Source organism: Muntiacus reevesi, chromosome 5, assembly GCF_963930625.1.
Source record: "Muntiacus reevesi chromosome 5, mMunRee1.1, whole genome shotgun sequence".
Lineage (NCBI taxonomy): Eukaryota > Metazoa > Chordata > Mammalia > Artiodactyla > Cervidae > Muntiacus > Muntiacus reevesi.
The window spans coordinates 12,469,025-12,608,543 of record NC_089253.1 but is presented as its reverse complement, the minus strand read 5'-3'; the positions used below and the strand labels follow the sequence as shown (position 1 = coordinate 12,608,543).

At 42.4% G+C, this 139,519-nt stretch overlaps 1 protein-coding gene, 1 long non-coding RNA gene and 1 pseudogene across 4 annotated transcripts; 2 read left to right on the top strand and 1 right to left on the bottom strand.

Moving 5' to 3' along the window:
• Positions 1-24,931: 24,931 nt before the first annotated feature.
• RAB30 (RAB30, member RAS oncogene family) lies at positions 24,932-126,412 on the bottom strand. Of its 2 annotated transcripts, XM_065936983.1 has the most exons (6): positions 126,228-126,412; positions 109,659-109,768; positions 52,797-52,897; positions 48,268-48,351; positions 39,235-39,418; positions 24,932-34,295 (listed from the first exon to the last, which is right to left on the bottom strand). In XM_065936983.1, exons 3-6 carry the CDS (start codon positions 52,887-52,889, stop codon positions 34,045-34,047), a joined length of 612 nt encoding a protein of 203 aa, XP_065793055.1. In that variant the 5' UTR covers positions 52,890-52,897; positions 109,659-109,768; positions 126,228-126,412; the 3' UTR covers positions 24,932-34,044. The 2 variants fall into 2 exon arrangements, with proteins under 2 accessions (XP_065793055.1, XP_065793054.1); XM_065936982.1 differs by lacking the exon at positions 109,659-109,768.
• LOC136168768 (N-acetyllactosaminide alpha-1,3-galactosyltransferase pseudogene) lies at positions 72,710-73,827 on the top strand (annotated as a pseudogene).
• Positions 126,413-126,621: 209 nt separating the features above from the next.
• Positions 126,622-139,235, top strand: LOC136169174 (uncharacterized). 2 transcript variants are annotated; one of them, XR_010663393.1, is made up of 5 exons: positions 126,622-126,748; positions 127,152-127,222; positions 127,665-127,801; positions 127,997-128,116; positions 137,080-139,233. It is a non-coding gene; the product is annotated as an uncharacterized lncRNA (long non-coding RNA). The 2 variants fall into 2 exon arrangements; XR_010663392.1 differs by having other exon boundaries at positions 127,665-128,116; positions 137,080-139,235.
• The last annotated feature ends 284 nt before the right edge of the window (positions 139,236-139,519 follow it).

The window sequence follows — 139,519 nt, the reverse complement described above, 5'->3', positions numbered from 1 at the left end:
CCTGTGCCCTGTGAAGGTCTGCTGCGCACAAGTTTTCTCTAGTGGCTGAGCAGGGGCTGCTCTTCATTGCGGTGCACAGGCTGCTCATTGCAGTGGCTTCTCATTGCAGAGGCTCTAGATGCACAGGCTTCAGTAGTTGTGGCACATGCGCTTAGTTGCTCCGTGGTATTTGAAATCTTCCCAGACCAGGGACCAAAACCTCGCCCTCTGCACTGGCAGGCGAATTCTTATCCCCTGTACCACCAGGGAAGTCCATGCACCCCATAAAATTTTTTGTGTCTCCTGTCAGTTGCTTTTGCCATTCGCCACAGCAGTTACTCCAGATCTTCACTCTCCACACCACCAACCAACCTACTCTCTTTGCCTCATACTTCATGGAGATCACCTGGTATTCCCTTACCTTCTCACACCCATGCTTAGTGACTTGTCTGTATCTCCTCACCCAATACTTTTATCCTGTAATCTCAGAAAATAATGAACACCGCCTCCTGTCTTTCTGTTTGGGCTGTTGCCATTATACCCAGCTTCAATATTATCTAATGTTTAGCCCATATTTAAGTTTTTTTACTTGTCCCTGCACTGTCTTGTAATTGTTGAAGTTTACTGAGGATTTTTTTTTTTATTCTTTTTCCTTTTATTAGTTGGAGGCTAATTACTTTACAGTATTGTAGTGGGTTTTGCCATACATTGACATGAATCAGCCATGGATTTACATGTATTCCCCATCCCAATCCCCCCTCCCACCTCCCTCCCCACCCAATCCCTCTGGGTCTTCCCAATGCACCAGCCCCGAGCACTTGTCTCATGCATCCAACCTGGGCACCAGCCAAGGATTTCTTTAAAATGACTCCACAGTTTTCGGTTATGTCTCGTCTCATTTTCTAGAACATAATTAGATTTAGGGTTTTGACGGAGATATTTCATAGGTTTATGTTGTGCCTTTCACATTGTATTACATTAGGATACACAATGTCAAGTGGTCCCACTATTAGTGATGTCAGATAGTAAGATTGCTTGCTTAAGATGTTGCCCACCAGATCTCTATTGTTCAGGTAATTTTTTTTAAGAGTAAAGAGTCAGAGGACTTCGCTGGTGGTCCAGTGGTTAAGAATCTGCCTTCCAGCGGAGGGAACGCAGATTTGATCCCTGTTCAGGGAACTAAACTTCCACATGCCATGGGGCAAATAAGCCCAAGCATGCTGTGAAGACTCAGCACAGCCAAAAGAAAAAGAGTAGAGTCAGTATTAGAGAATTCCCTGGAAGTCCAGTGGTTAGGATTCTGCACTTTCACTCTGAGGACCTGAGGTTCAGTCCCTGCTTGGGGAACTAAGATCCCACAAGTCATACAGCGTGGCCAAAAAAAAAAAAAAAAAGTTACAGTTGTCTACCAGTGGTGTTAAATGAATCTGTTTTTCCCACTCTCCATCAGTATTTACTCAATTTTTTTTCCATTTATTTTTATTAGTTGGAGGCTAATTACAATATTATAGTGGTTTTTGCCCTACATTGACATGAATGATATGCAGTCAATTTCACTCATTATTCTTTTTGATACTCCATGTAATAGTTGCTCCTGCATTTCTGTCTACTATTGTTTATATTGTTTATAGCTATATATTGTTTATAGCTAGTCTTGACCAAAAAAAATAGTTACTGTCAAATTTCATGTCATTCACTGCTCAACCTACTGAAATTCTCTCCCCACCTGTCGCAGGGATGGGGAGCCTGGTGGGCTGCCATCTATGGGGTCACACAGTCGGACACGACTGAAGTGACTTAGCAGCGGCAGCCCCACCTCCAGTGGCTATGGTGCTGGTAGTTTTCTAACCCTCTAATCCAACGGATTTGTCATTCCATATTCTATTTGATCTCTTTGCACTCTATTTCCAAGATAACATTGTTGTGGTTTCTGGTTTCTCCTAGACTCTAATCAGGCATGCCTGCAGGGTTTTCTGTTTTGTTTTTACGGGGGTTTTATAAACAATTTGATTTTTAAATGTACTATAAAACCCATGGTCCCATACAAGGTAGAGTGGTTTGTCTGTGAATATTTAGAATAATGGATAAGGAAAAGGTGTATGTTTATTGCCCAATCAGTGATGTGAAGGGTCTTTCTAGTATATAGGCCAAAGATATAATCTCTTCATGTTCTTTATTATCAAATGTGCCATTCCTGGCTAATTTCATATCTCCCACTGTGATTAGAGTAGTAATGCAGTTACTATTATACTGAACTATATAGATCTTAGCTCTATAGTTCCCTAATATCATTTATTTAATGCTGGTTACATCTTTACTCATGATGGTGCATCCATTGTGCCATTATGAGTACTGGCTTCCAGTAACAAAGATTATTACTCTGTTTCATCGATAATTAACAAAAATGCAAGTCTTACCCAGAGAATACAGGAAAATGTGAATAATAAGTCATTTCCTAGCCACTGGACTTTTCTAACATAAACATAGAATACGCATTCTAACCATGTCTTCTCTTGAACTTTTTAGGCTATAGTTATTGCATTCCTAAACTGTGATCTCTTAGCCACACCCAGGAAGAATAATCCAGAGGTACACAGGTGAAGCAAGAAAAGTGGTTTCATTTGTGCAAGGAATGTCCATTTCTCCATCAGTAAGGCTTAAGCCCAAGCCTAGAGAGCAAAATGTCACCGTCAGTGAGAAATGAGAGGACACTGATTGGAAGAGCCAGTTGGCATAGAAGAGCAACAGTCTTGAAAGGCTTCAGATAAGATGGCCTGTCCTTACCCACAGTGCAGAACCTGCAGAGAGGGTAGAGTGATCTCCCTGGTGCTAGTGATGGGAGGCAGACAGAGTTAAGAACAATGTCCCCAACCTCACAAATCTGGGGTCTGTAGACCAGAGACAGTACAAGAGTTGGAAAACACAGACCAATGGGAGCCAAAGTACAGACCCACACAACTCAATTTCAAGGTTAAAGTCCTGTTTCATTGCTATTAATGCTTTTTTCCCTAAAATATAATTATTAAAGTACTACGTTAGTTTTGCCTTTGTTCATATTTGTGAGAGGTAGGTGTTTTGTTTTGTTTTGTTTTGTTTTAAAACTTTCTGTATCTTTAGGTCTTAGAAATGAGTTGGGTTTTCTTTTATTGTCCAATTTGGCAATCTTTGTCATCTACCTGGAACATTTCCTTTCTTTCGATGGTTTGGTAGCCCAAAACCCTGAATTCATCCTGTGCCCAATGTGAGAGTCACCTAAAAGCACCATTCTGGCAGCTCAGTCTCATATTATCATGTGAAAGAAATATTGCTTCAGCCAGTAGAAATGTTCCACTCCAGACCCAAGGGACTAAGGTAGGGTCCCTTCTTACTCAGATCTTAGAAGTACTGCCTGATCATCCCCTTATATCATGCTTGACTCCTTCCATATTTGCCTACCTTTTAAAAGATGATGGCTCTTAGTGTTCTATTATTGGCCCTTCTACTCTTCAGTTGAATTTTTCCACTCATCTACAGTTACCACTCATAAGCTGTTGAATTCGAAGTCTTACCTTTTATTTAGACTTTCTCCTGAGGCCAAACTTGTATGTTAGTGTTTTTATCATTCAACTCAAAATGTTTTATAATTTCCATGAGTTCTTTGACCTATGGATTTTTTTTTTTACAAATGTGTTTTTTTCCAACTGACTTATCTGTGTCTAATCTACTTTTCTACCTAATCCATTGAGTTTTTCTTTCAAAAATTATATATTTTCTAAAAGCTGAATTTTCAAATTTACTGTATCACATCTTCCTTTTTCTCTAGACATTTTTAACTTTGCCTGCTACTGCTTTGAACACAGTAAGCATAGTTGTTTTATATTCTGTGTTTGACAGTCTGAATAAAGTCTTGATAGATCCCCACTTGGAGAAGGCAATGCAACCCACTTCAGTACTCTTGCCTGGAAAATCCCATGGACGGAGGAGCCTGGTGGGCTGAAGTCCATGGGGTCGCTAAGAGTTGGACACGACTGAGCAACTTCACTTTCACTTTTCACTTTCATGCATTGGAGAAGGAAATGGAAACCCACTCCAGTGTTCTTGCCTGGAGAATCCCAGGGACAGGGAAGCCTGGTGGGCTGTCATCTATGGGGTCGCACAGAGTCGGACACGACTGAAGCGACTTAGCAGCAGCAGCAGCAGATCCCCACTGCCATATTTGTTTTCTCCTGGTTCTCACTCATAATGCCATGTTTCCTTGAGGCCTAGTTTAGCTGGAGCTACCTGTTTTCTTTGGGAAATTATTTATGCAACTTCTGAGACCTAAAAGAGTATTTTCTGGGAAAGGTCTTTCCATTTGCTTCTGACAATGCCTGGAATCTACCAATATAAAACAACTTGGACAGCAAGGAGATCAAACCAATCAATTCTAAAGGACATCAACCCTGAATATTCATCTTAAGGACTAGTGCTGAAGCTGAAGCTCCAATGCTTGGACCACCTGATGCTAGGAAAGACTAACGGCAACAGGAGAAGAGGGCAGCAGAGGATGAGACAGTTGGATAACATCACTTACTCAAAGGACATGAGTTTGTGCAAACTCTGGGAGATAGTGAAGGACAGGGAAGCCTGACATGCTGCAGTCCATGGGGTCTCAGTCAGACACGACTTAGCAATTAACAATAACAGTAAAACAACTTTAAGTTCATAGTTGAAGGGTTTTTATTTTTTAATTTGTTGTATTAAAGTATAGTTGACTTATAATGTGTTAATTTCCACTGTGAGGGTATTTTAGATCCTCCAAAGGAGCTAAATTTGGGTTACTAAATCATATAGGAGTCAGATTATGATTATACCTTCTTTGAGACTGTTTCCTTCCTCCACTGCTGAGAGTTTATATCTAATTCCCCTCACATGAAGACCTTCTAAGGTCCTGCTTTAATGGACAAGTCCTAATCCTATTATATTCCTTACCATAAGCAAGTTATCTTCTGTCACCCTTGCCCCACATAACAAAATTGACTTAAGATTGTCCCCTAAACATATTGTTTTATGGATAAATTATTTGTGAACCTATTACAACATGTGACCTTCCATGAGTTATCATTTACTAATAAAAGTCTTAGGGTTTTTACTCTTTTTTAGATGCTTTTTAAAAACCACCCTCAAAGTTGCAAATACCTTTATTAGTCTGTTAAGACAGTTATTTCATTTCTAAATATTGGATTTCATCAATTCTTAGCATTTTCAACCTGGAAGGGACCATGGAAAACATCTGAATTAGTGGTTCTCATCCATGGGCTTCTCCTTTAAATTACTTAGGACCAAAAAAGAAAAACATATCACGTGGGACCTTTTAAAATTATATTGATGCCTAGATCCCATCCCAGACCAGATTTATTGAAATTTGTGAGGGTAAATCTCACATATCAGTAGTTTTCTCAAACTCTCTAGGTGATTCTAACGTGAAGCCAAGGTTAAAAAGCACTGATCTAAACCTCAGATCCAAAGATGCTAAAAGTCTTCCCAAAATGCATATTTACACAACTTTGAGGTTAGTATGTGAGGGACCCTAACTCTTAACTCCCAGACTCTATTACCTCATCTTGCCTCTTTAATTATTGAATATTAAAGACTGGCAATAACATTTCTTTTAATTCAAGAATTCATACAACAAACATCAATTGTTTTCTGTGTACTCTCCCTTGATGATAGAATGATTCAATTAAAAAACACTCTGGAAACTTAAGGTTGGAGAGAAAGCTGATGGAAAACTTTAAGGATTATCTAGTTAGCATTTGTCCTTTAAAGTCACTGCCTATTCTGGACCCTCTACCCAAGGTGCAACAAAATTTTTTGTTTATAATTTCATACGATGGTGGGGAGAGACTGTCTCCTATTAAAACTGATATGCTTAATTATTTTCTAATAATGAGAACTGCATTGTTAACTGTTTTTGCTTTTTCTTGTAAGGAAACCCAAACCAAACATGATGCTCAATTTTAGGCACTGCACTGGGCCTTATGGTTTTCTCCCTCCTTTTAAGTAATCTGAATTTTATTTCTATTTTTATTAACATTATGGCATAGCGTCCTTTATTATAAAAATGCCTTATATTAGTTTGAAAGGAAGTGAACTAAATTTTTACACAAATTTAAAAACCTATTTCAATTTCATCTCATTGAGATTGCTACCATTTAATGAATAAAATATGTGTAAAGTGCTGTTTTTTTTACCCCCCAAAGTGTTTTACCAAGGAAACATAAAATATAGACCCCTAAATTTATCTAGAGAAATTTATATATGTGGTTTTTTCAATCAGGATTATTCATTATATCAATTTTTTTGATAATTATCAAATATGAAAGTCATGGGCTGCCAGTTCCTTCTCCAGGGAATCTTCCTGGACCAGGGATCAAACCCACTTCTGCTTGGTAGGCAGATTCTTTACCACTGAGCCATCAGGCAAGCCCTTATGCATAGGTACCAGAATCTATGTGATGTTGTAGCCAACCAGAGTTTTCTTTTGGCTGCTGATCTTTAAAAGAGTCAATATCCATTTCTTGATAATCATAACTTATTTGTTAGGTCCTATCATTCATTAAGGAAGCTCAGTTGGTAAATAATCCGCCTGCAATGCAGAAAGACCCCGATTCGATTCCTGGGTCGGGAAGATCCGCTGGAGAAGGGATAGGCTACCCACTCCAGTATTCTTGGACTTCCCTTGTGGCTCAGCTGGTAAAGAATCCACCCACAATGCAGGAGACCTGGGTTCGATCCCTGGGTTGGGAAGATACCCATGGAATCATGGGCTATACAGTCCATGGGATTGCAAACAGTCGGACACAACTGAGTGACTTTCGCTTTCACTATCATTCATTAAAAGTATTCAGCAAATTGTGTGTTGAGTTCTAGAAAGTACCTACCACTGCACTAGGTTTAAGAAAACTGCCATCAAGAAGCTCACACTCTAATAGATGATGTCACATATATTACACCATTTAACCTTCTTTCAACCCTGTGAAATAGGTACAAGTCTGACAGGAGTTGAGGTTGGAGAGGTAGTCTACTGTATTAAACAGCTCAGACTTTATCCTACAGAGTATAGAGTCACTACACAGACTTAAGGAAAGTTTTCTGGAGACAGAAATGGCAACCCACTCCAGTGTTCTTGCCTGGAGAATCCCAGGGACAGGGGAGCCCGGTGGGCTGCCGTCTATGGGGTCGCACAGAGTCGGACACGACTGAAGCGACTTAGCAGCAGCAGCAGCGTCTTCATAGCCTTTTCTTTCTTATTTGTAAAACAGAAATAATACCTCTTAAAGCTACTGTGACAATAACTGTGGGACATAGTTCCTGCCTTCAAATTCAGTGTTCTTTCCACACCACCTGCCAGTACTAGACTTTTCCGTTTGCTTTCACCTACCCCTTTATTCTTTGGATACCATTTCGAATTAGTATCTGTTCTTCTGTGGCTATAATTCCTTTACCCAGTTTCAATTTCTCACCTCCACCGTGGCTTTTTCCCATCTTTCTCTCCCTATTAAAACTCAATCCTTTTCTGACCCCTTGCTTTGGCCTTGCAACCCAAAGTATTTTTTGAAAAGATGCCTAATCACTGATACATTGCTGATGGCAATGTAATTGGTATGAATTCTGTGGAAGATGATTTGGCATTATCTATGAAAATTTTAGAGGCAGCATTTCTACTTCTAGAAAGTTATCCCACAAATATATTAATATATAAGGAAATATTAAAGATTTTCCATATAACATTGTTTTTAATAGTAAAATAGTGAAACAAATAACTATCAACATTTATAAGTGGTTTTGTATGTGTAGAATATTACTGGAAGGATACAAAAAAAAACCAGTGAAGAAAAACAGTTTTAGGGACTTCCATGGTGGTCCAGTGGTTAAGAATCAGCCTTCCAACGCACAGGACAGGGTTCCATCCCAGATTAGGGAGCTAAGACCCCACCGGCCTCAGGGGCAGCTAAGCCCTCGATCTGCACCTCACAGCCATGTGATCTGGAGCCCACAGGCTGCAGCAGAAGATCCTGCATGTCGCAACTAAGACCCAACGCAGCCAAAACTAAAATATCCAAATATACATTTTTAAAATACCAAAATGCATCTATATGTAAAAAATAAATAATTTTTAAAAGCTTTAAAGATCAGAATATGGTATGATATGTCTATATATACACATGTATGTATATGTATATGTATCTATATGTGTGTGTGTGTATTTCATGGTATAATAATATTTTAAACCTCAGGTGCCTTCAAATAATGATAGAGAACCAATTCATTATCTTTAAAACTGATAAAAGCAAAGAGAAAGAATTAGACATTTATCTTATTTTCTTATACGAACTGTACCATTGGAGAACCAAATAGATGTGGGGAAGTCCTCCTTATAAAGACTCCAATTATTACATTTCATAAATGATAGAAATAGAATATCACCATTTTGCAACCACTGATGAATAATGGATGTACTCATGGAGCATCGATGACTGCTAATATTCCAAAAAGAAATAGGAGTACCTGTCTGTTTACTAGATGAATTGTTGCTTGATTCATGAATCATTCCATAAAGCCAATTAGGTCTTCAAAAAAAAAAAAAAAGACAAGATATTATATGCTTCCTAATGAAAGAATATATGATTTCCTTTCATCTTGCCAGAGGGATTGAACCTGAATCGAATCTTGCTTCTGTATCTACCAGTCAGTTTGCGAAATATACAACTGACAAAAGACGATGTGGACCTACATCAATAAAAATGAAATCAGCAAAATCCAGACGAGGAAACTGCACATCAAATAATGCATGCTCTTCAACAGATGATTTTAAGCAACTGGAGATAGAAAGGGAGCCTGTAAATCATCCTAAAAGCTCATGAAAATTTTTTCTTTAATGAGCAAGACCAAACTCCAGGGCTCTGAGATGCACACTTATGTGCATCACTTGATTACTATGAAAGTCAAGATAGCAGTTTCTCTGAGGTGGAGAGGAGATTCTGGAATTGTTGGCAAAGTTCTATTCTCGACTCAAATACAAAGGTGTTTACCTTTAACAGTTTATTAAATGATACACTTATATTACTTCATTCATGTTTTAGTTTATATATTTAAATGTTTCAAAACTAACTGAAAAAAAATGTAAATAGGTGCATTGTAATGAGGGAAACAAAAGGCACTGACAATGTAGAGCTTCTCTCTGGGCCTGTCCTCTTGGGCATTTTACATATTTTGTCATTTACAGAAGTCAAATAATTCACTCAAGGCCAAGGCCACATTGCTAGTAGCTGATTTTTCCAGTGTGCTGTGCTGCCTGTGGGGGCTTAGACGGAACGCTGCGTGAGTCCTCATCTCTTCGGCCAGGCATTTCTCTCTGAGACACTTTCTGCCTTCCTGTTGACCAGTGGCTGCAGCCACTTGAATAATTTAAGGTCAAAGGTAGATGAAGTATTCTGCAGTATTTTTACCTGGTCTATCACTTGCACTTTCAGCCTAAAGTAGCTTGTGATATGATAAGAGAAAATTGTCTCCAGGGAAAGAAATTAACCCATCTATAAAAATCTTGCGTTTTCCCTAACAGGATTCAGTGTGTTTCCCGCAGTTCCCTTTAGGTGCCAAGCGGAAGTGGATGACCACTTGGCCTATATCTCCCTTTGTCACAGATCCTTCACTGGCTGAAGAATTTTCTGCTGACTAACTAGAGGCACCAGCTCTGCCAGAAACAAGTGTTCGTCCATCTCTTGCCTGCCTTGAGTGGGAAATGATAACTCGTGGCATTACAAAACCCCAGGCTGATCAGTGGTTTTTTCATCTTGTGTACAGAAACCATGAGGACTTGGAGTGTGGGTTGGTAGACACAATAGGACCTAAAAGAGCTATATATACCAGCAATTGGTGGCAAAATGGTAAAGAATTCGCCTGTCAATGCAGGAGACACAAGAGACGTGGGTTCAGTCCCTGGGTGGGGAAGATCCTTTAGAGTAGGACGTGACAATCTGCTCCAGTATTCTTGCCTGGAAAATTCTATGGTCAGAGAAGCCTGGTGGGCTACGGTCCATAGGGTCTCAGAGAGTCAGGCACGACTGAGCGACTGAGCACAGCACAGCACGTTGATGGTGACTCCAACAATTATAAAGTCAACCAACCAAACGCATCTTGAAAACAGATGTTATCCAAGTGGCTAAAACAGACCTAAAAATCAGCAGGAGCCAGAGAAGTAATTTTCCCACACTCTGAAGATCTAAACTTAAGATGTGTGTGTTCAATAAAATGGGCCTTTTTCATCGGGCCTTAATGAGATTACTTTTCTCAGGATTTGCAGTTTGGTTGGCATCAGATGAAGGGATTCATTGAAAGCGTTTGTACAAATAATTTGAACAAGTTTAATGGATGTGATCGAGTTAACCAGAGCCAATAAATGCTGCAGACAATATGTTGTAATTCTCCTAGCTCTTAGAGTATTTCTTACATAACAAAGGGGAAGTGAAGATGGTAACTCTCATATTAAACCTGTAACTAAAGCAGCCCATCAGCCCAATTAACAATATGTCAGTTCAGTTCAGTTGCTCAGTCATGTCTGACTCTTTGCGACCCAATGGACTGCAGTACACCAGTCCTCCCTGTCCATCACCAACTCCTGCAGTTTACTCAAACTCACATCCACTGAGTTGGTGATGCCATCCAACTATCTCATCCTCTGTCATCCCCTTCTCCTGCCTTCAAATCTTTCCCAGCATCAGGGTCTCTTCAAATGAGTCAGTTCTTCCCATCAGGTGGCCAAAAAATTGGAGCTTCAGCTTCAGCATCAATCCTTCCAGTGAATTTTCAGGCCTCACTTCCTTTAGGATTGACTGATTTGATCTTCTTGCAATGCAAGGGAACCTCAAGAGTCTTATCCAACACCACAGTTCAAAAGCATCAATTCTTCAGTGCTCAGTTTTCTTTATACTCCAACTCTCACATCCAAACATGACTACCAGAAAAATCATAGCTTTGACTAGACGGACCTTTGTAGGCAAAGTAACGTCTTTGCTTTTTAATATGCTATCTAGGTTGGTCATAACTTTTCTTCCAAGGAGCAAATGTCTTTTAATTTCATGACTGCAGTCACCATCTGCAGTGATTTTTGAGCCCCAAAAAATTAAGTCTGTCACTGTTTCCACTGTTTCCCCATCTATAATACTACGTGCTATAGACTAAATATTTGTGTCCACCCAAAATTCATATATTGAAACCTAATCCCCAAAGCAATATTTGGAGGTTGGGTTTTGGGGCTTCCATGGTGGCTCAGACAGTAAAGAATCTGCCTGCAATGAGGGAGACCTGGGTCCAACCCCTGGGTTGGGAAGATCCCCTGGAGGAGGGCATGGCAACCCACTCCAGTATTCTCACCTGGAGAATCCCCATGGAGGGAGGAGCCTGTCAGGCTACAGTCCATGGGGTCTCAAAGAGTCGGACACAACTGAGCGACTAAGCACAGCATAGCACATGGGGTCTTGACTGGTTCCAAATTGGGAAAGGAGTACGTCAAGACTGTATAGTGTCACCCTGTTTATTTAACTCATATACAGAATACATCATGTGAAATGCCGGGCTGGATGAAGCACAAGCTGGAATCAAGATTGCCAGGAGAAATATCAATAACCTCAGGTATGCAGATGACACCACCCTTATGGCAGAAAGCAAAGACGAATTAAAGAGCCTCTTGATGAAAGTGAAAGAGGAGAGTGAAAAAGTTGGCTTAAAACTCAACATTCAGAAAATGAAGAGCATGGCACCTGGTCCTATCACTTCGTGGCAATAGATGGGGAAACAATGGAAACAGTGACAGACTTTCTTTTCTTCAGCTCCAAAATCACTCCAGATGGTGACTGCAGCCATGAAATTAAGACGCTTGCTCCTTGAAAGAAAAGCTATGACAACCCTAGACAGCATATTAAAAAGCAGAGACATTACTTCGCCAACAAAGATCTGTCTAGTCAAAGGTGTGATTTTTCCAGTAGTCATGTATGGATGTGAGAGTTGGACTATAAAGAAAGCTGAACACTGAAGAAGTGATGCTTTTGAACTGTGGTGTTGGAGAAGACTCTTGTAAGGAGAGCCAACCAGTCAATCCTAAAGGGAATGAGGCCTGAATATTCATTGGAAGGACTGATGCTGAAGCTGAAACTCCAATTTTTTGGCCACCTGATGGGAAGAACTGACTCATTTGAAAAGACCCTGATGCTGGGAAAGATTGAAGGCAGGAGGAGAAGGGGATGACAGAGGATAAGATGATTGGATGGCATCACCGACTCAATGGACATGCATTTGAGTAAGCTCTGGGAGTTGGTCATGGACAGGGAAACCTGGCATGCTGCAGTCCACGAGGTCACAAAGAGTCAGACACGACTGAGTGACTGAACAGAGCTAAACATCTGAGGGCAGAGCCCTTATTAAAGAGATCACAGAGAGCTCCCTCACCCCTTCTGCCATGTGAGAACACAGTTAGAAGATGGCCATCTATAAACCAGAAAACACACCCTCACCAGATATCAGATGTACAGTACTTTGATCTTGGATTTCCCAGCCACAAGAACTGTGAGAAATAATTTTCTGGTATTTATAAGCCATAAAGTCTCTGGAATTTTGGTATAGCAGCCTGAAAAGACTGACATCATCTCTCAATGGCCTACTAGATAACTAATTTTCATTTCATATATATATATATATATATAGTTTTATTTATTATGTGCCTTTTATATGCCAGCCACAATGGCACTTTACTTGTATTACCTCATTTAATCCTCAGAGTAGCACTAGTATTCTGAACACTAGCTCAATTTTTAAAAATTTTTATTTATCTATATATTTATTTATCTGGCTGGCTGGGTCTTAGTTGTGGCATTTGGTATCTTTGATCTTTGTTGCATCATGTGGTATCTTTAGTTGAAGTATATAGGATCTAGTTCCCCAGCCAGGGAATAAACCCAAGTCCCCCGCACTGGGAGTACAGAATCATAGCTACTGGACCACCAATATCCCTAGCTCAATTTTAAAGGAGAGAAAATTGAAACACAGATAAAATAACTTGTTCAAGGTCATAGCCAGTATATGGTAGAGCTAGGGTTCAAGCATAAGTCTTTTGTCTATAGAACTATGCTCTTTCCACAAAGCTTAAGGCAAAGATTTATAATAGCCTACCCTAATGTCCATTTTCTGCTTCTTTTGTAATAAATTTCATTCAGGAAAGAAATATGCTCTATTGAAAGATAATATTTCCCAACCTCCCTTACAGGTCAAGTTCTGGCCAGAGAGATAATAATATAAATGGAAATGTTGTGTGGAACTTTCAAAAAGTCTCCTTAGAATGAAGGGATCAGGTCCTGCTTCCTCCTTCCTTTTCTTTTCTTTCCTGCTGCTGAGACTGGGATGTGACAGCTATGCCTCTAGCAGCCATCTTGTGCAGGAAGGTGACCTTGAAAATAGAGGCCTGTGTGAGAGAGCGCCCAGGTCACTGACAGCACCATGAAACCATAGGACTAGCCTTTTCAAGCTGCTAACTTCTAGACTTCTTTCACACGAGAAAAAGAAACTCCTGCCACATGAGAAAAAGAAATCTCTGCCTTGTTTTCTTGGGTTTATTATTGTGTGTGTTAGTCATTCAGGCGTGTCTGACTCTTTGCGACTCCATGGACTCTAGCCCACCAGGCTCCTCTGTCCATGGAATTGTCCAGGCAAGAATACTAGAATGGGTTGCCACTCCCTTCTCCAGGGGATCTTCCCAACCCAGGGATCAAACCTGGGTCTCCTGCACTGCAGGCAGATTCTTTACCATCTGAGCCACCAGGGAAGACCAGGGTTTATTATTATATGTAACCAAATTATCCTAACTAAAATATGCCACATATATCAGCATTCCACACACATTTTGCCTGCACAATTACCTAAAGCCAAATAATTTTGCTCTCAATGACCCACTAATTAGTAAAACAGTTTTCTGTGGCTCCAGGTTGTTTAACTTTTTATTAAAGAGGTCCAAAGGAAACAAAAATAAATAAATAAATAAATAAAGAGGTCCAAAGAGAAAAGAACTAACATTTGTATGCCTTATATATTTTAGTTACCAATATATATTATCTCAGATTATTTCACATTCTATCTCATTCCATGATCATTCCCATCATCTCTAATATATCCTGCTTTTTTTTTTTTTCATTTATTTTTATTAGTTGGAGGCTAATTCCTTTACAATATTGTAGTGGTTTTTGTCATACATTGACATGAATCAGCCATGGATTTACAAGTATTCCCCATCCCGTTCCCCCCTCCCACCTCCCTTTTTAGATATATCCTATCTAATATAGGATATATCCTATCCTATTATATCCTATCTTTTAGAAACAAAACTCTTTTTTGGCTTCATAGTCCTCTCAACACACCTTATCAGCAAAAACTACTTAAAAGTTTTATATTATAGCTGCTGTTCATCCCTTCTCTTCTGGTTCTCCTGAACCCAAGCAAGACATTCTCCCATCCCCATCACTCTGATAAAATAACTCTTTTGGGATCACCCATGACGTTCATGTTGCTAATACAATGTCATCTCTTAGTCCCTGTCTTTCTTGATATATTAGCAGCATTGGATACAGTTGATCACTTCTTTCTTGAAATACTTTCTTCCCTAGGCTTTCAGAATACCACTCTGTTTTCTTCCTGTTTCACTGGTCATGTGTTCTGTCCCTTGCTGGTTCTTTCTTGTGTGTTAGTCATTCAGTCATATCCGACTCTTTGCAACCTCAAGGACTATAGCCAGCCAGGTTTCTCTGTCCATGGAATTCTCCAGGCAAATCCACTGAGGTGGATTGCCATTCCCTTCTCCAGGGGTTTTTTCTTCAGTTCAGTTCAGTCGCTCAGTCATGTCCGACTCTGCGACCCCATGAACCGCAGCACGCCAGGCCTCCCTGTCCATCACAAACTCCCGCAACTTACTCAAACTCATGCCCATCGAGTCAGTGATGCCATCCAGCCATCTCATCCTCTGCCGTCCCCTTCTCCTCCTGCCCCCAATCCCTCCCAGCATCAGGGTCTTTTCAAATGAATCAACTCTTCGCATGAGGTGGCCAAAGTATCAGAGTTTCAGCTTCAGCATCAGTCCTCTCAGTGAACACCCAGAACTGATCTCCTTTAGGATGGACTGGTTGGATCTCCTTGCAGTCCAAGGGACTCTCAAGAGTCTTCTCCAACACCACAGTTCAAAAGCATCAATTTTTCGGCGCTCAGCTTTCTTCATAGTCCAACTCTCACATCCATACATGACTACTGGAAAAGCCATAGCCTTGACCAGATGGACTTTTGTTGGCAAAGTAATGTCTCTGCTTTTTAATATGCTATCTAGGTTGGTCATAACTTTCTTTCCAAGGGGTAAGCGTCTTTTCATTTCATGGCTGCAATCACCATCTGCAGTGATTTTGGAGCCCAGAAAAATAAAGTCAGCCACTGTTTCCACTGTCTCCCCATCTATTTCCCATGAGGTGATGGGACCAGATGCCATGATCTTAGTTTTCTGAATGTTGAGCATTAAGCCAACTTTTTCACTCTCCTCTTTCACTTTCATCAAGAGGCTTTTTAGTTCCTCTACACTTTCTGCCATAAGGGTGGTGTCATCTGTATATCTGAGGTTATTGATATTTCTCCCAGCAGTCTTGACTCCAGCTTGTGCTTCTTCCAGCCCAGCGTTTCTCATGATGTGCTCTGCATAGAAGTTAAATAAGCAAGGTGACAATATACAGCCTTCACATACTCCTTTTCCTATTTGGAACCAGTCTGTTGTTCCATGTCCAGTTCTAATGTTGCTTCCTGACCTGCATACAGGTTTCTCAAGAGGCAGGTCAGGTGGTCTGGTATTCCCATCTCCTTCAGAATTTTCCACAGTTTATTGTGATCCACACAGTCAAAGGCTTTGGCATAGTCCCTGGCTAAATGCTGGAGGGCCCCAGGGGCTCAGTCCTCAGGCCTCTTTTCCACTTAAATTCACTTCTTTGGTGATGTCAAACAGCTTTATGATTTTCAATACTATCACTGTGGTATCAGCATCTAGTTTCTCCCTCCAGCCTTATCTCTTCCAAAATTTCAGAAATATATATATGTAACTGCTAACTCAATATTCCTATTTAGATACAAATAGACATTTCAAACTGGGCTGGTCCTAAACCAACTCCTGGCTCACCCTGCCTGTCAAAACTACTCCCAACAGTATTTTCCTTATAAATGTCAATGCAACATTACCAGCTGCTTACAGCAAAAACTTCAGTGTCTTTCTTGACTCTTCTTTCTCTACATCTGAACCATGAACAAAAGGATTGCCTGGCGGTCTGGTGGCTAGGACTCAGTTCTTTCACTGCCAAGGGCCCAGGTTCAATCCCTGGTCAAGGAGCTGGGATCCCACAAGTAGATGAATGGAGTGGCCAAAAAAATAAAAAAATAATAAATAAATAAACCATGAGCAAGACTTCTAGGCCTTATCTTTAAAATATATACAGAATCCATGTTTGAGAGTATTAAAAATTACTCAAAACTTTTTAGATAGGATTAAAATATTGTGTATTATATATATAATATATATATATTATAAAACAACAATATAATGTTGTTTTAAAAACTGTTAGTGATACATTCAAAAGTATTTTTAAATGAAGTTACATGATATGTCAGCCTTGCTGTAAGATAATTGTAATGGAGAAAATGGGAATATAGAAGAAATAAGATTGATTATGAGTTGATGGTGAACAATGTTATAGATGGAGATTTGTTATACTGGGCTGATATGTTTTACCTATGTTTGATATTGTCTTTAACAAAAAGTTAAATAGTTGTCATCACACATCAAAAAAATCATTTCTACGTGTGGCAATGGATGTTAACTAGCATTATGGTGGCAATCACTTTGCAATATATACACATATATACATATATATATATATATGTCAAATCATTATGTTATATACCTGAAATTAGTACAATGTTATATGTCAATTATATTTTAAAATTTTGTTTACAGTTAAAATATAGCCAGAATACAAACACTTCCCACAAATCCAGACCCACTCTCATGTCCCAAGTCACCTTCTTTCACCTGGATTATAGCAGTAATCTTCTTAAATAGTCTCTCTTGTTCTACCTTTGTCCATTTATGCCCTCAACAGGGCAGCAGGGTGACCCAGTTAAAATATAAGGCAAGTCACACTTCTATTCAAAACCCTCCAAGGGCTGCTAAATCACACTAAGTAGAAACCAAAGTCTTTGCGATGGACTCCGAGGTGCAATGATCTATACCACCACTCCCCTCAAACCTTTGCCCCTCACTTTTTCATCTTGTTTTTGCCATGTTGGCATCCCTTTGCCTTGAGGCCTTTGTGTATTCCATTCCTTCTGCCTAGAGCACTTTTCACCAACATACATACACCATTCATTCTGTCACTTCTTTCAGGTCCACTATTAAATGACATGTCAATGAGGCCTTCCCTTAACCACCTTCTGTAATATAACAACACTCTACCATCACTATTTCTCTCCCTCACTATTTCTCTCCCTTGTCCTGGCTTATTTTCTCCATACTATTTATCAGTCACCTGACATTATTGTGTATTTCTTTATTTTCTACCTCTCCCATTCTAAATCGATTCCATGAAAGTAAGTTGTTTTTGCTTTGGTTTGGTTTCTTCCTTACACTTTTTGCTAGTCACTGCTATACTTGCAGTGACTAGAACACTGCTTGGGACTTGGGACATAGTAGGTGCTTGATAAATAAATGAATACTAGTGTTGAGATCCTCACTTCACTTTATAATGAGGAAATTTAGGTTAAAAAGAGGCTTAGTAACTTGCCCAAAATAATACATACTTTTGGCCTAAAGTCTTTGTACTTCATTCCTTTCACCTACAATGTTTCTATGTTCAAACCAGGGTCTTAATCTTTGTTTTCTATACATGTGCATTTTCTACTCCAAAATGCTGAAAGTATTTCACAAGGTTACAATGAGGATCAAATGTAAATATGAACATCAATTAACTTTATAGAATTTTAGCCCATATACAAGTGACAGTTCTTGTGGTTTTATCTTTAAGATCAAAGAAAGAGTAGCCTATTTCTTCAAGCTTCTTCTTATCTAGATATGAAAATACAACTATTCTCTGGGAAGCCCAAATAAATTCCAAGCATTAAAATTTGGATAGGCTGTCTTATGTTACTAATGTGTGGTTTCCTGCAAGTAATGTAAATGAGGTATTTTCATTTTTGAAATATTCAGAGGTGAGCACCTGGCTAAAAATGACAGTCACATAATTGTAGTTTAAAAATAGCTCCAGGTTTCATCTCTCAGCTTCAGATGTTGTTTGCAAGTATATAGATAGCATACTGCAGGTATAGTATGCCAGTCAGACTAACTATTGTGAAATAATTGAGTAAATTAATGATAGTGATCAAGTTTTTTCAAAACACTGATTTGCAATTTGCCAAAGAATTGTGTGTCTAAAGCATTACGTTGCCCTAATGAGAAACACAATGATCTAAACATTTAGATATTTGGGGAATAAACCACATTTATAATTTCCTTCTAGTGATCTGTGCTAATTTGTACACAGATAAGCATTCAAAAATTCTACTCACCTTCCTGCCCTCCCTTCATTCCACAAGTGTTGTTCCACGCTCTCCCATGTACTTGGAAAGCTGGAGAGGGCCCTTGCAGATGTCATGAGGGCACAGGGCCACTGCAACACTGACCACACAGGGAGAGATCTCAACATTATGGTCCCATCCAGCATTATGAGAACATGGATACCAGAACCCCCATAAATAATCTTCAGGTCAAGTCCTGAGCCTTTGGAGTGGGAACAGTGACTCTAAGACCCTAGACTACCAGAGAGCTGACCCTAGGGAGTACCAAATAGTGAGAACTCACACAAAAAGAAGCCACTTGAATATAAGACCCAGTATCACCCTACCACCAGTAGCACCCTGTGCAGGATGCCTCATCCAACCTAGTTGGAAGCTTGGATGCCTCACCCAAACAACAAACAAAACAAAAATTCAAACCCAGGAATCAGCAGATAGGATTACCACGCCACTCAGCCTTGCCCATCATAGGAAAAACAAACAAAAACTCAGCACAAATCTCACCCTCTACAAAGCTTACACATACCACTGGACCAACCTTCAGTTCAGTTCAGTCGCTCAGTTGTGTCCAACTCTTTGCGACCCCATGAATCGCAGCACACCAGGCCTCCCTGTCCATCACAAACTCCCGGAGTTTACTCAAACCCATGTCCATCAAGTCAGTGATGCCATCCAGCCATCTCATCCTCTGTTATCCCCTTCTCCTCCTGCCCCCAATCCCTCCCAGCATCAGGGTCTTTTCAAATGAATCAACTCTTCGCATGAGGTGGCCAAAGTATCAGAGTTTCAGCTTCAGCATCAGTCCTTCCAATGAACACCCAGGACTGATCTCCTTTAGGATGAACTGGTTGGATCTCCTTGCAGTCCAAGGGACTCTCAAGAGTCTTCTCCAAAACCATAGTTCAAAAGCATCAATTCTTCGGCATTCACCTTTCTTCACAGTCCAACTCTCACATCCATACATGACTACTGGAAAAGCCATAGCCTTGACCAGACAGACATTTGTTGGCAAAGTAATGTCTCTGCTTTTTAATATGCTATCTAGGTTGGTCATAACTTTCTTTCCAAGGAGTAAGCGTCTTTTAATTTCATGGCTGCAATCACCATCTGCAGTGATTTTGGAGCCCCAAAAAATAAAGTCTGACACTGTTTCCACTGTTTCCCCACCTATTTCCCATGAGGTGATGGGACCAGATGCCATGATCTTAGTTTTCTGAATGTTGAGCATTAAGCCAACTTTTTCACTCTCCTCTTTCACTTTCATCAAGAGGCTTTTTAGTTCCTCTACACTTTCTGCCATAAGGGTGGTGCCATCTGCATATCTGAGGTTATTGATATTTCTCCCGGCTATCTTGATTTCAACTTGTGCTTCTTCCAGCCCAGCATTTCTCATGATGACCTTAGGAGAGCAGAAACCAAAAAGAGGAAAAAATTCAATGTTGAAGCCTGGGAAAATGAGATCTCAAACACAGTAAGTTTTAAAAAAAATAATGAAAAGACAGAGAAATACTACACAAATTAAGGAACAAACTAGAAACACAGAAGTCCAAATAAATGACGAGGAAATAGGGAAGCTACCTGAAAAAGAATTCAGAATAATGATAGTAAGGATGATCAAAAACCTTAAAACAAAATGGAGAAAATGCAAGAATCAATTAACAAAGGCCTAGAAGAATTAAAGAATGAACATACATAAACAAGCAACACAATGACTAAATTAAAAATTCTCTAGAAGGAATTAAGAGCAGAATATCTGAAGCAGAAGAACAAATCAGTAAGCTGGAAGATAAAATGGTGGAAATAACTTCAGGAGAGCAGAATAAAGTAAAAAGAATTAAAAGAAATTAGGATAGTCTCGGAGACTTCTGGGAGAATATCAAATGCACCAACTTTCAAATTATAGGGGTCCCAGAAAAAGAAGAGAAAAAGAAAGGGTATGAAAAAATTTTTGAAGAGATTATAGTTGAAAATTTCCCCAACATGGAAAAGGAAATAGTCAATCAAGTTCAAGAGGCTCAAAGAGTCCTATACAGGATAAACCCAAGGAGAAACACACCAAGACACATACTAATCAAACTAACAAAGACTGAACACAAAGAAAGATTATTAAAAGCAGCAAGGAAGAAACAACCAGTAACATACAAGGGAAACCCTGGATGCTTAACAGCTGATGTCTCAGCAGAAACTCTACAGGCCAGAAGGGAATGGCAGGATATATTTAAAGTATTGAAAGGGGAAAATCTACAACCAAGATTCCTGTACCCAGCAAGGATCTCATTCAAAATTGATGGAGAAATCAAAAGCTTTTCAGACAAGCAAAAGTTAACAGAATTCAGTACCGCCAAACCAGCTTTACAACAAATGGTAAAGGGACTTACATCATGAAGAAATACAAAAGAAGAAAAAAGATCTACAAAATCAACCCCAAACAATTAAGAAAATGACAATAGGAACATATATATCAATAATTACTTTAAAGGTAAACAGATTAAATGCTCCAGCCAAACAACACAAACTGAATGAATGGATACAAAAACAAGACTCATGCATATGCTGTCTCCAAGAAATTCACTTCATACTTAAAGACACATTTAGACTAAAAATGAGAGAATGGAAAAATGTATCCCATGCAAATGGGAAGCGAAAGAAAGCTGGAGTAGCAATCTTCATATCAGACAAAATAGACCTTAAAATAAAGAATATTACAAGAGATAAGGAAGGACACAACATAATGACCAGGGATCAACCCAAGAGGAAGACATAACAGTTGCAAATATCTATGCACCTAACATGGGAGCACCTCAAAACATAAGGCAAACACTAACAGACATAAAAGGAGAACTGACAGTAACACAATAATAGTAGGAGACTTTAACACCCCACTCACACCAATGGACAGATCATCAAAACAGAAAATTAATAATGAAACACAACTCTTAAATGATACATTAGATGAGATGGCTCTCATTGATATCTTCAGGACATTCCATCCAAATGCAGAAGAATACATCTTCTTCTCAAGTGTACATGGAACATTCTCCAGGATAGACCACATCTTGGGTCACAAATTGAACCTCAGTAAGTTTAAGAAAGTTGAAATTCTATCAAGTATCTTCTCCAATCACAATGTTATGAGACTAGATATCAATTATTTTTTTAAAAACTGTAAAAAATATAAACACATAGAGATTAAACAACACATTTCTAAATAACCAACAGGTCATTGAAGAAATCAAAAAGGAAACTAAAAAATTTTTAGAACAAAATGACAATGAAAACACGACAACTCAAAACCTATGGGATGCAGCAAAAGCAGTTCTAAGAGGGAAGTTTATAGCAATACAATCCTAACTCAAGAAACAAGAAAAACATAGACAACCTAACTTTACACCTAAAACAACTGGAAAAAGAAGAACAAAAATAACCTAAACTTAGTAGAAGGAAAGAAATCATAAAGATCTGAGCAGAAATAAATGAAAAAGAAGTGAAAGAAATAATAGTAAAAATTAATAAAACTAAAACCTGGTTCTTTGAGAAGATAAACAAAATTGACAAGCCTTTAGCCAGACTCGTCAAGAAAAATAGAAGAATCAAATCAACAAAATTAGAAATGAAAAAGAAGTTACAGCAGACAATGTAGAAATACAAAGGATTATAAGAGACTATTATGAACAACTATATGGCAATAAAATGGATAACTTGGAAGAAATGGACAGATTTTTAGAAAAGTTCAATCTTCCAAGACTGAACCAGTCAGAAATAGAAATTATGAACAACCCAATTACAAGCACTGAAATTGACATTGTGATTTAAAAAATCTCCTCAAAAACAAAAGCCCAGGACCAGATGGTCTCACAGGGGAATTCTATCAAACATTTAGAGAAGAGGTAATGCCTATCCTTCTAAAACTCTCTCAAAAAACTGCAGAGGAAGGAACACTTCCAAACTCATTCTATAAGGCCACCATCACCCTAATACCAAAACCAGACAAAGACAACACAAAAAGAGAAAACCACAGCACAATATCACTGATGAACATAGATGCAAAAATCCTCAACAAAATTTTAGCAAACAGAATTCAGCAACACATCAAAAAGCTCATACACCATGATCAAGTTGGGTTTATTCCAAGAATGCAAGGATACTTCAACATAGGCAAATCAATCAATGTGATACACTATATTAACAAATTGAAAGATAAAAACCATATAATCACCTCAATAGATGCCAAAAAATCCTTTCACAAAATTCAGCACCGATTTATGATTAAAACTCTTCAAAAATTGGGCATAGAAGGAACCCACCTCAACATAGTAAAGGCCATATATGATAAGCCTACAGCAAACATTATTCTCAATGGCGAAAAACTGAAAGCATTTCCCCTAAGATCAGGAACAAGACAAGGGTGTCCACAATCACCACTATTATTCAACATAATTCTGGAAGTCCTAGCTACGGGAATCAGAGAAGAGAAAGAAATTAAAGGAATCCAGGTCAGAAAAGAAGTAAAGCTCTCACTGTTTGCAGATGACATGAAACGGCACATAGAAAACCCCAAAGATAGTATCAGAAAATTACTAGAGCTAATCAGTGAATTTAGCAAAGTTGCAGGATACAAAATTGATACACAGAAATCACTTGCATTTCTATATACTAACAATGAAAAATCAGAAAGAGAAATTAAGGAATCAATCCCACTCATGGTTGCAACAAAAAGAATTAAATATCTAGGAACAGACTTACCTAAAGAGACAAAAGAAGAACCAACAATTGGAACTAGACATGGAACAACAGACTGGTTCCAAATAGGAAAAGGAGTACGTCAAGGCTGTATATTGTCACCTTTAACTTATATGCAGAGTACATCATGAGAAACGTTGGGCTGGATGAACCACAAGCTGGAATCAAGATAGCTGGGAGAAATATCAATAACCTCAGATATACAGATGACACCACCCTTATGGCAGAAAGTGAAGAAGGACTAAAGAGCCTCTTGAAAGTGAAAGAGGAGAGTGAAAAAGTTGGCTTAACGCTCAACATTCAGAAAACTAAGATCATGGCATCCGGTCCCATCACTTCGTGGCAAATAGATGGGGAAACAGCAGCTGACTTTATTTTTCTGGACTCCAACATCACTGCAGATGGTGATTGCAGCCATGAAATGAAAAGACGCTTACTCCTTGGAAGAAAAGTTATGACCAACCTAAACAGCATATTAAAAAGCAGAGACATTACTTTGCCAACAAAGGTCCGTCTAATCAAGGCTATGGTTTTTCCAGTAGTCATGTATGGATGTGAGAGTTGGACTATAAAAAAAGCTGAGCACCAAATAATTGATGCTTTTGAACTGTGGTGTTGGAGAAGACTTGAGAGTCCCTTGGACTGCAAAGAGAGTCAACCAGTCCTTTCTAAAGGAGATCAGTCCTGGGTGTTCATTGGAAGGACTGATGTTGAAACTGAAACTCCAATACTTTGGCCACCTGATTCGAACAGCTGACTCATTGGAAAAAACCCTGATACTGTGAAAGACGGAAGGTGGGAGAAGGGTACAACAGAGGATGAGATGGTTGGATGGCATCACTGACTCAATGGACATGAGTTTGAGTAAGTTGCGGGAGTTGGTGATGGACAGGGAGGCCTGGTGTGCTGCGATTATGGGGTCGCAGAGTTGCACACGACTTAGCAACTGAAATGAACTCAACTGAAAGCATCTTTCTCATCATGAGCAATGCTGCTGCTTCTGCTGAGTCACTTCAGTCGTGTCCGACTCTGTGCGACCACATAGCCCACAGCCCATCAGGCTCCCCTGTCCCTGGGATTCTCCAGGCAAGAAGAACACTGGAGTGGTTTGCTATTTCCTTCTCCAATGCATGAAAAGTGAAAGTGAAGTCGCTCAGTCGTGTCTGACTCTTCGCAACCCCACGGACTGCAGCCTAGCAGGCTCCTCCGTCCATGGGATTTTCCAGGCAAGAGTACTGGAGTGGGTTGCCATTGCCTTCTCCATCATTAGCAATAATTAGCTTATAATTTTCCCATCCTGAATACAGCATAGGAAACTTATGTAATATTATATTTGGAGAAGGCCTTAAAGATCATTCAATACAGCCTGTTAGGGAAGAAATCCATAGCGCAAATTGTTAAACAATTTGTCTAAAGTGAACTCGTTAGAAAATTTACATTCAAACTCAACTCTTCAGATCCCGGATCCACAGCACATTCTGTGTCATGCTGGAAGATATCAGTGTACTTAAAATTGGTTGGCTTTTTCATTGTTTGATGGCATATGATCATCCAAATGTGGGCAACAAGAAATGTTTATTTATTTACAAGTACATGGGAAAGCAATTTCCATTCATCTTTTTTTAAAAATTCTGTTACAAAGAAAAAGTTATTAATACATTCATCCTTTGCACACAAAATACATTCTTTTTACTCTCAGTATGAATTATTTCTTAATAATAAAAACCAAAGCTACAATGGACAGTCAAGTGGTTTGGCAATTTGACAATGTTTTTTCAAGAAGGAAAATCCACACGTTGAAAGACAGTTGATATTCATGAAGGAATTGTATATTAAAAGTGCTCTTTCATTGAAACCTTGAAGATTGAGTGCTGCTATCCAGTATGATTTGTAGACGTCCTTTCCCACGAAATTCTCCATGTGATGAAAACCCAATTTCCACAAGACTGAAGAAGTCTTCATGACATTGACTATCATATCTAAATGATGGCCTCATAGAAAAATTCTTATAGACACAGGAGTGTGTCAGCCATTATTCAAGAGTCTCCTAATTGACCAACTCATCTAGGATTATAAGTTGCATTCTCTAAGGATTTTAAGAAGCTCTGCTTAAATGAACACAAGTAACTTGATTTGCTAGACTAACTGCTTAAATTTTAAGAGACATGAAAACATATTCCCACACAGAAAACTTGTACACAAATATATATATATATACACACACACATATATATAGCAGCATTATTTATAATAGCCAAAAAGTGAAAACAACCCAAATGTCCATCAACCGCTGGACAAGTAAAATGTGGTATGTGTATACATACAATGGAATATTATTTAGCCATAAAAATGTATTAATTCATGCTACAACATGATACTTGGTACAACATGAAACTTTAAAACATTATGCTAAGTGAAAGAAGCCAGACACAAAAGAGCACATATTGTATGATTCTATTTATATGGAATGCCCAGGATAGGCAAATCTGTAGCAACAAAATAGATTAGTGGTTGTGACAGGTTGATGGGGAATCAGGAAGAGTGATGGCTAACGGGTACAGAATTTCTTTGGGAGATGATGAAAATGTTCTGCAGTCAAAGAATGGTGATGGCTGCACAACTTTGTGAAAATACCAAAAAACATTGAATTGTACACTTTAAAGGGGTAAATTACATAATGTATGAATTATGTCTGCATTTTGAAAAGAGAAATGCAACTTCATTTTTAAATATCTTTTCAGATTCCTGCTCCCTCTACCCCTTTTTAATGTTGATTAAAGTGTTCTGACAATCACCTTTCTACAAAATATTTTCAGATAACTGCACTCACGTCATCATCAGCTTATATTTCTAACAGGCATTTTATTAAAAAGGAATACATGAACACAGAAGACATGATAGAGCATACCGTTAATATCTGCATATTAATATTTAAAATCAAGTATTTTGCTTGTGTTGAAGCTAATAGCTAGACTTTATATATTGATGTATTTAGATATTATTGAGAGCTTATGCTTAAAACCAATAAAAAGAGCTGAGTTCATTAGATTCCATGATGAACAAGTTTGTTTATGTTTGTTGGTTACAACTATGTCTATGTTAAAGATCCATTTCGATGGAAAGAGATATGTAAAGGGAAACTAGGGATTTTCTAAGTCTTCATAAAACAGCTTATCTAAATATTTTAACGAGCTGCTGAGAAGACCTCCAGAATTATATATTTTGTATTTTATTTCATCCCTATACTAAAAGTCATGCATTAAAATGTATGCAACAATATATATGGGGCATACTTTTTCCCTTTAGATTATGAAAAAAATCTCTTCTTAACCCTTATCTGAAATTTTGATCAAACTTTTTTTTTTTTTTTTTTTTTTGCTGAAAACAGCAATTTTATTCACACACTTTATGTAAGTGTATTTAAGTAGCTCCCTTCAGATCATCAAAGAAGCCCCAACCATCTGGTATGTCTAGAGGCCACTTCAGTGAGCAGAAATTAGAAGCCAGCATTCCAGTCATTTGAAATTTTCTACAACAAGAACATGAAAGCCCCAAAATGTCTTAAAGGAATAAAAGGATTCACACACAAATTTTTTTTTTAATAAATCAATTGACATTCAAGTAGCCTACAAGAGATTTCCACTAACATTCGGCAATTATATAGAACAAGAGAATATTTATTCTTAATGATTACTTTCCAGAAAGCAGTATGTTTAGCAGCTGTTTTTCAGAGGGCTTCTCAAGTTTTGCTATTGTTATTTAATCCAGGCATAACTGTGTAACTTTAAACAAAAGCTCTGCACCATTCAACCAACTAGTGACAAATTATCCTAGCAGACCAGATTCTTACCTTTTGCTACTCTGTGCAAGAATTTTTGCTTTATTAGGCATTTGGTATTCTGATTTTTATTTCAGAATGTAGAAAAGGCAAGAAACCCTGCTAATATTAGGTGTTGGTAATTATGTCCATCAAATTATGTCATATATGAAATTACATTCTAAAAGTAGTTGACAAAGTTGGGACTTGTGACTCCACTTTTACCAAGAGGAGAAAACAAGAGCCACACACCAGAATAAGTCTTCAGAAGCACACTTGGTTATCAAGAATATGTTAACAAAAGAAGAAAATACTGACTAACTGAAGAGTTACAACAGTGTTTGTGATCTAAATCTGATCGCTATCAATAAGAATCCTGACATTCCCCAAGGGGATAATAATTATCACCTTAATGAGTTTTTTCTGTCAGTTTTTTTAAAATGAGGCAAAAGGGTAATAATAAATGGCAAACATGGCCCTTTAAAACGAAGACAGGATCAACCAATTTTTCTTCTCTTGGAGGATGGGATCAAGAAGAAAGAGGTTCAAATTGCACTGTGAGGTATTTCAGTAATAAAGTCAAGTTTCCTGATAATGAGTTTGCAACCCTGGAATTGCCCACTGGAAGAGAGAGAATACCTTTCTTGAAGTAGTAAAGAAGTAGAGTGTCAAAAAAAAGAAAAAAAGAAGTAGAGTGTCTTGGGTAACAGTTATGCACTAAGGCAGAAAAATGGATTAAACAAGTGACTTTCTTTTAAGGCTCTTTCAGAAACGGAATTTTCGTTTTTGTTTTTCTGAAGTCAGGAGTGTTCCTTGTTTTGTTCAAAGGATCTATACTTGTTTCAAACCATCCAAGGTCTGCTCTTCATCAAGAAGAAAAGAACAAATATTTGGGTGCTTACTGTTTACCAAGTTCAGTACTTTCAATTTATCTAATCTTCACAATAATCCTGACAGGTATTACTACTATTAGTCCATCTGGTAGATGAGGAAACGGATGCTCAAGAGATTGTGCTTTGCATAATGTTACAGCTAATTCAAGGGAATTCTAGGACTCCTCACCGCTAGCCTAGTGTTCCATCCTCTAATCACCTCCCTACATCACTCCCTGATGTGTCAAAGTCACAACCCACCAAGGATTCCATCAGGAACTAGATATAACACCTCTAAAAATTTTGCTTTAACTCAGTGGAAAAGTAAAATTTTGACTCATGCAACATCATGCAGGCAATTAAAGAGGAGGCTAGCTTTTGTGCTCTGATTTCTCATCCAAAGGAATCAAAGAAAGTCTCACCCAAACTCAAGTGTTTCTCACCATAGCGATGCAAGACCAATGACTTTTGTTTAAGAAGACCAATAAAGAGCCATCTACCAGACTTGCAAGGATGCAAGTTATTTTGCAAGTGGAATCATTAGAGTCATGAGCTTTATTAGTAAATATTGCTTAGAATTATCTCTGATTTTCAAATCAAAGATCTATATGTTGTTACTTTCTACATGAAGCAACTTGGTCTCCATTCTTTTAAAACCATTTTCAGATCATGTTTTTTCAAAAGAATCAAATAAACTAACCAAATGTCATTTGAGATTTTTCCAAGATTGATCTTGGAGACTGCTTTTTGCCAGTGACCACCAGCCCATCTGTGATGGGAGCTGTAAAACTTCATGGGATCTTTGATTGAAGATTCTGCTCTGCTAAAAAGGTTTATCCTGAAACCCTGAAGAGATAGCTACTATTCACTAAAACTGAGCCTGGCCTATGTTTAGCAAGTGACAGATACATAATTTCCATGATTTAATGTGGGCTTCCCTGGTGGTTCAGATGGTAAAGAGTCCGTCTGCAATTCGGGAGACCTGGATTCGATCCCTGGGTTGGGAAAATCCCCTAGAGAAAGGAACGGTTCGTGTAACTTCTACTAAAACAATACATTTTTAACCTTTAACTCAAGATCCAGTTTGTGATTTCAACAAGACATCAATGAATGGACCAAAAAAAGCAATTCCAGCCTAAAGGTATAAGGGCCCGTCTCTCGACCTAAATGACATGTAAGCAACCTCCTTCCTGGAGAGAGGCATGCACTTTGGGCAAAAGAGCAAAACCTTAAAAAAAATTATTAGCTGTGGGTCAACAGATATTTAACTGAACATGTTATGAGGGGCAAAGTGTTAGAAATAGAATTTTAGTAGGTCATCTTGTCCACCCCAACAAGTGCTGGGATCCTCTCCACACCATCTTTGCCAAGTTCTCAATGAGCCTGTGCTTGACAGAGGCAGCCCCTTCCATGGGGAATCAACTTGTTGAGAAAGTTCTCTCTAATGTGAAGTTCAAGTCCATGGCCCTATGACCTGTATTCAGTGGGTCTTATTCCACCCCTTCAAACCAGAGTCTTATTCTAATGTACCAGTTGTATTCCTCTTTTTCCCAAGCTAAATGTCCCCAAATCCTTCAAATATTGTTCAAACATTTTAAATCTAAAAACCCTTCACCATCTTTGCTTTGCCTCAATTTGGTTTCTTTTTTTTAGTCACCAAGAACATTTTGTATTGGGCTAAAGGTGATTTCAATTTGATTTTAAACAATGGCTCCCCAAAATGACCACAAAGTTCCCACGGGCTTAGGAAAGGAGATGAAGTGTTGTCTCCCTTGCTCTAACATTACTATAATTAATGAGCTATTGGAAGGGATGATAATTTCTCAGTTCAGTAAGATCTCTCCCCAGTCTGAAGAATCTAAGAGAAATAATTTTTCCCTCCAAACACAAATAGGCTCAGGTCACAGATATGAAATCCAAGAAGAAGAAAAAACAAAAACCCACAAAGCACATCCCTTTCTTAGTCCCAAATTAGTGCTTAACCATACTGCTTATGTAGAGTACATTTTGTCAGAAGGGTAACCTGTTTTTTCACTGCTTTTCATTTTCTAGTTAAGTCTCAAGAGTGTTAGTTGCACTAAAACACATCTGTCAGGGCCGTGATTGAAGAGAATAACTAACCAGTTGAAGTTAAAAAAAAAAAAAAACCAAAAACTTCTAGAAAAAAACAAAGGGTAAACCCTAGAAGAGCTCTTTCAGAGGCTAACAGGGCAGTGATCCTTAAAGTACCTATGATTATGAAATACACAGAGTTTTGCTGTATTAAGAGATAGAAAAGTCTATCTTTAAAGCTGTTGGTTTGATACATGGAAAAAACTAGTCTTTTTTTCTGAATATAATATGATCCCATTCATGTAGATTATTTAAAAAGGAAGAAGAAGTTTTCATTTTAGTCAGACGACCAATTCAAAATCATTTGCAGCTGGTATTTACTCAGAAAGATTCATTAACTGAACCTTGACAGTGGATCTGGAAGAATTATGGGATAGTTTAAAGGATAAATGAGGCAAATCATTATCTAACACTGGAAGTCACCAGTGTCCTCCAAAGACATATATTCATAAACAGAAGAGGAAAGAAGAATCCAGTCCTTGCTTAAATACTGCCTCTTCTCTCCAACAAGTCTAAATTGCTTAAATAGCCCTAATCCAAGTATCTTATTTTGGTCAACGGCTTTTGCCTCTCTTACCAAACTGTAACTCAGAAACTCGCACACTGTCAATCCATTTCATTTTCACTTTTAGTTATTTTCTTGCCTCTTTAGTCAGAGCTGCTAACATGAAACAACTTAAAAAAAAAAAAAGAAGAAGAAGAAGAAGAAAAGGCCAGGGAAAGCTAATGGCCTACTCTAAGTAATCCACAGAGGGATAACTAGCTACATATAATCAAGCTTAAACATGACTATAATTCAATAGCTCTAACAAAACACATGGAGGACTAAAAAGCCTTGCATAGGTAAAGGACAAAGCATAAAATCCTTTGAGAATACAACCTATACAAAGCCATAATATCATTAATATGAGTAAACTATATGATTTCACAGATTCTCCAGATCTGGCTCTATGACACGATTATGATGCACTGTAAACAGGAAAAAGTGTGCCATATATTTAGTAACTTTATTTAAAGGAAAAAAAAAGATCACACCAAAATGGAGGCAGACATGGACTCTGGAGTTCTCATGAATCAGATCAGGCCAAACTGAACTATGAGAACACAACCCTCTTTTTTCATCCATTGTTAAATGAGAATTCATTTTCATTTAAGAAGGTTCATCTTAGCAAATATGACCAAGGCAATAGCAACTAATAGACAAATCAACACATTTGGGTCCTGGCCTGGGTTAAGATGACCATATTTAAATAGTGTCCTTTCTCAAGTTCTATTTGAGAAATTTCTGTTTAACCGGAAAAGCTCCTCTTGGCACTAGGTTGTTTATTCAACTAATATTTACTGAGCACCTACAATATTGTCAGGGCTTGTTCTCAAACTTGAGATACATCAGGGAACAAGTGTCCATAAGGCCTAATCTAGAATTCATACAGCTAAGAGAGGGAAAAAAAAGAAACAAAGCCCTAGATTCTTATATGTCCCTGCTGAAGTGATGTAGATGGGTGACTGTTAAGTACAAAAAGGCTGCGAGGAATAAAGGAGGAAAGGGGCCAAGAGCAGACCCTTCTAATCCCCTTAAAGCTCAGCCAAGAGTAGATAAAGGAGACTGTTCCCTAGGAAATAATCTCAGAATGCAAGAGTGGCCCTACAGCCTGCTATTTTACAACTATTATGTCCAACCTAACAGTATTGTAGCCTCTATTTCATAAAGCAACTTTATTTTCAACATACTTGCTGCTATGAAACAAAGCTGGGTCATGATGTACTGGGGACTTTGGATTTTGCTCTAAATGAGACCTAAACTTAAGGGCATTTCCTCACCATGTAAAAAGAGTTCTTCTGCTCACCTTGATCAACTTTTCTGAATACCTTTTACTTGCTGGCTTGATGAGGAAGATGGGGAGGGAAAGGCAACCATGATAAACTATTTTGGTTGGTGTTTATGAAAATTATTTTCTTTCCTATAGAGATAGATTCTGAAATAAAAGTGACTCGAACTTCTGGGATCCCTTTCTCTTACCCACAGTATCAGGACAACCATGGTGAAGTCAACCATAGCATCAGTCCCTTAAACAATATGTACAGTTCCCACGTGCAAGTGACAGGTCATTCTGAAACCTGCCCTAGAAATGCTAGAAAGGCTTTGCCAATATCGTGTCTGTACAAGACTCGCTGCTTTAAAATTCAATAGCTTTCACACATCAATATATCAGAACTAAGACTGCCACCATCTACAACAACAGTGGAATGACCTATCATATTCTAATCCCATGACTCATCCCTCAGTTATGCTAAGCAGCAAGCTACTGAAACATCTGAGAGCATCAACAGCAAAGAGTTTTAATCATTTTCCCAATTTGCATTTATATCCAGGAACAAATTGGAAGTATGGCACTGAAGAAACAGCAACACATTCAGTAGCACAGCTTCCATTGGAGTTGGTTTTTAAATTGGCTAAGAAAAGGCATGCACACCTCCATCTGACCTGGAGATTTGCAGGAACATATGCATACAAGGGAGCGGGGGAAGGAGGGGGATAAGGTAAAAAGGGGAAAATCAGGAAAGAAAGTGAGGAAAAGAAAAAGATATGGGAAAGAATGAATGGTCATGAGTCTGAGAGTAACATTACTACAAGGAGATGACAAATGACTACTCCATCTGCTTCCACAGGCAGATTTTTTTTCTAAGGTTATCACTGCAGATACAAAAATGATTCATGAGACTTATCATCCACTGCGATTCTCACTCACCATACTAAAAACATCTACAAAATCCTAAGCGTTGGTCTGTCCAAGATGGATAGTACCAGGAAGCAAAAGACAAGACTTGCTATCAAGGACTGTGCTCTGCTTGGAACTCCGCACTGCAGTCCATTAAGCCACAGTATTTTGGTCAGATCAGGTCTGGTTTTTCATACTACTCATAATGTCTTAGAGCTAATCTCTTATATGAGGGTGTCAACCATTTTCTCTCTCTTTTTTTTTTCATTTTTCAAACTTTTTCATTTACTAAAAGGGCAGGAAAGATGGGAGAATGGAAGAAGAAAATGGTAGAGACTTAGAGGGGAAGAGGAAAAGAAAAGTATCCTCTTTTCCAATAAATCTACCCTAGGGCAGGTCGTAAAGAGACTTCGAGAAAGAGAGCTGATTCATGGTCTTCCCTTAATTTTTGTTTTGTTTTTATTTCTATGTAAGGTAGGTAAGGACATCGATGTACTAAAACGTTTGGTCTGTGAAAGAGCGGAATCATTAGCACCAGAAGGAGTCATGGAGCTTGTGTACAGTATTAAAACTATGATTGTTACTGTTGTCATGGGTAAAGGTTTCATCTCACTATTACATCCCAAAGTTCTTGAAAGTGCCCGTGGGAAAAAAGAGAAATAACACTTGTCAAAATCTCCATGGAGTCATCCACACGCACCACAGAGATAGGACTTGGCCTTGCCGGGTTTGGTTTATCTGGTAGACAAGAAAACCAGGGCCCCCAGAAGCCCTAAAGAGCAGCCCCACACATGCACTCACTGGCGTGCAGGAGGGGTCCCTACAGTACGTTTCCCCCTGGACCATGTTCAGGAATGCGTTTTACTTGCTTGTTTAAAAAAACAAAAGCAACATGCTCTGCAGATCATGGAGAGCCTAGGGCAATTTTCTCCTTGACCCGACTCCAGACTGCAAAAGGGTGAAACCATTATATGTTCTGCGAACGCTGGCCTGCAGACGAGGCCCCGGCCCGCCGTGCTTCGTAAGCTCGGGAGCCCACAGGAGTCAGAAGGTCCCAGAGCGGGAGCCACAGTCATTGCCAGGTCTCCCCAGCAGCTGGGGGCCCATCAGGGCAGCTGCGGATTCCTCTCGCCTCACCTTGCCTCAGCCTTTAGTTGAAATTACAACAAGTCAAATAGCTGATACTTTTCCCTTCTCCAGGTAAGGGTGAGGATACATTGTTCACCAGGGTGTTCTGCCTGGCTTCACTGATGAGGCGGCAAGCCAAGTCAAGGAAGAGTTTCTCCACGTTATCGGATTCTTTGGCTGAGGTCTCCAGATAATACATGTCCTGAGCTTCTGAGAATTCTTCGGCTCTCTGCTGGGAGACCTCTCTCCTTTCAGCCAGATCAATCTTGTTGCCTAAAACAGCAGTAAAATCAGAGAGAGAGAAAGAGAGAGGGTCGTCATTTGACCTTTTTGCGGATTCGGAAACATCCAATTCAGCTCCGTATCTGAAGTCAAACCAGACAGATGGGAAAGTAAAGTGGAACCAAATGGGACTATGATTCCTGGGTTGTTTATTTTAAAATATCAGCTCCATTTGTAACGGCAAAGAACTGGAACCAACCCAAAAGCCCATCAGCTGGGCACTGGCCGAATAAACTATGTTATAACCATAGCTATTTGGAGTTAGGTGCCACAGGAAAAAGCAATGAGGAAGGACATCCCTGTGGTCCGGTGGTTAAGAGTCTGCCTGCCAACACAGGGGACATGAGTTCGGTCCCTGGTCCAGGAAGATCCCACATGCTGTGGGGCATCTAAGCTCATGCACCCCAACTACTGAGCCCTCATATCACAATTAATGAAGCCCACACACCACAACTAGAGAAACCCTGTGCATAGCAATGAAGACCCAGTGCAGCCAAACATAAATAAATGAAAAAAAAAAAATCTTTAAAAAGCAATGAGGAATATCTCTACAGGCTATCATGGAATGAGACATTAGGATAGGTGGCTAAGCAAATAAAGCAAAGTAAGAAAAAAGCATATATAATACACAGCTCTTGATCTAAGGAAAAGGGGTGAAAAATACATACATATAGTGTCTTATTTTATTAATGAGACACTAAAACAAAATTTTAATTTTAAAGATAACAGTTACCTGTGAAAGGAACAAGGATGAGGGATGAAAATCAGACCTCTCTAAATATAGTTTGTGTCATAGATGTGACTTCAGAATCTTATCAGTGTTTTAAATGGCTATACAATATGAAATTAAATTTAAAAAGCAATTCCTAAAATTGAAAACAAAATTAAACAAATGAACCTGTTTATCACGAAGTGGCATGATCACACAAACAGGAACTATTTCAGGTAAGCTGAAGAGAATTTAACCAGCAATGGAACCACGCATCCCCAGTGGCATATAACCTAAGGACAAATAGAACTGAAGGAAAAAATCTTAAAGTGCTGCAGAAATCATCTTGTTAGTGGTCGTGTTAGCAGCTTTATTCTGTACTGCTGCACATGTTTTAGGGGATAAAGCGAATGAGTAATTATGCTGGTGACACTGGGACAGGGATCTGGGACATGGGAGAAAGGAAATACGGATATAAGCTTAATGAGGTAAAGGAAAATTCCTGTCGTCCCGAATTACAAATGGAAGTATCAGTGTGAATAATTCACGGTGTTATTTTACCTCTAAAAATTGTTCTACTTCTGTCCTGGAAATCCGACAAAGGCGATACGTCCGCTGTGGTGCGGCAACATTGCTCATGGTAAAAGTGACCCTTCATTGATAAATTCCATCTGGCCTGGGAATTCTGTGTATGAATTATTAACACCTAATGGAAAGCCTTACCTTTGGGCTCCCCCAAGTGTGGCAATTCTTCATTTGAAAAAACCCTGAAAGTTAGGGCTGTCGGGTTGCTCCAAGAGAGATTGGCTCCTATGGGGGCACTGAGGCTTGCAGCCAGAGCAGACCCCGCACTCACCTGAAGCAAGCCTTGTGCCCTCACAGCTAAACTGTCCCGGGAGGCCCTGGGCAGCTCTGTGGACTCTATGAGGGCTGCCTGCCCTGAAGAAGAATGCTTGCACTGACCTGCTATAAGCTGTGTTTGCTGTCCTGTATCCTGCTAAATGTCTGTGATGCCATGTGGCCTATGGTAGTCTTGCGGGCCAAAGCGTTCAGCAGAGCCTAATGAGACACTCCCTTGGAGATGCTACAGAATCCACTGCACAGACACACATGCACTAGCTCTGTCCACTGGAAAGCCTAAAAGCCATCACACCCTCCCCGCCAACTCTGCAGTAAAGATGATTCCTACCACCTTGGCTTAGCTTCTAAATACAACTTCCCATTGAAAAACAGTAGCATTTCATAAAGAAATGGCTAATTCCAGGTCAGGGGTAGGAAATGCCTCAGATGCACCTGGAACATGTCATCCCAGAAAGCAAGAAAATCATCAAGGACTCCTGGGTCATGTCAAAAGGACTCAAGAGCCCACTTGAAGAGGCTCCCACTGTCAAAGTTGGAACAATATAGAAGCATCAATAATAATACCTGCAAAGGACTAGAATACCTCAAATATATTTAAATCTACAACAATATTCAAAATATAAACAAACTTCAATAGTTACTTTTGGAAGACTTGGGAACCAACTCATTACTTTGAAAAGTAATAAATGAAAAAGAGGGCTTTCCTGGTGGTCCGGTGGTTAAGAGTCCACTTTGAAATGCAGGAGACACCGGTTCGATCCCTGGTCTGAGAAGATCCCAACATGCCACAGGGCAACCAGGCCCGTGCACCACAGCTACCGAGGCCCAAGCGCCTAGAGCCTGTGCTCCAAAACAAGAGCAGCCACCGCAATGAGAAGCCCGCACCACAGTGAAGAGTAGTCCCCGATCTCTGCAAATAGAGAAAGCCTGCCCGCAACAATGAAGACCCAGAACGGCCCAAACGAACTAACACAATAAAAAAAACTTTTTAAAAAACTTATGTGACTTGACTAAGCTTAAAAAATGAAAACAAAGAATCAAGCATTTTTCTTCACTGTCCTGAGAACAGCACCTCAGAATACCAACTACACAATATGTTTGCTAAAACGAAAAACAAAAACCCTGAATCTGAGCAGGCTCTAGATTCACCTGCAAATCTGCCAGAGATTTAAATGACAGAGGAATGCATCAAACGACACCACCAGGCTGAAAGAGTAAAATTCAGACTTGAAAATGCCACAGCACAAACAAATGCTTTAACAAGCAAATCCCCAGGAAGCAAATATGGAAGGATAACCTCCAACTAAAAGGAAAATTAGAAGACATATCTTTTATAGAGATGCACACTGACATAATACAAACTGAATTAATACGACATCTTGGATTCGCTTCAAAATAATCTGAAGGGGAGGGCAGACAGAAGAGGTTGGAAACAGATAAAACAAGACTGGTTATGAGCACGAACTGTCAACTCTGAGAGATGTGCATATGGATGTTCATTATACTGTTTGTTCTATCTTGCTTATGTTTAAAATTTCCCATAATAAAAAGTTTTTTTTTTAAAAGCCAGTGCCTCTTTCATATCGAGCTGACTAATTATGTTCCCTCATGCGTGCATTTAACTTCCTTAGACAGAATCCCAAGTAGTAATGCTTTGACTCAAGTTCTCAGGGCTTCCTGTCCAGAGCAGAGGGCTTTCAAGCTCTTCCCAGCAAAGATTTTGCAGTGTGCAGGAGGGTTTTCGGGTCTGAGCAGGGGACACTGGTACTCACAGAGAGGCAAATACTTAACCCAGCAGCCTGAAGGAAAAATCTAGCAATGTGTTACAAGGCAGCATGTCACAGGGGATAAACACAGCCTCTGGAGTCGACCTAACATGCTGTGACCTTGAACAAAGAACCTGACTTCTCTGAGCCTTGCTCTCCTCATCTGTAAATTTGAGATGGTGACACGCAATGTTCTTAATACGATTCCTCGCACATGTACACCAGCGATAATGCTTTAATCTATAATGTGTTTGTTTAACTTACTGTTAACCATGATTTTTAACTTAATATTTCTGAGAGTCTCTATCAGATTTCCAAAATTTTGGGTCTTTCTAGAACATACAACAATGTTACTTCTTAGGAAGAAAAAAATATTTTTTCTGGCCACATCACATGGTGTGCAGGACCTTAGTTTCCCGACAAGACATCAACGAGAGATCAAAGCTGTGCCCCCTGTAGTGGAACCATGGCATCCCAACTGGACCACCACAGAATTCCCAGGAAGGAAACATTTTAACAACCACATGTTATTAACATTTTTCCATGACCAGTAGAGGATTTTTAATAATCTGGTCCATTTCACTGCAGTTCCATTTATAACAGGTGTATTTGCCATCACAAAAAAACCATGGATTATTTTCTGTTTTCCCCTCATACTAAATAGAGGTTCTACCCTCCTGTAAGATGAATTAAACTGCAGAATTTCCCTTAAAGGATTCTTTCTGAAAATTAGAATTTCTCAGATCAGTATAAACATAAGAAGGGGAAAAAAGTTACGCAATACTCATTTTTCAAGCAAAACACAATTGCTTCAATAATGAATTCCTTATCAACTAAGATATATCTTGCTTCTAGATCAGCAGTTTCCATGGCCTAGTTTTTTTTAATGCTTAGTAGTAGTAGTGTTAGTTGCTCAGTCATGCCTGACTTTTTGCGACCCCATGGACTGTACCCCTCCAGGCTCCTCTGTCCATGAGATTCTCCAGGCAAGAATACTGGAGTGGGTTGCCATGCCCTTCTCCAGAGGATCTTCCCGACCCAGAAATCAAACCTGGGTCTCCTGCACTGCAGGCAGATTCCTTACCATATGAGCTATAGGGAAGTTCCTTTTTTAATGCTTTTAGCAGCCCATATAACTTTCATGGCAATCCACCTTCTTCTAGAAACTTGGCTGATAGGAAAATCAATCAGCAGTATTCTCTACTTTTCTAAATCATCACCGTGGGATAGACTCTATTTCATTTTCTCTTCAACTGCATTCAGAAGAACTGAATGCTGACTATGTGAATTACAGAGCTGTAGACAGTGGTCTCCAACCTTTCTGGCACCAGGGACCAGTTTCATGGAAGACAATTTTTCCATGGGCGGAGTAGGGGGATGGTTTCAGGATGATTCAAGCTCATTACATTTATTGTGCACTTTAGTTCTAACCTAATGCTGCTGCTGATCTCACATGAGGTACTGGTCCGCGGCCCAGAGGCTGGGGACCCCTGTTGAAGACTATTCTTGGAAGGTGCCAAGGCACAAGCCTTATGTGATTGTAACTTCTCTGATGCTCACCAATCAATTTCCCTCCTCATCAGTCCTTACTTACCCACTAGCACAGTGATGACCTTGTTGCTAGCATATTGCTCTATCTCCCGCAGCCACTCAGGAAGGCAACGGAAGGATTCCTCACAGGTTATGTCATAGGTAAGGATCAAGGCATTGGCGCTTCGGTAATAACTCTGGGTGATGGACCGAAATCTCTCTTGACCTGCTGTGTCCCAGATCTGAAGCTGTAAAGGCATAAAAGAAGGATCAGGTTGGCGAAGTAAAGAAGAAAGCAAGCCTTGCCTTCTCGTTGTTGGTGTTTAGTCGCTCAATCACGTTCGACTCTTTGCGACCATGTGGACTGCGGCACGCCAGGCTCCCCTGTCCTTCACTGTCTCCTGGAGTTTGCTCAGACTCACGTCCATTGAATCGCTGATGCTATCTAACCATCTTATCATCTGCCACTCCCTCTCCCTTATCAGGGTCTTTTCCTATGAATCGGCTCTTCGCATCAGGTGGCCAAGGTATTGGAGTTTCAGCTTCTGCATCAGTCTTTCCAATGAACCCCCTTCATGGATCACAGCCTTGTCATGGTGAAGGGGCTTGTGTAATTCAATGAAGCCATGAGTCATGCCGTGCAGGGCCACCCAAGGTGGACGGGTCATAGTAAGGAGTTCTGACAAAACATGGTTCACTGGAGGAGGAAATGCCAACCCACTCCAGTGTGCTTCCAGTGCGTAGAAATGGAAACACCTTCACCCAAATAAGTTCATGGCTATTTTTTGCTGTAAGAGAAAGGCATCTATAGTTTTTAAAAAATTCGTTGGGTGAGTCTGGTTAAAGAGAGGGATTCGCTTTGCTTTTTCTTTGTTAAAGTTTTTGAGTTTCCCCTTTATTCTTTTTTTTTAAAGGCATTCAGATTATTTTCGTACAATTTCATTTAAAAGGTGAAATTAGGGTATTTACAATCTACTGAACTTTTATTATAAGCCTGTTTCCCATAAGAACTGCTATTTTTTAAAATTTATTTCTTTTTAATTGAAGGATAATTACAATACTGTGTTGGTTTCTGCCATATAAGAACTGCTATTTTTATCCATAGATTCTTCATTGCTAATATATTTAATTTTCCCTTTTGTTCATTTTCTAAATCAGAAAGTATATTCCTAGGTCTTGTTAAAGGTTTACACTCTTAGAACATATTTCAAATGCTCTCATTTTTGTTTTGAGCAATTCCCTCAATTCTTTATTTAAAAAAAAGCAAAACTAGACAACCAAACTGTCGAGCATTTACATGCTGAGCTCTATTGTAAGTACTCTACACATAATAACTCATTTACTCCTCACGAGAGCTCTATGAGGTAGGTAAATACTATTCCTGTATCATTTCTCATGTGAGGAAACTGAGGCACAGAGAGACTAATTAACTTGCCCAGCGTCTCACAGTCAATTTGTCCTAGAGCTGATTCAACCATGCAGTGTGGTCTGAGTCCTTGCTCTTTTCTTTATTGGCCATGCCAAGTGGCCTGTGGAATCCTAGTTCCCTGACCAGGTACTGAACTCACACTTCTGCACTGGATGCGTAGAGTCTCAACCCCTGGACCGCCAGGAAGTCCCAGAGTCTCTGCCCTTCATCACAATGCCCTAGAACAAAAGTCGGGAGCCAGGGCAAGGTGTCACTCTGTGATTGCTGGCATTTCAGTCAACAACTGGAGAGGGGGGAAAAAATCCATTCACATGACTATATTAAGGTATTATCTTTGTTAATGAAAACAGGATCAATGCCATGGCAGACAAGGAAAATAATTTCCCTCCACCACCTGTAAGCCCTCTGTTCTTTGGCAAGTCACCTAATCTCCTTTGGCTTCTGCGTTTTCTTTATTAAGAGGTTAATAACATGCAAACCTGCTGAAGTCATTTACCAGTCTGAAGACCTCATAACTGATGGTTCTAAAAACAAAGAAGGCAAAACACCTCTCACTTCAACCTGAATTTCCCTGCACAGAGCAGACTTCTGAGAGAGAAACCTCCCCAGAGAGACTGCTGAGTGCAGAACAAATCCGAGGCCTTGAGAAATGACACTGACAGTAATCTTCCCTTCTCACTGCATCGATTTCACGTGTCACAAGGCGCAACCACCCCATTAACAGAACACCATTTCCTCAGGGAAGACTTCTGAAACCTTCAGATTAGGCCAGGTTCCCCATCTCCATCCCCAAATTATCTCAACTCTAACCAAGCCTATAATTTTCTATCAAACACACACACTTTGGGGGGGGGGGGCTACACTGGGGCTTGGTTGCTACTTGCAGGATTTCTCTAGTTGCGATGAGCAGGGACTGCTCTCCAGTTGCATTGTATGAGCTTCACTGTGCGGTGGTTTCTTTCCCTGTGGCCCGTGAGCTCTAGAGTACAGGCTCAGGAGCTGTGGTGCCCGGGCTTAGCTGTTCCCGCAGCATGTGGGATCTTCCCGGACCAGGGATCGAACCCGTGTCCCCTGCATTGGCAGGCAGATTCTTCACCACTGGACCAGCAGGGAAGTCCCACCCGACACACTTGAATCACTTATGCATTCGTAATAACGTGTTCCATAACCATCTTTCTCACTAGCTGGAAAGTTTCATGAGGGGGGAATTTGGGGTCCATTTTCCCCTCAGTTATCCCCTACAGTGTCTGGAAAACAGTAAATGTTCAAATAATTACTCATGATCTCCTCTCATCCTTACAACAAATCCTAGTGAGGTAGGTGAGTTTATGCCTCCCTTTCATTAGCAGGTAACTCACAAGGCTGGGACTCAGACTCCATACTCTGCGCCCCAGGAGAGGACTCCGGCCACACACCACGCTGCTCTGCCGCCAGAGGCTGATTTAGACGTCCAACTGCACCCAGAGACGCCGAGGCAGTCGGTGTCACCCTCTGCTCAGATCAGCTTCGCTGAGAAGACTGAGAGTGACCAGTGGTCCCTGCCACCAAAGCCAGGCACAAAGGCTCTCCTTTGATCTGAAGTCACAGCTGCCCTTTGATGATGTACATGAAAGCCTGTGTGTGCTGAAGGCGACCATACAGATGTTACAGCTTTTGCCAGGACAAAAGCTACTTCTCTTCTCTGTCTCAAACCTAGCGACATGGTTCCCCTCTCCAGGCTGTGTCTTAGAACAAAAGACTATTATCTTAATGCCACAGTGAACCTTGAAAAACACTTGTGATTGGATTTAATACTGCTGATCATTAGACATCAGTATGTTCTCATGACAGGCACATCCTGAGAACAGCTCTGAGAATTAAAACCACTGAAATATTTCCCAGAAAAGTGATTAGATATCTTGGCTGAGATGCAGGCTGCTTTCCCAAAGGGGGCTTCCTCTTTTTAGCCTTATGGTTAATTTCTGAGGAGATCCATATTCCACTGCCTTTATTACTCAACTTGTTTTCACTAGTCTCTCTGCAATTTGTTTGCTCTTTTTCAGCATCTACAGATCATAAATAGATGCAGAGCATTGTGCTAAACACAGCGAAAATACAAAGATAAATAAAACATGATCCCTGATATCAAAATGCTCATAGTAAAGGAGGATGAATACACAGTTGACTAACTATGATAAGATAGGCATGCATGCTAAGTTGCTTCAGTCATGTCTGCCTCTTTGCAACCCTATGAACTGTAGCCCACCAGGCTCCTTGGTTCATGGAATTCTCCAGGTCAGAATACGAGAGTGGGTTGTCATGCCCTTCTCCAGGAGACCTTCCCGATCCAGGGACTGAACCCACGTCTCTTACATCTCCTGCACTTGCAGGCAGATTCTTCACCACTAGCATCACTTGGGAAGCCCATGGTAAGATATGAGATGTTCTATCCAAGAAGGGCCAGCAGGAGAGTGTCTCCTGGTATGGGACTTATTATGTCCATCAACACGTTCTCAATACCCCTGCCTGGGGTTTCTAACCACTCTCACCTGCAGCACGAGGCTGTGCTATTGTCCACTCTCTTCTTTGCACTATCATTCACACCTCTGTTACCTCACTGCTACAAAAATGTACCACAGGGACTTCCCGAGTGGCCCAGAGCTTAAGATTCTGCACTTCCACTGCAGGGAGCGCAGGTTCAAACCCTGATCAGGGAACTGAGATCCCATACGCCATGTGGCACAACCAAAAAAATAATAGTATTGCAATCCACTGTGTCCCCTTGTAAGACTGAGTTCTCTGAGGGTGAAGGCTGTCTCTTATTTAACCATATACTCCAGGGCCACACATAAAACAGTCTGTGGTTCATGGTGGACACATTGAAGTGATGGCTAACTGAATGACCTGAGGATGGTGGAATCACAAAGCGAGGATGGTGGAATCACAAAGCAAGGATGGACTCACTCTGCTTAAATCATTAACAGGGAGTTAAAGAGGGTTTCACAGATGAAATGTTTCTGAAAGATGACAGGAAGTTACCAGGGAAGAAAGACGCTTTACCATACCACAGTGCTTGGTACAAAACATTCACTCTGACACAGGATGGCTGGATGAAGGAAAGGATGGACAGATAGTTCAAAGATCAAACACATGTGCATACTCCCAAGACTTTCCTATCTACGCAATGCATACCTGATGAGAGGAAAATCCAGCAAATCTTCTATTTCTATTATAACTAATCTCTTAAGGTTAAAATGTCATAGACTGAGCTTAGAGTTTTGCTTAATACTCATTAATTTATGACAGACTAAAAGAAGTTAATGGATTAAGAGAAAATTCTATATAGGTTTTAATTATATTTTCTACCCAAGGTCACCTTCATAATCAGACTGCTTTAAAAGAAGAGCCTCTTCTTTAACTTTGCCTCCACTGATTTGACTCTAAGCCTCAATAACTACGGGCTTCCCTGGCGGCTCAGACAATAAAGAATCTGCCTGCAATGCAGGAGATCTGGGTTCGATCCCTGGGTGAGGAAGATCCCCTGGAGAAGGGGAATGGCAACTCACTCCAGTATTCTTGCCTGGAGAATTCCATGGACAGAGAGGAGCCTGGTGAGCTACAGTCCATGGGGTAGCTTGCAAAGAGTCGGACACAAATGAGTGACTAACACTTCCACTTTCTTCACTTAATAGCTATGAGAGTCCTTCTAATACCGTTGATTAGCTGCCTGTGATCCTGGGAGCCATCCTAGAAAGAAAGGGACTTGTAGGGAAGGCTGAGAGTGGACGGTGAGCAGTCAGGAGAAAACCTAGCATTCAGGTCTTGCCCTGCCTCTCACCAGGTGGGTGATTCTGTGCAAACCAGCAGTGGATTCTCTTTCCACGGGCTCTCCGGGGTGCTGGGAAAGCCTACAGACTCCCAGCAAAAAGTCACTAAACTCTGACTAAGAAGAGGTACTCGGTACATGTTAAACAACACTGACAATAATAAGAAAATAACTGTTTCCTCGGTGAGAGGCGGGCTGCTCTCCTCCTGTGTCCATGTTCATGAGACCCTTGGATCACTGTGGTTGAAGAGGGTCATTTTCTGTCTTGATTCTACATATATGGCTAGATTCACAGGCAAAGATTCATTAAAACTGGATTTGGGAGATGAGCCAACTCTCACTTCTCACAGATGAACAACCAGAGGCCTGAAGTGACGATAGAAACGGGAACTGTGCTGTGATCCAAAGATGAGTAAGACATAAACCTTCTTCTCGGGGAGCCTGTGGTAGATTCAGATGCTATAAAAAGATGGATCTTTAGCTGAGTATAATAAGTACTTGAAAATGAGGTTATGGTTCACAGAAAGTGGAATAAATGTAATAACTAAACTTGGGAATTGAGGAAAGAAAAATAAGCCTGTTCCTTATCAATGGGGACCATTTCTTTATTCACTGCTTTCTATTCCCAGGACCTGGCATATGGAAGGTGCAAACCTTTCTGGTCAAAGGAATGAACTCATACATATATATGGATATAAATGAGAAAACCAAATATCTGGAAATAAAATGCCTAGTGAACTTAACCCAGCTCCTTGGGATGGCAGCCAGCTCCCTCTGCTGGAACAAGAGAGAACTACACACGGCTCTTCCAGCCACTGCCTCTCGAGTGCACACTCCTGGCTCCCTCCTCTGCCCACAGCCTAGCTCCTTCTCTCCACCTCAATGCACTGGTTCTCTGAACTTTCCAGTGGACACCCACATGGAGTCCACATACTGTTTTCCAGAGGGCCCAGCTCTCCATCACTATTGTATCTGGTGTAGACGTCTGCAGTAACGAACCCCTCTGAGGAGTCAGGACTGAAGAGCCACTGGGAAAGTTTCTGTCCCCCACTCAGGAGCCTCATCCTAAACACAGCTGTGGGCCTGCGGCATGCTGTCACAGCACCCTGGAGCTTCTCTGTCCTTCCTGAGGCATCCAAAGGCAGGACTGCAGGCACCCGTGGGAGAAGGATGCAAGGGGCACGGACTCACCTTAGGATGCTGAGGTTGGGGTATGAGGTTGGGGTAAGAGGATGGGATGCTGAGGTTGGGGTGCTGAGGTTGGGGTAAGAGGTTGGGGTGCTGAGGTTGGGGTGCTGAGGTTGAGGTATGAGGTTGGGATGCTGAGGTTGGGGTATGAGGTTGGGGTATGAAGTTGGGGTGCTGAGGTTTGGATGCTGAGGTTGGGGTGCTGAGATTGGGATGCTGAGGTTGGGTATGAGGTTGGGGTGCTGAGGTTGGGGTGCTGAGGTTGGGATGCTGAGGTTGGGGTATGCGGTTGGGGTGCTGAGGTTGGGGTATGAGGTTGGGATGCTGAGCTTGCAGTATGCGGTTGGGGTGCTGAGATTGGGGTATGCGGTTGGGGTGCTGAGGTTAGGGTATGAGATTGCGGTATGAGGTTGGGGTGCTGAGGTTGGGGTATGTGGTTGGGGTGCTGAGGTTGTGGTATGAGGTTGGGATGCTGAGGCTGGGGTATGAGGTTGGGGTGCTAAGGTTGAGGTATGAGGTTGGAGTGCTGAGGTTGGGGTATGAGGTTGGGGTGCTGAGGTTGGGGTATGTGGTTGGGGTGCTGAGGTTGTGGTATGAGGTTGGGATGCTGAGGCTGGGGTATGAGGTTGGGGTGCTAAGGTTGAGGTATGAGGTTGGAGTGCTGAGGTTGGGTATGAGGCTGGGGTGCTAAGGTTGAGGTATGAGGTTGGAGTGCTGAGGTTGGGGTATGAGGTTGGGATGCTGAGGTTGGGTATGAGGCTGGGGTGCTAAGGTTGAGGTGCTGAGGATGGGGTATGAAGTTGGGGTATGAGGTTGGGGTGCTAAGGTTGAGGTATGAGGTTGGGATGCTGAGGTTGGGGTATGCGGTTGGGGTGCTGAGGTTGGGGTATGAGGTTGGGATGCTGAGATTGCGGTATGAGGTTGGGGTGCTGAGGTTGGGGTATGCGGTTGGGGTGCTGAGGTTGTGGTATGAGGTTGGGATGCTGAGGCTGGGGTATGAGGTTGGGGTGCTGAGGTTGAGGTATGAGGTTGGGATGCTGAGGTTGGGGTATGCGGTTGGGGTGCTGAGGTTGGGGTATGAGGTTGGGATGCTGAGATTGCGGTATGAGGTTGGGGTGCTGAGGTTGGGGTATGCGGTTGGGGTGCTGAGGTTGTGGTATGAGGTTGGGATGCTGAGGCTGGGGTATGAGGTTGGGGTGCTAAGGTTGAGGTATGAGGTTGGGGTATGAGGTTGGGATGCTGAAGTTGGGGTATGAGGTTGGGGTGCTAAGGTTGAGGTATGAGGTTGGGGTATGAGGTTGGGATGCTGAGGTTGGGGTATGAGGCTGGGGTGCTAAGGTTGAGGTGCTGAGGATGGGGCATGAAGTTGGGGTATGAGGTTGGGGTGCTGAGGTTGGGGGTATGAGGTTGGGATGCTGAGGCTGGGGTATGAGGTTGGGATGCTGAGGTTGGGTATGAGGTTGGGGTGCTGAGGTTGAGGTGCTGAAGTTGGGGTCTGGCTGGAACTCTGATGCCACAGTGCTCACTGTACTGTTGATCCCAGGATCATCCCTTCTTTCCACGGCACTCAGCTCTGAAAGGTCTGACTGTGGAATCTCACTCACTCTGATGGACATAGCGCCAAAGATAGTACCTCTACCCTCCTTCCAAGTAACTTAGTCTTACCGCACATTTCTTTCCACTATCTCCCTCTTTCCTTGCTCCAAGGTAATGGCTTATTATGCCTGCCTTCACCCCAGGGAGGCGATGGGGCTCACTGGCTCATATAAAACCAATTCATATCCCACCTACCTCCCTTGCTAACTGTGTAATCGTGGATAAATAAATCACTGGACCTCTCTAAAAAATACAAAATGAAGATAATTTAGCACTTACCTCACAGGGTTTACAATAAGGATTGAGTTAAATGTAAAAGAAGGCAGCAGAGGGATCAACACATATTAGGCATTTGAAAAATACTCCCTCCCTTTTCTTGTTACTGAACCTACTGTACCTCTTTCAGGTACCAAACTGCCCAGAGGCCACAGAGCAGGGGTAGGACCCTTCCCGGACCCCTAATTTAGTATTTCTCGCTTATCAGGGGTTATGGTAGGGTGGGAGACAGAATAATTCTAATAAATGATTCATACGACGGAATGATGAATGTAGAAATCAGCAGGCTCTTTAATGAGGCTGCGATTAAGAAAGAAGTAGGGAATTCCCTGGTAGTCCAGTGGTTAGGACTCCGTGCTTTCACTGCCGAGGGCCCAGATTCGATCTGTGGTCGGGGAACTAAGATCCTGCAGTGTGCAATGGAAAGAAAGGAGGGAGGGAGAAGCAGGGAGGCAGAGACAGAGAAAAAGAAAGAAAGAAGTACCTAGGTGTTAAGAGCCCAACTCAAGAGATTCCCAAAAGAAATTTCTTCCTTGTTTTTACATCTCATCCGACATGACAAGAGCAGGACAAACTGGCCTTAGCTCTTATCTTGCTGTCTTCTGATCTGTAAACATGTCACCCTCAACCCCTTCCTGCCCCTATGAAGAGAACAGACGAACTCTGTCTGGAAATCAGCTGTCATGGCTGAGTATGTCATTTTCAATGTGGGTTTCCACTAGGTGATTTAATAAATGTTATGAAAACAACTGCTTCTTCTTACATAGCACAATGAAAGCCTTATTGGACATTTAGCATCTTACCTTTACTTTTTCACCATTAATCTCCACTGTCTTAATCATAAAATCAACTCCAATTGTGGCTCCTTGTCCTGGGGGGAAAAGACCCTAAAGCAGAAATAATAGAAAATAACAATAAGCAAACCTTTCAATTAAATGAAGTCCTCCCCCACCCCACTGCCAGCCCCTTCCTTTGGCTGAGTTAACTGACCAAAGAGAGAACTCTGGTTAGTGCCATGGGAACCCTATTTAATTTATCTTTGCGTGTATGATTTGAGGGAGGAGAAAGGAGGATGAATGGGGGAGAAAGACATGTTGAAAGAAGAAGGAAGGGGAAACAGGGACCAAGAAAGGAGGAAGCAGACAGAGAGGGAAGGAAGAGAACTGGGAAAGGACGGGGGAATTAACTCCAAAGAATGAAACAAAAATCAGACACAAGGATAAGACTCAGGAACATGGAGCCGTAGGGATGAAACTGGCATGGTTAGGGTGAGGGCAAAATGGATAGGTGCTGTAAAAGATAAGATCCAGGAAGACTACAACTGGGTGTTAGCCTAGGGCATGAACAGCCACGGGTGTGAGCCACCAAGATGAAGAAACAAGTGAGAAATCAACACAAGAATCATGAAGGAGACAGTGATGCTCTGAATTTCCCTCTCCCCTGAGAGAGATAACTATTTCCTCCATATAGATACAACTACATGAGATCAGGGCCAGCGACCCTGGGACAGCGACTGAAAAAGATAAATTCATCCAAGGGGACAGAATAGTAGAAATAGCACCAGACCAAGAGGCAGCAAGCAGCCTAAGGAGCTCAGGGTGACCTCAGGCAAACCAGTCCCTCTCTGGTCTAACGTAAGTACTTCAAAACAAAGCTTTACATCAGATTGGAAGCTGAACTAAAAAGGTATGATTTTAGTAAAACTACATGTATACTGTAATTTACTGTTACATAATATTTCCCATAAGCTTTAGAGAGGAAGTTGGAGGGAAGGAATTCTATCAAGAAAAAACCCTCCACGTAGTTTCTCTTCCCTCTTCACATTCACACTCCAGAAATTTTCAGAAATTAAAATAAAATGGACTTTATTAGCTCTGGGAGCTAAGATTGGGGGCATCATTAGTTAAGTCTATTCCCTAATAAAAGAGGTCTTTAATTAAAGTCTGAACTTGAAAGACTGAGCATCAAACCGACAGCAAATGTTCCACTGCACGTCTGCAAACCATGTAAATATAAACACTCATAACTACTTACAAATATTGAATCAATTTTCTTCTATTTTGGTTTGGCTCAAACACAAGGCTGCCAAGCTTCAAGTTTATAGCTCCAGCTGTTTTGCAGTGGAACAAATGCCAAAAAATAAAACAAACCCTTCCCGATGTCTCCCTCATCATTTCATTCCCCAATTCCTCATGCCTCAAAAACAGCTGAATCCAATCCTTTTTTAACTGTCAACTAAATAACAAAACCAAACATATTCCTGTCTATGAAATATAAACTCTAGGAGGGGTGGAGTTGAGGAACCAAGAGAGGTGTAAAGTAAACAGAAAAGAAAAACTAAGGGGTGGTGGGCTTACTGGCTGGGCTTCCTTCATAGCTCAGCTGGTAAAGAATCCTCCTGCAATGAAGAAAACCCTGGTGTGATTCCTGGGTTGGGAAAGATCCGCTGGAGAAGGGATAGGCTACCCACTCCAATATTCTTGGGCTTCCCTTGTGGCTCAGCTGGTAAAGAATCCGCCTGTAATGTGGGAGACCTGGGTTCGGTCCCTGGGTTGGGAAGATCCCCTGAAGAAGGGAAAGGCTACCCACTCCAGTATTCTGGCCTGAAGAATTCCATGGACTGTATAGTCCATAGGATCACAAAGAGTCTGCTAAATATAACTGTTTAAAAATGGAAACATTTCTGGACTTCCCTGGTGTTCCAGTAGTTTAGACTCCAAGCTTCCACTGCAGGGGCACAGGTTCGATCCCTGGTAAGGAAACGAAGATCCCACATGCCTAGTGGTATGACCAAAAAAGGGGTGGGGAGGTATTTTTACTCCTAATGATGAGAATTAGGCTTTTAAATAAGAAAGGCCAGAATCCTATGGTCTACGAGGAGAGAACATGCAGAAGGTAAAAATGATCGAGCTGTGAGCTAGAAGATCTAGCTTCTCATCCCAGCCTTGCCACTAACATGATACGAGATTGCTAATAAGTCATTTCATTCCTCTAGACCTCAGGGTTTTTTTAACCTATAAAATGAGAAGAGTGGGCTGAAAAATTTCTAAGGGAACTTTCAGTAATAAGACAAGGTCAAGGGAATTTTCGATAAAGGGGCTGCAAACTTCTCTACATCTCTGCAGTCTCATCCACTTGCTAAAAGCAGAAAAGATTACTAACGTTAGGTGGAAGTAAAACCAGTTGGAGTTTCAAATATTATGCCATGGCGGCTGACTGAACCCAGAAGCCAGTAAGTTTGTCATTTTTTATTTTACCAGACCATGGTTTAGGAGGTTTTCCCAGTGGCTTGGTGGTAAAGAATCCTCCTGCAACACAGGAGAAGCAGGAAATGCGGGATTGATCCCTGGGTGGGGAAGATCCTCTGGAAAAGGGAAGGGCAACCCACTCCAGTATTCTTGGTGGAGAATCCCAGAAACAGAGGAGCCTGGTGGGCTACAGTCCATAGGGCTGCAAAGAGTCGGACACAACTGAAGCAGCTTAGCACCACACACATACCTGGCTTACTAACAAGTTCTCTTCAGTGTTCATTATCCTGGGAAAAACCTCACATTTCCAAAGATTACTCAAACAGCCCTCCAGCTGTTTGTGTTATCCAATCTGCCTCTTCGGTTTTCCATAGAACCACAGGCTCTCAGAGCTGGAAGGGGCCTTGGGGATCAAAGGAAAGCAGGGAGGCTGGGCAGGGCTCCCAGGTGAGCCGGGGCAGACTTGGGATGAAGGTCCAGGTCTTCTCAAGCCAGTGTACCCTCCCCATCATCAAACTGCCCTCTGCCTTAGACAGGAGAGCTATTCTCAACTTCCCCACTAGCACTTGATGACAATGCAAGATGTCGTCGTGCATGACAAATCCTGAAAATGATGCCACTCATCATTTTCCAGGAAAACACAAAAGAAGGTCAATCTCAGAATGATTTCCCACCCATTTATGGGTAAAATCAGGTATATAATCTCTGGCAATAATTCTCAAAAGGGCAGCCCCCCAAAGGGCACTTGTACTGAGAACAAAAGACTCAACCCAGAGGGAACATCTAATATGGTTCAAATGCTCCTTCATTGTTCTCATTTCATGCTCATGGAGTAGGTTAGAAAAATCAGCATATTTGGTTCTAAACCAAAATGATTCAGTCTGTTTTCTGGGAGGAACTGACAGGGCATCAGCAGGGAGCTTGAGTGGTTTAATTTGAATTTGAGTTGTTAAAAAGTTAACATGTGAGTTTAACTTGATGTCCAGACTCATTTCCACTTAATTATTATTGGTTTTCATTTGTATTATTATTAACGAGTAATCTGGGTGGTTTTTTTTAATCCAATAAGGTATTTTTGATGGGTTTCCCAGTGGCTCAGTGGTAAAAGAATCCGCCTGCCAAGCAGGAAACATGGGTTCGACTCCTGGATTGTGAAGACTCCCTGGAGAAGTAAATGGCAACCAACTCTAATATTCTTGTCTGGAAAAACCCATGGACAGAGCCTGGAGGTCTGTGGTCCATGGGGTCGCAAAGAGTTGGACATGACTTAGTGATTAAACCACAACAAAGGTATTTTTGATACTGAAGACTGACAGCAAAACCACTCACCCCTTTCACCAGAGGAAGCCATGGGAGGCTTAGGAGGGCTGGTGGTAACTCACTGAGCCTGCTCCCTGGGGAGGGTTTAAATGCTCTAGCCTATACAAACTATTACATATAAAACAAATAAGCTGTGTGGATCTTTTACACAACACAGGGAATACAGCCAATATTTTATAACTCTAATGGAGTATAACCTTTTAAAAAGGGTGAATCACTATACTGCACACCTATAACATATAATATTGCTCACCAACTATACCTCAATTTAAAAAAATCAAAACAAAAGGAAAGAAAAGAGCAAAGGGTATTTCACAGAGGAAGGAGTGGTCGTGTTCACCACTGCTGAGATTTCAAATAAGATGGAAAATTTTAAATGTCAAAAGCAAACCTTCTAGTTTAGGCTATAGAGCTGGTACACTTGGAAAGGGCTTGTTAAGAACTAGCAGCCAAGAGGCCGGGGTGGGTACCGCTCATCCATCCTATTAGGCTCCCCTAACCCTGTAGGCCCTGGTGCCTCAGCAATAAAGAATCCGCCTGCCAAGCAGGAGACTGGAGTTCGATCCCCGGGTCGGGAAGATCCCCTAGAGGAGGGCATGGCAACCCCCTCCAGTTTCCTTGCCTGGAGAATCCCACGGACAGAGGAGCCTGGCGGGCTGCAGCCCCGGGGGTTGCAAGAGTCAGACACGACTCAGGGACTAACCCACCACCTGCGGCTCCGCAGGCCACACAGAGAAAGCCGACCCAGACCCCAGAGTTCTTACCTGAGTGAACCGTCGGACTAGGCACGTCTTCCCCACACCAGCATTGCCGATTAAAACAATTTTAAACAGGAAATCATAATCTTCCATACTCATTTACACAGCTGCAAGGCAAACACAGGGAGTGAGATGGGCCTGGTCAGACTTGCCCACAGAGCTCAAGCTGCTCCAGCCCGTCTCCCCGGGAAGCTCGGGGCTGACTCATCGGAGGAGCAGCGCTCCCTCCCGTGACCCTGCCCCCGAGAGAGGAACACAGGTGTGTGGTCACAGACGGCCTTTATCCCTTCCTGGTCCCCTCAACCACAGGCGCCCTTTCACCCGGTAACCTTTACTCTGCCAAGCAGTCGGGTCGCAGGTCGCTCCTGTGGTCAGCTGTTTTCTTTCAGCTGCAAAAAGGAGATTATGAACCTCTGCGCAGACAAGCTGGGGGTGCAAGGAAGCAGCGAACCGGAGCCCATGCAAAACTGAAAGGTGGTTTACGTAGATGCTGTGAGTGCCTCTGGGAGGAAGGGCTAGAGACTGGGAGTCTGAATGAAGGGAGGAAGCTTTCAGTCTCTTGCAAGTCCTGGGGGACCTGGGGTCCTGCTGGGGGGAGATGCTGCCATCTTCCCCTCAACCACCATCCTGCTGCTATTCACCTCCTGCCAGCCATGTGGGTGCTACAGCACCTCTCAAAGTGCCGACCTTCCATTCCCCTGGGCTACGTACCAGTATTTCCTCTGCCGGGGAAGCCCTCCTGCTCATTCACTGTGTGTGTGTGTGTGTGTGTTCATATTACAAATGTTTATTGATTACTTGCCACTGTACGGAATCAAGTTTATATAAAAAACAATCCCCGCCTTAACCTTTTTATGTTTGGAAGTTAGTCCTTTAGGGACTGATGGAAGCATCTCTTTCTCTCCGAGTTTTCTGCTCATCTTCCCCAAATAAACACGTTCACCGTTCCTCTGTCCTAAAACTTCATACCATTCTTTGTTCTAATGTCTGCCTCATCTTTGAGGGAACGGATGACGTCTTTCAGCTCTATTTTCCTAGCCCATGGGACAGAGTTACACTTAGTCATATCTACTCTGTAGCATTAAATAATTAACTAATGAGCCTATGGCTGAAGTAAAGGTCTTAGTTTCTCAACTGTGCTAAAAAGGCTACCCGCTTTGTCTCCTTCAGAGAACTGTTGTGAAAACTTAAAGGAAAAAAAGAAGACCATGTAAAACAGCCTTGGTACCCATAAAACCCCATCCTGGTAAAAACAACTCAGTACCTACTATAGCACTGTGGCTCAGAAGTAGGGAATCTGCCTGCCAAGCAAGAGATGCGAGTTTGATCCCTGGGTCGGGAAGATCCCCTGGAGAAGGGAATGGCAGCCCACTCCTGTCTTCCTGCCTGGAAAATCCCATGGACAGAGGAGCCTGGCGGGCTACAGTCCGTGGGGTTGCAAAAGAGTCAGACAAGGCTGAGCGACTAAACACTAAAAAACAGTCATCCTATAAGAAATACAGAGGTGAAATAGTCTCTGCCCTGGAGATCAACATGAGAAAAGCTACAGAACAATAGCGAAATTAGTCACCATTCAAGAAACCAGGAGCAGAGCCTATTTCACAAGGTGAAGGATGAACAAGCCTGGCGGACCAACTCTGGAGGGAACGGTAAAGGAGGGTCCGTGAGTGCAGGGGCCAGGGGGCCTGGGGGTTCGGGGCAGCCCTGGGTGACGCCCACCTGCCCCGGAGCTCCGAGGGCTGAGGGCTGCAGGAATGGAGGGAGAGGCCACTGCGAAGCGACTGCGAAGGGGCCAGGGGAGTTCCAGGTGCACAAGGGTAACTTCTATGTGGATTCCAGCAATCCTCGGAAAGATGACTGACAGCCAAGCCAACATGCAGGTCTCTGTTCCCTGGGACAGCGGAGGAAAAGTATCTCTCTGGCAAGAATCTGGGTCCACAAATGGTCACTCAACTCACCATATGTCAGGCACCATACTTGGCGCTTTATGTCTGTTTCCATTTCTTTTTACAAGTCTATGAGGCGGGTGTTTTATGTGACCTAGTTTACAGGTGAGTCAAGTGAGGGTAGTCCAAACATAAAGACAACACCCAGGCTTCAAGTCCACCAAAACATACATGCCACCAAAAGGAGCCTCCCCTGTCTCCTCCTCTCACCAAGTTCTACTGGGCTTCTTTATTTATATCTGTCTCACGTTCCAAGAGCATCCCTTAGCACACGCGTGCATGTGCATACACGACTGTGAGCAGCATGAAAGCAGGGAAGCGTCTGTCTGGTTGAGCCCTGATCCTAGCTCCTCCGTATCATCATCATTGCTGTCACTCTTGTCTTCACCACTACCATCATCATCACCATCACCTCATTCTATCTATATTATTAACTCATTTAATCCTCACAACACTCCTATCAGGTAGACACTACTAACATCCTAACTTGACAGATGGGGACACTGAAGCACAGGTTAAGAAGTCATTAAGGTCCCACTTAAAGAGCTGATGGAGTTGAAAGTCAAACCCAGAGAGCCTGGGTCCAGCACCTACAATGCCCGAAGCACCACCCTAGAGTGTCTTTCTCAAAGCCCAGCTCATACTAGCAACTTCAGAAAAATCTGACAAATTGAATGACGAGGGCAAGACTCAATAAATGTGATTTTCCTTTTCTTTTCCCCTCTAGGTTCAAATCTGAAATTCTTTCTACCACACTGGAGCAGTTTAGATAAGAATCAAGATCAGACTCCAGTTAAAAACACAAGGGTTAAAACTCAATAAAGCTGTTAAAAGCGAAAAAAAAAAATCTCAGGGTTAGGTGCAAGGAGAGCAGGAAGATCTGTGGCCGTGTGACTCACACACAGACCACAACTCACACTTCCTAAGTCAATGAAAAGAGAATGTGGCCCTGGGTCAGGTGCTTTTTCTGTGCTCAGATCATTTGCAACACATTGATTTCTCCATCTTGGACAGAGGTCAAAGAAACAAAGCAGAAGATCAAGACGGGAATGTCCAAAAATAAAGGGCTGAGACACAGGGCTCCTAAGAGAAGGTCAGCAGAGCCCAAATTATGCACCTTCAGGGAAAGAAGGTGAAGTTACTTGGCCAGAGTCATGCTCACAGTCAAGCCGCAGGCAGTGACCACGTGGAGCCAGCCACAGACTAAAAGTGAAGGTCCCGCCTCTTTCTGTAAGAAATAACTTCAGTGCTCCATTGAGTGGTTGTGGTTGTTTTTTTTTTAAATAAACCTCTGAGAGGGAAAGTGTTTGGTCCCTTTAAACATGCAGACTGCCCATGGTGAACACTGGCCTGTAAACTCCTGGGGACTGGCTGTGGTTACCGTTTCATTTTTAACAGAAAACATACCGCTGGGTGAAAAGCTCACAAGACTGTCTGGAAACTGCGTTCTGAGGAAGTCTTCCTGTTTGGGAAGTAACAGAACAGCCCAGGCATCACCAACCACCGCGTGGTGACACAGCGTCCCGGGAGGGGGAATCCACTCAGACGTTGTCAGTTACACACCGTCCCCAAAACTGACAACAAAAGTCACACTTTGGAGCAAACACATCGAAAGATATGCCACTGGCCAAGCACAATTCTAGGAATTATATGTTCTATTATTGTTAGTAATAGCTGACACTTATTCGATGATTCTCTTGTTAAAATTTTTAAAAACTTGTTCTTGACAGTGCTGGGTCTTTGGTGCTGCAGGCAGGCTTTCTCGAGTTGCGGCAAGCGGGGGCTACTCTCCAGTTGCAGTGCGCAGGCTGCTCATTGCAGTGGCTTCTCTTGTAATTCAGCATTTCTGGCTCCTGCTGTCTGATCATTCAGTCGCGTTCGACTCTTTGTGACCCCATGGACCGTAGCCTGCCAGGCTCCTCTGTCCATGGGATTTCCCAGGCAAGAATACTGCAATTGGTTGCCATTTTCTTCTCTTCAATGTTTCTTACATGCCAGGTATTCTTCTACATGTATTTGCTCATTTACTCCTCACAACGTATGTGCATTCTAAGTCGCTCCACTCTGTACAACCCCATGGACTGTAGCCCGCCAGGCTCTTCTGTCCATGGGATTCTCCAGGCAAGAATACTGGAGTGGGTTGCCGTGCCTTCTCCTTGGGGACCTTCCCAACCCAGGGAACAAACCTGGTTCTCCATTGCAGGCACATTCTTTACCACTAGCGCCACCTGGGACGTCCCACAACGTATGAGGTAGGTACTATTGTGACCATCCCTAACTTTCTGTTGTTCAGTCACTCAGTCTTGTCCAACTCTCTGCAATGCCATGGACTGCAGCACGCCAGGCTTCCCTGTCCTTCACCGTCTCCTGGAGTTTGCTCAAACTCATGTCCATTCAGTTGGTGATGCCATTCAACCATCTCGTCCTCTGTTGCCCCCTTCTCCTCCCACCTTCAATCTTTCCCAGCATCAGGGTCCTTTTCAGTGAGTCAGCTCTTCGAATCAGGTGGCCAAAGTATTGGAGCTTCAGCTTCAGCATCTGTCCTTCCAGTGAATGTGCAGGGTTTATTTCCTTTAGGATTGACTGGTTGGATCTCCTCGCAGTTCCAGGGACTCTCAAGAGTCTTCTCCAACACCACAGTTCAAAAGCATCAATTCTTCAGTGCTCAGTCTTCTTGATGGTCCAATTCTCACATCCAAACATGACTAGTAGAAAAACCATAGGTTTGACTAGATGGACCTTTGTCGGCAAACTAGCATCTCTGCTTTTTAACATGTTGTCTAGGTTGGTCAAAGTTTTTCTTCCAAGGAGCAAGCGTCTTTTAATTTCATGGCTGCAGTCACCATCTGCAGTAAGTTTGCAGCCCAAGAAAATAAAGTCTGTCACTGTTTTTATTGTTTCCCCATCTATTTGCCATGAAGTGATGGAACCAGATGCCATGATCTTAATTTTTTGAATGCTGAGTTTTAAGCCAGCTTTTTCACTCTCGTCTTTCAAGAGGCTCTTTAGTTCCTCTTCACTTTCTGCCAAAAGAGTGGTGTCATCTGTGTATCTGAGGTTATTGATATTTCTCCCAGCAATCTTGATTCTACCTTGCGCTTCACCCAGCTCAGCATTTCTCAAGATGCACTCTTCATATAAGTTAAATAAGCAGCGTGACAATATACAGCCTTGACATACTCCTTTCCCAATTTGGAACCAGTCTGTTGCTCCATGTCCAGTTCTAGCTGTTGCTTCTTGACCTGCATACAGGTTTCACAGGAGGCAAGTAAGGTGGTCTGGTATTCCCATCTCTTTAAGAATTTTCCACAGTTTGCTGTGAAACACACCATCAAAGGCTTTAGCAGAGTCAATGAAGCAGATGTTTTTCTGGAACTCTCTTGCTTTTTCTATGATTCAACAGATGTTAGCAATTTGATCTCTGGTTCCTCTGCCTTTTCTAACTGAGGCACAGAGTGGCTATTCTAAAGTCATGCAGTTAGTTAGTCTTAAGACCAGGACTCAAAGCCAGATGCAACTAACTCCTAATTTCAGCTCCTTCTGAAGCAGAATGCTGCTGCCCTCTGCCTGGTGGTAGACAGCACTGCTGTAACTGTCATGAGGACTGGAAGCTAAGCTGAAGGGACCCCGAGGCCTCTCTGAACTGCAGTGTTCTGGAACCTCCCTGCTCTGGGAGCAGCACACCCCACTGAAAGGGCCTCACTCTGACGCCAGTCACACAAGCATAGCTCCACCCTCCATGCCCAGGTCTCTTTTCATAGCTGGAGCCAGACTTTCGCCAGCAAACCACATCCACCATCCAGTTTGTCCTGTAACCAAGTGTCGGCACATGGGATATAAACAGGAACACTGCTCAGATAAACAAGTCAAGCCTCAAATACCGTAAATACCGCAATAGCTCAAAGTAAGTGGATACGTACATAAAATTCAAAAAAGGAAAAACAGATGAGGGAAAAAAAAAAATGAGTTTAAAAAAGATAAGGAGGGGCTTCCCTGGTGGCTCCATGGGAAAGAATTCCCCTGCCAGTGCAGGAGACATGGGTTCGATCCCTGGTTGGGGAAGATCTCACATGCCTCAGAGCAACTAAACCTGAGGGCCACAACTATTGAGTCTGTGCTCAAGAGTTGGGGACCCACAACTACTGAGCCCATCTGCTGCAACTACTGAAGCCGGGCATGCCCTAGAGGCCATGCTCCACAACAAGAGAAGGCCCTGCAATGAGAAGCCCACGTACTGCAACCAGAGAGTAGCCTCCACTCTCTGCAACTAGAAAAAAGCCCACGCAGCAATTAAGAACCACCACAATCAAAAACAAATAAATAAATAAATCATGCTGAAATATATATTTTTAAAAAGATAAAGAAACAAGATGTACTGTGAAAAGCTTAAAAGGAAAAAAAAAACATTCTAAGCAATGTGATTTTGGCAACATAAAAGCACTTATCAAAGTGACCTTTTCAAAAAACAAAACAAACTGTATTCACTGCTGTACATCAGAACATTCTCCCCCTGCTCTTTTGGGCTCAGCACAACCAATAAAAGTCAAGGCTTCCAGTGAACACAGGGCCAGATCCCTGCCCCGCCTTCTGTCCCCCAGCCCCCGACAAAGAAAATGGTATTTGGGGGACTTGTCCTTGTTCAAAAGCTGTATGTCTCATGCAGGTCCTTCTCCTGCTCAAGGTCTCAACCTTGCTCTATAAACCGAGGGTGTGGGTGAACAGGAGCCGTGGCCCCTCCCCAGGGGAGCCCCTCCCCAGCACTGCACGTGCCGCCCCTTCGCTAACCCAAAAAGGCAGCATGAGTGTTCCAGGAAAGCGAGAGACCTGGGTCAGCCAAAGAGCTGTGTAAAGTTCCCTCATCCATAAAGCGGGGATTTATGAGGCTTCCCTGGCGGCTCAGTGGTAAAGAATCTGCCTGCCAAGCAGGAGATGTGGGTTCAATCCCTGGGCCCAGCAGATTTCTCTGGAGAAGGAAATGGCAACCCACTCCAGTATTTCTGCCTGGAGAATTCCAAGGACAGAGGAGCCTGGAGGGTTACAGTCCATGGGGTCGCAAAGAGTCGGACACAACTTAGTGACTAAACAACAACATTAGAACCTATATCACTGAGTTGCAAATCAGGAAATAAACAGAAAAGCAGTATGTAAATAAATATACAATAATCAAATGTTTTCAAAAGTATAATCATCAAACTTTAAAAAAAAATAATCAAACTTTTAAAAATCCCTAACCCTCAGTCAAGAGTCATATATACTGATTGCAGAGCATATAGTCAAACAAGAAGGAAAGAAAGTCTTTAGGGAAAATCTCTTTCCCTACCCACACCCACCCTGGGGACAGTACAGTTAATAATTTGTTCTACAGTCTTTTAGCTTTTTTAATATATATATTCTCACATCAATGTGTTTATTTTTTAATGTACAGATTTTTAAAACAAAAACAGAATCACAATATTATACAAACTCTTTTTTATTTTCTACAGAGGGCTTGGAGAAGGAAATGGCAACCCACTCCACTATTCTTGCCTGCAAAATCCTATGGACGGAGGAGCCTGGCGGGCTACGTACACTTCATAGGGTTACAAAGAGTTAGATACGACTGAGTGACTTACACACTGAGGGCTATTTTTCCAAAACCTCAAATCAGAACTCATGGTCTGCAAATAGAACAGACACCCGGAAGGCCCATCAGCATTCACTCAACATTTGCTCCTATGACCCTAAAAACGCAGGAAGGGGGGGGGGGGGGGCGGACAGTGACATAACTTCGAGAAACACTAAATACTATAACCCAGGGCTGGAGACTTAAAAGGTTCTGAAAACTTTTCTACAATGAAGAAAACTGGTTAACTGTTTAATCCAGGATTTACCAAACATGATTTTAGCTGAAAAATCTAAGATTAATACCTTTTACTATCCCTTGCCACTTGGACTCCATGAAACTTGAGTGTGGTAAATGCTATTTTCTAGCATTTGAAATCAGGGCTATTCAGATAGGGTTTTAGAAAGAGGGATGGAGGGAGGGAGGAGGGAAGGATGGGAGGGAAGTTGGAAGGAGGTACAGACTCAGTTAAATTTCAATTTCAGATAGCAACAAATAAACTGCAGTATGTTTGCTCTAAATATTACATGGGACATATGAATAATTTTTAGTAGATAAGTATAACCCCAATATTGCATAGAACATACTTTATATTGTTACTATAAAGTTATTAGTTGTTTATCTGAAATTCAAATTTAACCAGGCTGCCGCCGCCAAGTCACTTCAGTCGTGTTCGACTCTGTGCAACCCCATGGATGGCAGCCCACCAGGCTACCCCATCCCTGGAATTCTCCAGGCAAGAACACTGGAGTGGGTTGCCATTTCCTTCTCCAATGCACGAAAGTGAAAAGTGAAAGTGAAGTCGCTCAGTCATGTCCGACTCTTAGCGACCCCAGGGACTGCAGCCTACCAGGCTCCTCCATCCATGGGATTTTCCAGGCAAGAGTACTGGAGTGGGGTCCCCTTGCCTTCTCCGTTTAACCGGGCATCCTACACTTTATCTAGCAATTCCTACCCTGGGAAAAATTGGACTCATCAGGTCTAGGAGAAACAGAGAGATCCTGAACACAGCCCCAGCAGTGGAGGAAGATGGGTAGGGCCCGAGAAACAAGATAGGAGACTGATGAATCCAAAACCACCAAATGAGGACTAGAAAAGGGCAACCAGTGACATCTGAAGAAAGTATTACTGAGCTGGGGCTCTCCGGTCTGGGCCGGGCTGCAGGGGCTGCGTGCAGACAGACACACAGGGCTGAGAAAGTGGTTCTCCCCCTCCTGGACAATCAGGGGGCACTGCGGACTCTCCTCCAAGTTTATCTCCACACGTGCCCTGTCTGCGGCAGGTTGCTGTGCCCTACATGTCAACGGCTCCTCCCGTCTGCTCTTAAAGACAAGGACCACACTTCAACAGGGTACTCATGTCTGCATACTCCCCTGGCGGTGTTCATGAAGCGTACGTCGAACTGGAAGGGCTTGATCTGTCTTTTGCTCTAACAAGCTTCTGTCTCAGGAAGCTCATTATTGCTTAATTACGAGAAGGCAATTACTAAACATTACTATAATCAAGCACTGCAAGCTCACTTGCTTTACATCAGCTGCTAATTTCAGGTTATTGCAAGTTAATTATTCTCCCCGGCCAGGGATGGCAAACACCCACCTGTGCCGTGGCTGCTTCTCATTCATCGGGCCATAATCTCCGGCATCTTTGTCACGGCCCTTTACAGTTGACCAAATGCTTTCACAGACATGATCTAATCTGGACCTCTCCACAAGAACTGGTTCTTATCATTCATTATGCTGGTGAGGAAACCAAGGGTTTAAGTGATTCACCCTAAGTCACACGCTGGTGAGTTGCAAGGTGACCTCTGTATCCCACGCACCTCAAACTTCTCCCCTTGTGGGAACACCCTCTGTTTTCCCAGGTTCCTGGGTATTTGGACCATGATTTGAACACTTAATTATATGCCAGGAACTCTTCTGTTTCCATACATAATCTTATTTAACCTTTTCAATAGCCTCACTAAGTAGGCATTATTATTCCTATTCCACAGATAAAGAAATTGAGGTTCAGAGTGGTTAACTTATTTGTTTAAAATTACACAGCTAATGAGCTAAAGTGCCAGGATTCAAAACCCATGTTTTTCTGTGAAAAAAATTAAGCTGGAATCCTGTCTCACTCCTCTAACTGAAATAAATTCCAGATGGATTAGAGATTTGGATCTTTAAAAATGAAAACATGCAAGTGCTAGAAGAAAGCATGATATACATAAATACAGAAATCTTAAAGTGAGGAAGGTTTTCTAAGAATTGCACAAACTCAAAGCCATTAAGTAAAGATATTGACCCATCTGACTAATTTTTAAAAATTCTGCATCATAAAACAAAGATGAACTAAAATATCTGAAATGCATGTAACTAAGGGCTAATTTCCTATAAATCAATAGGAAAAGATGAATAACCCAATAGAAAAAAAGGGTAAAAGACATGAGGAGACAGTTTATCAGATGAAATTAAAATGGTACTTACATTAAAAAAAAAAATCAGCCTCGCTCATGAGTAAATTCAAACTATAATGGATTTATAAATTATAATTTATGATGAAAACTACAATGAATTTGTAATCAGAGGCCATTTTTCATATCACACTGGCAACGTTCACTCTGTATTGGACAGAGTATAGAGAAATGGGGCACCTGTATACTGCTGGTGGGAGGCAAACCAATGCAATTTCTACGGAAGGCTATACTGACTGAAAACTAAAAAGACTATTATACTCCCTCTGATTCAACAATTCTACTTCGAGGAATTTATCCTGCACGGATACTAATACATATGTGCAAAGACACACGGGGTGGGATATATTACAACACTGTTTATAATAGCAAATATGAAATCAGCCTAACTCCATCAGCAGCAAAATAGTTGTACAGACTGTGAAAACTATACATCAATATTCCACGCAGTCTGCAAAATACATTAAGTGAAAGAAGCAAGGTGGAGAAGAGTGTGCGTAGTGTGAAAAGCTGCTGCTGCGCTCACTTGCTGAGTCGTGTCTGATTCTTTGCAACCCCATGGACTGTAGCCCGCCAGGCTCCTCTGTCCATGGGATTTTCCCAGCAAGGATACTGGAGTGATTCTCCACTTCCTCCCCCAGGGGATCTTCCTGACTCAGGGATCAAACCCGTCTCTCCAGAGTCTCCTGCACTGCAGATTCTTTACCACTGAGCCACTGCGGAAGCCCGTAGTTTGAACAGAGGGCACATAATTAATTAACTGCATCTGCATGTGTTCCCAGGTGACACTAGAGGTAAAGAGTCTGCCTGTAATGTAGGAGGCGTAAGAGACGGTGGGTTCAATCCCTGAAGATCCCCTGCAGGAGGGCAGGGCAACCCACTCCAGTATTCCCGCCTGGAGAATCCCAGGTACAGAGAAGCCTGGCAGGCTACAGTCCACAGGGTCGCAGAGTCGGACATGACTGAAGCCGACTTAACACAGCCCAGCACATCTGCAGAAACATCTCCAGAAAAACTACAGAAGAAAACTAGTACAGTGTCTGCTTTTGGAGAGACTGTAGTATCTAGCTCTTTTTGGGAAAGAAGATAACCTCCAACTCTTAATAAATTAGAGGGACTTCCCTGATGGTCCAGTAGCTAAGACTCCACAGTCCCAAGGCAGGGGGCCCAGGTTTGATTCCCGGTCAGGGAACTAGATCCCATTTGCTGTAACTAAGACCCAGTGCAGCCAAATAAATATTAAAAAAAAAAAAAAAAAATTATCCTCTGCCCTTTCATTCAGTCTTACAATAGTGCTTAAAAGACAAGGTAGCTATCCTAACACAGGGAAAGGGGCCCTTTTAAAAATGTCTATTGGAGGTGCTCTGTCTGTCTCTTTCTGTTTTCTCTTCGCCCTGCAGCACCCCTTACTGTAACAGAGACCCTTTAAGGCATGTCCCACCCAGCTTCTGGAGTTGCCTTTTCCAGCTTGTGGTGTATATTAAACCACGTCTTTCTACATGGCGGGCTCATTCTTTCACGCCAAATTCCTTTAAAACCAAGTATCCATCATGTGTGTGACGGCCAAATCCAACGGGGAGAACGATAGGCTACTTGTGTCCCTAATAAAAACAAAACTCTTGCCCACGAGGCTCGTGTACTGCTGCTCAGAAACTGCTATCACTGGGCTCTGACACAGAGCCTTCCTGAGGAAGCAGGGGGAACCTGTCTTCTTCTCCCCATGTTACAGAAATGGGCTTTGAAAGGACGAAGAGTGACTTGCCTCAAGCTGCACAGCCTGCAAGCCACAGTCAGAAGAGACACCTGGGTCCCCTGATTCTAAGTCAGAGCTGCTGTCAGGGCAAATAAAGTCCACAAATATAAATCCTACTGGGCAAGGCTGGGGCCTAACCACCAGGGAGGCCGGCAGGGACCCGTGGACGGGAGGAGGTCAAAAGCAGCCCTGGGTTTGCTTGTGTTTCCAGCTGGGGAGGGGTATTATGAACCCAATAAAAGGGAGGAAAAAGAGAAAAAAAAGCAGCCTCTGAGATTTCTTTTTGGGCGGGGGGGTGCTGCTCCAGGACTTCTTAGAAGCATGCAGGCTGTTTAGTTGCAGCACGTGGGATTTAGTTCCCTGACCATGGATCGAACCTGGGCCACCTGCTTTGGAAGCACAGTCTCAGTCACTGGACCACCAGAAGTCCCAAGAATATTTTTTGAGACACATGAAAAATAAAGATAAAAAAAAAAAAAGTAGGACTGAGTATTATTTTCAAAGGCAAGACAGTAAGATATTTTATTCTTCGTACACATTATCTTCCATATTTTCCTCTTTCCTCGAAATACAAAATGGATTTGGGAATCCAGAGGAATAAGGAAAGTGAAAAGTAACCCAAGGAACGGCACTTCACGAGAACAGTTCACCAAAGGCCACATCGGAACGATCCTGCTTAAGTAAACAACGCTCTTTGACTTGCGCGGTGAGAAGGCGTCACTGCCCTGGGCCCAGATGTATTTCCCCACAGAGAAGGGGACGAGGAGGAGGGCCGCCCCCCACCCACTTGGGCCCCGGTTCCGCGCACTCCCCCGGGAGGCACAGCTAATTTGGTTTGCACCTTAGCACCTGAGAACAGGTGCTTGCTGGAGAGTCACGGATACAAAGGGTGGTACAGGCCCCTCGTCTCCGGGGAGAAGGAAGATAGCCTTCCACTCTTTAATCCCTTTCCAAGATGGGGAGCTTCTGTCTGCAAAACATGTTTGTTGCACTGATCTAAGAAAACGCCTTCCCAGACCCAACTTGCTGTTTCCGGCTTCTGCACAAGCCTGCCAGGCTCCCTCTGTTGTCCTCCTCCAACAATAAACAATACCACCCGCCAAGAGCTCCGGGGAGGCGGGGAAGGTCTGTTCTCCACATTCTGTAAATGAGGGAGTGTGTCTAATCTTTCCTCCGCAGAAGCTTTCCTGCGCCTGTTTGGCTGGGCGGAAGGGCCTCGTTATCAGCATCCTTAGGCTCCTCCCCGCGGCTGAGATTCAGCGCGGCTGGGCCAGGCGACCAGAGGTCAGAGCTTCAGCCCCAAGCTCTTCCCCCCAAGGCAGACCACGGATGGGGGTATCTCCTTCCCTGTCACCCCAGGCTGGACCCTACCCTCAGCTATTAAACAGATTCCCTCCTCACTGGAAGCAGAAGAAAAGGAAAAAGGAAGCAAATGTCCACATGCTCTGTGACTCAAATGGAGGAGGATAAAATGTAGCAATTCTCCCAAGTTTTATGTCCCATCACCTTGCCAGGTCCCCTGTCAACACAGAAGAATGCCTATTTGTCTAGAGCGTAGATGCTTTATACACATCAGCCTATTTCATCCTTGAAACAGGCCTGTGGGGTGAGATTTCTTGGTGACTATTACTATCAATAACCTTTTACATCTATAGAAGGCCTCAGGTTTGCTGTCCTAAAAATTATCTTATCTGTATGCGTGTTGCCCAGTTGTGTCTGACTCTTTGCGATCCCATAGGCTGTAGCGTGCCAGGCTCCTTCATGGAATTCTCCAGGCAAGAATACTGCAGTGGGTTGCCATTCCCTTCTGCAGGGGATCTTCCCGACCCAGGGATGGAACCGAGGTTTCCTGCAACCGCGCCACCAGGGAAGACCCTTATCTGTATCCTTGCAACACACACACACACACACACACACACACACACACACACACACACACACACACACACACACACACACACACACAAGGCCACAAGCCATTTGTCGCCAAGGCTTGCTGGTGTGCTGTCAGAAAGGTAGCCTGGGGCTTCCCTGGTGGTGCAGTAGATAAGAATCTACCTGCCAGTGCAGGGGACATGGGTTCCCAATCTGGGAGGATCCCACACGCCTCAAAGCAAGTCAGGCCTGTGCCACAACTACTGAGCTGCAACTGAAGTCCATGCACCCAGAGTCTGTGCGCCCCGAGAGACGCCACGCCACGAGAAGCCCAGACACCACAGTCAGAGAGTAGCCTCCTGCTCACCACAACTAGAGAAAGCCTGCACAAAAGCAATGCAGTCCAGCCAAAAATAAATAAAATGGAAAAAGAAAGAAGAAAGAAAGAAATGTAGCCTGAATACTTGCCTCCACTGTACCTTTGTCTCTGCTGCACCAGCCTGGATCCAGCCCTTGTCCCCTCTCACCCAGCCAGCGATGTCTAACCAGGTTAAGTGTAACAAGGAACGACTGTCCTCACTAGCAGGCCTTCAATATTTATCAAAAGCCTTAACAACATCCACGCTCTTTGATCTAGCAATTTTGCTTCTGGGAGTTTTCCCTAAGGAATGATTCCAAGATGTACACACAGATTTATTCACAGTAGCGCACAAAGAAAGTTCGTTGCAGTATTACTTAGAATAGTCCCCGAAAACGAAAACGGAGCAGGTAAAGCCTCTTCTAACAGTGCAGAAATGGTTATATTGAACCACATGATGTAACATTATGAAACATATACGTAGAAGAAAATACATTTTAAAAATGCTTCCTGGGGTTATAGATTATTTTCTTCTTGATCTATTTATATCTTTTCTAAACTTTCTTCAATAAACACGACTTATTTAGAAATAAAACACTTTATTAAAATACAGGGACTCAATACTGATAAGGGAGACATGGAACAGGTGGACACATAGTCAGCCAGGGACCATCCACATTTAATTAGCTCTCCTGAAAGCAGAATCTTCCTATGGGTACAAACCAAAAGCCATAACTGCATTCACACTTTCCATGCTGGGAACTCACTTCTGGAAATTCACTTTAAGGAACAAACTCAAAATGCAATATGAACAGAAATGCTCACTACATCTTACCTAAAAGAACTGGAAACAATCCAGTTGTCCAGCTCAGGCAGTGTTGTATGGAACATCAACACCATGGAATGCAGGGCAGCTATTAGAAATGCCAGTTATGAAAACTATGTAGAAATATGAAATAATGTTGAACATAGGCTACAAAACTAAAAGAATACACAAAGCTGCATTTATCAGGACTGCAGCTATAAAAAGTAAGCATGGATGTGAACAAGGGCATTTCCAAAGCAAGAACATATACTGCGTTTAGTTTATGAGATCACAGGGAGTTTTTTGTTTTTTAAGTTTCATCCTCCCCACCTTTTAAACAAGTTTTAACATTTTGCATATGCCATAGACACATTTTTTAAAAACGCTGAAGACATAGAAAAAGGAATTACCAAAAGCAACACAAACACTGCCAACATTTTGATGTGTTCTCCCTGTCTCTTTTTCCTAAGCAGAACATGACTTAGTTTGGTTTTGATCACTGTAATCACGACAAGATTTCCTTTAAAGTAGTTTAAAAAAATCATTTCAATTTTTAAAATCAGAAAACATAACAAAGACCTGTAGGAACATATACCAATGGGTTTTTTCGAATGCTGTCAGGAGAACTGACTTCATACAATGTCTGACTACAAACAAAACAGCAATTTCATACCATGGTGGCAGAACAGCTGGAATGATCAAAGTTCCTAACACCTGCGGAAGACTCTTAGGCCTGTGTTGTTGTTATGCAGTCGCTAAGTTGTGTCTGACTTTGCAACCTCATGGACTGCAGCACGCCAGGCTTCCCTGTCCTTTACTGTCTTCCGGAGTTTACTCAAACTCACGTCCATGGAGTCGGTGACACCACCCAACCATCTCATCCTCTGTCTCCCCTTTTCCTCCAGCCCTCAATCTTTCGGAGCATCAGGGTCTTTTGCAGTGAGTCATCTTTTAGAATCAGGTGGCCAAAATACTGGAGCTTCAACATCAGTCCTTCCAATGAACACCCAGGACTGATTTCCTTTAGGATGGACTGGTTGGATCTCCTGGCTGTCCAAGGGACTCTGAAGAGTCTTCTCCAGCACCATAGTTCAAAAGCATCAGTTCTTCAGCGCTCAGCCTTCTTAGGCCTGTATCAATAGCCATAAGCCAGGAGCATGGAGAGTGCTGTGCTGCTAAAGCTGACATTGTTGTAAATTAGAAGGAATTTCTCAGATTTGGAAAAGATAAGGGGGACTTCCCTGGTGACCCAATGGTTAAGAATCCTGTTTCCAGTGAAGGGTTCGATCCCTGGTCGAGGAGCTAAGATCCCACATGCTGCTGGACAATGAAGCCCGTGAACGACAACTACTGAGCCCATGCGCTTGAGAGCCCGTGCTCTGCTATTAGAGAGAAGCCCCTCACACTGCAACTAACTACAGAAGCTCCCATGAGCCACAACAAAGACCCAGCACAGCCTAAATAAAAAATTTTTTAATTAAAAATAAAATTAAAGAAAGAAAAGATAATAGATACAACAATGGACCAAGTTTTCTAATCAGGAAAACCTTGAAGCGATCCAATCCAACTGGTTGCTTGAGCCAGCATATTTAACCTCCTTGACACCGCTGACAACCTCACCAGCAAGGATCCCTCCAGGAAGAGAAACAGGGATCCCTACATAAGCAACCCCTGGGCTCCGCTGCCTGCAGACAGGGAGGCAAGGTTGAGTCTGCTTTCCTCATAGACGGGCTCAGTTTCTGCACGAGTGTGACACTTTGGGGCTTTTCAAACACCAGGGCCCCTCGAGACAAACACTGTTCATCTCTTCCATGTGTGTCTAGCAAAGCCTCTGTTCTCTGTCACAAAGCTGGGGGAAAGCGGCTGGGCTGGGCTGATGAAGACATAAGATGCCACTGTGAACACAGCCAACCTTATTCAGATACCGGCTACATCAAGGTAAAAAGTCACATTGCATTCTTTTCCTTAGAAGTTTTTGGAAATGAACCCGTGGACAAGATGCGATGCGACTACTCCACTACAATATTAATTTAATATTTCCAAAGAACTAATCTGACCATGCCATTCCCAGACTTCAAACTCCTCGGAGATCCCGGCTGCCCACACAAGCCCTCTGCGAGAGGAAGGACAGGGCCCTGGTGAAGGAGGTAAACCTAGGAGCCAAACTGCCCGAGTCTGAGTCCTGTCTCTGCCCTGAAGAGTTGGGCGACTGTGGGCAAGTTCCCTTTCCCTCGGTGCCCACATTTCTTTATTTGTAAATAGGGATAATAACAGTGCCTACATCATGGGGTTATTTTACAGATGAAAAGATTTAATACAACAAAGCATGAAGAAGAGAGCCTGGCATCCAGTAAATCTCAGATGCTTATACGTGGAACTCTGCTTAATGCTGTGTGGCAGCCTCAAGGGGAGGGGAATTTGGGGGGGAATGGATACGTGTATGTGTATGTCTGAGTCCCTTCACTGTCAGCCCGAAACTATCACAACATTGTTAACTAGCTATATCCCAATACAAAATAAAAAGTAACCAAAAAAAAAAAAAAACTTTTAGGTACTTATAAACCAGTCATTGTTGGAAAGTTCAAATTCCCTAGCAAGGCACACAGAGCCACCCATAACCCAGTCCCTGCTCATCTCTTTGGCTTCATTTCTCATGACCTTAGAGTTACCACTGCCACGATGATCACACAGCCATGCCAAGCTCCCAGAGTGTGGCCCCTGAGACAGGTTCATCTCTCCACATCTCTACTCACAGCAGGCCATTCTCTCCTTGTTGCCGGTGAACAATCACCCAACTCTGGACACCTCTACCCACCCCCGTGGGAATTAGCCCCTCTCTCCTTTACACTTCCACTGTGTGCTATGAGACTCCCTTCATAGATACTTCATTATCCTCACTGGTTCAGGGATCCTGCTTCCCACACTAGACCTTAAGGACAGAGGTGCCTATGAATTTCTGTCTCTATCCCCACTGCCTGGCACTGAGGAGATCCTGAGCAAATAGTTATTAAATAAATGCAAAAGAAATATTGATCAGAACATGCAAAAGCCAGGAATAGTTTTTAGAGAACCTAAACACCAAGATAAGGAAACCAAACCCCAAAACACTTTGATCCTGAGGAGAGTTAATTGGCAAAGATCATATAACCAAAGAGAAGAAAGAAAATGATTTCCCAGGGGAAAGCCAAACCTTATTATAATGCAGTGTCCCTGTGTGTATTGGAGGAGGGGGAGGGAGAAGTGACATTAATAATGGTTCTAAACTAACTGATGTTGACTAATCACTGAACAGCAGGTTTTAAATGTTTTCTTTAGGGGAAAAAAAGGTTAATTGGGAAGTACTTTTTTTACCTTGTTCACAGTACAGGTTGATTTCAATATAAAATACTACACAGGACCCAGACTGCAAGAAAAGAGAAGTAATTTTTGCTGAATGTCTATAGTGAGCTGGCTACTTTAAAAATAATATCATTTCTATTTATTAAGCAGAAGGTGCTAGACACAGAACCACTCACTTTAGACACATCATCTAGATTGGATAATGCAAGTCCTCAACAACTCTGAAACTAAGTATTTCCCTCTGCATTCTATAGATGAGAAAAACATATTCATCGTTCCATACATTTTTAGTGAGCATATTCTCTGTGCAAGTCACATTGACCAGGAGCCCAGGAAACAGTGATGAACAGGCAGACAAAGTTCCCCACACCCTTCACAGAGTATACATCCTAGCTGAACAGAAAAGAGAGCAAGGAATGGATAGGGGAAAGGAGCATATACATAAATAAACAAGAAAAATATAAAATAGTGGCAACTGTCAGTAGAGAACAAAAATAAAAGGAAAGGACAGAGTGTATCCAGACAGCAATTTTATTTTATTTGGCTGCAGCATGTGGCATATGGGATCTTCATTCACCAACCAGATATCGGAATTGTACCCCCTGCATTGAAAGCACAGAGTCTTAACCACTGGACCACAAAGGAAATCCCCAGACAGCAATCTTACAGTGAGTTGTCAGAGAAGGCCTCTCTGGGCTGGTTCTATTTAAAATAAGATTAGAATAAGAAAAAGTGAAGCACATGAAGATAGGAAGAACAGGGACTTCCCTGGTGGGCCAGTGGTTAAGAATTTGCCTTCCAATGCAGGGGACACATGTTCAATCCCTGGTTGGGGTCCTAAGATCCTACATGTCATGGGGCAACAAAGCCCACATGCCCTAAGACCCAGTGCAGCCAAAAAAAACTGGAAGAGCATTTTGGGTTGAAGGAATAATTAGTACAAAGAGACCTAAAGCAAAAATGGACTTGGCATGTTGAAGGAGTCAAAAATAGAACAATGAGGCTAGGTGCATGGTCAAGAAGAAACGGCTAAGAAACAGACCACGGGGCAGGTCACACACAGCTCAGTCATGGCCAGGAGGCGGGATTTCATTCTGAGTGCTACAGGAGGCCACCTGGAGAGGGAGGGATGGTTGGGAATGTGACATAAACCACTTAACCTTTTCCAAGTTGAAGCAACTAGTTAGGAGATTACTGCAGGAAGCCTAGGCGAGAGATGGATGGGTGTTAGTAATGAAGACGGCGGGAAGGTGATAAGACTTGGGAATGTTTTTGAAGACAGAGCTAGAAGACAGAAATTGCTGAAGGACTGGATGATGATGGTGGAAGAAGAAAGAAATCAAAAGTAAGGCCTAGGGCCGAGGCCGGGCAGAGCGGGCGTGTACCATGGCTGCCCAGTGGCCCCTGCCTGCAGCCCAAGAGGGAGGAGCCGCGCCCCGCCCCCGCCACGCCACGCCCCCGCCACGCCACGCCACGCCCCCGCCACACCCCGCCCCCGCCACGCCCCGCCATGCTGCCACGCCCCACCACGCCCTGCCCCCAGACCACGCCCCACCACGCCCCACCCCGGCACGCCCCGCCCCCGCCCCGCCCCCGCCCCGCCCAGGCACACGGCAGAGGCGCCTGCCAACAGCCCCCAGCACGCCTGGCTTCTACACATCCGGAGTCGGAGCGCTGGACCTTCCCTGCCTCCCAGTCTTGCCTCCTTCTGCAGAGCAGAGCTCAATAGAGCTTGGTGGGTTTTGCCTTTTACTCTGGGAGGAGAGGAGCAGACGATGCGGAGAAAAGAATGAATGTCAAAGGAAAAGTAATTCTGTCAATGCTGGTTGTCTCAGCTGTCATTGTTGTGTGTGGGGAATACAGTCACAGCCCAGAAGGCTCTCTGTTCTGGATAAACCCGTCAAAAAACCCCGAAGTTGGTGGCAGCAGCATTCAGAAGAGTTGGTGGTTTCCAAAATGGCTTAACAATGGTTACCACAAAGAAGAAAAGGAACAGAGAAAGGAAGACGAAAGAAAGCTTCATCTCTCGGACTGATTCAACCCACTTAGATGCCCCGAGGTTGTGACCATGACGGAATGGAAGGCGCCTGTAGTGTGGGAAGGCACTCACAACAGAGCCATCTGGGATGATTATTATGCCAAACAGAAAATTACCATCGGCCTGACGGTTTTTGCTGTCGGAAGTTACACTGGGCATTACTTGGAGGAGTTGTTAAAAGTCTGCTAATAAGCACTTCATGGTTAGCCACAGTCATATTTTACATCATGGTGGATGATGTCTCCAGGATGCCTTTGATAGAGCTGAGTCCTCTGCACTCCATCGAAGTGTTTGAGATCAAGCCTTTGATCTCAAACGCTTGTGTTTGAAAGGAGTTGGTCAGACATCCTCAGGATGCGCGTGAAGACCATTGGGGAGCACATCGTGGCCCACATCTGGCATGAGGCTGACTTCCTCCTCTGCGTGGAGATGGACCAGGTTTGGAGTGGAGACCCTGGGCGAGTTGGTGAGCAAAGCTACAGTCCTGGTGGTACAAGGCAGATCCCCGTAAGTTCACCTAGGAGAGGTGGAAGGAGTCTGCAGCATACATTCGCTTAGGCAGAGGGGATTTTTATTATCACGCGGCCATTTCAGGGGGAGCACCCACTCAGGTCCTGAACATCGCCCAGGAGTGCTTCAAGGGAGTCCTCAAGGACAAGAAAAATGATGTAAAAACCCAAAGGCATGATGAAAACCATCTAAACAAGTATTTCCTTCTCAACAAACTCACTAAAATCTTATCCCCGGAATACTGCTGGGATTATCACATAGGCCTGCCTTCAGATATTAAGCTTGTCAAGCTATCTTGGCAGACAAAAGAGTATCATGTGGTTAGAAATAACTTTGACTTTGTGCCAGTACATTTCTGAATTTGAGAGAGTATTATTCTGGCTACTTCCTCAGAAAAGTAACACTTAATTTTAACTTAAAAAAAATATTAACAAAAGACCAACACAGCAAGTACATATTATTTCTCCTTGTAACTTTGAGCCTTGTAATATGAGAGAATGAACCTATGGTAATCAGATGTAAATTCCCAGTGATTTGTTATCTATTCTGGGTTGGGGAGGCAGGGAGAGGATACACTATCAGTTGATTCAAAAAAAAAAAAATTGCCATAGACAAAGAAAAAGCCAGAAACACTCTGTGTGCCAGCTGACATATGGGAGAGAAGTATGCAAAGGGAAGTGTTTGACAACAAGATACGATTATTGTGAGGGGCTGTCCTCTTGATTGCAGTGTCTTCCTATCTCTGCTGGGTCTGAAGCAACACAAGAGTTGCTTTTGCAGCAGGAGAACTCTTAGTAGGCCACAGTCCACCTTGGTGCTCCTCAAATGGTTTAGTCAATGTCCTTTCCTTCTCAGGACATTGTTTGGCTTCTGTGCCAAGACTAGTCAAGATTCCCAGTGGATACAATGGAGATGTTGGGAGTCACAGGCAATCTGAAAGAGCCAGTGGGTGCTCTGCATAAAGTGAGAACAAAGCCTCGGAGTAAGTTGGCAATGAGTTGTTATGAGTTGACATGAAATAAGCAAACAGAGGGTAGAAAGAGAGGGAGCTGATCACCGTGGGGCAGTGCCTCCTTTGAGGGGCACAGGGCACGTGGGTGCCACATAAATATGGCGTGGATCCAGGCACTGAATGGGAGGCAGTGTGGGTGGTCCCCAGTCTCCTCAACCATTACGACAGCCAGAGCAGTGTTGTCTTAGAAGATGCTTCTTGTTTTGGCCAAGTCCTATTCAGTATGCCAGACTCTGGAACTTGAGTCTTCAGATCCTTGGCCAGAGGAAGGGGATGGTGTCAGAGGAGACAAAGACCTGCAGGGGATTGAAGAGGCTTGCAAGGGGTTACATCTCCCAGACCTGGACTTCATGACAGTCAGTCATCACCGAGTTCTGCTACCACCTGCTCTAACCCTCAGCCCAGCAAGCCCCAATCTGGAGGGCTGACATCAAGGAACCTCTCATTTCCCCTTGTCCCTTGCACTACTGAAGTATAACAACCAGACGTGTTTAATAAAATGGGCAATTGATTTTATATCAAAAGTAGAGGGGACGGCAATGGAAGATCCAGTCCTTGTGACTGAACATCGTTCAATTCCTTTCTCTAAAAGAAGCTATGAAATCTTATATATTATTTAAAGCTAAGTAAGTCAATGTAAAGGAGATTAGGGGGCAACATTTACATATGCAGGCATGTTTATATTTTGCTTATGTTCCAGTTTACATCATTGCTTTCCATTTTCAAGCAATTGACTTGAAGAGCCACTGCACTGGCTTGATGCTCAGCACTGTGAGCTTCTTTGATAAAATGAAACCTCCATTTGCTCTACTGTTTCTTTGTGCCTCCTACTATTCGGTTCTTGCCAAAATTTTTCACAACCCAGTAAAACAAAAGAAAACCAACAAAAATCCTGAAGAAGTGGGCTTGTAAAAGAAAAAGGTGATCAAAGGTCAGTTAGGACTCTTGCTTCTCTATAATTCAAGTTTTGGGGGATCCATTCTGGAGTAGGTAGGGTTCATGGTTTAAGTCTGAAAGCAAAGAAATGACATATCCTCAAAGATCAGAGAAAAGAAATGATGTTTCCTTTCAAAGGGATCTTGATTTTTTTTTAATTTACTTAAATTTAAAATCCAAATGGACAAACTCAAAAATCTTATTAATAGTTCAATGTTAAAAAACTACAATTTCTGATTTACAATTAAATAAATTATTTTCTCAGTAAAAAAAAAAAGTAAGGCCTAGATATTTTGGCATGAGCACTTGGAAGGAATACTAGCAGCACTAACTGAGGTGGGGAAGACTGAAAGAACAAGTTTAGACCACATCCAGAGTTGTCTTTCAGTCACATTAAATTTGCAACATTGCCTAGACATCTATCTGGATATGAATCTAGAGTTCCAGAGAAAGTATGAGGATGAAGTTACAGATTTGAGGGTCATTAGCCAACAGATGTTATGGCAAGCCATCAGATTAAAACAGGACATCTGCAGAGGGTGAATAAATAGAGAAGAGGCCATTTCAGAACATGAGGCACGTTATCATTTAGATGTTGAAGACAGAGATTTTCTTTTTAAGAGTTTGGTTTTTAAAAATATTTACTTATTTGGCTTCAATGGGTCTCAGTTGTGGCACATGGGATCTTAGATCTTTCGTAGAGGCATGCATGGAAACTCTTAATTGCAGCACGTGGGATCTAGTTCCCTGACCAGGGATCGAACCCAGGCCCCCTGCACTGGGAGCAGAGTCCTAGCCCCTGGACCACAGGCAAGTCCCAAGAGAAGGAGACTTGAAGAGAGTCCAGGGAAGTATGGAGACCCAGGAAAGTGGAGTGTCAAAGAGAGATCAGCCTTGTCATGTGCTGCTGAGAGAATAACTAAGACCATAAACAAAGCAGTGGCCTTCAGCTTGGCACAATGAAGGTCACTGGATGACACAGACAAGAATAGTCCCTGTGGAATGATGAGATGAGAGGGAGGGGAAGCAGTCAAAGCCAAAACAAGAGACAATTTTTAAGTTTTATTGAGAAAGGGAATGCAGAAACTAGAGGATAGCTCAAGAGGGGAATAAAAATCAACAGTTTTAAATTAATGAATTTATTTTGTAACATTTGAGAAACAAAACTAGAAAACATTTCTAATTTGCGGGGGGAGGGCTGTTTTTAGGTAAGAAATATTCATTTCAGTTCAGTCACTCAGGTGTGTCCAGCTCTTTGCGACCCCATGGACTGCAGCATGCCAGGCCTCCCTGTCCATCACCAACTCCCAGAGTTTACTCAAACTCATGTCCATTGAGTCAGTGATGCCATCCAACCATCTCATCCTCTGCTGTCCCCTTACAGCATATTTATTTGCTACTGAAAATTATCCAGTGATGGGTAAATTTCACGATGGCAGAGAGAAGGGGCATAATTATAAGATCAAAGATCCATAAGACTTGATCTTAAGACAGTTCATAATGTGCCCAAGGTAAAAGAATTGATAGGAAGGGAGATAGAATACTTTCCCGGGTCTGTTTTAGTCACATATACATCCTTTTTTCCACACACCATCGTCGGTAATATAATAATATGAGTAGCATTTGCAAAAGATTCCAACTCCAGGCTCTGAATATCATCAGAACAGTTTTAGAAGGAATCTTAACTTGGAAGAATTAACACAAACACACACCCCCTTCTATATAAGCAAGCTCTGTTCATCATACAGAATCCTCTGATTGCATTTTCACACAAATGTCATTTATGTGTGTACATCTGGCTATGGTCCTACCGCAGTAGAATCTTCATTGTTGTTCTTTTATGTACAGAGTGGCTTTGAGGAGGGGATGGGGACATTGAGATACATCACTATGAAGAGTAAGGGGGAACAGGTCAGGAAATAAACTCTCTAGAGACTGCAATAAGGCAGTTAAAAATATTTTAAGAATGTCAGTTGTATATTTATGTTTAGCAAAAGTGAAGATGGAAATCAAGTTATATGATCGTTACTTCTTTCCTCTTTACATAGCGATCTTTGGAAGGGAGTGGCTATGGCTGTGCCAGGACATGCCCTCCTGTCATCAGTTCCCCACGCCCACTCCTGCTCTGCCATGTGGAGGCACAACCCCACCCCCTTCAGCCCCATCGTTCTCTCACCTGATTTCACATTATCTGTTCTAGTTTACCTCTTCCTTCAGGGAAACACAGATGCTGTCTCCCCATGATATCCTCCCTGCTCCCTCCTTCTCTGAACCTTTATAGCACTAAGTACTGAGTGAGCCTTCTCTGAACCTTTATAGCACTAAGTACTGAGTGAGTGAGTGAGTAAAGTCGCTCAGTCGTGTCCGACTCTTTGCGACCCCATGGACTGTAGCCCACCAGGCTACTCTGTCCATGGGATTCTCCAGGCAAGAATACTGAAGTGGGTTGCCATTTAAGTACCAGTACCACGTAAATATAGCTCTTGATCACATTAAGCCTTTTTTTTTCTGATCGGAAAAGGTTTACTATAAGGGTCAACCAAGGAAAACAGGTGGGCTTATGCTCAAAAAAAAATGCAATACATATATATGTGTGAGACATTACTTTGCCAACAAAGGTCCGCCTAGTCAAAGCTATGGTTTTTCCAGTGGTCATGTACGGATGTGAGAGTTGTACTATAAAGAAAGCTGAGCACCGAAGAATTGATGCTTTTGAGCTGTGGTGTTGGAGAAGACTCTTGAGAGTCCCTTGGATTGCAAGGAGAGTCAACCAGTCCATCCTAAAGGAAATCAGTCCTGAATATTCATTGGACTAATGCTGAAGCTGAAACTCCAACACTTCGGCCAACTGATTAAAAAAACTGACTCACTAGAAAAGACCCTGATGCTAGAAAAGATTGAAGGCAGGAGGAGAAGGGTACAACAGAGGATGAGATGGTTGGATGGCATCACCAACTCAATGGACATGAGTTTGAGTAAGCTTTGGGAGTTGGTGATGGACAGGCAGGCCTGGTGTGCTGCAGTCCATGGGGTTGCAAAGAGTTGGACCCACTGGGCAACTGAACTGAACTGAACTGACGGGGTCACTTTGCTATGCACCCGAAATTATCACATTATTAATCCGCTATACTCAAATATAAAATAAAAAGTTGAATAACAAAAAATAAAAAGGAAAAATAAATAAATAATGACATTTTACACTGATAAATTTTCACTATCTTCATCCATCATAAGACTAAATGTATTAGAAGTGAAAATTTTAAATATATTAGAAGCTAAAATTTCTGGAAAACTTTTAGCAGTTCTTTTATACGAACTTTATAAAGTTTTTATAAGAACTTTTATCAGAAGTAAAATGGGTTTTATTATAAAGCATACTTTATCTCCTTACTTTATCCAGTGTTTCTTTAAAAATAAGTAAGTAGAGAGAAAAAAAAAGGACTCAAACTTTTTTTATCATATTAAGTCTTAACACTATTCTCTGATTCCAATATCAGAGTGAGAGTACTTTTCGGTAGGAATTTCAGTGTGATGATTGGCCATTGTTACTTTGAGAGGCAGCTTAGTCATGGAAAGATCCCAGATTGGGTTTGAGTGGAAATTGTGGCTCTGCTTCACCTCTGATAAGCTGAGTGAGCTTGGGCAAGTCTCTTTCTGAGCCTGGCTTCCCTCACAGACAATGGGAATAATACTACCTACCACCTACTACTACCTGGCTATGTGTCCACAACGTGCTTGCTCTTCTGCTAAAAACCCTCCAGCGGCTTCCATGGTTTTCAAAAATCATATCTGAAACTCTTCAACCTGCTTACAGCTCCTCAGCCTCACTGCTCACCTACCTCACAAGCCATACTCCAGCGGCAATGAATTTCCTGGGATATTCCTCACCCCCTTGCTTTTGCTTTGTCGGTCCCTGCTGTCCTCACCCTCTCAGCCCACCTGGCTCTGGCATCACTCTCCTGGAAGCCCTTCTGGATTTGTCAACTCCCACCCCTTCCCCACATACACACATTAGGTTCTCCCATGTGACCCTGACCACAGCTAATCACTGTAGTCACCGCACTGTTTATAATTATTTATTTATAGCACCACCTATTCCATAAAACAAGGGTTCACTGGGGGGAAAGGACCGGGCTTTATTCATCTCTGTATCCTCAGCACAAACACTGATGTCTGCTTCACCTTGCTGATGCTCCATTTCTTCATCGAGGAAATGGGAAGAATATCACCTATTTGAAAGGTCAGGATTAAGTTTAAATGGTTAGGGGACTTCCCTGGTGAACCAGGGCTTAAGAATCCACCTTCCAAGGCAGAGGACATGGGTTCAGCTACTCGTATACCCTTGACGGAAGACCAGTCCTCCTCTATAGGGGATGGTCGTCCTCTTCCACCGAGCACGCAGCTTTGGGAGGGACGCACATGGAGCGGTGAGGGAGGAAGGGGACACCCGCCTAGCCAGCCAGCTCAGCCGAATCAACCCTGGCGATCAATGGGGTGACAGATGTCGCAACCAAGTCGCCCTCACATCCAGGACACGGGTTCAATCCCTGGTCAGGGAACTAAGATCCCACCTGCCTAGGAGAAACTAAGCCCAGACCAGAGCGGAACAGTCTGCGAGCCGCACTGAAAGATCGCGCATAACGCAACAAACAGCCCGCATGCACCAGCTAACACCTGATGCAGCCAAACAAAAAAAGACATGTTTAAAAAAAACAAAACAGAAACAAACATAACAACAAACAGAGTCTATCACAGGGTGTCAGGCACAGAACTGGCCTTCAGTACATTTGGTTTATAGTCTTAGCCTGTCCAGATTTTGCTCTTTTTCTGTCCTCCGTGCCCAGGCTCCTACACTGGTCCTGTATCTCCCCTGAGCCCTCTCCCCGATCCCTATCCCTGAGCAGTGAGGGTCCCAAGCCCCGGCCCTCTCTTGGGCTCCCACTCCTACCAGTGCCCTTTGAACTCTGAGGCTGACTCAGCAAAGCACCAATACAGTACTGCAAGTATGTCCTGAGTACCTCTGGGCAAGACAAGGATGTCCCAGATGCAGTGAAAGTGATACAATATGGACAAGCAGGGAGTGGGTAGAGAGGGCTTCACCTGTAGCTCAGTCGGTAAGGAATCTGCCTGCAATGCAGGAGACCCAGGTTCGATTCCAGGGTCAGGAAGATCCCCTGAAGAAGGAAATGGCAACCCACTCCAGTATTCTTTCCTGGAGAATCCCATGAACAGAGGAGCCTGGAGGGCTATAGTCCATGGGGTTGCAACACTACCTAAGAGTCAGACACGATGTGGCAACTAAACCACCACCACCACAGTGGGTAGAGAAGAGGCAGGGAGACAATGAGAAAAAGGCAAGTCAGGCAATTCACGGAAGGAAAAGTTTGCAAATCTCCAGGGGCAGCTTAGATGAAGTGGCATGTCCGGGGGACCTCAAAGGATAAACTTAAGCTGAGGGGCTGTTTCCAGAATTACTCTTGTTCCACAAAACACATTACTGAAGTGCTCCTGATCCACAGATAAAACGTAAAATAAACTCAGGAAACGTTGCTACTACACACCCCTCTGGGAGAGTCACAGGCACAGCAGCGAGATGCTGACAGGTCTTGAAGAGACCCTATTTAACTTTGTTTAATCTAGCATCCCACATTTGTTTGGCCACTAGTCCTTGATTTCCTTCCCCCCACCCCAGGATGATATTTATAGCTTCTTGAGGATCACACTTCAAGAAACAAGAAGTCAGGGACTTCTCTGGTGGTATAGTAGCTAAGACTCTGAGTTCCCAAGCAGGGGGTGTAGGTTAGATCCCTGGTCAGGGAACTAGATAACTCAAGCTGCAACTAAGGGTTTACTTGCTGCAACTAAAGACCCCGAATGTTGCAACGAGGAGGGAAGATCCCATGTGCCACAACTAAGGCCTGGCACAGCCAAACGTGTATATATATATATATATATATATATATATATATATATATACACACACATATATAAAGAAACAACACGTTAAATCCTTTCAAAGTTATATATTTGCATTTTTAACAGGACCTCTCAGAAATAATATCCTAAAACCAGATTTTTTTTTTTAAATAACAATCATCAATTTAAAAAATCCTCCTGGCATCACGTCCAAAGGAAAAGACAATGAAGACCTTGCAGAGCTGAGTGAATAGCTATCAAGACAGGATGAACTGCCTCCCTTCCCTAGTTGGGGGGGGGGTGTGGGGGGTGGAGACTACAAATCTTATTCTCAAGTGAGGGAAACGCAGCATCTGTGAGTGAGTCCCTTCCTTCTTTGGTAGGATGTTTACGCCCTTAGAGCGGCCCTCCCACCCTCTCTGACTTACTGGCTGGCTAAAAAACACCAGACTTGAAAGCAAAGGGAGCCACATTGCATAACGACAAGCCAACAGCATGTTCTACTCCTTAATATTTAGCAAACAGTCACGCCTGTAAGAGGCAAGAAGGAAAGGGTCATTGTCCACTCCCTGTCCCCACCCTGGAAGCACAGTGCTCCATGACCCAGGCTGGGGCTTAACACGTGTTTCCTGGGAACCAGACATTGTGCTCACGGTACAGAGGAAAACACGATCTAGTCCGAGTCTCAGGTCCTACTTCCCAGGCCAGCATGGAAGATGAAAACATAGCAATGCGGCGCTTGGAGCGCAGGCAAACAATGCCAGAATAAGAGGTGAGGACAAAATGCCAGCAAGGCATAATGCAGGGACTCCGTAACTTTGCCTGGCCTTAAGGTTGGAAGAGAGGCGTGTTAAAACAAGGCTATTCCTCTTCGTTCTTGGAAAATTGGAAAGGGGTTTTCCAGGCAAATAGATCGATCATCTATAAATAAATAAAAGAGGGTTCCAGTTTGAGTAGAATAGGGTTGGACAGAGCAAAAAAGGGGGAAAAAAAAAAAGCAATTCATCTTTCTGACTGGCTGGCATACTGAACAGATGCCTCTACCTTCACCAACTCCTGCTTTTTTCTTAATAACAAAAGAATGCAGGGGACTTCTCTGGTGGCCCAGTGGTTAAGAATTCACCTTCCATTGCAGGGGATGTGGTTTTGATACCTGGTCAGGGAACAAAGATCCCATACGCTATGGGGCAACTAAGCTACAACTAGAGAAGCCTCCAGGTGTCACAAGTAGAAAAAGCATGCGCACAGCAATGAAGACCTACCACAGCCAGAAAAAGAGTTCAGGAGAGGGAACGTGGAGAGAAGATGATGATGTCAAATTTGGGAAGCTTGGGATACAATGAATAAGTAGTAACAGACATAGCAGACTTAAGAAATCTGAATCTTAAATCAGAAGCAAGGAAAGCTGAGAATTCGACTGATTTAAACCACAGAATCCTTACCAGGCCCAAGACTAGCCGTATTGGATGCTCCTGAAAAGAAAGTATTTAGTCGCTCAGTCATGTCTGACTCTGCGACCCCAAGGACTGACGCCTGCCAGGCTCCTCTGCCCATGGAATTCTCCAGGCAAGGATACTGGAGTGGGTTGCCATGCCCTCCTCCAGGGGACCTAGAGCCAGGGGAACAGAATGCTAAAGTAAGGACCACAGTAAAAGCAGTTTGAAAAGGTGTTAGAGCCCTAGACAACCCCCTTACTGACAGAATTCAGGATGCTTTGTTTCCTCTTTCTCTCCAAGAAAAAGAACTGCAAAAAGGCAAAATGGCTGTCTGAGGAGGCCTTACAAATAGCTGAGAAAAGAAGAGAAGTGAAAGGCAAAGGAGAAAAGGAAAGATATACCCATTTGAATGCAGGGTTCCAAAGAATTGCACGGAGAGATAAGAAGGCCTTCCTCAGTGATCAATGCAAAGAAATAGAGGAAAACAATAGAATGAGAAAGACTAGAGATCACTTCAAGAAAATTAGAGATACCAAGGGAACAGTTCATGCAAAGATGGGCTCAATAAAGGACAGAAATGGTATGGACCTAACAGAAGCAGAAGATATTAAGAAGAGGTGGCAAGAATATACAGAAGAACTATACAGAAAAGATCTTCATGACCCAAATAACCAGATGGTGTGATCACTCACCTAGAGCCAGACATCCTGGAATGCAAAGTCAAGTGGGCCTTAGGAATCTTCACTACAAACAAAGGTAGTGGAGGTGATGGAATTCCAGTTGAGCTATTTCAAATCCTAAAAGATGATGCTGTGAAAGTGCTGCACTCAATATGCCAGCAAATTTGGAAAACTCAGCAGTGGCCACAGGACTGGAAAAGGTCAGTGTTCATTCCAATCCCTAGGAAAGGCAATACTAAAGAATGTTCAAACCACCGCACAATTGCATTCATCTCACATGCTATCAAAGTAATGCTCAAAATTCTCCAAGACAGGCTTCAACAGTACATGAACCATGAACTTCCAGATGTTCAAGCTGAATTTAGGAAAGGCATAGGAACCAGAGATCAAATTGCCAACATCTGTTGGATCATCGAAAAAGAAAGAAAATTCCAGAAAAACATCTACTTCTGCTTTACTGACTATGCCAAAGCCTTTGACTGTGTGGATCACAACAACCTGTGGAAAATTCTTCAAGAGATGGGAATATCAGACCATCTGACCTGCCTCCTGAGAAACATGTATGCAGGTCAAGAAGCAACAGTTAGAACTGGACATGGGACAACAGACTGGTTCCGAATTGGGAAAGGAGTATGACAAGGCTGTATATTGTCACCCTGCTTATTTAACTTATATGCAGAGTCCATCATGAGAAATGCCAGGCTGGATGAAGCACAAGCTGGAATCAAGATTGCTGGGAGAGATATCAATAACCTCAGATATGCAGCTGACACCACTCTCATGGCAGAAAGCAAAGAAGAACTAAAGAGCCTCTTGATGAAAGTGAAAGAGAAGAGTGAAAAAGTTGGCTTAAAACTCAACATTCAGAAAACTAAGATCTTGGCATCCGGTCCCATCACTTCATGGCAAATAAATGGAAAACAATGAAAATGGAGACAGACTTTATTTTTTGGAGTTCCAAAATCACTGCAGATGGTGACTGCAGCCATAAAATAAAAAGACGCTTGCTCCTTGGAAGAAAAGCTATGACCAACCTAGACAGCATAATAAAAAGCAGAGACATTACTTTGCCAACAAAGGTCCATCTAGTCAAAGTGATGATTTTTCCCAGTGGTCATGTTTGGATGTGAGAGTTGGACCATAAAGAAGGCTGAGCACCAAAGAATTGATGCTTTTGAACTGTGGTGTTGGAGAAGACTCTTGAGAGTCCCTTGGACTGCAAGGGGATCCAACCAGTCAATCTTAAAGGAAATCAGTCCTGAATATTCATTGGAAGGACTGATGTTGCTGCTGAAACTCCAATACTTTGGCCACCTGATGCGAAGAGCTGACCCATTGGAAAAGACCCTGATGCTGGGTCTTTGCTGGGAAAGATTGAAGGTGGGAGGAGAAGGGGGTGACAGAGGATGAGATGGTTGGATGGCATCACTGACTCGATGGACATGAGTTTGAGCAAGCTCCAGGGGTTGGTGATGGACAGGGAGGCCCGGCATGCTGCAGTCCATGGGGTTACAAAGGGTTGGACACAACTGAGCAACTGAACTGAACAGAACAGAGGGCTTCCCTGGTGGCTCAGATGGTAAAGAATCCGCCTGCAATGCAGGAGAGCTGGGTTTGATCCCTGGGTTGAGAAGATCCCCAGGAGAAGGGCCCAGCCACCCACTCCAGTATTCTTGCCTGGAGAATCCCCATGGACAGAGGAGCCTGGCGGGCTACGGTCCATGGAGTCGCAAAGAATCAGACACGACTGAGCAACTAAGCATAGCACAGTACCGTCTCTAGAAAGCATAGAATAGAAATGTCTAGTATTTGCGGTAAAATAGTCTAAGGAAGGGGGTGGGGGACAGAGATGAAAGGAAAGTAATCATGAATGGATCATTTGTGAATCTGGATAGTGGGAACATGGAGGTTTACTGCACTATTCTCTCCACTTCTGACAATCTTTGAAATTTTCCATAGTAAAAAGCAGGAGTGTCTCTGGCGCAACACAACTGAACAGGAACAGAAAACGTCAGGGCGCTGTATCTGCTGAAGGTGAAGTGTAAGAGGAGAGGCTTTCATACGCTCTCTCCCGCTGACTGCCATAATGTTGTCAGGTGGCCCACGCTCTGCAAGAGGATGAAAGACTCCTCCGAGTGACCAGAGCAGAAGGAAAACCAGAAGATGCCGCTCCAGAGGCTCCCAGGAGACCTCCCAGATGCTCCAGAGAGCCCTCCCAGATCAAGCTACAGGGAGGCTCAGAGTTAATGATCTCCATCTCATATTCAGTTTCCTGACAGCCTTTTTTTTGGACAGTTTTATTAAGATATAACTCACAACTCAGTTCACCCTTTTAAAAAGTGTACAGTTAAATGGTGTTTAGTAGTATAACCATCACCACTGGGATGGTTTATTAAGCTATAATATTAAGCTTTATTAAGATGTAACTCAATTCCATTTTTAAAATTAATTTATTTATTTTAATTGGAAGCTAATTACTTTACAATAATGTGGTGGTTTTTGCCATACATTGACATCAATCAGCCATGGGTGCACATGTGTATGCCCATCCTGATCAATTCAGTTTTTTGAAGTGTACAATTCGGTGGTGTTTAGTATATACAAAGTTGTACAACCATCATCACAATCAATTTCAGAATATTTTCATCACCCCAACGTAAATGCTATGCCTATTAACATTCACCCCATTCTCCAGCCCCAGGCAACTACTGATCTATTTTCTGTCTCTGTGAATTTGCTTATTCTGGACATTTCGTTAAAATGAAACCATATACCATGTGGTACTTTGTGAGTGGTTTCTTTCATTTATTCATTAACCATAATGTCAAGGTCTTGAGAGCTCTTTTTTAATTCCCCTGCCCTGCCCTTAATCAGAAGCAACACAGCCAAAGATCACATTCACAGTGACATATTGGGAAAGCCTCTAATGAAGATACAGACCACAGTAAACACACAAAAACAAAAATATGGAAAAAAGGAGGGAGAATATTTGTAACAATATTCCAGAGAACCAATATTTCAGAGAACCAACACAGGGGTTCAATATCTGAACAAGAGAAATTTCCGAGAAAGAGAAAAACAGAAAAAAAGACAGAACAATGAAATCAGTATAGTAATTCTCAACAGCATCAATAAAACAAGATGACGATGGAGCAATAACTTAAAAATTCTGAAGGAAAATTATTTCCAACTTAGAATGAAATCTAAGAACCCAAACTATTGATCAAGTATGAGAACAGAACAAAGACTTTTCAGGTATTTAAGATCTCAGAAATTCACATTCCAACGAACCTCTTCTTAAGAAGCTCATGTAGGATGTCCTTCACCAAGCTGTTTTCCAGAAACAGAGGAACTAGTAGAGACAGGCAACAGAGAATCCCAAGATCACCACATGAAGAAGCCAGCCAGCCTAGAGAAGTACAACCCAAGTGGTAAATGTGTTGAAGACAGTCATAACCAACAACCCCATGGCCATTAAACTCTCTTTGCTTCTGTTGACCCAAATACTTAAAATTATGATTATACAATTTTCAAACATACTCAAAAGTAAGTCCCTGACACCCAATCACCCAGATTCAATAAGTATCAACACTTTGGCCTATTCTTGCTTTCTATTTTTTCTTGAAGTATTCTAAAACCGATTCCACATCATATCATTTCACTTCTGTATATTTCAGAATCCATCTCTACACTACCCATTTTTTAACACCACATTACTATTAAGGCACCTAGAAAAAATAATGATACTCCCTTGATATCGGTCCATAACAAAATATCCCCTGCATCTCAAAAATGCCTTTTTTAAATTAGGCTGTTACAGGCTCAATTGTATTCCCCTCAAAAAAAAAAAAAAAAAAAAAAAAAAAAAACCTGTATATGTTGAATCCTTATGCTCTGATATACCTCAGAATGTGACTGTAATTGGGGAGGTAACTGAGTTAAAATAAGGTCTTGAGGGTGGGCCCTATTTCAACCTGACTGAAGTCCTAAAAAGAAGAAAAGAGATTGATGGAAAAGAATATGAAAAAGAACACGTATATGTATATCTGAATCACTTTGCTGTATGGCAGAAATTAACACTGCACTATAAAACAACCATGTATCAATAAGATAAATTAGAAGGAGGAGGAGGGAGATAAGGAGAAGAAGAAGAGGAAAGAAGATTAAAACATACGGAGAGAAACCAGAGCCACGTGTGTGCCAAGGGACCGCCATGTGAAGAGGCAGGAACAAGGTGGCCATGGCCAGCCAGGGGGAGAGGTGGCGTAGGAAATTAACCGCTGGTACCTGGATCTTGGGCCTCCAACTGCCAGAACTGTGAGAAAATAAATTTCTGTTGTTTAAGCTAGCCAGTCTGTAATATTTTGTTATGACAGTCGTAGCCAACTAATCCACAGACTCTCTGAATCAAAATAGGGCTCATACATTACATTGGTTCTGATTTTAATTCATATTATTTTTTCATGCTCTTGACTTGGTATAGAAGCCAAGTCAGTTGTCCAACACTCTGAATTCATCTCTTTGCTTCCTTGGAGTATAATTTGTCATCCTCTCTCCTCTCTTTCTAATAAACCAAAGTTAGCTAGAAGAGAGTAAATCCTAAGAGTTCTCATCACAAGAGAAAAATTCTTTTTCTTTTTCTTTAATGTTATATTTATATGCAATGATGGATATTCATGAAACTTATGATGATAATCACTTCATGGTGAATGTAAATCAAATCATTACGCTGTGTCCATTAAACCTATACAGGGCTGAATGTCAGTTATATCTTAATAATACTGGAAGAAAAAAGGAAATTTGCAAAAATGTAAACAAAGTATTCTTGCTAATTCCTTTTTGTTTTGGAAAATATCATTTTTACTCATGTTAAGAAATGATTCAATTTATTATTATTTTAAAGTGCATTAGTAAATTTGAAAAAAAAAAGTTAGCTCTAGAGGCCTGATTGATTTAGAGGTCAACTTTAAGGTAAGACTATTCTACAGGTGGACTGCATCCCCTCTTTAATCTGACAAAGAATGATTTTGTAAAGTTGATCCAGACTTTTTCTGGCAATACTGGCCTCAACCATGAGCTGGCGAAGTACCTGCTCATCCCTTCCACGCTGTCCATCTGAGTTAGCTGAGGGCATTCACTGCTTCCCACAGAACAGTTTTGCTTTGACCTACTTGCTGAGAACTGGAGGTAGGCCACAGAGAAATCGGAAGTAGAAAAGACATGGCAGACCATTCTCTGTGACCATATCCTGCCAGATGTCCGATGTCTGACCCACACAAATCCGCATTAGATGCCCCAGTAGTAGTCAGCCTTCTATTTCCTAGGAGTCACTCCCAACCCTGCCCACTGACCTTCCCATCAAGACCTCGTATAACCCTCAGGGAAGCTAATGCCAGACTATGAACCTGAGTTCATTCAGTTTATTTTTAGATCTAACAGCAGGTGTTGCCCTTTTGAAACAAAGTTTACTAGATTTGTGCTTGCTCCTTTATTTTAAAAAGCTAAACAGTGTATAGTTTAAAAATACAAACATGATTTTGGGACAGAGGGTACACAAGCAGCTTCTCAGGTATCAGTGATGTTCAACTCGATAAACTGGATGGTGGATACACAATTTTCACTTTATTGTTCTTTACCTGTAAATATTTATTTAAAGCATTCTTTGGTATGTATGACAGGTTTCATAAGAATTCTTTTTTTGTGAGCAGTCCACCGTGGCTAAGAACAGTAAGTTTGAAGAGTACAGTGAAAGGCAGGTTTAGAGAACAAACTTATGGTTACCAATAGTTACGGACTTTGTGATCAACATGCACACACCGCTCTATTTAAAATGGATAACCAACAAGGTCCTACTATATAGCACAGGGAGCTCCGCTCAATGTTACATGGCAGCCTGGATGGGAAGGGAGCTTGGGGGAGAATGGATACATGTATATGTACGGCTGAGTCCCTTCCCTGTGCACCTGCAACTATCACATTGTTAATCAGCGACAGCAGTAGCATTATTAGTTGCTCAGTCATGTCCGACTCTGTGCAACCCCATGGACGTTGATTGTAGCCCACGAAGTTCTTCTGTCCATGTGATTCCCCACGCAAAGATACTGGAGTGGGTTGCCATTTCCTTCTCCAGTTAATGAGCGATACTCCAACATAAAATTATTTTTTAAAAAAAATGATTCCAGCAAAAGGAGAAAAGACGAAATGGAGCTAACTCTGAAGGCAAACGGGAGTCTCAGTGATGCTCTCTTGGGAGGCTCATCAAGGAGACTTATACCCAAGGTCCATTAAAATGGCCTTCTCACAATCTATCCATGGAGAAGGACAGGGAAAAAAAATTTTTTTTTCCCCTATTCAGTTAGCTGAAGATGAACTATCCAACATGGTAAGCCTCTCACAGAGAGACATAATAATATGGTTTTGATGTATTTTTCCAATGAAAGGAAACGCAGCTTGCCCTAGGAAACACATTTACCTTGAATTCTTAAAAGACACAGAGCTGAGACAGATGCAGAACAAAGGTTTTAGATGACAGACCTGGGATATATCTTGGTGAGCTGAGTGACAGGTCAAATCTAGTCAAATTTATCTCAGCATCTACCATCTACTGAGAACATACGATATGCCAAGAGCTTAGCAGAGTTTATCTCATTTAATCGTCACAACCTCACTGGGAAGCTGAGACCCAGGGAAGTCACTTGTTCAAGGTCACAAAGCAACTCAATTAGCAACCCAGTTTGCTAGGCTGAACCTAGGTTTTCAGATTTAAGTTTCAACTTCAAATAAGATTTCTTTAGCTGCCAGAAATTAGCATTCAAAACCAGAATCTTCTTTACTCTCATGCCATCTCTCATCCTCAGAGAAGTACCGTTCAACCCCAACCCCTGGGTGTCAGCACCTTAGGATCTGACCAGACTGATTTCATTCATTAAACACTTGGGGACCCTCTGACAGCTGCCAAGAAACCTTTATCTGCTCTCAAGAGCAACTTTGTCTTCAGGAGTAAGCTCCATGAGGATTCTCTCTCTGTGACTCATTCCCAGCCTACCTTTGTCTACCTCCCCATCAGTACTTAAAGACTTCGCAAAGGTCAAGTTCTGCCCTTGTAGATGGGGGTCCCTTATCACAAAGACTGCCGAGCAAGACCCCTTAGCCAGCCTGTTCCCCACCTGCAATTTTCTCTCATCCTCGGGGCCGCTGAGATTTGATGGGTGTGTGTAGCTGAGAGAATAGCACAACCGGCCCCAGAGCAGAGTCACAGCCAGCGGAGCAGTCCCGAAAGACAGCCAGAGAATTTTAATGAAAACCAGAAAACTCCTGGCCGCTCAGTCCAACTACAGTCCAGGCCTGCCAGCCCCTCCCCCCTGCGGCTGAGAATCCCTGAGCAAGCTTCATCCCAAAGAGCCGGGAGGAAGATCCATTTGGTATTCAGCGATGCCTTCCACGGCAGCCACTTTCCAGGGTCATTTAGGTGAGAGGCAAGGCACACACTAATTGCAGCAGGACCCAGGGACCCTGAGAAGCACAGGGTGTGGTGGCAGCAGGTCTGAGCCAAGAGATTATGAAACAGTCATTTGAAAAAAATAAATAAATAAAAGCCTCTTTCCTTCTGCCAAAGCTGTCTGAACACAGCTGCATACAAGGCTAGTGAGGAATCTTAACAAGCTTAAAGGGACCGTATTTCAGATACTGGAGAACCAAAGAGGAAGAAAGGGATATTTTGATCACTTACTACATGTCAGGTGGTCTGATTTCATTTGACTATGAATTTGACTATGAATTTCATTTGACTATGGTTCCACCTTGACGATAAAGTGGGAATTATAAACTGCATTTAACACAGAAAAATACTGACTCAGAGAGGTTAGATAGTTTGTCCAAGGCACGCAGCTGGCAAGTGGGGGAACTAAGACTCAAAGTTCAATATGGGTGAGGTTCAGCAGAAATAAACTCAACATCCTGATTTGCCCTGTTTAATAAAAAGAAGGATCATTTACTGAATACCAGCTTTGTGCCTGCAAGTAAGCTAAGATTTTTATACACACGATAACATCAAATCCTCACAGCAACCAGATAAAAGTCTTTATCATTCTCCATTTTTGATGAGGAAACTAACACTAGATGCTAAGTAACTTAGCCAAAGTCATGATGCTACCCGGATTTGAACCCAAATCTATTTCTGGAGCCACCTCGCTCTTACATGTATTAATAAAACACTCACCCTAACAGCCTACAGGCTTCCCTAGTGGCTCAGATGGTAAAGAATCTGCCTGCAAGGCAGGAGACCCGGGTTCAATCCCTGGGTTGGGAAGATCCCCTCGAGGAGGAAATGGCAACCCACTCCAGTAGTCTTGCCTGGAGGATTCCATGGACAGAGGAACCTGGAGTGCTACAGTCCATGGGGTCCCAAAGAGTTGGACACGACTGAATGACTAACACACACACACACACACACACACACACACACACGCCTACAGAGGGGAACCATAGACACCATCATGCTAAGCAACAAGCTGCAAAGAGACAACTGCCCACTTCTTAACAGGTAATTTACATTCTAGGATTACCTTTCGGTTCCTCCAAGCGCTCCTCAGAGTGCTGACTCTGGGAAGGCTGACAGGGTTGCTTCCCCCGGGCCGTGGGCTCTGCTGACACTTCGTGCATGAAGGAGAAGGCCACCACCTCGACAGCTCCTTTCTGCAGGCTCTGCTCCACAGGCCCACATACCTCGCGGCAACCCCGCCTTCCCCCGTCCACAGCTCCCAGGCCTGTTTTATATTCCTAACAGGAGACCATGTGCCTTCTCTTAGAGCAACTGTGATTTCCCAAGGGAGACTACTGTCTAGACAGAGCATCCCAATCCATCTTGACGAGAGATGGGCCACACGATGTCAGGTTTGCTCATTTAGTTTTTTGGGGGGAGCCTGTGTTCAGCAGCCCAGGGAAGGCCCTGGGCTTGGCATCTCTGGGTTATCAGATCAACCATCGCTCTGTACCACAGCCAACGGGCAGGGTTGGAACTGTCTTCCCAGCCCGGCAAGTGTTACCTGAGGGGAGTCACGGGGGTCTCATACCCAGAATATGGGGCACACACTCACAGGCACACCATACAAGCAGTTCCATTAATCAGGCTGAAGCTCGATACGGCTCTGTCCCACGTGTTCACAGCTAAGCACCAGGCTGGGAGGAGGACTGAACGCCTGATACTGCCAAGGGCTGTGGCAGGTACCATCACAGCCACTGTGTTCATTAATCTTCACAGATTAATAGGTAGATGAGGTAGATAAGATGGCTATCACACAGATAAGGCACCTGAAGCTCAGAGAGGTGCTGTGCTGCGTCCCAAGCCACACAGAAAGTGGCAAAGCTGGGATTCAAATGCATTTTCATTAGGACTCTCAACGTTCAGTCGTGAGGCCAAGCATTTATTCCTCAGACACGCACTGAGCCCCTTCTCTGGACAGCCATTGGGCCACCTGTAGAAGATCCGACTGCTAGCATGTCACATAGGTCCAGTCACCAACGAACCTACATCCCAGGAGTAGACAAGACAAGGGGATCCGAAAGAGAAGTGCAGATGATAAGATCAGGACCTCAGATGAGCGATCAGGGCAGGCTGCCCCAAAGAAGCGGCATTTTAGCTGAGACCTGAAAGATGAGGAGGAGCTAGGCATTTGCAAAACTCGGAGAAGAGCACAGGCAGAAGAAACGAGAAGGGCCAGCAGCATTTGTAGGAAGAGGCTTGGCGTGTCTGTGAAACAAACCACACCAGGGAGCAAGGCTGCGTGACAAACGTTTGAGATAAGGCAGGGCCTTGTTAACCACAGAAGGGAATTGGGATTTTGTCAGGAGGTCCCTGGGAAATTAAAGAAGAGTTTTAATTAAAGGAGTGCCGTGATCTGATCTGTGCTTTAAACAGGTGATTCTGGCTGCTGTGTGGGGGACAGAGAGCAGGGAGAGGGCAAGAGTGAGGAATCAGGGGAGAGGTGATGGTAGCCTGGACCAGGATGATGGTAGTAGAGATGGATTCTATATTTGGAGATAGGACTTAACAGACTCGCTGATGGGCTGTAGTGAATGAGGAAGGAAACAAATTCCTGGGTTTCTAGCTTCAGCAACTGGGTAGATGATGGTACCATGTATTATGAGAAAGACAAGAGGAAAAAGCAAAATGCTCATGAGATAGCCATGCTTTTTATTCTTATCAAATCAAGATGAAAAAAAAAAGGTAGACAAGTAGACCCAATTGTGTTTGTTTGGGGAAAGCTGTGAATTAAAGGCTTGAAGCTACTTAACCTGGTAAAGAGAAGGTGTTGGGTGTGAAAGTAGAAAATAAATAGCTAGAATCTGAAAGGCTGATTTGGGAAACAGGGGTTCCACTTACTTCCTGGGCCATTCATCACGGCCACACCAGGGCCAATGGAAGGAAGCGAGACTCAGGAATGGAATTCAGTTATAGGTAAGGGCTGTCTTGTGGTCAGAAGTGTGGAAAGTGGAATGAGGTGCCCAGGACGACGATGACTTCCCTCTCACTAGAAGCGGTTAGAGAATAAATGTCCCCCTGGTTAGATGGTGAGTGAATTCAATAACTGGGTAGGGACATCCTTCTAAATCCAAAATCTTTTCAGAATTCTGTGGTTTTAAGATAAAATATTTATTAATCTGATCTTCTAACTTGGAGTTTGCCCAACAGGGCAAAGCTTCCTTGGTATGTCCTACCTTCTAGAAGATAAATAAGAACAATATTGGCTTATGTCATTCACTATAAAGTGATTCCTACTTTACTTCTAAGTGTCATACAAGAAGATGAAAGGCTTTCTGTGTAAGCAAAAGGCACAAGCTACAGAATCAGATATCCTAGATTTGTAATTTATTAGCTCTGTGACATCAGGCAATGTATTTAAATCCTCTTAAGTCCTGATTTCTCTCATTGAAAAATATGAAAAACAACGCCTGATTTAGGATGTTTGTTGTGCACACCCAAGTCCAGCATCTCACACGTGACAGTAAGATTAATAACAATAACTAACATTTACTGAGCCATTACTATACGCAAGCATATGCTATATGTTCTAGGTACATTTTTTCCATCTAATCCTTATAGCAACCCAGAACCCAGGCACTTATTATCCCTGTATTAAACATTAGAAAACAGACATAAGAGGTTACGTAACCTATCCAACCCTGGAGAAGGTAATGGCAACCCACTCCAGTATCCTTGCCTGGAGAATCCCATGGACAGAAGAGCCTCATGGGCTGCAGTCCATGGGGTCACAAAGAGTTGGACCCAACTGAAGCGACTGAGCACAACCTATCCAAGAGTCATACAGCTAGTAATACTCCAATTAGGGGGGAAACCAAGTAAATAAACAGACTTCAACAAAGGTTGAAAGAAAAAGACAAAGAAAACCACATTTCCATCATTTGAAGAAATGTAACCTACTATTGCAGACTTTCCCTATGGCTCAGCAGTAAAGAATCCATCTGCAATGCAGGAGATGCAGGTTTGATCCCTGGTTTGAGAAGACCCCCTGGAGAAGGAGATGGCAACCCACTCCAGGATTGTTGCCTGGGAAACCCCATGGTCAGAACAGTCTGATGGGCTACAGTCCATAGAGTCAGAAAGAGTCAGCCACGACTGAGTCACTGAGCATGTGCAATCTACTGCTAAATTTCGCAAATAATTCAGTTAATTTAGTAAATATTTATTCAACATGTAAATGCATAATTGAATGAATAAGTGATTCCAACAAACATTTACTGAGTTCCTACCAGCCACAGCAGACGGAAAAGGGGGTGGCAGAGGATGAGATGGTTAGACAGCTTCATTGACTCAATGAACATGAATGTGACCAAACTCCAGGAAAGAGTGAAGGACAGAGGAGCCTGGTGTGCTGCAGTCTATGGGGTCTCAAAGAGCTGGACATGCCTGAGCGACTGAACACCACCCAGGCACAGCATCAAGAAACTAAGGTTACAGAGAATTTACATTCATTTAACGGAGAAGGAAATGGCAACCCACGCCAGTACTCTTGCCTGGAAAATCCCATGGACGGAGGGGCCTAGTAGGCTACAGTCCATGGGATCACAAAGAGTCGGACACAACTGAGCAACTTCACTTCACTTCACTTCAACTGAGAGTTTGCTATTAAAACCACAATCTTAAAAAGAAAAAAAAAAACCACAATCTTCAAACTGCAGATAAACTGCCAACATAATGACCCATATTGCATGAAAAAAAAAGTTCTAAAAAATATCCTCATACAGACCAAAGGAAGCTAGGATTACTGTTGTTATTTCTTTAGGAAGTCAAAACTGTTAAAGAGACAGCAGTAGGCAGAAGCACACAATCAATGGAAGCCAAGTGAAGAGGGAGTCTCAGGCAAAAGAGTAACACCACCAAAGGAAGCAGAAATCTAAGAGGACAAAGGTTGACTTGGGACCTTGGGGTGTTCTGATGAACTTCACTAGAACTGTGGGGAAAGAAACCAAATCGCATAAGGCACTTGGAAGAATGGGTTAAAGAGGAAGGGGAGGCAATCTTTTAAAGTGCTTCTGTGCTTAGATGCTCAGTCATGTCTGACTCTTCACAACCCCATGGGACTGCAGCCCACCAGGCTCCTCTGTCCATGGGGATTCTCCAGGCAAGAACACTGGAGTGGGTTGCCATGCCCTCCCCCAGGGGATCTTCCCAACCCAGGGATCAAACCCAGGTCTCCCACCGTGCAGGCGGATTCTTTGCTGTCTGAGCCACCGGGGAAACCCAAGAACACTGGAGTGGGTTGCCATGCCCTCCCCCAGGGGATCTTCCCAACCCAGGGATCAAACCCAGGTCTCCCACCGTGCAGGCGGATTCTTTGCTGTCTGAGCCACCGGGGAAACCCAAGAACACTGGAGTGGGTGGCCTATCCCTTTTCCAGGGGATCTTCCCGACCCAGGAATTGAACTGGGGTCTCCTGCATTGCAGGTGGGTTCTTTATTGTCTGAGCCACCAGGGAAGCCCCATCTTTTAATAAGCTTGGGGATTAAAAAGAGAGGGAAAGTGACTTCCCTGGTTGTCCAGTGGCTAAGACTCCCCACTGCCAACACAGGGGCGGTTTAACTTCGATCGCTGGTCAGAGAACTAGATTCCACAAACTGCAGCTACGATCAAAGATCCCCATGTGCTGAAATTAAGCCCCACAGCAGCCAAATAAATAAATAAATATTGGGGAGAAAAAAAAGGAAAGGGAGAGAATAACAGCCTGATGAGGAGAATCAGGAGCCGAAGGAAAGGAGAAACTGAAGACAAAAGGTAGGTGGAGGAGATGGAAGTAAGAAGCAGCAAGAGGACTAGACCCAAGGGAGACAAAGAGGAGGGACAGAATGCATAGGGAAAGGCTAGCCATGGGAAAGGAGAAGTCACCTTCTGCTCTGGGACAGGAATCAAGGAGGAGAGACCACTGTACAGACATCATGAAAGAGACTCTCATCAAGTTGGATGAATACAGAGCGATCAAGTTCTATAACACCATTTTGAAATCAACAGCAAAATGATACTGATTTTCTTGGGCCACTCAAAAATTGGTATTGAAAAAGACAAACATCATTTAGATATCAGTTCTATATGGTTAAAAAAAACAGGCTTATTGAGACGTGCTTATATTCAGTTTCTTAACCTGGGTACTGTTATTCTGATGTGTTCACTTTGAAAACTTCATCAAGCTATGTGCTTATACATGCCCTTTTCTATATGTGGGCTTCCCCGGTGGCTCAGATGGTAAAGAATCTTGCAATGCAGGAGACACGGGTTCAATCCCTGGGTCAGGAAGATCCCCTGGAGAAGGGAATAGCAACCCACTCCAGTATTCTTGCTTGGAAAATCCCATGCACCAAGGAGCCTGGCAGGCTACAGTTCATGGGGTTGCAAAGAGTTGGACACAACTGAGCAACTTTCACTTTTTCTCTATGTATATTATACATCAATGAAGTTTTTATAAACCAAACATTAACTTAGAATTATTACTCCTGTACTCTGTTCAGTTTTTAAGAGTAACTCAGTCTCAAACTATACATTCCTTCTGACAGGCAACATTCCTTACTATTCTTTTAGATCTGCCATAGTACTAAATTCAAGACTAGATACACAATAGGTATCTAATAAATATATGTTGATGTGACTGGAAGAACTTTAGTACCAGATGTTCAGACTTAATACAAATCTACCTACAGGAAATGCATCTTTAGGACTATAAAATCTTGCAGACCCTACCTTAGCCAAGTGATTACACTGAACATCACCAGTAATGGGATAAACTAACATTATACATCTCCTCTTGTGAAGCAATGCGAAGTACACGACATCAGCTATTTAGAATTCTTGCCCAAAATGACTAACTTAAATATAATCATGGAGAAATACTTAGATAAACTCAAATTGTGAGATATTTTTAAGAAAACAGGCCTGGTATCTTAAAAATATCAATGTAATAAAACACAATAAAAGAGAAGGAGACTTGTAGATTAAAAGAGACTTAAAAAGAGAGAGAAAGACTAAAGACACATACCTAAATTTAACAGACAGTCCTTGATTAGCTCCTAGAATTAAAAATAATAACTGTCATCAATGTTATAAAATTAATGTTATTCATGTTATCTGGACAATAGGGGTAGGATAGATTGTTTGCAAAAATGCCTGTACTTGCTATGCCCTTGAGCAAAATGACTTTGCAGCATCTCCCTTCAAAAGGAGCTTGTGACTTGCTTTGGCAAAAAGACTGCAACAGAAGTTATGCTGTGCCAGCTCCAAGTGTGAGCCTCAGAAGGCTTTGCACACTTCCACTCTCTCTCAGACTCCGCTGTGTGCAGTGGGTAAGTTTGGGCTGTACTGCTGGAAGCTGAGAGACCCTCTGGATCAGAGACCCAGCCAGCACCTAGTGGATCCAGCATGGACTACAAGTGTTGAGGGGGCCAGTCAAGGTCAGCTGAGCTTGATCCACATTAGAAGAAGCACTCAGCTGACCCACAGAATTATGAGCATTAATAAATAGGGGTTGTGTGAAGCCACAAAATTTTGGTAGGATTTATTATGCAGTGAAAGGTAACTGATCGAAGATTTAAATATAGACTATATATTAGACAATATGCAATCAATGTAAGTTTCCAGGGCATGATAGTGGTATTGTAGTTACACAGAAGGTTGTCCTTACACGTAGGTGATAAATACTGACATATTTAGAAATCAAGTATGATGATGTCTGCCCCCCAAACATAAATCTGTGTACATAGAGAAAGCAAATGTGGCAAAATGTTAATAGTAAACCTAAGAGTTTTCTTTAATGTTCGTTGCACTAATCTGTTCAATTGAGATTTTTCAAAATATACAGTTAGAAAGAAAAATAACCCACCTATCTCCAGAACATGGTGATGCTGAGTATTTATCTGGGAGCCCAGCATACCACCTAGTAGTGAACAGATCCTTCTCAACCCTTTTTTCCATTCTACCCCCACCCACCCCTTTGTACTGATAATGACTACTGTTTCTGAGGCTTCCCCGATGACTTAGCAGGTAAAGAATCTGCCTGCAATGCAGGAGACACAGGAAATACGGGTTCAGTCCCTGAGTGAGGAAGATCCCCTGGAGAAGGAAATGGCAACCACTCCAGTATTCTTGCCTGAAAAATCCCAAGGACAGAGGAGCGTGGCGGGCTGCAGTCCATGCGTGCATGTCTGCAGGCATGCTAAGTCGCTTCAGTTGTGTCTGACTCTTTGCCACCCAGTGGACTATAGCCCTGGCGGGCTGCAGTCCATAGGGTCAGAAAGAGTCAGACATGACCAAGCGACTAAGCACAATTCTTTCTGAAAAGGGAGGCAGAACAGAAAGCACAGTAAACCAGAGGTATACTCTAGTAGAGTTAAAAGAAAGACTCATTCATAGATAAGAAATGTTTAAACGTAGCAAGCAATCACTGAGGTTTTCTCCCTGATATAATCAGGAAAAAAAAAAAAAAACTGTGGCAAGCTGGCTAGAGTATGAAAAGAGAAAAAGCTTTGGCAAGAAACATGGGCAGGTCTTTGAATTATTTTGTGTTAGAAAACAAATATTCATGTGTTTCTCTATTTTAAGGGATTTCTCCAACGCCTACAAATGGAAGAGTATCTTGTATTACATCTCTTCTCCCTGAAAATCTCTCAAGATTCTTACCAATAGAGCAGAAATCTGTTTTTTCACAATTGGATGAAAGCCTCCATTATTTAATTTGAATTTTCCTCTAAGTGATATGCAGCAATTATTAACGCTGTGTATTGACTTATATGAACCAACCCAAGGGCCTAGGTTCAAAGAAAATGGTTTTCTGAGCTGAAATTCAAGGACCTTGGCTTTCCTGTGCCTTAAGTCTGCTTAACAATGAACAGCAAACAAAGCCTGCACTGTTACTCATATAAAAAAAGTAATCTGGGTGAAGCGATTAATTTTTTAGAACAATCTCTACAAATCTTAAAATTTCTTTGACTTCAAAAAGCTCCAATCAAGCATTCCTAGGACTTCTATTGTCAGGTGAAAAAAACATTCAATTTATATAAGAGAGGAAAGAAAATGTCTCAAGGTACTGTACCTCTAATGAGTTGGGTGTTCTCATCCATCAAAACTGAATGTTCAACGCAGCAGAAATATTTGTTAAGGCACTATTTGACTCAAAGCCAAATCCATGCCCACTTTTTCTTATACAGTCCCTCAGTTCTCTAGTCCACAAACCCCAGGATGTCTCAGACTACAGTTTGAAACTAGAACTTTAGGTTCAAATGGTTGTGCAAAACGAAGAAGGGACCACATACAGGAAGAATCTTCCAATGGTTCCACAAACTTGATCCAGAGAAAACCACCAGGTTGTCATGTTTTCAAGGGAACTTTCATGTTCAAAGAGAATTCTGTGCACATTAATTCTCAAAATTGTTCATCAACACTGAAGACAGCTGCTGAATGACAGGCTTTCCTGGCCCACATCTGCATATAAGTGTATCTGTCTGGTAGAAGGACTAGACACAAGCTGACCTGGGTGCAGGTCTGGATCAGCTACTGAGTCCCCGCTCACTGGTTACTGAAAGTGTTAACTGCTTAAAGCATAGACTGATTGATACGCTCATTGATTCATTCATTGAGAAAACATCTACTGAGGAAATTTTGCATGCCAAACCTAGGATGGGGAAACACAGATGAAGGGGATATGGTCCCTAGTCCCTTCCCACGAGAAGCTCATAAGCCAACAGAGATGCACAGTACAAACACTTAGGCTGGAGCAGAGAGCTCTGAACAGGTTAGTCACTTGAGTCTGGACATTAGTTCAGGATCTTCTACTTGGCTGGGTGACTTTGGGCAAATTTTATTTAATCTCTCCAAGCTTAGTTTCCTGAGCTATAAAGTAGGAATGGTAACCATACCTCTTATATTGAGTTATTGTCAGAATCAAATCGGATAATACATATTACTATGTGTGTTAGTTGCTCTGTCGTATTTGACTCTTTGCAACCCCATGGACCGTAGCCCACCAGGTTCCTCTGTCCATGGAATTCTCTAGGCAAGAACACTGGAGTGGGTTGCCATTTCCTTCTCCAGGGGACCTTCCCAATCCAGGGATCAAACCTGGGTCTCCTGTATTGCAGGCAGATTTTTTACTATCTGAGCCACAGGGAAACCCCACATATAATAAATTACTACACATGACAATAAACTTTCAATAAATGCTGGCTATGATTACTATTCTTTATTATTATCTGGATAGTTGCATTATATCTCTTTTTGGGTCTATTATGACCTTGAGATTATAATCAGCTTTGACTTGGAGTAAGAAATTTAACATCTCTGGGTCTTTATCTGTGAAATGAAAGGGTATAGCTAAGGGATCTCTAAAATTCCTTCCAGCTCTAGAATATTAAACGGCTCTATGGGACTTTCCTAATGGTCCAGTGGTTAAGAATCGGCCTTTCAATATAGGGGATGCAGGTTTGATCCCTAGTCGGGGAACCAACATTCCACACGCCTTGGAGCAACTAAGCCCAAAAGCCACAATTAGAGACCCCATGCACTGCATAGCGCAACAAAGATTTTGCATGCCACCACTATGACCTGACCCAGCCAAATAAATAACAAATAAATTTTTAAATATATTAAGAAAAAATTTAGACTCTATGATTGATCTTATATGATTTCGTATGTGCCTCAGTATCACTGCTTAGATAAAAACAACAGTCATATAAACCACCTTTCTCTGGTGACTGAATCTTTTTTCACTTCTGTTCCTTTAATCGCTTAGCCTACCTATGCACATATGGAATGTGTACAGGAATGAGTCCCCAGAGAGGAAAAACAGGCAGGTCCAGGGAAAGCCAGGTCACTGTTCTCTTCCTTTAGGCTGGGTGAAAGGGAAAGTGTTAGTCGCTCCGTCATGTCAGACTCTTTTGCGACCTCATGAACTGTAGCCCGCCAGGCTCCTCTGTCCATGGGATTCTCCAGGCAAGAATACTGGAGTGGGTTGCCATGCCCTCCTCCGGGGGAATCATCCCGACGCAGGGATGGAAACCCAGTCTCCTGCATTGCAGGCAGATTTGGCTTTCAAAATACAAGTGGCAGAGGTGCAATGAATGAGCAGATTCATTCATTCGCTCGCACAATACTAAAGGAAGATGGCCTTCCTGTGCTCCCAGGGCACCTCGATTTGTCCCGTATGCCACTCCCCACCCTGCCATTTTATCTGCCTGAGTCAGCAACTAAGCTGACTGCCTGCTGAGGCTTTGTCATGCTAACTTTGCATCCTCAGTCCCAACCCAGTGCCTGCAATGTGGCATATGCCTAATGACTTAATAATTAACTAAAATTCATACTGCCCTCAGAAATGAAACCATACATTGGCAAAGTGACTAGGCATTTTGAGGTGCGGGCCTAAACGTCTCAGGATCCTTCACAAAGGGTCACCGATCCAGTAGCGTCAAGAAATAACTGTGTGACCTGGGGTAGGAGGGGAGAGGGAGGATCATTTCAGTTTCCTCTTTTTAAAAAAATTTGTTTATTATTATTTCTTTGCATTGGGTGTTAGTTGCAACAAACCTGATCTTTCCTCTCAGGTTCTCTAGCTGTGACTAGTTGCAACAAACCTGATCTTTCCTCTCAGGCTCTCTAGCTGTGGCACAAGGGCTTTAACTGCCCCGAGGCACATGGGATCTCAGTTCCCCAACCAGGGACCAAACTCAAATCCTCTGCATTGCAAGGTGAATTCTTAATCATTGGACCACCATGGAAGTTCCTCAGTTTCGTCTCTGATAAAATGAGGATTAGATCACAGGTTGGCAAACTATGGCTCTTGGGCCAAACCCAGCTCAGCTTATGGTCCCCTCCAGTTTAGGGTGATTTTTACATTTTTTTAAAGGGTTATAAAAGCAAATAACATGCATAACATGCATCAGAGAACCCCTAAGCCTAAGTGGTTCTCTACACCTAGTATGTTTACATTCTGGCACTTTACAGAAAAAAGCTTGCTGACTCTGGATTAGATGCGACTCACACACACACACACACACACACACACACACACACACACACACAAGGTCCTTTAAACCTGGACATTTTTGCATTCTCATTCTGCATGATCAGCCCCATTCTGGCTCCGTACACCAAGCATTCCCAAGTCTCAACCAGCACACACAGCGGGAGCTCAATTGTCATTTGTCTAACTGAATAAATGGATTCTGCATCAGTAACCCTAAGAACTAAATCCCCCACCAAGAGGGTAAATTGGGTCAATGTGTATCAAATGAAGCCCTAATAGATGTCCCCAGCATCCGCTTGCCACAACAACGGGAAGGAGCAGCAGCTCCACTGGCTCTTGGGATGACAGTGGCACCAAAATAGACCCAGAGCTCAGATTACCAGGATTACGACTCACCTGGCTTCACCAAATAAAAAATACACTTAGCCATCCCCTGCACAAACCCCTTGGATAAATGATAAAGCTATCGAGAAGTAGCTATCGAAACACAGATCATCTCAACAGATAATCTTAATAGCCATGGACCCAAGAGAGGAAATCCCACCCCAAATAAGGCACATCGAAGAATTTAGCTCACCACATTCTGTTTCTCTTTCCCTCTGTTGTTAAGGATACATAATACCAAAACGAGGCATTCAAACATTTATGTCAGGGCAGCAAGCCAAGGAAAGCCTAGAATATATGACCCTATTAACACTAATGGAAGTTGAACCAAGCTAACAGAGACAATAAAACCTGCCCCCTGCTCTCACTACACGTACATTTCCAAAATAAACAGCCAGCAATTATTCTTTTAATGTTCTTTCTCTGTACATCCATAAATCACTCCTGGGCATATACCTCTTGCTGATTTCGAAGTACAGGTCTCTGGGTTTTCTTTTTCTCCTACCTTGCTTTCACTCTTCCTATTTCTGGATGCTGACAGAGGGCATCCTGAATGGGCCTGGGGGTGCTTTTCTATGATTCCCTCCGTTGAGCATCCTCAGCACACATGTAGCACACGCCAACCACCACCTCCTTCATCAAACTGAGCCATAGGAATCACCCAACTGATCTGGGGTTTCTGCCCTCTCCACTCTCCCCTAAAGAAGCCGGTTGGAGCTCTCCCTTCTCCCAGCTGGCCGAGAAATCTAAAGGTCCCCCACACCCAATGACGCGATGGACTCATACATCTCACTCCCACCCCCAGCCCCCCGGCCCCATGCCCCCCATATACTGAGCTGGAAGCTTGACAACAACAACAAAACAACCTGTATATCTCAAAGCTTATTTCCAGAGACCGAAGGACAGAAGAACAGCTTAAATTTGGATTCTTTTCCTGACTTACTAGGTAAGCTTTTTCCAATAGCCAAGACAGACAGACAGACAGACACTGACCCACTGCCAACCTCTGCATGAACTTGAAAAAAAAAAAAACCCATTCCTTCTCAGAGTCTTGTTATTCTCACGGGTTTCTCAACCATTAAAAATGAGTTTAATCTCGACTGGCATCTTCACTTGAAAGGTTAAGAATCCAACACCTCGGATTATATTATTGGAGCTCTGAGATCCCCCCCGCCCCTAGGGAGGAATTCTGCAATGATTGTTCTCTGATTCCAGGAGCAAACAGCCTCACCTGTATTTTCAGCAAATGCCATCATTGTAACCCCTGCTGGGGGACCCAGCAGAGTACCTATGCCTGGCTCTTCTCCCTGCTGAGCATGGGATCCAGAGTAGATCCAGACCATCCACTAGGGCTATAAGGAAATCATCACTTGGTTTAAAAAAAAAAATTTCCCTGGAAAGCATCTAGGTAATTAACGTACAGAAATGCAGACTCCCTCCAACATAAGATAACTCTAATATCTACTGATTTTGTCTCTATAAAAGATTTTGCAGGCTATTCATTAATATTTGCATAAAGAAAAGAGACCCACATGTGCCTTTTTAAAAATATATTTGTCTATTTGGTTGTGCCAGGTCTTAACTGAAGCATAAAGGATCTTAGTTTTCGAACTGAGACCCCTGTATTGGAAGTGTGGAGTCTTAACCACTGGACCACCAGGGAAGTCTCCCACATGTGCCTTTTGAATGTGACATTTCATAGGAAGTTGAAGGTGATTCAAGTAGGTGTTAGAAAACACAATGGACTACTCAGATATTATTATAAAGTATATTTGGGGAAAAGTGTATATGGAAAAATGCATATTAATGCTCAAAATACACTATGGCTTATTCTTTTAACAGTGCACAATCATCTTACATCATCCAGGCTGGATGAATCACAGCTGCAATCAAGATTGCCGGGAGAAATATCAGCAACCTCCGATATGCAGATGACACCACTCTAATGGCAGAAAGGAGAACTAAAAGCCTTTTGATGAAGGTGCAAGAGGAGAGTGAAAATGCTGTCTTAAAACTTAACATTCAGAAAATGAAGATCATGGCATCCGGTCTCATCACTTCATAGCAAATAGATAGGGAAACAGTGGAAACAGTGACAGACTATTGCTTGGGCTCCAAAATACTGTGGATGGTGTCTGCAACCACAAAATTAAAAGATGTTTACTCCTTAGAAGAAAAGCTATGACAAACCTAGACAGCATATTAAAAAGCAGAGACATCACTTTGCCAACAAAGGTCTGTATAGTCAAAGCTGTGGTCTTTCCAGTAGTCATGTACGGATGTGAAACTTGGACCACAAAGAAAGCTAAGCACTGAAGAATTGATGCTTTTGAATTGTGGTGTTGGAGAAGACTCTTGAGAGTCCATTGGACTGCAGGGAGATCAAACCAGTCAATCCTATAGGAAATCAACCCTGACATTCACTGGAAGGAGTGATGCTAAAGCTGAAGTTCTAATATTTTGGCCATCAAAAGCGAGGAGCCGACTCATTAGAAAAGAACCTAAAGTTGGGAAAGATTGAGGGCAGCAGGAGAAGGGGCTAACAGAAGATGAGATGGTTGGATGGCATCATCGACACAATGGACATGAGTTTGGCAAACTCAGGGAGATAGTGAAGGACAGGGAAGCCTGGCGTGCTGCAGTTCGTGGGGTCGCTAAGAGTCGGACATGACTTAATGACTAAACAACAACAAATCATCTTATAAACATGGTACAACCATTCTTACTCCTTAAAGCAGAAATAATTATTTCCTTTACTTTGTGGACCCACTGGACCCCATAAGGATGTTAATAACAGGACCTATGACCTTTTATTTACTCAATGCGTTTACTCGCCTCACACTTCACTGCTTCTGCTACCCTAGACTGTAAGTCCCTTGAAGACAAGGACCCCATCATATTCCTTCTTGAGTCCTCAGTACCCAAGAGACTGCCTAGCACCTAGCAGTTGCTTCGTAACACCCAGATGGAAAAGCAAGAGACGCAGTAGTTTAAGAGAGCAGAAACTGAATCTGTCTTATTCATTGTTACCTGTCCTATAAATATTTTTTGAATGAATGGATGAAAGAAATAAAAGAGCAGTGGTACTAGGGCATGAAAATATAGAGTTTGGTTGTGGCACAATAAGTATCACCTTTTTCAGTTCTAAAACATGTTTTCTTACCTTCTGGGAGCTTATAAATCAGGATGCATTTTGCAATGGATGGCAACTTGGCATTGTGTTATAGTTTATTTGGAACTTTCTCTTCCTTCCTTTCTCGGTGGTACACAGAAAAGTCTGACATGTTAAAAATAATGGCATTGGTGGTCCAATGGTTGAGAATCTGCTTTGCAATGCAGGGGACTTGGGTTTGATCCCAGGTCAGGGAACTAGGATCCCACAAGCTGTGGGGCAACTAAATCTGTGCACCAGAGAGAGAGAAGCCCATGTGCTGCAACTAGGAAAAGCCCACACACAGCAACAAAGACCCAGCACAGCCAAAATAAACAAAAATTAAAACTAAAATATATTTTTTAAAAATAATGGTGTCATAGGTTTAATGAAATATAACCATTTGATGTGGCTATAGTAAGAAGGGTTGGAAAGACAACCATAACATTGCACTGAATTTTCCACAAGAGTAGAAACAATAAGAGAGGCTGGGCTTTTTAGGGGCTTCCCTGGTAGCTCAGCTGGTAAAGAATTCACCTGCAACGCAGGAGACCCCGGTTCAATTCCTGGGTCGGGATGATCCACTGGAGAAGGGATAGGCTGCCCACTCCAGTATTCTTGGGCTTCCCTCGTGGCTCAGACAGTAAAGAATCTTCCTGCAATGTGGGAGACCTGGGTTTGATCCCATAGTTGGGAAGATCCCCTGGAGGAGGGCATGGCAACCCACTCCTGTATTCTTGCCTGGGGAACCCCCATGGACAGAGGAGCCTGGTGGGCCATGGGATCACAGAGTCAGACACGACTCAGCGACAGCACAGCACAGGTGGAGTGGCTATTTCTCTCACAATGATTGCCCCGTCTCTAAAAGCAGCCCACAGGCCAGTCTACGCTAAATAAATGTCCTTCTGCCCACCACTGACTGGTCCAGGGGTGGTCACATGATTCATAGTGAGTCAATCATTACTCTAAGATTTTTTTACTTGGAGCCAATGAGAGTGTAGAGGCTTCCCTGGTGGCTCAGTGGTAAAGAATCTGCCTGCCAATGCAGGAGACACGGGTTGATCCCTGAGTTGGGAAGATCCCCTGGGGGAGGAGGAAATGGCAACCCACTCCGGAATTTTTGCCTGGGAAATCCCATGGACAGAGGCGCCTGGTGGGCTGCAGTTCACTGTGTCACAAAGACTTGGATCCAACTTAGCAACTGAGGGTACACGCAGACACCCAATGGGGGTGTAGCTCAGTCTGTCTCCGGTGTTAACCACCGTGAGATTTACAGTTCAGGAGCACTCCCTGGCGATGCTCCCTGCCATGCAGGGGGGAATCAAAGGCAGGAGACAGAGCCTGGACATCATCTGAGTCCCTGTGTGGCTCATAACAGCTACATGCTCACCAAACCCATTTCTTTTTCTTCTTAGGCCTTATTTCTCAGCCTCCTTTACCATTAGGTGGGGTCATGTACTGAGTAATAATGGATGGAATGAGGCCAGAAGTAAGATAAACTGCTTCCAGACCTAGCCCGTGAAAACCTGCCATGTGAGACCCTCCAAGCTCCTTCTCCATCTGCAGATTAAAAGGAGGGCACTCTGAGATACCTAGAGGAGAAGGGAACTACAAGATGGCCTGGGTCCCTGAAGCGTGCTAACTAGGAAAAACTATGTTGAACTGGTGAATAAACAAGAAATAAACTTCATTTGTGTTAAGCACTGATATTTGGGGGGATTATTAGGGCAATTACCTGCTTTAATCTTCCTTGGTTCCAGGTATACTCATCCCTCCCATGGTTACAAGAAACACCCCACTATTCTTCCCATAAATTCCTTCTTCACCCAAAGTGGTTTGAGCTGAAAGTCTTTCCTTTACAACTTGAAGAGTTCTGGGAAATGAACTACAATCATCTGAAATGGCAAGAAGATAAAAGTAAGCAACAGTCCCTAAATGTCTAGGGAACACTAGAAAATTTCTCAGAACAGAGTAATAAGTCCAACAAACAAATGGCAAATCACAAGACTCTTTTCAATGTCCAAGAGCTTCCAGCTCTAAACTCATAAGCCACTTAGAGTGAGATCCTCTCTCTAATCTCCTTTTACTACCATAAGCACGTATAAACTTGTAATAGCCATGCCTTAGGGTATATACACTCATGAGTTCTCACCCACCTAGAATCCTAGCAAGCAAGATAAACGTCACTTATCACACAGAGTCAGCCCTGCTGTCCCCAGATTTATTGGGAAATGGGTCCACAAGCAACTCCGAGAAGTCAGATAACTACCCTGCGCCACAGAGCTCTGGGTATGAGAGTACAAGGCTGATCAGAGTTTTCAAGAACAAATATTCAAGACTCAACAAAGCTTAAGGGAGCATTTATAAGACTATAAATGAAAAGATTACAAAAATAAACAGAAGAGTGATGCCATGGATGCCTACATCAGCAAGGAAAAGTTTTGCCTGAACTGGGAGCCAGCGATGACAGAGCACGCATCCTGCTCAGTTTCGAGAAATGTCTCTCAATGAGCCAAGATTTATAACAAGCACTGACGTCTGTAATGCATTCTAGGGGCTAGTTACAGAGCACTTTTGTACTACACATCGAGTAGTTTGACTCTCACAAGGACAGTAGGAAACCGGGATTGTCATCAGTTCTTTATTTACAGCTAAGAACACAGGCTCAGCCAGGTCAAGTGCTCAGAGCCCCAGGATCTGTGGTTTGAGCAAAGACTTGAGCTCCCATTTCCTGACCCCACATCTGCTGTCCATTTTGTTGTCCCCCAAACGATGAATGCCGGGGCAGAGAGGGCCCAGCTGGAGGAGACTTTTCCCAATGCCATAAGATCCATCAACCCACTTGGAGGGTGGTTTTCTTTGCTTCGTGCAGCCATATGTGGGAACTTTCTGCGGGTGGGGGGTGGGGGTGGTTAAAGGGCCTGGGATAAATGCCTGGTCTGCCTCCAAACTCAGCTGGGAAAATACTCTCTGACAAGATACCATAGCTTGTGCCCACAGGCAGGCCCTGAGAGAAGGAGTCTGGGGCACGGGGTTAGGAGTGCTAAGGCCTCTGTGTGACCCTGGCAGAACCTCAGAGTCGGAAGCCTCTGAGAACCAGGCCACAAGCTCTCTCAGGATCCTAAAGATAGAATCTGGGGCAAAGGAACTGAACTTACCCTTTGCTGGGATGGGAGAGAGGATCAAATACTTAAACTCAGCTGGCCTTAGACAGTTCATGAGCTACCTCTGAGAAGCAAATTGCCAAGATCAAACACTCACATATTACCTGGGAAGGAGGAAAAAAAAAATCAGGTGGCCTAGTGGTAAAGAATCTGCCTGCCAATGCAGGAGATACAAGAGATGCAGGTTCAATTCCTGGCTTGGGAAGATCCCCTGGAGAAGAGAATGGCAACCCACTCCAGTATTCTTGCCCAGAGAATCCCACAGAAAGAGGCGACTAGCAGGCTACAGTCCATAGGGTTGCAAAGAGTTGGACATGACTCAGCGACTGAGCACACACACAAGAGCCATTTATCCCTGGCAGCTGGCAGGCCACCACCTTGGAAAGAAGACACGGGAAATTGGAGGACCTGCCCTTTGGGGTGTTGGAAAACTTGAAGAGTGGGCCTCTCCTGAATATCACTACTTCCCAGGCGACAAGGATGAGAGGAAGGGCCTTCATCCTGGTGCACTTCCTAAGAGATAGAAAATCCAAGATCCTGATGAATATGGAATAGGGAAGGGGGAATGGCCTTGATCTGAACAAACTTGGGCTTGAACCACCACTCAATGTCTTGTTAGCTGTGACCTTAAACAACTCACAACCTCTTTGAGCCTCAGTTTCAATATCTGTAGCAGCTACAACACTGACCTTACAGGATTTGTAGGGGGATGAAGAAAAATTATAAATGTAAAGGGCATAGCACACCACCTACCTAATACACAGGAGCCACTCAATAAATGTGAGCTCTTTTTGTGCACCCTCTCAATCCTTACTTCAATTCCTTATCATTGGAATTTTAATACTTGGTCATTCTAATTCTTAGAAATTCACTAGGCAGTAGTCTTGAGAGAATCATGTATATCTTGGCTGTTTTGCTAGTCTCTTTGAAATATAACCATCTGTGATTTTGGCTGTCAACATCTCAAATAACTCTAGACCCTTGGGTCTCTTACTAGTCTACTTCATGCTTCCTAAATTTCCTTAACAAACAAACAAACAAAAAACCCTGCAATCTTATCATCTTTCTCCAACTCGAAAGAGAATCCAAACCTTATGGATATTTGGCACATGGCTGCACCTAACAACTTAACAATAGTCAAGTTCAACTAACTAATGTTCCATAAGGCTTAAAATGAAGAGTTTTGAGTTCACCAAAGCTTTCTAGAGTTCCATCAACATGTAGTGTGCCTATGAACATAAGGACAACAGCAAGGATGAGTTTCTTGTGGAGTTCTTCATTATCTCCTGGGTCTTTGGGACCACTTGCTCTTGACATGCTAATATCCAAGTCAGGGTCATACCCGTCCTCTATACGCCAGACTTTCATATACACCGCTACCAGTGCTTTGACTATACTACACAATAACTGTCTATTTCATGCTTTCTTCACTACTCTACAATCTCCTTTCAGGCAAGAACAGTGTTCTGCCATATCTCAGTTACCAGTACCTACCAACACAGTACCTGGTGTGTAATAGACATTGAATTAATACTGGAGGTGTATCAGATGGATAAATAAATAAACAGGGTTTCTAGATGGTTGAATAGCATCACCAACTCAATGGACATGAGTCTGAGCAAACTCTGGGAGATGGTGAAGGACAGGGAAGCCTGGCGTGTTGCAGTCCAGTAGTTGCAAACAGTTGGACATGACCAAGTGACTGAACAACAACAAAGATCTGGGAGAAAGTTTAGAAATCATCTGGTCTAATACAAGGTCTTCATCTTACAGATAAGGAACCTGAGGCTCAGAGCTGCAAGAAGATTCAGCCCAGGTGGCCTCAGAATCAGCGAGAAGATGAGAAGTGGCAGCAGTCACACGCCACTTTGTGAGTTCAAAGACAGACATCACTTCACACTCACTCCCAAGGGGAGGCTGTGTAGCCTGGTGGCTTCCCAGGTGAAGCCTTCGGCTACCTGTCTGTCATGTGATTTTGGATAAATTACTTTATCTCTCTGAGTCACAATGGCTACATCTGTTAATTGGGGCTACTAATAACTCCAGAGCTGTTGGGGGTATAAAACCTGCCAACACACATAAAGTGCCATGCATAGAAGCAGCTGTGTGGCAAGCAAATGTTTACTGAATGAATCATGGAGTCCCTGTCCAGCACACCACAAGAACCTGGTTTAGACTTTGTATTTAAATCTCTGCCTGTGTAGAAGGTGGCTGGATCACCCATAATTACACGGCTATGTACTTGGAATTTGTTGCTTGCTGGAATTAGACCTTAAAGCCAAATAGCCTCTATAATGTTGCTCACAGTTCCTTTCACTGTGGTTGCCCTTGCTTCCCAAATCTGCCACACAAATTACCCATCTTCTACCACCCAGCTAGTTACACCTTGTCTAAAAAGCTGTCTCTGATTCCCATGATGTCATTAGCCCTTCCTCTCTCACTAATTAATATAGCAGCGGGGGGTATCTGCTTGGCTTTTTAAATTGTGGCAAAATACACACAATGTAAAATTTACAATCTTAACCATTTTTTTTGGCTGTGCCACAGAGCATGTGGGATATTAGCTCTGCAACGAGGGATCGAACCTGTGCCCCTCGCAGTGGAAGCTCAGAGTCCTAACCGCTGAACCGCCAAGGAAGTCTCCCACCTTAAGCATTTTTAAGTGTACAACTCAGCAGTGTTAAGTACATTCACATTGTTGTGCAGCTAATTGCCAGAATTTTTTTATCTTGTGAAACCCAAATTCTCCACTCATTAAACAACAACTCCCCCTATTACTTCCTCCTCCAGCCCCTGGCAAGCATTCTACTTTCTGTCTCTCTGAGTTTGATTACTCTAGGTACCTCATTTAAGTGGAATCATACAATATTTGTCCATTTCTGTCTGATTTACATCACCCAGCAAAATGTCCTCAAGGTTCATCCATGTTGTGGCATGTGTTCAGAATTTCCCTCAAAGGCTACTCAGCTTTGAAATACATTCAAGACTGAATACACAGAATAATTATTCAATGTTCCATTGCATGCACATACTACATTTTGCTTCTCCATTCATCTGTTGATGGACACTTGAGCTGCTTCCACTTCTTAGCTATCGCGAATAATGCTGATGTGAACATGAGTGTATAGAGGTCTGTCTGTCTTATCCCCTCTACTAAATGTGAACTTCCCAAAGACAATGAATGAGTCTCAGTCATCTCTATAGTTCTCAAGGTGTCTGACACGTGATGGCACTTAATAAAAACCTATCAAGTAAATAAGACAGTTGTTGTTTAGTGGCTAAGTTGTGTCCAATTCTGCAACCCCATGCACTGCAGCCCAGCAGGCACCTCTGTCTGTGGGATTGCCTCGGCAAGAATTTGCAAATGGCAGTATTACACAGCAGAAAAGCACAGGCTTTGCAGTAGACAGTCCTGATTTCTGGTCTTGGATCTGCCTCTTCCTACTCATGATCCTAGGCATGTTGCTTAAGCTCTCAGAGTCTCAGTTTCCTTATGTGGTTTTGGCCACAATTAAATATTATAACTTATGGAAAGAAGTTGGCACAGCACTTGGCACACCATAAACTTAAAAAAAAAAGTATGCCAGTATTATGATTATAAAGTTACATAATAAGGAATTTACTGCACATACAAACAGGCCATTTAGTTTTCTGGCCATGATAACTTTAAAGGCAAAGAGTATGCAGAATTCTGAGAGCAAACAATTCATTACAGGTAACAGTCAAAACAGAAAGATACTACACAGCAGTAACAATGAATTTGGATTGGTTTCAGTCTCCTGAAATCTTGAGGTCTGGATGTTGGAAATTTTGCCACTTCAAAGGGACAAACTTAAACGTTGTACTGAGGACCACCTCACTGAACAAAGCAGCCTGTCAAAGATCTCACATTTTTTCATCAGGATGACTTGAGGGGTGTTATTTTTTGGTGCCTGGGCTGAGTCTATCTTGAATTTGATCATTCAAGTTTGAACTTTTTAACAAAATGATGAAAAAAAGAAATAGATCTTTATGACTATTTCAGACAGACATATTGATTTCAATCTGTCTCAAAGGAAACTGAGCTCCCCGCCCTACTCCTAGTTCCTCTTGGACACGAATTCTTTTTGAGGTTGCTCTCCCAATTTTGCAGACCAGAAACATTCCTTCCAAAGTTAGCTCTTAGAAAGTAGAGTTCTTAAGTCCTAGAAGGAAAACTTTTTGGAGTTTCTTCTTGTCTGCTGAAACAATTAACATTCCTCATGGCTAATACAAATGGCTCTCTGAGACAAAAATCAGAAACGTGGTTGTGTGGTGGAGGAGAGAGAAGGGAAGAAAAGAGATGTTAAGAGAATGTTGTTCAAATGCTAGTGTTAGTCGCTCAGTCATGCCAGACTCTCTGCGACTCTCTGGACTGTGGCCCACCAGGCTCCTCTGTCCATGGGATTCTCCAGGCAAGAATACTGGAGTGGGTTGCCATGCCCTCCTGCAGGGGATCTTCCCAACCCAGGGATCGCATCCGAGTCTCATGTTTCCTACATTAGTAGGCACGTTCTTTACTAGTGCCACCTGGGAAGCCCCTCATATGCCACAGGCCAATTTCAATTTGGCTCCCAAATAACAGCTAAGGCCTACTGAATGCCTTCCCCAACCAGGACGCGCAAATAACTTTGAGGCCCACCGGGTGAAGGGCACCAGACTGAGACTTGAAACACAGGGCCTTGTTTCTGCTCTAAGTATTAATTTTGGTGATGACTGCATGACTCTGTGAACATTCTAAAACAAACAACAACATACAGTTCATGTGAATTTTATCTCAGGAAAAGTCATTTAAAAGCCAGCATCAAATAAAAGAGTAAATTTTAAGAAATCTCACTACACACACACACACACACACACACACACACACACACACACACACACACACACACACACACACACACACACACACACACACACACACACACACACACACACACACACACACACACCCAACTCCTACTGCGCTGGTATGAGTAACCATTTTGTTATTTTATATCCTTCCCAGATTCCTATGTGTAAATTCAAACGTACTTGCTTAACCCCCTACTTTTTTCACAAAACATGCACTCTTCTGCATCAGCCTTCTTTTTGAGGGGTGCAGAGGACCCATCTTTCTTTCACTTAAAATATCCTTGGAGATCTTTGCATATCAGTACTTAGAGAAACTTTAATTCTTGTTGGTAGTTTAGTAGCTTTCCCTTTTGTGAACATCTCCATTTATTTAACCAGCTTCCCACTGATGCACACTTAGGTGGTCTCCAACCATTTGCTATTAGCAATGATGACGCAACACTTGTGCGTTCTTCTTAACTTGGTTTCATCACGTAACATTCTGCTTCTGGACTGAAGGGAGACGGCATCAACAGCAGGAACCTCTTCAGAGTTAGTCGGAACTGGGTCTGCATTCAGCCTCTTCTGTGCGTGTGCATGTTAGTTGCTCACTCATGTCTGACTCCTTGCCATCTCATGGATTGTAGCGCGCCAGGCTCTTCTCTCCATGGAATTCTCCAGGCAGGAATACTGGAGTGGGCTGCCACTTCCCAACCCAGGGATTGAACCCAGGTCTCCTGTATTGCAGGCAGATGCTTTACCATCTGAGTTACTAGAGAAGGCACAGCCTCTTCTGCTGACTAGCTATTGGCTCCATGACTGGGAAGGTTACTTTTATCTTCTGAGCTTTAATTTCCTCACTTCATAAAGTAGGCAAAAATCCCACCTACTTTATCAGGAGCTCAATAGGCTCCCACTGGCTAAATTTGGGACAATTTTTGTATCAAAAAGCATAAATATGGGAGCAGGGGAGGCAGAAGGTTGGAAATGGATTATAACACATGGGGGTGAGGGAAGAATTCAGGAATTCAAGTCTTAATAAAAATAAATAAGTAAATAAAACAGTAGGGGAGTTGAAAGCTAATTTATCAGGAAAATGCTAGAAAACAAATACAGAACAAAAGAGAGAATTAGAAAATCATGCTTTTACTTACTGCATAGCACAGGGAACTCTGTCAGCCTTATGTGGCAGTCTAGATGGGAGGGGGGTTTGGGGGCGAATGGATACACGTATATGTGTGGCTGAGTCCCTTCACTGCTCATCTGAAACTATCACATTGCTATTCGGCTATACTCCAATACAAAATAAAAAGTTTAAAAAACGAAATAGAAAAAATAAAAAATGAAATAGAAAATCATCTTTTTATAGATGTTAATTGATCTAGGCCAGGATTATCAATAGATGTTTAAATCAGAGAGATAAAAGTTGTTGAGGAACAGGAGATTGAAATAATTTCAAAGTATCACCCCAAAGACAACACTACTAATTAGAAAGAGAAAAGGGTTCCTTTACAATGTAGAGATCTGGCAAGGCCACCACATTCAAAATACAAACTTCCCATCACCAGTCTTGGGGCAAACTGACATTATGTGTCACCCTGATGTGATGCAAGGAGAAGGATACAGCATCGCCTATGGGGAATTCTTATCGCGAATGTTTAACCTGAGTATAAGAATGACAAAACCAGCAGACAAATCCAACCTACCGTCAACAAAGCAGCTTAGAATTTTCAAACTGTCAATGTTATGAAAGACCAAAAAAAAAAAAAAGGGGGCAGGGGAACTTAGCCACATTAAAGGAAATTCAAGAGACACAACTACACTGTATAAGCAATCTTTGATTAAATTCTGTGTCCCACTTCCCCTAAAAGGTTATAAATATCATTGGAACAACTGGGGAAATCTGAAAAATATTATTGTTCTAATGTAATGATATTGTGGTTACAGGGGAGAATGTCCTTGTTCTTTAGACATGCACGCTTCAGTGCTTAGAGATAAAGTGTTGTGGTGTCTGCAACTTACTTTCAAATGATTTTGAAAAAAAAAAACAAAATGAATGTGTATGTCAGTGTGTGTGTGTGTGTGTGTGCGCACACACACAATCAGGATGGAAAAGCAAATAAATCTAGATGAAGGGTATAGGAGTTTTTGCTGTAATATTTTTGCAGTTTTTCTATATGTTTGAAATTGTTCAAAATAAGTTGGGGGGAAAAAAAAATCAAACAAAATATGTGAATCACCTGACATCCAGTAGGTGTTGTAAGAGTTCCCATCATGGCTTCAACCAACTCAGCAGATCTACAGAAAGCTCCTGCCCTCTAACCACGCCCTGTGCTGGGCTAAGTCACTTCAGTCGTGTCTGACTCTTTGGACTGTAGCCCAACAGGCTCCTCTGTCCATGGGATTCTCCTGGCAAGAATACCGGAGTGGGTTGCCGTGTTCTCCTCCAGCAGATTTTCCCGACCCAGGGATTGAACCCAAGTCTCATGTCTCCTGCATTAGCAGAAGGGTTCTTTACCACTAGCACCACCAACACAAATCAAATCAAAGTAAATGCCCCCAGCCAGACAGTGCTGCCTTCAGAAAGCTTACACTTCTGATCAGATGACAAGACAAAAACAGGAAACACCTGGAGATTCAGTAAGGTTTTTGTCCCAGAAGAACTACCTGGGGCCTACATCTGTGAATTTTTTAAAGTTTGGTAACCTTTTAAAAAGCAAAACAGAACTGTTACTTAACGTCACTAAGAATTATTTCCTCATTTACATGGGAAAATGGAGCTGGAATCTACAAGTGAGGTTGAGAGGATAAGGTAGCATACATAACACACCTCTGTAAAGCATATGTTACTGAAGACTTAGTAAAATATTAATCTCCTAGAATAAAAGCAGAGAAGGAAAGTTCGGGAGGGTTCCACCTTTGTTTCCCTATCAGAACACCCAGCACAGGAATTTGCATTTAGCTTATGCTCACAAATACTGGATGAAGAAGTAATGGTAAGACATTATGAGACAGAATACCTAAAGAAAGTCTCTGTGGCTACAAATGCCACTGGAATTAGAGAAATGATTAATATGAGCTGGCCCAGCCAAAGACTGCAGTACCTTAACAAAAGCACATATTCATGTGCAGATAAATTTGCCAATTTATGTGACATGAGTTTGAGCAAACTCCAGGAGATAGTGAAGGACAGGAAAGCCTGGCATACTGCAGTCCATGGGGTTGTAAAGAGTCTGACACAACTCAGTGACTCAATAACAACAAAATTAGCAAAAGTCCTACTACACAGATTATCTCATCTGAGCCCTCAAAGTAATCCCTATTTTAGAGATGAATAAACTGAGGTTTCAAAAAATGAATTACGCACTGAGCGCACAACTCAAATTTCTGTTTGCCCAACCCAGCCGCAGAAGAGCGAAAATAACTGGTTAAAAGAATGGAAATACCTCACAGCTCAGCGATCCCAGGGTCTCTGCAGAACAGTGAGTCACTGATGGCCACTCCTAAACTCGGGCCTTTTCTTCAAAAAAATGCCAAAAATCTGCCTTGGGATTGCTTCTCTGGCTATTTAGAAAGATGAAAAATCAGGCCTCTTAGCCACCAGCTTTAGATATTAAAACAGCAGAGTTTAAATTCCCCTTTCTTATGTGACTGTGTGACGGAGATGGAGAGGAAGTGAGCAGAAGAGATTTTCATTCAAGGTCGACGGTGTCTGTATTTTAGTGAAGTTAACCTTAACTAAAAAATAAAATTTCCCTGCAAAATTTTCTGGGGGAAGACTCTTGACTGTGTTACTGTTCCTGTTCACTTTTTAAACATCATGCTGTGTTGCAGTCTGGGATAATATATTTTCTTTCTCTCTTCCAGAGGTTTCCATGTTATTGATGTATCAACCTTTACTACAGCGATCACAAAACCATTAAAACTTCCTTCCCTTAGTAAGAGAGGCTAGTCTAAGTGGCTAATGAACTTGATAAAGGTATAAAAATGACACTTCAAAGATTGTGATAAGAATTTAAATCAGGGGGCAGTTTAAATGAAAAATATCTATGCCCTTTGCCCCAGCATTTCTACTCTTAGAAATGAATCCTGCAGAAATACTCCCACAAATTTATTACAAAAGGATGCACGCTCAAATGCTCACTGCAGCAGTGTCTGACGGCCACCGAAAAGGGTAAGTTAGAGGAAGATGCAAATACATGGGGCAAATGCCCAAAATACATTAAGTGAAAGAGAGCAAGCCGGATACGTATTATAATAACATCATTAGCATACATGTGAGGGAAAATGACAGCGTGTGTGTACATGCTTAGTCGCTCAGTTGTGTCCAACTCTTTGTGACCCCATGGACTGCAGCCCACCAGGCTCCTCTCTCCATGGGATTCTCCAGGCAAGAATCCTGGAGTGGGCTGCCTTCCCTTCCCCACAGCATCTTCCCGACCCAGGGATCAAACCTAGGTCTCTGGCATTGCAGGGAGATTCTTTACCATCAGAGCTATCAGGGAGGCCAGAAAATGACAGCAATACACATCAAAATCACAACAGTGGACTATGTGAGGTGGAATTAAGGGAATTTTCCCTTTGTGGTTCATTAGACATTTCTGTAATGGATTTTGATTTCTCTTATGTCTAGAATCAAAAAACTAATTTAAGTTATATGTTTATGTCCTCTTTTATGTTCTTTCCTCTTTGCAGTCAAATGCTCTACTCCTGAGTTATTCCCCCGCTTATCTCTCTTTTTTATTCAGGAAACAGCCACCTGCATCATTACCTCTAGAAATAAAGAGTGCCAGCTGCAGTGGGGAATGACAGAATCGTGGTCAGAAAGGACAGAAAAGATCACCTACAATATCTGCCAACAAACAGTATTCCAGCCCATAAGCTGACTAAATACATGCAGTGACCAAAACAATCACTATCTTCTGAAGCAGGCCTTGATGTCTTCTAGATTTCCTGTGACATTCCTAAAGATGACATTCAGGAATAGGCAACTGACTTGAACAATAATATTCACCACATGACAGGCTACGCAGGCAGAATCATTACCACATCCAAGAAAACTAACCTTGTTACTGATTATCTCCCATGCAGCTCCCATTCAAATTTCCCCAACTGTCCCCTCAATGTCCTTTATAGCTTTTTCTTTTTTAAGTCCAGTATCCAATCAAGGGTTGCATGTGGCATTTGGTTGTCATACCTCTTTGCTCATGCTCACTCAGTCACCAAGTTGTGTTCAGTTCTTTGTGACCCCATGGCCTTGTAGCCCACCAGGTTACTTTGTCCATGGGATTTTCCAGGTAAGAATGCTGGAGTGGGCTGCTGTTTCCTCCTCCAGGGGAGCTTCCCAAACCAGGGATCGAACCCATGTCGCCTACATTGGTAGGCAGATTCTTTACCTCTGAGCCACCAGGAAAGTCCGCCGTAGCTCTTTAGTCTTTTTTAATCTAGATTAGTCCCCCATACATTTTGTTTTCTTTTGTTTTATTTCTCTCTGATGACATTGACACTTTTGAAGATCACAGTCCGGCTGCTCTACAGAATGTCCCACACTCTGAATTTGCCTGATTATTTCCTCATGATTAGATTGAGGTTAAACATTTCTGGCAAGAATTCTACCTTGGCAATGGGTGTGTGCTTGCCATTGCATTCGGTTGTCTAGTTACACTGAGATATCTTCCTCTTCATTATGTCACTGTGGGCACCAGGAAAGCATCGGTCAATCAATAAGATATTCAAAATAGTGAATAATGCCAAAAACAGCCTCAATGAACACCAGCTATTCCAGGCATAGTACCAGACATTTTCAAAAAACATATTGTCTCATTTAAACCTCACAACAATCTTGTAAAGAAACAGAGGTTCAAAGAGGTTAAGTCGCTTATCCAATGACACATATGTAGCGATAGAAAAAATGTACACTTGCAAATGTGGACTCATTCTCACACACATACCCCCACACACACATCAACATATGATCTCTGGGGTTCATGGTCTCCCTGAGGATTGTTCAGGGACAAGTTATGAAGCCCTACCTTAGACTAATCTTGAAGAGGCCTAGCTAGCTTTCAAGAGCTGAATTCCTATGGAGAAGAAACTGAAAATAAATTATCTGTGGTCCACATAAAATTCTTCCACACTTGGAAATCTTCTTATTTGGAGATGGGCCACCTTTCCACCATAGCCAAGAAAATAGGGCAATGGCTCCATAAATTATTATAACATTCTGGTATTTGGCTTGTCTTTTTACTATTCTGCAACAAAATGAAAAAAAAAAGACAATGTAGAGAATTTTTCACAAAGCTAAATATATTTCTAATTTTAAAATGATGGTCTTTCTATAAGCTTTGGTATTAAATACGCTTTATTTCATGAGATAAAGGAGGACATATTTTTAAAAACACCTTTAACTATAGAAGAATAACTGTTGGCAAAAGCTCACCCAATTTTATCTTAATTTTTTGTATTTTCACTTATCTATAAAAGTCTGAAACCCATTATTTATGGCATTCTATACAATCAAAATTATTTTTGAGAAACTAACTGGAATAAAGGAAATTCAGCCCCCAAAGAAACCAGGTCTGAAATAATTCTAAATTTTCCCTGAAAGTCATCCACAAAACATCTCAAAGGTCTCCTCAGGCTCAGGTCTCCTCATATCAATGCATTTGTTGAAAGTGTTTTACATTTTATATTTGTATTACTAATGGCCCTCTTCCAATGTGTTGATATTTCCTGCCTTTGAGTGCATCCTTATGACTTAGGTTAATATACTCAATCGGCAAACATTCAGAGAGCCCCCAGTTTGTGCAAGGCAATCTATTAGATGCATAGGAACTCAGTCTGGAGAGTTGTTTCTTACCTCCAAGTCTCAGGTCACAGGTCACCCCCTTTCCCCCCCCACTCAGCCCCCAAAGAAGTATGAAAACTTCCCTTGGGACTGTCTCTCCTAGCACTGCCAACGAACCTCCCTGTGTGTGGTTATTTGTTTATATTCCTCTCCCTCACCTACGTGAATTTTTCCCAAGCAAACACTGTCTCATTCAGTGCTGTATTCCTAACACAGGGCCATACAGCTGCCAGGGATCAGTATGAATTAGAGGAATAAATATATTTTACAGATGAGGAAACTAAAGCTCGCAAAAAGAATATAATGTGTCTAAACTCATAAATAAGTAGCTGCTAGTCTTAAAAAGCCTCACCAGAGGTCTCTTCTGTTCCACCATGATGCACTCTACATACAGACAAGGTGAGCTAGAGATCTTAGATGTCTTCATGGAACCTCAAACTCAGTACGTCCAAAAGTCTTTGAAAACTCAAATAAAAATCTGGTCCCCATCCACTGTCCTCTTTCTCTTGTAAGTGATATATCCAGTAGCTTAAGGAAAACGGAAGTCATCTTAACTCCATCTTTTCTCTATCCCCACACCCAATCTAGCAACAACTGTATCAACTATAGTCTTCAGATTTAGGGTCTCCCAATCGCTTCCCTTCTCTCCAAGCCCGCGGCCATCACCCTAGATCCAAGGCCACTACCATCCCACAGGTAGACTACAAAAATGACTTTCCATCTCATCTTGTGTTTGCTTTAGCTAATTCTCTCCAGTCTCTTCTCCAACTTAACAGCCAAGGTGATTTTTTAATATCATCCTACCTGAATATGGAATTCATCTAGCTAATTAAAATCCTTCACTTAGGCTAAAGACCAAATTCACCAGTGACTCAGAAAACTGCCCCCTCTCCAGACTCTGTCCACCTCTCCAGCTTCATTCTTCATTCTGGTCTCTCTCTCCTTGTTTTGCCCCCATAAACTGTCTAACCCCCATAACTAACTAACTTTTAAATACTTACAGTCATCTATTTCCTTTGTACTTTGAATGTGTAGTTACCATGTTAGAAACACCCCTTTGTCCTCATTTCAGTACCTCCTGTTGCCATCCTAAATTACTTCCTCTCACTCTCCAAGTCTCTTGAAATGTCACTTCCTACAGGAAGCCTTCCCTGATTCCTCCAGACAAGGGAAGCACACCAAGTTAACCACTCCTCTCCGACCTTGTTGTACATCCCACTTTGGCAGGAGAATTCATCACACTTGCAATTACTTCTCCAATGATTATCTCCCCTGCTGCTGCTGCTGCTGCTAAGTTGCTTCAGTCGTGTCCGACTCCGTGCGACCCCATAGACGGCAGCCCACCAGGCTCCCCCCGTTCCTAAGATTCTCCAGGCAAGAACACTGGAGTGGGTTGCCATTTCCTTCTTCAGATTATCTCCCCTAACAGGACATAAATTACATGATGGTGGTGGAAGCATCTCTTTTCACGGAGACTGGGCTGCAGTCCATGGGGTTGCAAAGAGGCAGACAGGGCTGGGCGACTGAGCACACACACACACCCAGTCCTCAGACCACAGAGGTGGTGGTGGTTTAGTCACTAAGTTGTGTCCAACTCTTGCGACCCCATAGACTATAGCCTGCCAGGCTCCTCTGTCCACGGGATTCTCCAGGCAAGAATACTGGAGTGGGTTGCCATTTCCTTCTCCAGGGGAATCTTCCCGACCCAGGGATCGAACCCTGGTCTCCTGCATTGCAGGCAGATTCTTTACCGACTGAGCTAGGGAAGATCTAGCTGCTCACAATATCTGTTGTCAGAAGGACAGGCTGGGGCCATGTCACCAGACCAAGTAAACAAAGGGGCAAGGATCCTTATCCCTTTGCAAATGATTTAAACAAAGGGAGAAAGAAATGCAGAGTTATTCAAGGTCACAAAGATGGCAGAAGTGAGGCCAAAACTAACCCTCCCATTTAGCTCATTTCTCCTCCCGAAAACACTAAAAAGCCTGGGTAGAAGAGGGAGCAACTTAGAAGAAAATTCAGAATGAAAAGATGGTGAGTGTGAGGTCTCAGGTGGTGCGGGAGCGCTTCTGAATCTGCCTGTCACACTAGTTGCCTCCAGAAGGACAGCAGTGAAACCTCCCCTGCCTAGAGGAGCTCTTACTTCACAAACAAACATAGCCACTACCACCTCCTTTGCCTTAATGGGGCGGTGGGTATAAAACAACAAACTTCTCTCAGCCAAAAAGGAGAAGAAACGACAGGAAGAAAAGCGGTTTCAGCTCCAAGCATCTTCAAAAAAAAAAAAAACCCAAATGGGCAGTTTGCTCACTTGGACCTGCTCCTCAGCAATCAACAGGGAAGGGAGCAGAAAAGACTTACCCCCCAACAGGGGTGGGGGGTAGGGTGGGTAATAAATTAGGAAGAAGCCATTCAAAGTCTACTGATTCTCTGAGAATTAGGAGAACATTTTGTGTAGAGCATTAAAAACCTTGCCAGGGGCTTCACTGGTGGCTCAGTGGGAAATAATCCTCCTGCCAATGCAGGAGACACGGGTTCAATCCCCAGTCCGGGAAGATCCCACGTGCTGTGGAGCAGCTAAGCCTGTGCGCCGCATGCTGCGTCTGTGCTCTAGAGACGGGAGCCGCAACTACCGAAGCCCAGGCTCTGCAACAAGCGAAGCCGCTGCAATGAGAGGCCCCGGCACCGCCACCAAGAGCAGCCCTCGCTCACCACAACTCGGGAAAAGCCCTCGCCACAATGAAGACCCAGCATGGCCAAAAATAAAGAAATAAAGAAAATTATATTTAAAAAAACCCCAAAACTTGTAATGTTCCGGCAGCTCTTAAAACATGTACCCATGAAAGGAAAAGTAGCGTGAGCTCAACTGTAACAGTTCACTGTCCTCCCCAGGCTGCAGGAGCCAAATTATGTCTGCGACAGAAGCCACAAACCAGGCCAAGGGGTTAGGTTCATTCTGTTCATCCTGCCAAGCACCAACTGCAAGAAGAAAAGGCAAAGCCTCTTCCATGAGGACTCAGTAGAAGAAATATTTGAAGTCTCAATTACCCTGGAGGTTCTGGGTGAGGCAGAGAAGAGATGGAGGGTATCCAGAGCCTGGAAGGACTCTTAGAGAGAGAGAGATGTGATATACTGGTGATAGGGAGATTTTGAAACACAGAGGGAAAAATGAGAATTGCAAATGGACAGACAGGGAGAAAAACTGGAAGAACTTCAAGAGACACAGAGGGGTGTGGAAAGGAAGACAGCACAGAAGGGGTGCTCAGGAAAGCAGACAATAAGCAACAGAGGGACACAGAAAGAAGCAAAGCCAGGCAGACCATCTTTTCCCAAATCCCAAAGCTGCTCATTGCATTCCAATAAATCACTCTACTACAAAGCCCATACAATGGACTGTCCTTTGCATTCAGTAACAAGCGGCATGGAATGAAGCATCGCCCAGCTGTAACTTCAGAGACCTAACGGTCTGAATTAAAAATGAACAAAATTGGTTCAGCAGCAGAAGATAACCAGTGATGACTTTCCCCCAGTGGCTGACTTGGCTCCGAAAAGGTTTGGCATTTTGGAGTTAAGCATAAAACACTCTGGCATTTCTCCTTTTGACATTCCAAGAGGGGGTGTGGTTGACCCCAGGTCCATTCATTTCCAAGGTTGTAGATCTCTCAGCTTAAGACTGGCCCCATCTGTTCTGGAGTCAGCCAGCTGTTTATTCCAAAATGACATATTTATTGTACTAATCATCCTAGTAACTCTTACAAGAACAGAGCCAATATCACATGGGTCAAAATGCTCTCTGTCCTGTTAGACGTGTCAGTTTGTTTAAAAAAAACAAAACCAAAAAGCCAAAAAAGCTCTACTGTCATTTTCGGTTTCCAAGTCCAGGATCCCTCTTCCATGCCGTACCTTTCAGTAATGGCAAATGAAGGTTAACAGTGCTTCTAACTTGTCCTTTCCCTGATGCGTTAAAAATGAACCCTAACGATCCATTCTCCAAACCGTTATTTGTGACTGGTGACTGCCTCAGGAAAGGACAGCTCATTAGGGTACCACTGTCAGTGGCAAGAAGCCTATTGCAACGTAATTTAAAACATTCGCACAAGTACAAATCTGTCGGCTCCACTTCCAAACAATCCTGAAACCCTGCAGTTGGGAGAGGAAAAACACTCAACGAAAACGTTGCTTCCAGCAGCCTCAAAGAACCTTGCCCAGACACGTGAAATGTTTCTGACTGGCACGGAGTGCACCATTAAAGGACACTGTCACCTCAAACCGGCAGAAAAGGCGACGAGACAAACGACGTAGACACACACACACACACACACACACACACACACACACACACACACACACACACAAAATAAAGCCCCACAAAACTTAACCTACTCAGACGCACGCTCATCTTAAAAATGAATAGTGTGTGCTCGCCCAAGTGACACGAAATGTTCCAAAGTAGTGCGACCACATGAAATCACTGGCTCCCTGTCTCCCCACGCATCACCCCTTCCCACTCAAATCCCAGCACTCGGGCCGTATGTGACAGGACTGCAGTCTCCCACCACTGCCTTCCTCTGATTATTTTCCAAGAGCACTTCCCAACATCCTCCCCAACCCAGCTCCCTCTCCCAGCCTTCAAAAAGGTTGAGGGGAGTTGCGACTAGGGAATTGGCAAGCATCCGTCCTCTGGCGGGGGAAGGCTGCTGGAGTTGTTCTTTGCAGTGACCCAAATTGCAGAGAGCTTTTCGCTTAGCAGCGCTTGTGAACAACCTTCCCAATCCTCCCACCCCCATCTTCCCAAAAGAAAGCCTTGAGAACTAAGCGGGAGGAATAACTTGGTAGAATCATTTGAATAAATCACTTCAACTCACCTGGTTTGGGATTTTTCTCCCCACCCCAGGCATAAACAGAAAGGATGTGCGAATGAGTCACGCAAGCAAGGGAGGGTGTTGCGATGTCCTAAGTCCAAAGGCTGAAGTCAGTCCTTGCCCTGGTGCTGCTGCTACGCTTAGCTCAGCTGGAGCGAGCGGCAATCGCAAGCCTAGCAGCAGCAGGGGGGTGGATAGACCGTAGCACAATGAATGCAGTGGGGTTTTTGCAATGACATCATCCCACTGTCCTAAAGGCCCCAATAGCCATGCTCAGGAGCGGTTCATTCTGGGAATCGTAGTTTCCTCAAGGCCAGGCGGAACAGCCGGGCTATCCGCCGGAACTACAATGCCCAAAATGCCCCACGGTCGGACGCGCTTGGAGAGGGCGAAGGGAGCGAAGTGGGCACGGCAGCCATGTTAGGGGTGCTGAACCGATTCCGCGGCGCCGGCTGAGTTTTTAGGGGACGCGGGAGCCGAGTGGTGGTGCAGAGGGGACAGTGAGAAGGAGGACAAGTCGGTCGGTGAGCCTGGGTTCCGAACCTGGGCACCGGGGGATGGAGGCGGCGTCTGGGGCCGAGTAGGACGTGTCCGACTGGTGGCGGCTTGAGAGGCCGAGTGGGCCTCGGCCTTACGGCCCTGCTGGAGTTGGCGGAGGTCGCCTACGCCTCTTGCCCCACGTTGTGACAAAGGGATTGAGGGAGTCAGTTTACTTCTGGGCTCAGAGCAGCAAATTGAGCCGCTGACAGGATAGTAAGGGGCGGTTGTGTTTTTCCTGTGGGAGTGGGGTGCGCTGCGGGGATCCCGGGTGGCGACCCTCTAGCCTTTGGTCGCAGAAGCTTCTACCTAAGGAATTGGGCTATCTCTCCCAGATTTTTTTTTTTAATTGTCTTGTCATTCTGCAACCGTCCTTACTCCTTTCCCAAGGTGTCGGACCCTCATTGGTCTTTCCTGCAGAAGTGATTTGCAAAAGGTTCCAAAGACATCGATGTTAAAAGGTAGCTAAGCTGGAAGGGAACGGCGCTTTGGCCCCGCAGTAAAGAAAACACAAAGCCCCTGTTTAAAATGACATCTTCATACTTGCCAGCGAAGGCAGGGAGACTTTAAAAGGAAATACTGATGATCGGCCTGTTGACGGCTGGAGACTGGTTCCTGAGTAAGAGGGTTCTTGAATAAACCTAGAGTGCATATTGAAATTACTGCCCAGACGGGATCTTCAGGACTATGAACCACCAACTTATTTTAAAAATACAATTAGTGTTTAATTTGTAGAACTCCATATATACCACTACTTTAGCAGCTAATTTGCTTTCAAACTAAGTAGCTGAAACTAAAATCATTGGTCTTTTAAGTTGTTTTGCCCAGTATCTCGAATGAACTGTATTTATTTTTTCTCCATTTGTGTTGTTAAAACAATGCTGTGTGTTTGTTCTTTTTCAGAGTCTGTCTACACAATGAAAAGATGAAAAATTTTCTTTCCTCCTGAGGGTGTCGGAAGGGCTAAAAAGGCTGATATATTAGTGCTGTTTTTCTCCTTTCCTTTTGCATATTATCCTGAAAACATAACATCACTTTGGGTTAGTAGGGTTATGCACTTCACTTGTTAGGAGTTAAAATTATAGCTGATAAATGGATTATCGTATCAAGGAAGGACTAGGCAAGAGTGGTTATAAATGAAAAAAACATGGTCAAAACATCTCTCAGATGCATGCAGATGATAATTACAAAGACAGTTTTATAAAGAATGATCTTACATATTGCCTTGTTTCTAGGAACAAATCAGATGAATGGCTTTCATTTTTAAACAGAGGTGGTATGTGCTGGTCTCAGTTATGCATGGAAATCATGGCATTATTTGTTATTCAGAAATACCTTCTTTACTAGTAATGTTGGTAAGTATAGGAAAAGGAACAAAATGTGTGCTATTTTCTTTGTGATCAATGTTTCTTTGTAAAACTATAGACATGTTTTAACCTTAAGAGAGAAAATAGACTGAACAGATTTACATTTAGGCTCCCTTTCAAACTCATACAAATTATTTTTAGGGGTTGGTGATTCATGGGTGGTGTTGTGTCTCATATGAACTTATCTTGTTCATTTTGTAAGAGACTTCTTTATATAAGCAACAACCTCCTCAATTTGAATTACTATTTAAAAAAAAATTGGTGGGGGTGGGGGAACCCAGCAGATTTCTCAGAAACATTGTATGAGAGAAATGAGACCTATATAATATAGTGATTTCTGTAATTTGTCATGTGTTTGGGTAGTTAGAAATTTTTTTCAGCCTTTTATCTAATGGGCATCAAGCCATAAAGAAATCTAGTTATTATCTCAAAAAACAACTCCATGACCCTTAAATTTTAGGAAAAAAATTTATGTACTCTATATGGATATTTTGTTTAAAAAATTAGTATTACAGGAGTTGATGATGCCAATTTCTGAAAGAATAACTGCAGTGTTCCAGAATAAAACCTGTGTTAGGGACTTCCCTGGTGATCCTGTAATTAAGACTCCACCTTCCAATGCAACAGGTGCAGGTTTACCAGGTGGCTCAGTGGTAAAGAATCCACCTGCCAGTACAGGAGATGTGGGTTTGATCCCTGTGTCTGAAAGATCCCTGGAGAAGGAATTGGCAGCTCATTCCAGTATTCTTGCCTGGAAAACCTCATGGACAGAGGAGCCTGGAGGTCTCTAATCCATGAGGTCTTAAAGAGTCAGACACAAGTGAGCAGCAGCAGGGAACTAAGATCCCACATGCTGTGGGGTGTGGCCAAAGTAAAGAAGAAAACAAGTGCGGTTAGGAATGCCTAATGCAGATAAACCTACCTTCTTTTTATCTCAAAGGAGAGTTAAGACATTGATTTGTATTATATTTATAGATAGCTCATTAAAGAGTATTGAGTTAGTTGTTAGGTCAAGAGTTTTCTCAATAGGGTCAAGTGTCTGGATCACCTGTGGAACTCTAGATACGTGAAGCTTATTTCCCACCCATTCACCCAGGTGAATTATTTTTGTTCAGGGTTGTCACCAGCTGTTGTATATCTTTAAAACACTACAGGTGAGTTTACAGTGGAAGGGTAGAGCAGCCTTCCACATCCCAGATTTGTAGCTCTTTGTGGTGTGTGACATGAGTAATAAAGATTTTAGGTTTATTAATATATTCATAAATGAATTTTCAAGACGTGTAGATGACCTAAGGATTAATTTATGCATGGTAGAGGTGGGGGGAATCACTTTTACCTTAAGAATACCATAACATCCTGACTTCTTGAATATTTCTTTGAGTGAAATCTGGTCTAAGAAACTCTGATCGCAAAAGACACAGCAGTAAGCTCAGAGCTGTGACAAACTTATGGGAAAGTTATTCAGATAATTAAACTGAAGTATCTAGACGGAGTCAACAAGATATTTGAATTTCTGAAAATAATTTTCTTTAGCTCCTTGCTCTCAATCCTAATTTTTAAAAATTATTGATGATCTATAGTATTCTTGGCATTTGGGTACATAATATATAAAGAGAATATCTTTTTCAGCTGCACATTCTTTGACATTACTAAATTTGTGATCTTTACATTCAAAACCATGTAACATTCTTTTTATCCATATCTGCTAAAGAATAAAAACAGAGAACAAATATATGAAAATTTTAAAGCAACGCCAAGAGTCAAGCACTCCATGAGTCCTTTTATAGGAGATCCTCTTAGAGGTGGTATGTGAAGACTGACTTTAGTGTTTTGGATAGTATTAATGGCCTATCTGGGTTCCTGCTGCTTCAGTGTCAGATCTGTTTTGAATGGCTTGCTAATTTTTTATAGGAAATTTGTAACATTCTAGGTCTCAGGGATGATGGTGAAGATTAAACAAAGTTACGTAAAGCATTTAGTAGAGGACTTTGGAACATGTAAATATGTTGTGGATTTTTTTTTTAGTTTTTAAAAAGTAGTCTCAAAGTACTTAGGACCCAAGGACAGGGATTATCTTAAATGAACTCTTCTCACAGTTTGTTGGTAAGTCAAACTTGTATGACCAAATTCTTAACAAAGTATAGTTCCAGTTTCTCCTTTGATAGAATTATGATATAAGACAATTTTTTTCAGCCCGTACCACATAAGGAATGTAAAATTCCTGTTATTATTGTCATGGTAGTGCCTGGGGTAGCTGAAGTTGAAAGAATTACATAACAGTAAAATTTTGCTTGTGTACTTGTATAGTTAAAAAAACCCTCAATTGGTTATGAAAATTAGGCCCTGTCTTCATTGAGAATCAGTGTAGTTAGTTAATTCTCTAAAAGGTGATGTCTCAAATTATGAAAAATGTTAGACTTGTTTCATGCCTGCAGAGATCTAAAATAATGCTTCTATATTTCAAGCTATGAAATTTGAGACAGCAACTATCAGTTAAATTGCCTTTCTTTATCTCTTCCAAAATAAAATCAATTTTCTTAACCATTCTCAGAAATGAAATGCCAACAATCCAAAGGTGATGTAAACCCCAGTAGTTACAGTAAGAATTATGTTAAGTTGGTCACAGAATTAAGACAAGAAAACTTAAGGGGGAAAATGAAAAACATTTTACCAAAATTATATTGGATAGGCTTATATTGAGTTAAATGTTTTCTACACCATTTATTTTTAAAGTGCACAGAGATGAACATGTTATACAGGGTTCAGCATTTGGAGTTTCTGAGGAAGATTTTTAACTTATTCTGGAAACTAATATTTCATATTTACACATTTTACTTTAACAGCTTTCAGAAAACTAAAACATATGTTTTCTAGTCTTGTTTAGTTGACCCACTGTTGTTTTTCTAACAGGTTGGTATAATTGTAGCTGCTGTGTTTAATTAACCAGAAAAATGAGCTTTCCATGATTTTTATTTCTCAGTTTTTAGTAGATTTGGATAATTAAAGTGGCACTAGAACAACATTTCTTTGCAAGAATATGTATATAATTCTGAACTTAATCCAATATAAATATGTTCATGAATATAGCCACTTAAGGAAACTGCAGAGGTGTACAGTTTTCAGCAATTATGTAAGTAGGTCCATATAATTCTTAATTCGATTATGGACTCCTTATAGTACTGTTTTTTAACTTGCTGTAAAGGTTAATCCTCAATGAGTTTTGTCGTAAAACATTTTAGGAAATGTTCATCAAAATCATCTATTTACTCCTAAGCCATGATTTGGTGAATTTGGCACATAGGTGCTTATAAATGGAATAGCCTGGGGACTTGTTTGAGTTACTCCACCTTCATAAGATAAAATTCAGTAACCATAACCCTTGACATAATCTAAATGATCTTTTTTTTCCACCTCTGAGCCAAAATAAAACTCAGCTTTCCTCCTTCCTTACCCTGTACCATCAGACTTTTAGTCATTAGTATTAAGCAGAATCTTTCATAGTTTCTTGGCAGTTGTCCACATTGAACTGGAGAGCATTTATGCTGTTGACTGAATGTTAGCATATGTATAGAGCCATTTCCTAGTGAATGTTTCATAGCTTTTTATATTAAGACAGAAAAATTATAGAAAACCTTAATTTAAATGTTAAACATGCTGAAATAAAGCAGTTGCGTAAGTGGTAATGTATAAAAGTATATTGCAAATAACAGTAACATAGTAGAGCACTTTATTGCAATTGCTTAACTGCAGCTAAGCAGCATCTTACATAAGTGTGATGTCAATGACCCCTATCAGTCCTGTGCTATTTCAGTGGAATACTTTTCTGGTAATGGGATGCAAAAATTGACAATGTATTGAAAATTAAGTGCTATTTTTGATGATGAACTTTACATTTATTTATTTTACATTTGACAGTCTCAGTGGAAGAATTCCATTTCAATTCTTGTTTACTGTTTGTATCTTTAATGTTAGGCATTATGCCTTTTGAATTTCAGTCCCATGGCTGGTCTGTTTTCAGTATTCATGTTTGTGTCTTTCTAAAATTGTTTGCTTGTTTCTTGATAGTTCTGAGATGAACAGTTTTTGTTGCATCTCATCTGGCAATGTATTTGCCAAAGATGTGTCCTGGATTTTCTGGTTTTCCAGATAAACTGTGCTTACTCATCTTCCTCATTCTTGGAACCTGTTTTGAATTTGTTGCTGTTTTGGGTTCTTGTATTAAAATTCTAAGATTTATGGAGTACTGAGAGGAAGCCAGATTTCAGGAGTTTGAAAAGGTTGAATGAAGGGAATGGGGAAAGAAGTAGGTATGGTAATATTACCATAGTATGGTAATATGTAGACAGCTTCTTTAAGAAGTTTGGCTCCAAAAGAGGAAGAAATAATTGTTTACAGAGGGCATTTGGGATTAAAAGAGGGTTTGTACTTAAATCGTCCTACTTAGAGGTCAAAGTCACTTTCTATACTTCATGGCAGTCTGATCATTTCCTAAAGAAATCAAGACTTAAAATTCTACCTTGCAGTGAAATAGGGCCAGGAGAAAAGGGGGAAGAGCTCTGAAGTACTTTTGTGATTTTTTTTTTTTCCCCTGCATGTTACTTGATGATTTTCGTTTGATTTAAGTATTTTTCCTTCCCAGTTGTCAGTTGTTTCATTTAACCAAACTTGTACTCCAGGACTGGAGAAGGGCATGGCAACCCACTCCAGTATTCTTACCTGGAGAATCCTCACAGACAGAGGAGCCTAGTGGGCTACAGTCCATAGGGTTGTAGAGTCGGACAGAACTGAAGTGACTGAGCATGCACTCATGTACTCCAGGAATAGCGGTTTATATGACAGTTCCAAAAAGAGCATAGCAGTGACCGTGAGCCTCAGCTTCTTTTGAAAAATGACATGTTCTTATAGGTGATATTTGCCCTTTATATTCACATGCATGCTCTGTCGTGTCTAACTCTTTGCTACTCCATGGACTGTAGCCCACTAGGCTTCTCTGTCCATGAGATTTTCCAGGCAGTGCTGGAGTGGGTTGCCATTTCCTTCTCCAGGGGATCTCCCCAACTCGGGGATTAAATCCATGTCTCTGGCATTGCAGGGGGATTCTTTACCATTGAACCACCTGGGAAGCCTGCCCTGTACATTAATTCTTTCTAGCCCTACTGCCTGGGATCCTCACAACCTCTTTTAGAAAAGATGGTTGGTGCTCACTTGAACCAGGAGGTTAGACTTGAATAGGACGTGTCTGTGACTTGCCCAGCTATGATTTTATCATTATACATTACCTAGAGGAGGAGAAATCTGAGATAGTCAAATTCTTTAGTGTCATTAAGCGAGGAGGGTATGATTGTGAAAATCAAGGAAAATATATATGGAGGGAAAAGCAACTATAGGGCAACCAAGCCCTACACAGAAGGTGGTAAATCCAATTTTAACTAATAGGAACTAAATTTTCAATAACTTGAACTCTCATTCTGTTACCCAGTAATGTAAATAAGCTACTGTTTCCCTCTGGGAGTTTAACTGGCAGAATAAATGGAAAGATGTCAGCGAAAAGAGGGAAACAAGTAAACCAGATAAGATTTTGCATAATCAATAAGTATAGGAAGTTGGTTACTTCTAGATTTGGGCACAGGAACACAGTATGTCCAAATGTTATCTCACTGCTTTTCATGAGATGCACCAGAAGAAATGACCTGAGGTGTTTCCATGGAAAGACAAACTTGTGGCTACCCATAAATTGTCTGCTATGAGTTACTAGCCTCTGTACGCACAGCAGGATGCCCCGTCTTAGGCTAAAACTTTACTGTTCAAGCTGATAACCTATCTTGAGCAAATTTAAGACTCTCACAATCTCCCACCTCTTCAACCATCTGGAGAGAGGGAAAGATAAAACTGTTAACAGAAAGAGAATAATTGTTGGCTGTGGGCCCAGAGTTAGATTCAGAAAAGTTACTTGACACCCGTCTTTATGGCTGAGTTAATTATTTAAGGTGATTAGTTATTACTTAATACTTGCTCAGTCTGCAGAGTTCACTTAAAGTGCATTTGACAGTTCAGATAACTGGAAAGCAGTTCCTCTGATAACACTGGCAGGACATAAAGTTAAAATATTTTTCTGCTGGCTGAGGTCTGTCACACTGCATTTGTTTATATTATTTTACATTATAAGCACTCAAAAGGCAGTGTAGTGTGGTGGCTTGGAGCGAAGTCTCAGAGCCAGTCATCCTGGGTTGAAGTCACACTTCTGTCCGTTGGGTTGACTGAGCAAGTTGTTTAACCCTAAGCCTCAGATTCATCTGTGCAGTGGGAATACTACTACTCTCATTGGGCTGCTATGAGAATTGAATGCATGTGGAGATCCCTATCAGCTGTAATGCAAAAACATGTTTTTTTGCAAATCTACTCACTATTTAAGGATTCACTGAAAGTACATAATATCCTTCAAAAATTAAACCATTTTTAAGCATGAGTATGATTCTTTGCTTTAGATGTTATAAGTTGATGTCCCATCAGTTTTAACTTTACCAAATACCTAGTTTAGTAAATGAAGCTTTGTGTAAATATGTATAACATAAATGTGATATTTATACCATAATTTACAATTAACTTAGGGACTCTGCCACTGACAGTTTTAAAGATCGAGTAAGGAAAGTATTGTCTAAAAACCATTTTCAGGGTTTGTTGTGCAAATACCTGAAGTGAGTTCAAGCTTTATGGCCCACTTTTAAGAACATTAGGTCTGTAAGAAGTTCCAAGTGCATCGCTTGTAAGAATTGCCTTCAAGTCAGGAGTGGCTTTTGGTTTCCCAAACTAAGACTAGTGAGTAAGATATCTCAGCTTAGGAAAATTAGCTGTTAAATCTGTTGCCTTATCTTCAAAAATGGGCTAACCTGAAAACCAAATTGTCTTCTGTTGTATTAATTCTGTAGTGTAGTCTACAGGCTTTAGCAACAGACTTTCCTGGGATACATGTCAAAAAATCCAGATTCTAGTGTCCCTACGCTGCTTACAGCAAGATCTGGGGATCTTTGTTTACTTTTGTTTTTTTGGCCACACCGCTTGACATGTGGGTTATTAGTCTGCTGTGGGTGCTCAGGAACTTCAGTCATGTCTGACTGCGACCCCGTGGCCTGTAAGCCCACCAGGCTTCTCTGTCCATGGAATTCTCCAGGCAAGAATGCTGGAGTGTTGTTGCCATATCCTCCTCCTAGGGATCTTCCCACCCACCGATTGAACCTGTGTCTCCTGCACTGCAGGTGGATTCTTTACCACTGAGCCACCAGGGAAGCCCTTTTAGTCCTCTGACCAGGGATCAAACCCACATCCCTGCAATGGAAGCACAGAGTCATAACCACTAGACCACCAGGGAAGTCCCTAGGAATCTGTTTTTGATGAACTCACCTCTTCACCTAGTTCTACTTGAAAGCACCAAGGTAAAACAGCTTTCTAAAATGAGGCCTCAATACACATTCTCCCCCTTCCTCATTTTTGTGTTCTAACTCTTCTTTCCATTGTGCTCAGTACTTCTTGCTGCAGTTCCAAGACACAGAGCAAAAACTTTCAAAATCTTTTCTTTGTAGTTGTATTCAATAAAGAATATAATCCAGCCACATCAGTCCTGGGTGTTCATTGGAAGGACTGATGCTGAAGCTGAAAAACTCCAATACTTTGGCCACCTCATGCAAAGAGGTGACTCATTGGAAAAGACCCTGATGTTGGGAGGGATTGGGGGCAGGAGGAGAAGACGATGACAGAGGATGAGATGGCTGGATGGCATCACCAACTTGATGGACATGAGTTTGAGTAAACTCCGGGAGTTGGTGATGGACAGGGATCGCAGAGTTGAACACGACTGAGCGACTGAACTGAACAACACGTGTTGCTTAAATCAGGTGTATAATAAAGTTTATTTTAGGGAAATACATGAATTATATGATCCATGCTGGTAACTAAAGCATTTGATTAAAAGATTTTGAATAAAAAGAAGCAGTCAGTTTACTAGTTCAGTCGTGTCTGACTGCAACCCCATAGGCTGCAGCACACCAGGCTTCCCTGTCGATCACCAATTCCAGAGTTTGCTCAAACTCATGTCCCTTGAGTCTGATGCCATCCAACCAGCTCATCCTCTGTTGTCCCCTTCTCTTCCTCCCTTCAGTCTTTCCCAGCATCAGGATCTTTCTAATGAGTCAGTTCTTTGCATCAGGTGACCAAAGTATTGGAGTTTCAGCTTCAATATCAGTCCTTCCAATGAATATTCAGGACTGATTTCCTTGAGGATTGACTGGTTTGGCCTCCTTGCAGTCCAAGGGACTCTTAAGAGTCTTCTCCAACACCACAGTTCAAAAGCATCAATTTTTCAGTGCTCAGCTTTCATTATACCCCAACTCTCACATCCATACATCACTACTGAAAAAACCATAGCTTTGACTAGACAGACCATTGTTGCCAAAGTGATGTCTCTGCTTTTTAATATGCTGTCTAGGTTGGTCATAGCTTTTCTTCCAAGGAACAAGCATCTTTTAATTTCACTGCAGTCACCATCTGCAGTGATTTTGGAGCCCAAGAAAATAAAATCTCACTGGTTGCATTGTTTCCCTGTCTGTTTGCCATGAAGTGATGGGACCAGATGCCATGATCTTCATTTTTTGAATGTTGAGTTTTAGGCCAACTTTTTCACTCTCCTCTTTCACTTTCATTGAGAGGTTCTTTACTTTCTCTTTGCTTTCTAACATAAGGGTGGTGCCATCTGCATGTCTGAGGTTATTGAAATTTCTCCCAGCAGTCTTGATTCCAGCTTGTGCTTCATCCAGCCTGGCATTTCACATGAGGTACTCTCCATATAAGTTAAATAACCAGGGTGACAAAAGACAGCCTTGACCTACTGCTTTCCCAATTTGGATCCAGTCCATTGTTCCACATCCAGTTCTAACTGTTGCTTCTTGACTTGCATACAGATTTCTCAGGAGATCTGTGCCTGAAGAATTATGGACGGAGTTTCATGACATTGTACATGAGGCGACCGTCAAAACCATCCCCAAGAAAAAGGCAAAATGGTTGTCTGATGAGGCCTTATAAATAGCTGTGAAAAGAAGAGAGGCTAAAGGCAAAGGAGAAAAGGAAAGATATATGCATCTGAATGCAGAGTTCCAAAGACTAGCAAGGAGAGATAAGAAAGCCTTCCTCAGTGATCAGTGCAAAGAAATAGAAGAAGACAATAGAATGGGAAAGACTAGAGATATTTTCAAGGAAATTAGAGATGCTAAGTGAACATTTCATGCAAAGGTGGGAACAATAAAGGACAGAAATGGTATGGACCTAACAGAAGCAGAAGATATTAAGAGGTGGCAAGAGCACACAGAAGAACTACAAAAAAGATCTTCACGACCCAGATAACCTGGATGATGTGATCACTCACCTAGAGACAGACATCCTGTAATGTGAAGTCAAGTGGACCTTAGGAAGCATCACTACAAACAAAGCTAGTGGGGGGTGATAGAATCCCAGTTGAGCTATTTCAAATCCTAAAAGATGATGCTGTGCAAGTGCTGCACTCAATATGCCAGCAAATTTGGAAAACTCAGCAGTGGCCACAGGACTGGAAAGGTCAGCTTTCATTCCAATCCCAAAGAAAGGCAATGCCGAAGAATGCTCAAACTACTGCACAATTACACTCATCTCACACACTAGCAAAGTAATGTTCAAAATTCTCCAAGCCAGGCTTCAACAATACTTGAACCGTGAACTTCCAGATGTTCAATCTGGATTTAGAAAAGGCAGAGGAACCAGAGATCAAATTACCAACATCCGTTGGATCATAGAAAAAGCAAGAAGAGTTCCACAAAAACATCTGCTTCATTGACTATGCCAAAGCTTTTGACTATGTGAGTCACAACAAACAGTGGAAAATTCTTAAAGAAGAAGCCTTATCGTAGGCTATTATAGACATCTAGAATATCAATATTTGGAAATGGGTGTATTATTTCAGCCAATTTAAATCCATTTATTTTGTTCTATATGTATATATTGATTAGTTACCAAGTAAAAAGTGCTGTGGAGGAACAAAAATAACTGAAACTTTGAGACCATTGAAGTGAAACTGTTAGTCACACTATTGGTTCCAAATCTTTGGGATCCCATAGACTGTAGTCTTCTAGACTCCTCTGTCCATGAAATTCTCCAGGCAAGAATACTGGAATGGGTTGCCATTCCCTTCTCCAGAGGATCTTCACGATCTAGGGACTCCCTAGAACTCAGGTCTCCTGCACTGCAGGCATATTCTTTACCGTCTAAGCCACCAGACTCAGCCTTTTTGCCGTCATGTACCCCTTGGTCATGGAAGCCTGTTGTGCTGCAAGTTCATGGGGTCTCAACAACTCTGACGTGACTGAGAGACTGAACTGAACCACTTAGTCAATCTAATGAAATCTATGGATCACTTTTCCAAAAAGTTTTTTAAAAGCATAAAGTACAGAGTATAGCATAATAAAGGGATACAATAATGCTGAAGTGAACACATTTTTTAAATTCTGGACATAGCTATATATATATATATATATATATAAACTCATTAACAAGCTCTACGGACTTCCCTGCTGATCCATTGGCTGAAAATTTAAGCTCCCAATGCAGGGGGCTCAGGTTCAACCCATGGTCTGGAAGCTAGATCCCACATGCCACAACTAAGGTCCCGCATGTCTCAACCAAGACCTGACACAGCCAAATAGTTTTTTTAAAGCTCCAGCAAGTTGTAACAATTGTAATAGGAAATAATCAGACTTCAGCTATGGCAGTCATATTTACTCCTAATACTACTGTAATCTGTTACCTACATTCAAGTTTTATTAGAAGTTATTGAAAATAGAAATGTAATTTTTCCCCATCCAAGTTGATGGAACCCTGAATTCTGTTAACCTGTGATTAAGAACCCTGGATAAACTTTTTAGATGGGAGCTTACTCTTTTTCACTGTTGTATCCAAAACCTGATTAAGATCTCTATAGAGACCCAAGCACTGAAAAACTTATGACACCTTACTTCATATAATTCTAGACACTGATCAAACATTTCAATATTAACCTACTTCCAACTACAAAAATTAAAAGTGCCCCCTTTCCCTTATGTATTCAGTAAGTGAATCGAGGGATTTTTTTCCCTTCCCAACAGCAAGCTAGTACTGCCATAAGTATATGTTTTAGCTACCGTTTTTCCCTTCCCTGGTGGTGCAGACAGTAAAGAATCCACCTGCAATGCAGGAGACCTGGGTTCAATCCCTGGGTCAGGAAGAATCCTTGGAGAAGGGAATGGCAACCAGTAATCTTGCCTAGTGAATTCCATGCACAGAAGAACCTGGTGGGCTACAGTTCATGGAGTCGCAAAGAGTCGGACACAACTGAAC

Coding starts and splice junctions, on each gene's coding strand:
- RAB30 (XM_065936983.1), bottom strand. CDS start 52,889: ATGAGTATGGAAGATTATGATTTCCTGTTTAAAATTGTTTTAATCGGC. Junction 48,352..52,796: donor TAGTCCGACGGTTCACTCAG/GTAAGAACTCTG, acceptor TTTCTGCTTTAG/GGTCTTTTCCCCCCAGGACA. Junction 34,296..39,234: donor GGTCATCACTGTGCTAGTGG/GTAAGTAAGGAC, acceptor CTGCTGTTTTAG/GCAACAAGATTGATCTGGCT.